The 113108-nt window shown below is 35.6% G+C and overlaps 3 protein-coding genes and 1 long non-coding RNA gene across 6 annotated transcripts; 3 read left to right on the top strand and 1 right to left on the bottom strand.

The window, feature by feature from the left end:
- Positions 1–11605: 11605 nt before the first annotated feature.
- On the bottom strand, positions 11606–76507 carry LOC119069335 (protein Skeletor, isoforms B/C). Of its 2 annotated transcripts, XM_037173401.1 has the most exons (13): positions 75831–76507; positions 52453–52523; positions 52241–52392; positions 28181–28292; positions 15610–15828; positions 15352–15552; positions 15266–15286; positions 14990–15163; positions 14785–14935; positions 14505–14719; positions 14046–14451; positions 13193–13356; positions 11606–13122 (listed from the first exon to the last, which is right to left on the bottom strand). In XM_037173401.1, exons 1-13 carry the CDS (start codon positions 75940–75942, stop codon positions 12946–12948), a joined length of 2175 nt encoding a protein of 724 aa, XP_037029296.1. In that variant the 5' UTR covers positions 75943–76507; the 3' UTR covers positions 11606–12945. The 2 variants fall into 2 exon arrangements, with proteins under 2 accessions (XP_037029296.1, XP_037029297.1); XM_037173402.1 differs by lacking the exon at positions 15266–15286 and having other exon boundaries at positions 75831–76506.
- On the top strand, positions 57681–73218 carry LOC119069336. Its single transcript, XR_005086309.1, has 3 exons — positions 57681–57691; positions 58070–58073; positions 73023–73218. It is a non-coding gene; the product is annotated as an uncharacterized LOC119069336 (long non-coding RNA).
- Positions 76508–85738: 9231 nt separating the features above from the next.
- LOC119069334 (shootin-1) lies at positions 85739–100983 on the top strand. 2 transcript variants are annotated; one of them, XM_037173400.1, is made up of 9 exons: positions 85739–85860; positions 89632–89851; positions 89928–90114; positions 90193–90305; positions 90374–90522; positions 92071–92183; positions 93229–93406; positions 93568–94003; positions 100734–100983. In XM_037173400.1, the coding sequence occupies exons 2-9, from the start codon at positions 89647–89649 to the stop codon at positions 100940–100942; spliced, it is 1590 nt and encodes a 529-aa protein (XP_037029295.1). In that variant the 5' UTR covers positions 85739–85860; positions 89632–89646; the 3' UTR covers positions 100943–100983. The 2 variants fall into 2 exon arrangements, with proteins under 2 accessions (XP_037029295.1, XP_037029294.1); XM_037173399.1 differs by lacking the exon at positions 85739–85860 and adding an exon at positions 85881–86476.
- A 6150-nt stretch (positions 100984–107133) lies between these two features.
- On the top strand, positions 107134–112458 carry LOC119069333 (3'-5' RNA helicase YTHDC2-like). Its single transcript, XM_037173398.1, has 9 exons — positions 107134–107644; positions 107701–108204; positions 108716–108858; positions 108917–109876; positions 109943–110368; positions 110429–110731; positions 110790–111845; positions 111927–112066; positions 112145–112458. The coding sequence occupies exons 1-9, from the start codon at positions 107437–107439 to the stop codon at positions 112281–112283; spliced, it is 3879 nt and encodes a 1292-aa protein (XP_037029293.1). The 5' UTR covers positions 107134–107436; the 3' UTR covers positions 112284–112458.
- The last annotated feature ends 650 nt before the right edge of the window (positions 112459–113108 follow it).

Raw genomic sequence — 113108 nt, 5'->3', positions numbered from 1 at the left:
CGTATTGGGTGAGAAATGGTCATTTTCTCACCTAAAATGGCTGAATACAAAAACACGTTTTTTTGTTTTCTTCAAAGTGAACAAACATGCGGATTTTCGCAAAAAACCAGCATAAAAAACATTGTGTTCACCTTGGGGAGAAATGGGAAATTTCTACTTTCGCTCTTGGTGAAACCCATTTTCTCCCCTTCTTGGTTAACAAGTAACTGTTATATCGTTTATTTCTGTTTTTCCACTGTTTATTGAACTCACTTTGTTAAGTGAAATGAAACAAAAGACGTTGATTCTATCTTACAAAACTCTGTATATATTTCGATTGCTAAAACATCACGATCATCCTCAGCAGAACATCTGAGACTAAAATTTTGCAACAAATACATCCGAATCAAGAGCAAAGTTAAAAAAGTCACGTACAAAATCACGTACGCTTTATATCACATCCACATAGGGTAGAATGAGATAGACACATCAGCTCCACTACGAATCTCTCTTCAACAGGTAACTGTTTCCGGCCGGAAAAAAATTAAGAGTCAAATATCTACCGAACATGACAACTTCGAAATTTCTTTTACTCGTAAAGCCCCAGGAAATGAGTCATTACTTCATTGACATATACGTTTAACCTCATTTCCTGGGAGTAAAAAAACGTACTTCATTGTTTGGAATTTTGTACTTTGCCTTGTGTGCCGTGCAACACAAATAAAAACTAAAAAGTTCCAAACATGGACGTAATCTACTATTTTTCCTTGAAAGCCTGATGAAATACCAACATTTCGTGGAACAAATTTGTAAAATGGCAAAATCGCTATATCGATGCTATTTTGTTTCACATGAAAATAAATTGTTCCACGAAATGCTGGCATTTAATCAGGCTTTCAAGGAAAAATAGAATTCCGGATTAAGCTGTAAGTTGAGTTTTAATTGACCACAGAATATTTTCTTATCGTTTGAAAGACGAGTTGAAAGCATGAGATCGTTTATATCAGTTCTGTTGGAGATATCTAAATTGAAGGTAAGAGTCACGCACGGCAACTAGCTAGGAGAAAAATGGCTCAGTTTCTCTGCAGTTCAACCGTGTATGAGTTCTGCATAATGCGGTTGAGTTAGGCGTTTTTAGGAAAATGTTAAAGGCAACTGCCAAGCATCAGAGTACATTTCACTAACAAAATTTCATTGCAAAATAATATCGACGATCGTATGTCCAAAATGAGTTAATATTGTTTATTGAATCAGGTCGGGTCGGGTCGGGTCACTTGACTCGTAAGACTTGTGGATTTGAAGGTGCAAAATTCATGAATCAAGATAAGTTTTATCTTTCGCGTGTTTCGTTTGTTTCCATCGTTTTATTCGTTACAAATGCCTCTTGGAATTTTTCCCATTCCGCATGTATACGAGTAGAGCAACGACTCTCTTTGCGTTTCTCCTCCTGAATTCATGGAAAATCACAGAATTGAGTGTTTGAGTCAAATGACGTTCAAAGTATATGGAAAATGACAGAGCTATTTTGCTAACTAGTAGATGGGCTCGTTTTGCGCATTAGATGCGAGTTTGTCGGTACGAGCGGAGCGCGTTCGGCTATACATCGTGTGCGCAAAACCCCATTTATAAACATGTTAGCAACAAGATTTTATCTACTGTTAGTTGAAATATTCATAATTTTTAAGCAAAACACATCAACACAAAATCCTGCTACACATGATCTTAGTAGGATTCTGTCAATTGCGTGCGCATAAGTTGCTATATTGGTTATATGCATAAAGCATATATTTAACTAAATATATAAACTTATGCGCACGGAAATTATAGTGTGTAAATTGACTGTCTTTGCTAACTAGATTCATGCTGAAAATTCTGATTTTTTTTTTTAACTTACAGTAGATAAAGTATGTAAAGTGGCTACACGTAGTGCTCATTGCACTGTTGATATTTAAATGTATTTTGATTCGGGTTGTAGGGATTATACGTGACGTAGTTGTTAAAACTCTAATCTAGTCTCGTTTTCGGTGGCCTTGCCTGAGCAACTTCCCTTTTCGCTTTCCAATAATGTGGTGGTTTTATTAACACCGACGATTCTAATTCGACTTCTTACACAAAGAAATGGGGTGAATTTATTAGCACCGCCGATTTCTAATTACAAATTGAAACTAGAGATGTTACTCGTCTGAGTGTTCAAAATGCTCGGATCTACAATTATTAAGACCCGGAGATGTTACTCGCTAGAGGTCTTTCTTTATTGTGATAACATTTCCTTACAAACTAATGTATTTATACCCTTGTCCACGGTTACTCGATATAATTTAATTTAAATGACAAGTAAAAGTGACTTAGATTGTGTTCAAAAGGGAGAGTGATTTGACGCAGGGTTAAAATGTAGAAATTACAAATTCGTAGATAATCCATTTCATTCCAATTTTAACAGTAGTGATAGTAACATTCATTCTGTTTTTGAATAACTTTTTGCATTTGATGATTTAGATTTACAGATTTCAATGTACGAGCGATGATTGTTCATAATCTATTGAATGGAATAGACGGATTAATTTCACCACAAATTTTATTAATGTAATATACGATTCATCCATGCATTACAACATGCGGAAATAAAATTAAATCCAAACCACAATAATTCATACGAACATTCAGTTTTTTTAAATTTTCAAACCAATTCGAATGTTAAAGTGAAGCGTACGTGCGATTGAAAGTGAATGGTGCACATTGATATATAACCATCAGCTGCAATGCTTCATCCAGCTAATTCAATTCCAACTTCAAATAAAGGTTCCCATTTTACTTACCGTTGTTGCTTTTACACATTTTTTTTCTTTCTGTATTCTATCATGTCACAGTCCAGTCAATTTTAGTAGTGATCAACTGGAATTATACGTTCGGAAATAGATCTCATAAGAAATCGTGGCATTTACTGGTTTGCAACTGAAGAATAGTAGATTACTGTACAAGTGAAGGAATTTGTTATCTCGTATCCAGATTAGTAAAAGTATCCGAGGGCGTCAGCCCGAGGTACTTTTACTCATCGTGATACGAGATATCAAATTCATTCACGTGTACAGTATGACGTTTTACTTTACGAGCGAGGGAAAGACTTTTCACTAGTGAGGGAATGGCCACATTCCCTCACTAGTAAAGTAAATTTAATTGCTCTGCTGTCCTATCATTACTCATATGTAAGCTTTCAAAACAGTTCAGTTTAGTTGAAAATTACTGTAATTTTTACGCAGCTCGAACTGGCTACATCCTTTCTGACAGAGACAATAATTGTTGAATATCAATCTACCAGATCTACCATAAGATGATATTTTCCGTTTACTACTCACTATCTACTATAGTCATATTCATGTGCTATTTCATTACTGGTTCAATCCTGAATGACTGAAAATTCTTGTATTAGCCCGTGTAATTGCAGTTTTGTGGAAATGTTAGCCAGTAAGTCCCAATATTTAAGATTGTGGTGACCAAGATGTGGTCGGAGCTTATTTTAGGGAAGTAAAGTACCTTTATTGTTGATTGGTTCATTTCAATACAGTCAAGAGTATTTGACCACTGCTGCTAATTCTGGGACTGTTATAAACTGTAACGAAATGATCATTCCATTTACTAAAACTCGGGATTAGGGATGGGAGATGTTCAAAATTATCGATAATATCAATCGAAAGAAATTATCGATAATTGATTAATCATATCGCTATCGATAATTTAATAATTAGTGTAATTAGTAGTGGTAAACCCCTATAAAGACGTATAAACAGTTTTGATGGTTTGTGTGGATCAGCTGGAAAACAGCTGAACGAAATTAATGCTGAAATTTCATTGCCTCTAACTGTAATTATCAAAATATCGAAATTCGATAATTATCAAAACATCGATATTTTGAAATTTATCTGAAAATTCATGATAATATACCGATATATCGGAATATATCGATAAATATCGGATTTTCGGACCGAAATATCGATATATCGAATTATCGATATATTGATTATTATCAAAATATCAATAATTATCGATTGTCGATATTTTTTTGATAATTTTCGATAAATTATCGATAATCATTATCATTATCGCCCATGCCTACTCGGGATCAACTGTATCTGCATGAGGTGTAAAAATTCGTGTGCTATTAAGGTATGATGGGGTCGGTACCAAAAAGGTGTAATAAAAAATGGTTTTTAAAAGAATTTCATGAATTACTGTTTAATTGTTATGAGTAAACTTGAAAATTCCATATTTCAGAAAATCTTATGTTACAATTTAATCAATGGTAACTTAACGTTATTTCTCTTTATTCATTAATATCGATAGATTTTCTCATTAATTTTAATTTTTTAATTTCTGATAAGTGAATTGTTTCTTTGTCAAAATTTACAATTATTTTTTAATTTTATAAATTTAATTTTTAATTTTTAATTAATTTATTGTTTTCTTGTTTCTTTCATTTTGTTTTATTGTCCTTTCCATCATTTATATTTATTTTGTAATATCATTTTTCTTTGATTTTACTTCGTTTCAATAAAATGGAAAAAGTCTGGGTCTAGAATTTCATGTTTTACTGCTAAATATGTTTTATTTTCATTTCGAAATTGTTCATAAAGTTGAAGTCACTTCACTTGAAACTTAAGTTAAGGCGTAATAGGACTGTACCGATTGTAACGATTTACTTTCATTACATACTTTGCTATTCACGCCGTAAGTGTGCCTAAAATTTGAATTTTAAGTTAACGATTCGATGAAAAAGTGAACCGAAAAATACTTATCAACGCTTCATTGTATGAAAATGACGCTACGTTAGAAAGACCTCTGCACGTTCCATTTTGAAATTCGACCGCACTTACGACGTGAATTTGTGATGTGACATACAGCATATGGAATGGTGTACTGGTTAAGGTGAATAAAACTAGATAATTACAGCCAGGTCGCAGTGTCTTTTTTGTATTGAAAATTTAGCTCAGATTTAGCAGTTTGACACCATTGACAAATCTGACATCAACAGCAATGACAAAAATAAGCGATCAATACCGGTTAATGTCACATCATTCTTTGATATCTAATTGGGCTAATGAAGTAAAAGCTTTTTCATTGGATGCTTGGCGATATTTTCAACAGAAGAAGTTAGAACATATTTAATTCCCTTGGCTGAAAGTCAGGGTCTTACGTCAGAAAATAGTAAAATATGAACTATGTAGGACTAAGGATCTGGGTTTTTGTATCAGAAGTTAGATTTAGAAGTTAGTTTAACAATGAAAAATAAATCGAAATTAATTAAAAATATATATATCATGGGACATGGCCCGTTATTTGTGTAACGTAAATAAAGGTAGACACAGTTCATCGCTTTTTTCGTTATCTCGGTCGATAACAGATCACGTATCCATCCGTAAGTAGTAAGACGTGTTTTTCTTGCAGTTGTAACAATCGATATAATATACTGTAGATAATAAGACACGAAGAACGAAATTTCGGAAATATAGCACACATACAAGTGCAAAAAATACGAACCACAACACAAAACGAAGAGAAAAAAGGAAATTGATAAAGGCAGAGTTTCAATTATTTTCAAATATTTGCATGACATTATTTCGCGCGCTTTCTCAAAACGTAAGTTACGTTGTTACACATACATCCATGTGATCTTTCCGCATAAAGTTGCTTTGACATTACTTATCTACCCTATATTATATCGATGGTTGTAACCAATACTCTCCCTAGCAACCAAACTACAATTATTAAGGTGGTAGATACGTTTATGAATCACTGCTGCTTTGTTCGCTCGTGTTGTTGTTGTTGGTTTTAAGTCATATTAAAAATCAGTGTTTCTCAAACTTATTTTCCCCCCTACATCGGTTTTTTGAGAGATGCTAGAGAGAGTATTGTTGTAACTATTACTGACTCAAAGAAAAAAAAAATTGTTTTATGAAATTAAAAATAGGAATTCAGCCTGCAAAAAGAGTTGAGTCGATAAATTATTGTCTCATGACATTTGTTTTAATTTTTTCGTTTCCTATTATAATTGACACCAAAACGTTTACGTTTTAGGCATATTGGATTTGTGTTTCTTATAACTTAGGTTAATAAATATACATAAAAATTATTTGACGAAACATCAATTGATTAATACATATTTAGTTAAATGAAAAACATCGAATTAACACTATTCATCGTTTAAAAAGCCAACTGTGAAACGTGTTAATCGTGCGCATAGTTGCGTTGTTATTAAATGACATTTAAAAAATGTCTTTCAAACATGATTATTGCAAAATGCTGCTGATTGATTCTATTGTGTAGTAACAGCCAGCGTTGTATTTATATTGACATTTCAATTAGATCACTCTGCATAGAGGATCAAAGAACTCAAATCGTACGTCCATAGCATTAACATTCGCTTGTTAGGCGTCCGAAAAAGGCTTCAAATTTCGAAACATGAATGCGTGTACACTTGCATGTGTTGTGTGTTTGAACTCACAGCAAGAAAGCGTAACTCCTCTCAAAAAGTCCTCTTTCTACGTAAATGCTAGGAGCAGTGCTATGGTACGTATCTATGGTGTACGAGAACCCCAAAATCTGCTTAAAAGGATGAACAGACTAACAAGCTTTTTTCTTACATGGTATAAAACAAAATAACGAAAAATGGGGTAACTGGCTTTCTGAGTTAAAACACAACAAAAACCTATAGATCACTCCATACCATGTTATTATTAATTGTCCTTCGTTTTATGTAAATTAGAACTTTCTTTCGATAACACGTTATTCTTTTATTTATTTTCTGTGTGCGTTTTAATTGTATTTTAAAAAATATTTGTGCATATGATAGTTGTGTGCTCAAATCATTTATTCGCTTTAGCGACTGGAATAGTTATTTATGCCACTCAGCATCATAATATGCAAAATTTGCAAACTTTAGATGCCTCTGTGGCATAAAACGTTGTATGAATCACGATGCAAAGTACTTTATTAGGCTCACGATGCGTATTGTGACTCTCGACCTGCGGTCTCGAGTCACAATTACACATCTAGAGCCTAATAAAGTACTTTGCACTGGATGTCATAAATAACTATTATCTACCAAGGTATGAAGGCATTTTTTCGCATTGGATGTCGACCCGAGGCGAAGCCGAGGTCGACAAGACGTCGTGTGCGAAAAAATACCGGCATACCTACCGTGGAGGATACAACGTTTTTCGCAATTTCGGGCCATAATCACCTTTCCAATACAAAACATGTCCTACATTTTGTTCCAAAATTCTTGTGTATACAGAAATTCATTTGAACGATCAAGAAGGCTGCATTATATAATACAAATTACAAAGTGATGTAAAGAGACGCGTTGAATGAAATCGAGTAGTCAATGCTTGGTATATACGCTTCAACAATAAATTCGGTGTAATTGTGTGACTATTTAGCCGAATGGCTATAGTAGCTGTTTTGTGTCCAAAAACCTTTTGGTGTCGGTGGTTCAATGTCTGGTCAATGCAAGATTTTTATTTATAAAAATTTAGCCTTCGTTGAAGGTAATAGGTTCCTTTAGCGTGCGAAAAAAAAGTTAATTTTGCACTGTGTCCGGGAATACAGTGAAATAAATACCTTCAAAACGACATTAAATGAATGCATGGAAAGGTGATGATTATGGACCCGGAATTGCGAAAAATAATATAAGATTCTTTGTACGGCATAATGTCTCTCCTGGTTTTATGGATGTAGATAGAAATTTAAAGGGGAATTTATAAAATAAACATGATTGATTGACCAGCTCCCAGTTATGCAATAATTAAAAGACATTCACAAATTTTTCATTATTCTTCTTTGTCTAATTTCAATCTTTTGATTAATTAACAATAAAAGCTCAACTTTTCACAAACGGCAAACACGTATCTTATAATCTGCAAGTCTTTGTTAGCTTTAAATGTTGTCTTCTGTTTGACACAATATTTTTAACATCATCCATTTCACTGTATATGGAGAACGGTACGCATTCACAAACGGTAAACATTACCACATTTTCAATCTATTATGTACACACCTCTGCTTAGTGTTGGAAATAGAGAAAAACACTAGGAAAGGCTCTGTACCAAATGCTAAAAATGAAAACCATTGGGTGCAACTGGACAGGTGGACAGCTGGAAGAGATGTTATGTCAATACCATTCTAATAACATTCTCATATAATTGGCCAAAACAAGACTCTAGAAAAAGCGTCAGGAACCACAAATACTGGCGGAAAAATGTTTACAGATAGAAAAGCTACATCCGTATGAACGTTTTTACTGGTTACACTCGTAATTTTACTTTTTAGTGCCGAGAATCTGTAAAAGAATTAACGGCCACCTGTTGTTGACACCGGAATCTGAACGGTTCAGTGGATACTTTCTGTGTAACATTTACGTTCAATTTTTTGCCAGAAACTGTCACCTGTATCGTTCATGGTATGTCAGTAGTATTATGCTTACTCACTCTGGGCATATTGTATCACTCGCCCCCAGCAAATAAGCAAATTCTTCCGCAGGAACGTATTATATTTTACATACTAGCGCCTGGTAAGCACTTTTTTACAGTCACAAATAGTGATGTAAAGTGGACTTCACCGCGCGCTGGCATGTAAAAATTTAGTGCTCTGAAGAGCCTTGGTCACTAAAGCTCCGTTCACAAAGTATGCCACGCTCCAAAGGAAATAGGCATCTGGCCAAACTTTATTTTGATTTCACATGAAAATTATGGCAAGAAGGCTGAAAATATCGATTTCTAAGCGATACATTTTATGAACGATCCGGATATTCTCAAATTATAATAGAATCATTATGTTTCGTCCGGATTCCGGTCGTAATGTTACTTTTCTTAGACTAGTCTGTACATATACTTTATACCGTTTGTCTATGAATTGTGGATCACTCCTTTTGATCGGCGTGTTTTTTTTTGTTAGTGTACTTAGTATGTGATAATAAACACGTTTAATGTACGTAAATAATAATGGAGAATCAGAGAAAGGGTGGAGCTATATTTGATAGTTGTTTTGTTTGTTCGACTTAAAATTAATGCCTTAAAACACATGCAACTGCAACAAAAAATTCAATTCAAATATATAAATATATTTAGTTGTCATTTATACTAAAGTCAATTATATGTTACGCTTTATTTATAGATTTAGATTTTATTTTATCAATTAAATAATTTTTATTATTTGTCATTTTGTCATTTTATTTGTATTTTATTTATTGTCTTCTTTACAAATATTTTATTTTATTATGTGTCTTTCGTTACAGATTATTATTATCCTTTTCATTTTCAATTTAGTAATTATTTTTTTCGTTCTATTTTTTAAAAAATTTGGGATTAAAAATTCTATCTAAATTTTTGTATTTTATTTATTGATTTATTTCAATTAATTTCTTTGTTTTATTCATGTGCTTTATGTGTCGTTTGTTGATAAAACTAATTTTCCTAAAAAAAATATTTTTTTTATTGATGTATTATGTATCTCGGTGTAGCCTAGCTACACGATTCGAAAGAATTAATTTTTTTACAAGTGACAACTGCAATTTAATAGATTGTTAAGTTGGTAGCAATGTCGATATGTGAGACATTTCTTATCCAATGTTCGCTATTTGTCAAAATCTTTGGCAACGCCAATTACTTGACACAATTTTTCGCACTTGTATCGAACATACTTTTCCACTCTCAATTTCATTTTTACTATTCCGGCGATTATATGTTTCAATTGGAAAAAGTATGCATCTCGTTGTGCAAGTCCTCTATTGTAGTAGCTTAGGAAACTTAGGACTAGTGTCCATATTTTCACCGCCAAGCTACGACCTTTATGTTAAAGCTAGGAACAGTTCAGTGTTCCACCAACCAATTCAGGCTTAAGGACAAATTAAAATGACCCGAACCGTGAACACTGTTCAGCTGCTGAACTTCAGCAATTTGACCTGATTTTTGAATAAAAATGCCGGGTAACCTGAACTATTTAAATTAAAAACTAATTTTCAGTGAGCTTCAGGTTGACCTGACCTGTTCCGAACTTCGTTTGTTGCAGTGAAAACATATTCTTTGTATGTATGCACTATACATGAGACAGGTCTAACGGAAAATTATATTTTTCAACTTGAAGTTTTAAAATTCTGGTAACAACGCTTGGAAACATAGCTATTCCTGGTGTTGTGCTACATATTGATACTTTATCTGAATGGTTTTCGAGAAGAACGTGAAAAAGTTACATCGCAACGCAACTGGAAGGCGAACATTTTTTTGCCATTGAATCTGAATCAACAAAATTCATTGAGTTCCTTCAATCGCCGCCAGCAATTTTTCAGTTAGCAGAAGTTTCGAATTGAAGTTTTTCTTTGTTTCCTTTTTTATGAATGTCGGGTTAGTAGTACCAAATGAAAGCTACATCGTTCTGACGAAGGTGGGGACGAGATTTCATAGAAATTCGTTCGATTATCTGACAATGTATACTTTCGATTCTACAATTCATCACTCTTCAATTTATTGCTTAATCCGATATTGCACATTGCAATGCTATTGGGGTACAGAATTGAAATAATCGAAACATTCGAAATTGTTTCTGTTTCATTTTTTTTTTCAAGATAATATTTCTTAAACTTGGTGTCTTTAATTTCGTAATCTGATGAGCGAGTTATGTGTCGAATTAAAGATTGTAGAAGTTTAAAAAATGTGTAGCTATCTCTTGTTGTGGACTTTGTATATGGATCGCGTGGATTCAATATACAACGAAGCTGAAAAGTTTGCTTTTGACAGGTTATGGGCCGTAAGTTTTATTAAGGAAGTTTGTCAAATGTTTGGGTCTTTTTTCACAGAGAGACCTCGTTATGGATAGGGCTCTTTTTTGCTCTTTCTTATTTACAACATCTTTCTTTAAACGTCGTATGAATATTTTTGTGTTTTAAATGGTGACTAATGATGTGAATATGTCGGTCGGTTAAAAATAAACTAAAAGCAACAACATTTTAACGACACATGATGCACAAGCTCAGTGAATTGAATAGTTTCTATTTTACGGTGAATTATTCTGGAAAATTATTTTTTCCAATTTTTATTGTCGTAATTTCATTTCGGACTTGTAACCTATCAATTTGACATTAAATGTTTTTTTTTTTATTTTAAAATCACACTTACATAATGTTTAGCTAATTAAACAGATATAGAAAATCATTTTCATCACACAATTTTTCTTCTTCTTCTTCTTCTTCTTTTTACTTATTTTTCAACAAATTAAATATAATTTTTGATTCTGAAAATGGAAGTAACGCATTCATAGAGTGTACAATGCATGTAGTCAAAGACATTCGCTAGCTTTTTTGCCTATCAATATCGTCGAACATGACGTGAAACACTCAAAACTAAATAACCAGTTCTAAAGCCACAAAAACAAAAATATTGACTGAAATGGAGCACTCATGAATTCACATTTGAAATGTTTTCGGTTTAATGAGTTTATTGGTTCGATGTTGGTTCAGAACTAGAGATGTGCGGGCCGACCTATTTTCAAAACCCGACCCAGCCCGGCCTAAACCAATTTCACAAATCTATAGAACACTTGAAAGTAAGCTTACGCTCGGACTGTATTGCAATTTTTCTTTAATTTTTCACATTTTTCTTAAAGACGAACAAAGTCGGGCCAGCCCGAATCTTTGTTTTTGAAATCCGAGCCCGCCCGAGCCCGACTAATTTTTGAAACCCGGACCCAAGCCCGTTCGGGTCGGGCTGGGCCGGGTCGGGTAGGTGAATTTCGGGCGGCCCGCACATCTCTATTCAGAACTACAGGATACCGGCAAGCTGTAGTCCCTGGACTGTTCAAATTGCAAACAAATATCCAAACTGGTGTTGTTTCGGTCGATTGCAATTAGATTTTTGATTATATTGAATGGCGATTCGACATTGTCGAAGAATGTTTTCGATTTTGCTGAAATTTTTGACTGCTAGTGAGCCATCAATTTTGATCTGATAATAATTTTACTGAATGCGTACACTATAATGTAATGCTATACTTCCATTGATGGCATTAAACTATTTTTTTTTTGTTGCAACTCCCCTTTTTGGGTTTCATTTAGGTATTAGCATTTATTTATGGGGTGGATCGTTGATTTAAATCCTCTATCTACAGTTAGAGACAGTGAAATGGAAGCATGAATTTGCTTCAGCTGTTTTTCAGTTGATCAGTACCAACAATCAAAACTGTTTGCACATATTTACAAGGCTTTAACACCACGCACGTGCGTGAAGCAGCTTCAACCGTATAAACAGTTTTGATTGTATGCGTAAATCAGCTGAAAAACAGTTGAAGCAAATTCATGCTGAAATTTTACTGCCTATGACTGTACTAAAATTTAGTTGGTAAATCCGTAGGAAATTCTTTGGATAAGTCCCTAAATTAACAGAAAATAATTTAAAATTCCGCAGGTATGGTTCTAGAACCAACGTTAAAGCAAACTAATTTAGGAAAATACAAAATGGTAGATCGTAGAATGTTAAATTAAATCGCTTTTCAACGAAATCTGCCCCATTTTCTCGTATTAATTTTTACAGCTGACCCACATGACGAGAATAAAATTATTAAAAATAACCAGCAGTCATATAGGATATCAAGTCATCTCAACATTCGAGTGCAATGTGAGTTACATAAGCTGTAGCTGAATTTTAAAGTTCCTATCCTACGAAGAGGGCAACAAAAAAAAAATCATTTTGAACCATCCCCATCAACACATTTATTTATTGTCATGCGCACATTCACACAAATTCACATTTTCACAGAGATATGTTTTGATGCGATATCGAGCCTGGTTGATGATATTTTATTAGTTTTTTTTTTATTTGTGGTCGTTGCTAATAACTGTTTTTAATATATTAGAATTGGTGAAAGTAAAATTTTCATATTTTCAATTCGAATATATTAAGAACAGCGAAAACGTTGCTGTAACTATCAGGCATTTAAATGTCGAAATATCGCTCGAGAGATGGTTATTGTCACAATTATCGAAAATATTAAATTGCTTCCGTAGGATTGAATTTGATTCGACGAATTTGAATGATTTCGTTGAGAGGTTTGACCTGGATTAACAACGTTGATTTTCCAGCCTAAATTTCTTTGCATGAAGCACTTGGATTTGAATGAAGTCAATTAAAATTTTTTGTTCGATTCGATAATGAATGATTGGCAAAGTATTTACTTGATAATATAGCAGATCTGGTGTGTCCATAGCTACTGTCCAATTTAAAAACGCTGGCTCACCAGGTTCACAATGAAGATCTAATGTCTTAAAATACTCGTCGAATGAATTCATCTCTGAGGATCTGTCCTTCGTTTTTGGTCGCCATTCGCATAGTCTTCCGGCTTTTAAGATAAAAAAAAGAACTTCAATTCCTAGCAAATTCTCAATTTAAATTCAAAGAAAATAAAAACCGAAAATTTTAGACAACAGTCGAGTTCCAGAGCAATTTGTTAGTTGATGCGATATGATTTATTAATCGTTTTACTCAAACCGTACGTGTGACTTCAACAATATGATTTCCTTAGTCACTGCTGAAGTACAGGCGGAGCAAAACGTGACAACCCCGACATAGTAAAATAAACCAGACTGGAGTGCTCGATTCGACTAGGTACCTGATTTTCTTGCATTGTTAAATTTTGCGAATAAAATTTATTCAATTTATGTCAGTGTTCAGTTGAGCTGATTTCATTTTCATACAAATGTCCCTTATTTGACGTTTCAAAAATTAAGCGCTTCTGCCTGGTTTATTTTACTCTGCCGTGGTGAGAACTTAATGGCACATTTTTAGGTGTCATATTTTCTTAATTACAGTCGACGTCAATGAAAAATCAAGAACTTCCTTCAGCTGTTTCACTCATACAAATAGTGCTTATACGGGTAACATAGTAACGATACGCACGTGGTAGTGGTAAAACTGCAAAAAGACGTACGAGCAGTTTTGTTTGCATGAGTGGACCATCTGAAAAACAGCTACAGCAAATTCACTGACGTTTCCTGTATACCGTCTGTAAACGTCTTCAAACTGACTCACCTGCGGTCGGATCTACATATCCGTCACTATGATACTCAACGCCAGCATATATTTTCTCCCTTCGCTGTTCCGATTCCGATTTCAATCCGAATCCTCCTTCAGGCGAATCCGTTATGTAGAATGGATGAAACTTGTCCAACTGAGATGGCTTATCGCCACCTTCGACACTAAACACATACGTTTGGCCTCGTTCGACAAACAAGACTGGCACGAGCATATCATTCAAGTACCAGGCCATACCGAGCGACGGATAGTCGGCATGCGCTGCAAAGCCTCTTGATCCACCCATCGGACCAATACGAGCAGTGATCATTGTTTCGCCGAATAATTCCCGTGTCGGCCACAATGGCTTACTGTCTTTCTCTTCTTTGACGTCGAACAGAGACGTTGCACAAGATTGGTCGTTCTGGAACGAACAGTTGCTGTAAATTAATTAAACAATTCAATAAATCAAATTACCCGTGTTGCAAAATCGATTTGAATATCTTCGGTGTTCACATCGACACTTGTGTGAGAGTGAGCGTTAGCTTCCCGGCGAGTATTTAACGGTCCAATAGCAGCAATCACTGACACCTCACGATCAATAGGAAAAGCCCGATCGTTGACGGGCTCGTTAGTTTGAAGTGGACGACGGAATTTTATGCTTGTGACGCCGTTCTTTTGGTAACCAGTCACTACATTAGATTTTCTTCTAGTTTAATCAATCGAACTACACATCCATAACATTGAATATACATACAGACTTGCACATCGTTCCGACCTCCCACTCTTTCATCTGGACAAACGCCTTGCTTCCCGTCACATTCTGATATTTGCGACATGTAGTAATCATCAGCTCGAAAGACTCTTGCTTCGGCGTCATAGTAAGCAACAATAATGTCAGCACCGACCTGACATTAGGGAGAATTAGTAAACGGTTGGAATTAACTTTCGCAAAGTCTTACCATTTGAGGCCTTCCGTTTGTACCGGATATGCCGAATGCCATGTACTGGTCACCCTTTATTCGTCCGATCAATTCGATTTGAATATTGTCACCTTGAACATCCCACTTGATTTGCAATCTTCCATTCAACAGTTCTCTGCAATTTGTGTTTGGCGGTCGATGTGTCGTAGTAGTCTAAGGAAATAAGCCGAAATTAGCTATCATGTGCGCAACAACCGCTTATGGAACATTAAAATCTAAGATATCGATATAGCAAGTATAACACAGTTTACTTACTGGATTATACCACCACGGAGGCTAATAAAACACAGATCATTTAATACCGCCTTAATGGAGTTTATCAAGCTATTAAGAAAACTTACCGAAATTTTGGTTTGACCTAGCGCCGGAGGTACATCGAGATCTTTCGGTATATAGACATGCCCGAAATTGTGATGGTAGGTCGTTGACCAGACCGATAACCAATCAATGTCATACACCGTCAAACTTCCAGGCAACTGTATTTCTATATCTTCACCTTGATAAGCTCGTAGTGGTTCAATTGAACCCAGTTCGTTGGGAACCTTAAAGTTAACAATTGATATTACAAACTGACGCATAAATTCAAGGCTACATTGTACCTTTATACCCAATAGGTCTGGCTCGGAGCCGTTGCCGACCCAAAAAAATGCATCAGGTCCAGTGCCATCGTAATGTAAATTTGGAATGTAAAATGTCTTTGCATCCAAAACACTAATATTGCTGGAACGTAAGCCATGAGCTAAGCGTTTAAATTCGGGTAAAACCCGTGGTTTTGGTACATCTAATGCAGCTGGTATGAAAACTTCTCCAAAATCGACCTAGAACACACAGAAAGACAAACAGTGATAAACAGAGAAAACAGGCTGGAAATCTGCCAAACGAGTATGAAGTTTGCAGCCAGAGCAAAGCGGTGGCCATAATTCACACGAGTTTTTTTTTTACAGTTAGAGAAAATACCCTATCGCTTCAGTGCTTTTTAGTGACGAAAATAACCTTAGCATCACGTGAACTTTTAAGGTATAAGTTTCAAATGTTTAAGCCCTAAACATTAAAGATCTTATTCAGAAAATGGAATGGAATAAATGTAAAGCGAATGTATGGGACTAATAGAGCGAATTGAACGAAAAAAATTCACGGTTCGAAAACCCATTGAAATAAATTGAAAAAAGTCAATCGATGGACCTGCTTCTCCCAAGTGGGAGGAACATCCGAAAATAATTACAAAAGAAAAGTCACTTTTTTTACACTAGAGCTCAGACTCTTTCCCGCTCTATCAAATTTGTGTATTAATTGAACTCGACTTCGCCTCGGATCAACAAAGTTCACTTGAAGCATGACTCTGTAACTTTTCAACATCTTGGGATCTTCTTCCTAGTTGGGTAATCCCAACAAAAATCTCTTCGAGAAAAGTGTGACGCAGTCTTTGAAGTACAATTTCTAAAATGAATGATATCGCTAGAGTTGACGCTTTCAGCTTCGTTACGCAAAAATTAAATTTTACACCCAATTTTAGTTCAAACAAGCTGGCTTAGTTGTTCTCATCATCTGCCAAATAATTTTTACAAAAAAAAATTTAGACTGGAAACAACCAAAATTTTACCAAAAAAATCTGTTTGAACTGAAATTGGGTGTAAAATTTAATTTTTGCGTAACGAAGCTGAAAGCGTCAACTCTAGCGATATCATTCATTTTAGAAATTGTACTTCAAAGACTGCGTCACACTTTTCTCGAAGAGATTTTTGTTGGGATATCAGTCGTTTTAGAAGTTTTAGAACACTGCTTTTTATAACAGTTTATAACAGAAATTCGGAAATTTGGCAAAATTTGAAAATTTGACGAAATTCGACGAAAATCGAAAATTTGACGAAAATCGAAAATTTGACGAAAATCGAAAATTTGACGAAATTCGAAATTTGACGAAAATCGAAAATTTGACGAAATTCGAAAATTTCGAAAATTTGACGAAGAAAGTAATTCTCTATCTGCCACCATTCAAGAAATATCTCCAAAACCCCAATTGACCCACCCATTTCCAACTTTCGACATATTTCACAAATGCCCTTCTTTTCTACTCGTAAAACTCTGAGACTTTGCCGAAGAAAGTAACTCTCTATCTGCCACCATTCAAGAAATACCTCTAAAAACATAATTGACCCACCCATTTCCAACTTTCGACATTTTTTACATATGCCCCTCTGTTCTACTCGTAAACCTCTGAGACTTTGCCGAAGAAAGTAACTCTCTATCTTTCATAACCCAAAAAAATATTAGTCCTTTCATCCTACGCTCGAGTAGCTCAAAATTTGGTCACTCTAATCACTCTAGCTCAAACGAATCTGACCCGATTTTTTTAATTATTTTATTGTTCGAATCGTGTTACGAATACCTTTCATTTGATGGGTCGCACGCCTCTGTAGGTTTCAATACAGCTAAGATACAGCCGGAAACGCGTTCCCGACCCTCGAAAACCACACTCAGAAACCACTTCGAGGCCAATAAAACAAAATTCTGGTTTTTCCTGGGGTAATGGCGTATCACATTTTCATTTTTATGCCCACCCTGAGGTTCCTGCAAAATTTCATGGAGATTGGCTGACTAGTTTCCGAGATCGTCCGTCGATAGATAGATAGAAACATACAGAGTAAGTTGAAAGATTTTGATTGTTTGGGAAAAGTCAATTTGGTGTATTTTCTATGAAAAGTTGCCAATTTCAAAACGATGTATCTCCGGTAATTTTAGAGCTACATAGTCGAGTGATAGCTCGTTTTGCTCGTATTTGAAGCGCGAATAAGATAGAATAGGATTTGTGGTGATACAGGCCAAAGGAAAGAAACTTAAATTCTCGCCTATATATAGTTGCCGCGTCTCAAAAAATTTTCTTCGTTCTTTTTTTGGAAGTTAGACTGCGTCAAGTCCTCCGCTAACGCTCCGGACATGATAACTATTACTATTGACTGTATGCAGTAATCTGTTACTTTGAGTGGATTAAAAACAAAAATTGGAATAATAATATTATGTTAACCTCGTTGTGTAGAATGTACGACGCGGAAAGACTAAGTATTTGATTAAAAAAAAAATCTAAAAAAAGGTTTCGTTCCTAATTCGTATCTGTAATATCATATCTGTTGTGGAATCATTTATTTTTTGGTAATTCGGAACCGCCCGCGCTCACACATTTTCTAAAATCCCTAAAAATATGCTGTAAAATATGCGAGTATGAAATGTAGCCTACGCACACATATTTACGCCAAAGGATGGTATATTTGATGTAATTAAAATAGTATGTATTCTCATCTACACTCACTTCTGCATTTATCAATGGAGAAAACATGGAAAATAGGTAACTCCCGATTTTATCGACCAAAGGGATGCGTGCGCAATGCATTTCGTAGTATTTCTTTTTGAAAATCCACGACGATAACTTTAACTGTGTAACTGTTAAATGTTTATATTTGCTCTTTCATGGAATGTGGAGCAGAATATTTTCTTTTTACTACGAGAAAAATGAGTAATTAACCGTATTTGAGATATGAAATACAGGGGAGACATATAAATGTTTATTTGAACAATAACCGATGTCTAATTAAACGGAGCCCTGAGAACGATTTTGATGATTTTACGGAAAACTGAAACAGGTAAAAAGAAAACTTTTAATCAGAATCCATGGATCGTAATTAATTTCGTATTTGAAAAGATGCCGTTCTCAAAGCCAAATAAACGTTTACAGCTCCTAATTTAAATGAATGAAGTAAATTTTTGTCAAAGAATTATAAAATGGTAACAATAGTATATTACTTCCGAGGTTCCCCACTTGTCAAATAACAACTTGGAACCTCGTAAGTACAATGCTTTACGTGATTAGACAATGTAAATTAAAATGAAACATGCCGTAACACGTTAAAATGGTTTACTGGCAGATTATGTTTACTTATACCAATTTGAAAAAGATAACTGCATTAGCATTATTCATCCAATACTATCTTACAGTATGAGAAAGTAAACAAGTTACATTTTCGCTAGGTTTTGTTTAGAATTACGTAGAATAGCTCCAGAAACTCATTTTACACAAACGGCAAAGAACTAAATTGTATGTCCCTTCTAGAATTTTTTAGTAGAACGACCTATGTGCAAAATACACTTGGTGAAGATACATGCATGACATGGTTGGTATCGTTATAAAGCTTAGGATTTGGGTTAACATGGACCTTGTTGTTGTACTGGTAGTACATGTCAGCAGTCAAAGTTCACCGAGGGTGACTATTTTTACAAAATTCGAATTTTTTCAAAATTTTACCGCACTTTCGATTTTCTTTTTATGTGATTATTATTAATCACGGGACTGCCTTCCACTATAATCAAAAAGAAAATTTCATGTGCATGGGACAAGTAGTTTGACTATATTCAAACTCACCGTGCGTAATTCGTCTCTTTGCGTAAAAAGTTGTGTGCATATCTGGACTGTAGTACGCCTGAGAAGCATTATCATATCTCTTTGATAGAAGTCATAAATATTTTTACAAAGTAAAATTAAATTATTAGAAATTCCCAGTTTTGTTTTTTGAAGGTTTCAAAGCGTCACTCAGCCTCGTTTACTTTTACTTTTATCTTCATATCCTTGATAGTTTTCTCTTTTTTCTTTCAATTTCTGATTCAGTTAAGTACGTATGGAAGTATGTACTTGTGCACGTTTTTATAGTTAAACGGTACATAACAGAACTGCGAGATTTTTCCTTATAAAATCTAAAACAATACAATGTCATTGCTAGCGTTCACGAAAAATGTACCATGCGAGGTGCGGTGATGGTTTGGTACAATAGAGCTGACTCCTTTAAATTATTCCCCTTCGCCTTGACTAGACTATTACAGTAATAGCATTACTAACTATTATTAACAGAGTTGGGAACGTTCAGTTCAGTTAAATTACATTTTGCACAGTGCACTTAAATAACTGTTTCCGTTTTAAGTTAAGTGTGAATTACATTGGTTCGAGCGAAGTTCAATAACGTCGTCTCGCTCACACCAATGTAATTCCCATTTAAATTAAAACAGGAATCGCTTCGAATCCTGACGTCCTCGGATGTATTTTCCTGGTGATTTAGGTGCACAGTTCTAGGTCCCACAGGCGAAATTGCGTAAAGGTAAAGAGCCAAAAGCAGGGTCACTTTACGGCTATTTTCATCAGTGAGTGATATAAACATGAAATTTGTAACATTTCGCATTGCGGTTCTTTAGACGCAATGATTTTAATTATTACACAAAATACTGAACCACAAATATTATCTTAAGATTGTCAACCTTTTTGCTCAGATTTGTGCAAACTTTCTTCTGAAACCACAACGAGCAGGTAGAGAAGATTTATGGAAATTTTCCTTGTCTTTTTGCTAACATCGATGGGGTAAGAAATGTTAATTAACATTTTGTATTTGTGTAATTGTATTTCGTAGATACCTAACGAATGTTTTTTCTAGTTTCATTGTAACATTTAATGAAATCACAAAAGACATGGTGTGGAAGTCGACAGTCAGTATCTTGTCCTTTTCCATTGGTTTTCATTGTTATTTTCTTCTAACAAAAATTTCAAAGGTACAGTCGGTAACAGCGTAAATCCAGCCAATATTAAGAATTTTAAGAAACCTCTTCTAACAGCTGACAGCAGACGCGGTTGTCAAAACTCTCATCTATACTTTCGTGGCTTATTTCTGAGATTTCTAATCAGATTTGCTACTCAATGCGATATCAAATTTTGACAGCTGTCATCTCTGAAATATTTTTGATTTAACCGAAAGTAGTTATCATCGTCAATGGCACTTTTCACCGAGGAGTTAATTCTTCACGAATTAAATCGTCCGTGAAGAATGTAGCCTCAAAGTTAACTTTGACAGGATTAAGAGGGTACAAGGGCTTAGCTTCGGACAAGAACCAAATTTGCGCGAAAAATAGAGCATGCTTAGGAACATAATTCTCAGAATTTAAGATATGGAATACAGGAAAAAGGAGATTAACGGTTAATTTAAACCTTACTAAATAGAAATGTGTTTTCGCATTTATAAAATTACTTGATTTTCACAATTATTTTTCACAAATATGTTCTCCTTTTTTAAAATATCTTTTTATTTGGACGAAATTAAGAGTGATATCGCCAAATCTTCAGGTGATTTTTTTAACTTTGGAAACAAGCGGTCTCCGATTTTAATGAGTGATAGCTCGTTGGATTCGTCTTTCAATTCTAGGAAACACGTGTCTTTCACTTTTTCTTAAAAAAATTTGTTTTCTGTGAAAAACGCTCAAAAGTGAAGACATGCCAGAGGGTACCGAAAATAGTTTTTCGGCAATAACTCAAGAAAAAATTATTTTAAATGGTTGTAATGTTGTACGATTGTCGGCCTTGAAAAGACCTACAGGTATACGCACCGCTTATGACTAGAAATATAGTGAATGTTCGGAGAGGCCCAACTGCCAGAACAGCGTCTGGAACGGTTCTACGTGAGTAATTTTGTATCGTCTACTATTCCCTTACCGTATACGCTTCACTTTGACTCGAATATAGGTCGTTACAACATATCCAGTGTTAGTAATTCTCAGAGGCGCCGACTTTTGTTTGAGTTGTTGGGTGCTCAAATTTTTAGCCCCGTACGAAGTACGAAGGGGCTTATAGGATTACGATGCCGTGTGTAATTGATGGAATTCGAAGCAGACGGTAAGGGCAAAGTGGTTGCCTATGTTCATAGATAACGAATCCGCAATAAAAATTTTGTCCGTCCGTCCGTCTGTCACGTCGATATCTTGAGTAAATCAAATCCGATTTCAAAAATTTTTTTTCCATGAAATATAGTCGAAATAGTGAGGCTAAGTTCGAAGATGGGCGATTTTGGGTCGACCCCTCCCGAGCTGGGGCCCCATAACTGATTTAACGTTTTCCGAAGATATCTGCGGCCAGTCAAAGGCTAAACATGTAAGTGATACGTCAAATAAAAGGTATTTACAATACCGATCGACAAAAAAAAAGATTATGGAAATCAGATGATCGACTCGTTAGTTAGACCCCTTGGAGTGAACTAGGTACAGGGTGGCAAGCCGTTTTTGCTTGTAGGTTGGCCAAATTTGAACGGATTTCGATGGATTTTGCTTTATTAGATAGGTATTTATCGTACCAATCAGGGAAAAAAAAGTTCATGGAATTCGGTTTACAGAAGCGTGAGCTAGGTCTCTTTGAGTGAGCTTATATGTGGCTACTCGGCCGTACAGTGAACGTGGTGTTTTTTGTTAATATATCGAGGAAACTTTGACCGAATTTCATGAATTTTTTTTGTTTGAAAGGTATTATTGAATGTAAAGCAGCTGTACTAATTTCCACCTCCTAACAAAATGGCCGTCGGCAGCCATTTTGGATTTTTCTAAAAACAATAGAAATCGGTGAAAATGATACTTACAAAGTTACTGATCGCGCGTACGCAATAGATGTACGGGTTCGTACGGGGCTCAGTCGCAGCGAACGCTCCGACTGTTCTGACTCCTCGTTTTCTTCAATTTCAAGAGTTGTGCCCAAAACGATGAATCTTTTAGTTTTTCACATTTTTTTAACAACTTGGAGTCTCGACTAATCAAATTCAATAAAACGAAAACCTTTCGAAATGGTTCTCTGTGCAACTTAATTTGCAAGACCTTTAAATAACACCAATTTCAAACGAATTTACGGTAAAGGAGACTGGACTAAAGCTAACAGCCCACCATAACGACTTGTCTTTAGTTTTAAGGATTCTGACTTTGCTTTCTTTAAGTGAGGCATTATGGAAAATAGTTGTGGCTGATAAATGATGTGCACGTACTAAAAGTGTGTCACGCGAGCGGCAATTTTGAAATTTGAAGCCTTACCTAGATGAATATTTCTTCACATTCGAAGTTCAATGAAATTTCGATTTTTCATTTTTTTTCTCGTGTGATAATAGCACTGCCTCGCAGGACAGTTGACACTTGTGGGTATTTTGTATTTCAACCCAAAGAATGCATCCCACACTTCGAAACAAAAATTTCACTGCAAGATAGTGCGGTAATAGAATAATTTTTGGCTCGTATAGAGTAGCTCCAATCTACGCAGTCAGTTCGTAAATATCAATAGGAAATGAAAGTAAAATGCGTTATGTTTTCAAATATTGAGATGAAAACATTTGCATGGATACATTTCTTAGTGCAATTATTTAATTTATTTTTAGCTCCAGAAGATTTAAATCGAAATGTACTTGAAGGGGTCTGTTGTCAGGTGCTTCGCACCCAACAAATTCGTCTGTCGGGTGCTCACGCACCCATTGCCACCTAGAAGTCGGCGCCCCTGGTAATTCTTGTGAAAAATTATTAAATTTTTCTCGGAGAATTTTAGTCAAATAAAGTGTTAGCGTATACCAAATGACCTCAGGAGTCCGGAACAGTAATTAGTTTTTCAATTGGACCAATATTTCCTACGCGACAGGAGTTTGGAAAAACGATACGATCAAGTGGGAGCAAACGGTTTTCCAAACTCCTGTCACGTAGCAAATATTGGTCCAATTGAAAAACTAATTACTGTTCCGTAGTCCTGAGGTCATTTGCTATACGCTAACACTTTATTTGACTAAAATCCTCGGAGAAAACTTTAATGATTTTTCTCTTGATATTGCTAATAGTGGATCTGATATATTCGAGACATAGCGAAACGTTTTTCTATTGATAAGGTGAAAGAATAGTAGACAATAAAAAATGATTGCCGTAGTACCGTTCCAGGTGCTCTTCTGGCAGTTGGGCCCTCAGAAAGAAGGAAAAAATCTACATTTTGGCACCAACTTTTTTTTCAAGACTTCTGTAGGCTTGCAGCCCAAAAGTACTGGGTTCATTTATATGTGCAACGATAGTGGGTGAGGCCAGCTACACCACCCCATACTCAGTTACGTGGTACATCGAAGCTGCAGAGAAGGCGGACTCTCCGAACATTCACTATATTTCTAGTCATAACTATAGTGGATCAACTAGCACCAAGCGGTGCGCATACTCTACCTGTAGGTCTTTTCAAGGCCGACAATCGTACAACATTACAACCATTTAAAATAATTTTTTCTTGAGTTATTGCCGAAAAACTGTTTTCGGTACCCTCTGGCATGTCTTCACTTTTGAGCGCTTTTCACAGAAAACAAATTTTTTTAAGAAAAAGTGAAAGACACGTGTTTCCTAGAATTGAAAGACGAATTAAACGAACTACCACTCATTAAAATCGGAGACAGCTTGTTTCCCAATCACCTGAAGATTTGGCGATATCACTCAAGTAAAATCAAAAAAACTTTCTACGACGGCGGCCATCTTCTTTTTACAGTCTTCGATGTTCCAGAGGGGTAGGGTAATCTCGCACACCACACAAATTCATGGTGTGCGAGATTCACCTCTAACTGGTGAATCTCGCACAGTCATGACTTTTCGTTACATGTCGTAAAAGGACGCATACTATGATCGCGTGTGCGAGATTCCCCGACACCGTTCCAGATTCTTTTATTATTGAAGACACAATGAGCATTTCATTTGAATTAAAAGAGGTGGCGCCATAATATTTGGGCTATGTCCACAGCTAAACGAGCTAAACCCTTGTACAGCTGAATTTTTTTATAAAAATAATTTTTGACCGTTAAAAATTTGAATTTTGTATGAAAATTCAAATTTTTTTTCGTTGTTAGGTTGGATTTCCACAAAAGCCTGTCTGTCAAAATTATTTTTATAAAAAAATTCAGCTGTACGCTCTTAACTGAGGGACAAAAGTCAACGTCAGTGCATAAAACAGTTAGAATTCTTGTACGAGCTCTTGAGGTGGTAACTGTATAGGGGAATGTCGTTGGCAAAACTCATGACCATTGTTGTCAGTATACTTCGTATACTTCGATGTAAACAAAATAAATCATTGTTAACAAGAACGAATTGTGTTGTTCCTAAACATTATTTGAATTATTTTTAATTATTTACATCTAGTATTGAAGTGATGTTTCGTTGTTTATGGGGTCGTCCATAAAGGACGTCCGCGGTTTTTTAAGAATTTTAGACACCCTCTCCCCCATGTCCGCGATTTTTAGGTAATTTTGTTAAAACCTTCAAATCAAAAGTAAAATTGGTTTGCTTACATCGTAGTATAGATATAAAATAGCGCCATCTCTGCGCAACGACATTAACCTATATTATTGTCACAACGGAGTTTAATCTTATTAACGCCATTATCACAATGTTGAATGTAATAAGCGGATTCCTTAATTATGTAAATAGTCGCAGCTCTAAGAAATACTTTTCAGGGAGACCTAGTTTTCTTAGTTTTAATTAAAATCTTAATCGCATTCGTCGATGTAAATCGATTTTAAAAGCTTCATATTGGAAGAAATGACATTCACTGCTCACGCTCAGTTTCTCATAAACAATGCAGTGCAACGAAAAATGCATATGATGGAAAGACACACAAATATCACTGAAACTGTGTAGTTAGTATGGTAGTTAGTATTTACTATCGTTGTTACATTGAAATAAACCGAAACATTGAAAAATGATGTTTTCATTTGAAAAAAAAAATCTTTGAAACGGTATACTACCATACTCAACGGTATCGTTATAATGTGCTACAATTTTAAAAAAGAAAAATATTTAGAAAAGGGATTATAAGCTCCATAAAGAAGAATCATGTGAAAAGGAAGTATGAACACAAAGCCTAAACGGATACGGAAACATAAAGTTTCTTTCAAATTTTTCACGTATCAGAAATATATGTATGTACAACAACAACTTTAGAAGAGGCTTTATAATTCAAAAGAAAAGTTCTACCAACGCACTGCTAGCAACAATATTGCTGCATTAAAGTAGACTTTACGGGGTACAACTTAAGGCAAAATTATAATTTTAAAAGTATAAGTTTGAGTTTGGCCAATTTCTGTCCTCTTGTTATCAAAATTGTTTAGTTTACAGAATCTTTTTTTTTTAATTTAAAATAAATTTCCCAAGTACCATCAAAGTTTTAATGCATCTCGTGTGCATTGGAAGTTTTCAAGTTGATAAGCACTATTGTTTGATACCATCCCTATATAGAATCATAACAACGAAACTTTGGAATTGTTCACAGAAGCTAATGGTACGGCAGAGACCACTGATGGTACGACCTGTTATGTTAACCTTAACAGTTTTAATTACTGGTGATGAATTGAAAATTTAAATAAGTTTGTGAATGTCATAGTCAGTTAAAGACACTTGTGCATCCCTAACATTCATTTTCAGTGTACCCATCTTCAACATCGTACACGCTGTTATGAAGAATGACACTTTTCTCTTCTCAAAAATCTATTCAACATTTTCCACTTTCGCAAGTTTGTTCATGGCATTTAGAATTTAAAAAAAAACAACAACAAAGAAACGACACGATGATCCATTAGAACAATAAAATGTACGCCCTCAGCTAAACCAATAAAAATGACAAAATTCGTTGGAACATGTAGCAGTAGCTCAAAACTAATTGAACGTTTTTGTGATTTTTTTTTTCAATTCCGCACTTTATGTAAAATATTATATGGATGTTCAAAGAAGGCAGGACAATACTTTTTAATTCATTTATTGTCATGTAAAAAGAGTGAGAATTAGGGTGTAGCGGTTTTTACAAAATGTGTTAGTTCTTTTAAGGCTCAGCCGGAAATCCACTCAGCTGGTCCATCTGATCATTTTATGGAAGAAAAAAAAAATTCAAACTTTGATTTTGTGCTGCCGCCAGATCGATTTTTGAAAATTTCGTCGTTTTCGGTCCACATCACATATATCGATTTTTTACGGTGGGTTCAGTGTACATAAAAAGTTGAGTCAACATGGTAATCTAATCTCCAGGCTTCACAGATTATTTTATAAAAAAGATCAAGTCTAAAAAATATTTTTTGAGTTCATGACTGATTGTCAAAGTTCCCCGATGGTGATTTTGAGACTTTAATCTCGCCTCGAAATTTGATGAAAATGTGCAAAAATGTAAATTAATTACAACATTAAATACATCAAAATTTGAAAATGTAAAGAGACGTAGCCACTGGCTCTAGAACTTGTCAACAGTACGTAAATTAGCTTAGAAAACGCTTAAAATTGAAGGTTTCGCATTGTCAGAACCTGGGAATACATTATAAGCTAAAAAATTATTGATTTGAGGTAATTCGACTTTCGCCACCAATATTCCATTTACCAAAAACACAACTTTTTGTCAGATAAATATCAAATTTAGGTGTCCCAATTCAAATCAGATGTTGTATTTGACTCACCGCGGTCCATTTAGCATATTTAAAGTTTAATTTACATTTTTGCACATTTTCATCAAATTTCGAGGCGAGATTAAAGTCTCAAAATCACCATCGGGGAACTTTGACGATCAGTCATGAACTCAAAAAATATTTTTTAGACTTGATCTTTTTTATAAAATAATCTGTGAAGCCTGGAGATTAGATTACCATGTTGACTCAACTTTTTATGTACACCGAGCCCACCGTAAAAAATCGATATATGTGACGTGGACAGAAAACGACGAAATTTTCAAAAATCGATCTGGCGGCAGCACAAAATCAAAGTTAAAAAAAAATTCTTCCATAAAATGATCAGATGGACCAGCTGAGTGGATTTCCGGCTGAGCCTTAACAGAACAAACACATTTTGTAAAACCGCTACACCCTAGTGAGAATTCTCAGACCATTTCAATTTGTTTTTTTTTATTCATTCTACATTGCACATAATAGTAACATGAATATGGCTATGGCATGTGAAACAAGTTGGATTTATAACTTTGACGTCGTTATTCTCTCACACCGTATGGGATGTAAAAATGTTGACCTTACACCATCAAACCACCAGGTGATGAGAAATAAAACTAACGAATCACTCACAATTCTGTGATGTAACAATGTGTTTTGTGAATCATGTGGAATAAGAAAATGTTACACATTCCACATACGAAATCCAAATTGCTATTCCTTACACACATAACGTACGATGCGACTCGATATTACAGTGATAACAATCAAGTTCAATTAATTCCATTTTCAAAACGATCAGTTGTCTAAAAATCATTTTAATGTGTTTTCGAGAGTGTACAGTACACTGTATGAATTTTCTACGAAATTATTTACGATAGATTGATGATATAATTACATGCAAACTTACCGTGAAGCGTCTACACCACACCGATAGCCACCTAATGTCTCTAATTCGTTTACCCATTGGAAGCCGTAATATAATGTCAGCATTGTGGTATGCCTGAAGAATTGGTGGATTTCTGCAACCAAATAAAATCAAATTATCGTTGATGTGTTGTATCATTTTACAAGGACAATTTTTCCTCGAAAAAAAAGGTCTTATTGTATAATGGTATAATGTGTCGTGCCGTCATTATTTATATCAAAAGTATATTACGGATTGATGTACAATGGCATTGGATAGACAAAAGACTTTCCTTTTAGGCAATTGATTTCAACCCCTTTTTCAGGGATACAAGTGAAGTGGAAAAACCATTACATTATGGAAATATAATGCATGAATCTAACATATAATGTAATATGTTTTGAGGCAAATATCACGTACATTTAACAGTTATTTCTGTCTGCTGGAAAAGGCGTCATTAAAACAAATTAGTTGAATTAATAGTTGTTTATGCAACCGAGTGACAAATGCTTTTTAAGGCACTAAATATGTAATTGCTTCACGATGGTGAGTCGTAAATTTTTTGCCTAAAACACCATTTACGGACAACAGTGCCATCGAAGTAGTGTGTACATGGATTTTTATCTTATATAGATTTACGTACTGGTGACGTTTGTCAAAATGAGGACTCACCTGTCGTATATAAATTCTTGTGTCTAACTTGGACCTTAAACTGAAGCTTAGAGAATACGATCAACCTTGGTTGATATTATCAACTTGATAAAGTTTCAACTTCGCTACAAAAATCATGTCCGGAGCGATAGCGGAGGACTTGACGCAGTCTAACTTCCAAAAAAAGAACGAAGAAAATTTTTTGAGACGCGGCAACTATATATAGGCGAGAATTTAAGTTTCTTTCCTTTGGCCTGTATCACCACAAATCCTATTCTATCTTATTCGCGCTTCAAATACGAGCAAAACGAGCTATCACTCGACTATGTAACTTTAAAATTGCCGGAGATACATCGTTTTGAAGTTGGTCATTTTGATAGAAAATGTACCAAATTAACGTTTTTCAAACAATCAAAATCTTTCAACTTACTCTGTATGTTTCTATCTGTCTATCTGTCTATCTGTCTATCTATCGACGGTCGATCTCGGAAACTAGTCAGCCAATCTCCATGAAATTTTGCAGGAACCTCAGGGTGGGCATAAAAATGAAAATGTGATACGCCATTACCCCAGGAAAAACCAGAATTTTGTTTTATTGGCCTCGAAGTGGTTTCTGAGTGTGGTTTTCGAGGGTCGGGAACGCGTTTTCAGCTGTAACTCAGCTGTATTGAAACCTGCAGGGGCGTGTGACCCATCAAATGAAAGGTATTCGCCACACAAATCGAACAAAACGAGCCATCAGAACAGTCGGAGCGTTTGCTGCGACTGAGCCCCGTACAAACCCGTATATCTATTGCGTACGTGACCCTAGTGCGTCTGTCACCCTACTTTGACCGTAAGCCTATTGCGCCGGTTAAAGTAGTTAAAGTAAAATTATTATGTAATGTGTACATCTTAGAAATTGCGCATAGCGCAATTACGAAGCCCCGTACGACGTTCCTTTCAAATAAAACAAAAATTTCAAATAGCCCTAAAATTTTAATTTATTGAGTATAAATACACATAGGGCCTAGTATCGGCCTCAGTCCGAGGATCCAATTTTTTTTTCAACTACATTCTATTCGGCCTTTGATTACCTTCCAAATGAAACAAAAAATAGGAAAAACGGATGAAATTTGCTCGAGTTATATGTAAAATACACATAGGGCCCTAGTAGCGGCCTTAGTCCGAGGACCCAAATTTAATTTTTTTTCAACAACATTCTATTCGGCCTTTGATTACCTTCCAAATGAAACAAAAATTACGAAAAACGGATGAAATTTGCTCGAGTTATATGTAAAATACACATAGGGCCCTAGTAGCGGCCTTAGTCCAAGGACCCAAATTTAATTTTTTTTTCAACAACATTCTATTCGGTGTTCGATTATCTTTCAAATGAAACAAAAATTACGAAAAACGGATGAAATTTACTCGAGTTGTATGTAAAATACGCATAGGGCCCTAGTAGCGGCCTTAGTCCGAGGACCCAAATTTATTTTTTTTCAACAACATTCTATTCGGCCTTTGATTACCTTCCAAATGAAACAAAAATTACGAAAAACGGATGAAATTTGCTCGAGTTATATGTAAAATACACATAGGGCCCTAGTAGCGGCCTTAGTCCGAGGACCCAAATTTAATTTTTTTTCAACAACATTCTATTCGGCCTTTGATTACCTTTCAAATGAAACAAAAATTACGAAAAACGGATGAAATTTGCTCGAGTTATATGTAAAATACACATAGGGCCCTAGTAGCGGCCTTAGTCCGAGGACCCAAATTTAATTTTTTTTCAACAACATTCTATTCGGCCTTTGATTACCTTCCAAATGAAACAAAAATTACGAAAAACGGATGAAATTTGCTCGAGTTATATGTAAAATACACATAGGGCCCTAGTAGCGGCCTTAGTCCAAGGACCCAAATTTAATTTTTTTTTCAAATACATTCTATTCGGTGTTCGATTATCTTTCAAATGAAACAAAAATTACGAAAAACGGATGAAATTTACTTGAGTTCTATGTAAAATACACATAGGGCCCTAGTAGCATTTCACTTCTAAGGCCCTAACTCACGGTCCACTCACCCGATTTTAAAAAACTTTTTTTTCCTGGATTGGTATTGACAATACCTATCATTTGCCGTGTCATTTACATTTCCATCGTTTATTTTGCCATAAATATCACCAAAAGACCCTAAATCACTTAGGTGGCCCTAACTCACGAAGGGCCGACCCGAATATGCCCATCTTCGAACTTAGCCTCACTATTTCGACTATCTTTCAGGGAAAAAAAAATTTTTGAAATCGGATTTGATTTACTCAAGATATCGACGTGACGGACAGACGGACAGACGGACAGACGGACAGACGGACAGACGGACAGACGGACAGACGGACAGACGGACAGACGGACAGACGGACAGACGGACAGACGGACAGACGGACAGAAGGACAGACGGACAGACGGCCCAAATTTTTATTGCAGATTCGTCATCTATAAACATAGGCAAACACTTTGCCCTTACCGTCTGCTTCGAATTCCATCAATTACACACGGCATCGTAATCCTATAAGCCCCTTCGTACTTCGTACGGGGCTAAAAATAATTAGAAAAATTGGTGCAGATTTGGTTGAGCTAGAGTGGTCAGAGTGACCAAATTTTGAGCTACTCGAGCGTAGGATGAAAGGACTAATATTTTTGCGATTAGGAGAGATAGAGAGTTACTTTCTTCGGCAAAGTCTCAGAGTTTTACGAGTAGAACAGAGGGGCATATGTAAAAAATGTCGAAAGTTGGAAATGGGTGGGTCAATTATGTTTTTAGAGGTATTTCTTGAATGGTGGCAGATAGAGAGTTACTTTCTTCGGCAAAGTCTCAGAGTTTTACGAGTAGAAAAGAAGGTCATTTGCGAAAAATGTCGAAAGTTGGAAATGGGTGGGTCAATTGGGGTTTTGGAGACATTTCTTGAATGGTGGCAGATAGAGAATTACTTTCTTCGTCAAATTTTCGAATTTCGTCAAATTTTCGATTTTCGTTAAATTTCGTCAAATTTTCGAATTTCGTCAAATTTTTTCATTTTCGTCGAATTTTCGAATTTTGTCAAATTTTCGATTTTCGTCAAATTTTCGATTTTCGTCAAATTGTCGATTTTCGTCAAATTTTCGAATTTCGTCAAATTTTCGAATTTCGTCAAATTTTCGAATTTCGTCAAATTTTCGAATTTCGTCAAATTTTCGAATTTCGTCAAATTTCTGTTACAGTGAACGACATCTCAAATGTCTCACTGTCATTTTTTTCAGAGAATGTCATTGTGAATTTGCAATGACACAATAAAATTCTCAGAAAAATTTGACAGTGAGACATTTGAGATGTCGTTCACTGTATAAACTGTTATAAAAAGCAGTGTTCTAAAACTTCTAAAACGACTGATATCCCAACAAAAATCTCTTCGAGAAAAGTGTGACGCAGTCTTTGAAATACAATTTCTAAAATGAATGATATCGCTAGAGTTGACGCTTTCAGCTTCGTTACGCAAAAATTAAATTTTACACCCAATTAGTTCAAACAAGCTGGCTTAGGTTTTCTCATCATCTGCCAAATAATTTTTACAAAAAAAAATTTTGACTGGAAACAACCAAAATTTTACCAAAAAAATCTGCGTCGCATGTGGCAGATAAATTTTCTTGCTGGTCTGTTCCTGAACATCTGCCACTTTGCGACGCAGATTTTTTTGGTAAAATTTTGGTTGTTTCCAGTCAAAATTTTTTTTTGTAAAAATTATTTGGCAGATGATGAGAAAACCTAAGCCAGCTTGTTTGAACTAATTGTGTGTAAAATTTAATTTTTGCGTAACGAAGCTGAAAGCGTCAACTCTAGCGATATCATTCATTTTAGAAATTGTATTTCAAAGACTGCGTCACACTTTTCTCGAAGAGATTTTTGTTGGGATAGTTATTTTCCTAACGCATGCTAAAATGCTTTCTTAGCGAATGAGAGGTTTCCTAAACGACGTGGGAAATAAGCGACGAAGTCGCGATATTTTAGCAATAGTTAGGAAAATTCTTGTTCCCAACTTGTCTCTAAATGTGTACTTCGTACACACGATGTACTTTGAACCTCGGCTTCGACTTATTATTTTTACATCTTGTACAAAAAAAAAACTTAGATACTTGATAGGGAAGCAGATATTTCACCGAGTTGCATTCAACGCTTTTCACAATCTAATCCTTCCAGTACTTCTGCCACTGGTCATTTTCATCAAAATCTGAAACTTGTAATTCGGTGTCGCTCCAAAAGGGTGATCGTGATATAAGGCGCATCCGAGGAGGGTTGTTCAGGTCAGATTTAATTGGAAGCTCATATGGTCTGGATTCGTCCATGCATTTCTTCCATTACTTATGTGCAGCCAAATTTCGCCTAATGTGTGGTGGCTGTATGTTTGACAGCACATGGAGCCACGGGACAGCTCTTGTACCATACTGGCGATGCATACTCTGCAGCTGAGTACACCAATGAGAGAGCGGCAGTTCTCAGAACGTCACCGTTTGCTCCCCAGTACCCAGCCCCAGCACCAGCCAACTTTTGTACCAAATTGTTTCGCACTTTCACCTTTTGTGCCCGTTGTTCCAAAGCTAATTTATAGCTAAGTGTCCGGTTCAATGGTAAGCCTAGGTACATGGGAGACATATTGTGAGTCAGTCTCACACCATCGATGAAAACATTTAGCTCTCTCGAAGCTGACCAGTTGTCCAAGTGGAACATTGTGACTTCCGTTTTTTCATCATTTAGACACAAGCACCACTGACGGTAGTACTTTTTCATTGATTCCAAATCGTATTTCAAATTTTCTTCACCCATTTCGAAAGTTTTGACATGAGTTGCTAAGCCCAAATCATCCGCAAAGAGAAACTTTCTGGAAATGGTGCTAGGCATGTCGCTTGTGTATACGTTGAAATAGGTTGGGGCACATACACTGCCCTGAGCGAAGCCGTTGCTAAGTTTCCTTGGTCGGCTACTTTTGTTGTTCAAGAAAACTCTGAAGATGCGATTACTTAGCATAGCGTTTACAATCTAATCGAAACTTTTGCCAAAAACAATGGTAATTTAAGTGAATAACAAACAATAAATCTTGTGGTCATAACCTGATACCTGGACAAACATAAACTCGAACACCTGTGTCCATTCTTCAGTGGATTCTAGTAGGACTAAGGAGTACATGATTCACATATTGTCTACAAATTGACAGTAACAAAATTTCCAATGATTGCCATCATTCCAGAAATGACTTTCATTCGTAACGTTTCTATAAATTTTCAGTACCTCAATTTTCAACTCGCTAAAGGGTGCCTCATCATAAGTTTTTACTTGGTTAGAATTCTAAAGTTTTAATTGTTCCACATTGAACCACATGTTGTCAACAAAATGTAAAGACAAGCGCTATTTCTGTGTAATGGAACACGGGTGGAGAGAAAATAAAACGAAAGAAACAGACGAAACCCACCCAAAATTAGAAACTTGTGTTGAGACCCGTTTAATTTTACCGTAGAAAATCGAGGATCAGTGTCTGTGCCACGATAATCAAAGCTTTTCTTATGACAGTAATTTGAAAATATAAACTAACTATTTTGTGGTCAGAGACATATTTCATCACACAACCGCGTCACAATTTCCTCAATAAGAAGTAGACTTTTCCACCTGCTAATCGATATGAAAATTTAAATTCAGCTAACTATATATTCTCAACCGAATCGACGATTATTATTCTGTTACAAAGTTATTTCATTAAAACTGTTTTATTTTCACATCATCACATCCACTTCCAAACTTTATTCGATGTTAGTAGGAGAGCGGAAGCAGTTTCTTCGAATGAAATCTATGGAAAAGACTTTCCCACACACCCAAAATAATTGATATTCCGTGTAAGTGTTCCAAACCGGATAGATTTCAAATATTTTTTTTTCTTCAATTTTCTTTTTTTTCCATTTTTACTTTTAGGAAAATCATTTATATACTTTTCGGTGTTTGAATATGTGCTATTCTTCTGCTTTGTGTATTCAGAGATTTACCATGGATTTCGGGAGCTCAATTCGGCACTCAATAGTACACATTTCAAATGCGTATAATACAGTACACACATCTATATAAAGTCTTTGTTCAACGTATGGAATAAAACCGTTTCAATAGCCAGGGTATACATTACTCTGAGTAGGAAGTAGTATATATAATGTTGTTCTCTGGAGATTTGTATTTTGTCGAATTTATATATTTAAGAAGGAAAATGATTTTTATTTTCGTGGGGTTGTGGTAACAGGGTGAATGACGGCGAATCACTGTGTACATTTTTTTTGACATTTGACAAAAAAAAAGCACAGAGTATAGTCAAAATGGTAAACGTTTAGTCTGCAATGTGGCCATACAAGGCCGACGCACCTCGCATAATAGTAGAATAATGCCTATGTCATAATAGTCATTACTTTCTGCTCGTTTTATTTTCATTACTATGCCTGACAAGTTTGACAAGTTTTTTTACTGTTGTAAAGGTGTAGGTAAAATATTTTGTGTGAAACGTTGGGTGTAAACTGGTGATATACGCTACCTGCCCAACAGCACTAGCCCCACAAAAAAAATGAATGGTCGAACCAAGGTTCTGAAAGATTAAGACACTCACGAGGACAGTTGGCAGCAAAATTTGCAAATGTTCTCTTCTCTGTCGATGGAGAAGCCACTAGCAAATTTTTGCTGTCACTACCTTCATGTTCAAAACTGTCATAACCTATTCTTCCAGAACCTAATGTCAAGCCGTTTCTAATTTTATTGTTCAAGTAATTTCGCACTGTTTTGAACACCCTGTACCTTATGTTCGACGGGAACAAGTATCGAGAACATGAGTAAAATCAAAATAAAAATAAAATCGAAACCAATGAGTTTTGAGGTTATCGACGATCAACAGAGAATTGGTTTGCATGGGAGTTTGAAGATATAAAATCGCTTAGACGGTATTATATTGTAAGCTAGAGAATAGCAAATTCGTTCTGTTTCGCAGGGATTTACAAAACGAAAAAATACCGTAGCAGTTGTAGGACAAGACGAGTTTGTATTAAAATAAATTCGTTTCGGGTTTCATATACAGATTAATTTCAATTATTAAGCTTGTGTGTTATCGATACGGATATATCAATACGAAGTGAGCGGATGTTCTGGCTGACTTGTCTATTACTAGTGCAGGGTTAGAATATCATTTTGATTGACCATCGTGGTACATGAAACTTCAGTTAAGGACAACGATTGCTCTGAAACCACAATTGGGACGTGGGACACATTTTCTTACATACTATACCAGTTTCCACAAGATTTTTAATTAAAACAAAAAAAGTAATTGAACAATGCACAAGAATGTGTCGTTCTGATTGTACAGTTCCCATAGTTTGCATACATCCCTCCGCCGTAACGGCGATATATAGTCAATTAAATTCAGTCACAAGTTGATAGCTTTGCATTCTTCCACTTTATCCCCTATTCCGAATTAACAATATCGAAATATTCATGTACCGAAATTTGCATAGAAATGAACCAATGACAACGCCTATATAATGCTCCGAAATTTATTTGAATTCTAAACGACTACAAAACGTAGCATTTTGTTTAACATAAATCATGTAATTAACTTCCGGGTGTAGAGTGGTTGCCTATTATTTTATTTTCGGTGTTGGTGTTGGAATTTTTTTGGTATTTATGTTTTTTAAAATGTTTAGTTTTCGTGTGTATGTGTCTGCACCGCGGTTATGTACAGGGAATGTGCAGTAATTTAAATTTATTTATTATGTTGTGACAGTGGTTGTTTACTGTTTTTCATTTCATAAAAGCTACGAAAATAGCTGCTAGTGAGTCCACAACGATAGACCTAATTTTGTATCGTGGTTTTGTTCAATTTGCTTTATTGTATTTACTCATATCCGGACATGAAACAATACACTAGTTGTTATCTCCAGAGGCTCAAGCAACACAATATAAACATTCATCGAGGATGATCAGCTGATCAACACTGTTAAAACGGACAAAATGTAAAAAGTGTAGAAATGGTTTATGACATTGAGTGCAAATTACTTTATTAGGCTCAAGGCGTGTAATAATGACTACTGAACTAGTGGGACGCCTTTATTCACATAATTTATTTTTGTATACTTTTTTGCACGCGTATTTTGTATCTTAGCTGTTCTTATCCGTTTCCCTAACTTCCGTTCTGATTTATAATAACGCAATAGCGCAGTGTGTAAGTTGAGACTTCACATTGAATTATTGAATTGCTAGTTGTGGGTTCGAAACCCAACCGCAACACAAATAATTCGTTTCATCAGATCGCTGCCCACAATAATGACATCTTATTGAATCGGTTTTTAGGCTGCGTCTTGGATTTAGTACCCCGATAAAGTTTATTTGTATTACAAGTAATTTTTCGTTGGTAATGCCCTTCAGTCAGGCGAAAAGCCAGTTGACGGTGTATGTTGTCTTTCTTTAAAAACAGAACGAAATCAGAGAAACGAAGAATAACAGCAAGAACAGCTTCGATACAAAAGTAGCCGTTTATACGTGTGCAAAACAGGAAGAAATATTTGTCAGCATGCCAGACTTAGGGAGGAAGTTGGTTCGGCAAAAACTAATACACCATGTTATAGGTATTGGAAAAACGCAGACTGGAAGAAGGGCGTTTAAAACTTCTCAAAAAACACAAGATTTCTTTTTGAAAGAAAAACAAAAAAAAAATTCTCGTGCAATTTCCATAGTTGACCTAACGTTGTTAGGCCTTGGTCTATCAAAAAGAAATATCTACAGGAGAAAAGGTGCGACGATGATGACAAGACCATGATGTATGCATTTTATGAAGTTGTAGAGAATCCGTTTCAAATTTGAGTTAGTTCACAGAAATCAGATCGGATAACAGGTACGATTAAGAGGAATGAGTGTGTGTGGAATGAAGTTACAGATTAACGGCGGGGCAACCTATATTCGGACTGTCTTTGGAATCTCAATGAAAAATTAACAGACAGCCACAGAAGCCTGCCTTACCCACATGCATGAGTAGTCGCAGCTTAGGTATCTATATATTTCTCGCGTAATCACGTTGCACTTTTACTCTAGAAATTTGGATCCGTGTTCGTTAAACAATTTCGAGAGTCTCGTGAAACATTTTCGGTGCGGCTTTTTGGAACATGAGAGAACGTCATATTCTTCGAACAGAAACGTCCAACACAAACGACTTTTCTACGGCAAAGCTATCTTGCGTCAAAAAAAAATCGTGAATTTTCGATTGTGTTGGACTTTCCGTTTCTATTCGACCAATATGACGTTCTCTATTCTTTTTTAGTAATCCAATAAGTAGTTCGAAATCTCCTAACAACCATCACGAATGCAATAAAAACGACACTCTGACAAAATTTCTGATATCTCATGTTCGTCACACGCTCTACTATTTCCAATCGAAAGTAATAATAAATCATAAAATGGAAAAACAAATATCATCGAGAATCCTATACCACTGCATAGCATACACATCGTGCAAACAAAACAATCGTATATTGACTTTGTCTTGGGGACAACCAGCAAAATATAGAGAGAAAAAAAAGAAGAAGAGAGATACATCAATACAATCTTTTCGCATAAACGCTTATACATCTGTCAACCCTATGACAAGAGAAAATCACATTTAGCCAGAGGAATGATTAAATAAACTTATCAAAGTCGTCGTTTCGCAAATCATCAGCATTATTTTCACCCCATTATTTTTTTCGCTTATACGGCATTCACTATAAAAACCCACCCTTTTTTTGCCAACCGAATCCACAAGTTCTTTGTGTGTTGTTTTCGTTATACATATATCTTTCCAATGATTGCTGGGGAGAAGGTTAAACCGAGAAAAGAAAAATTCTTCATCACATAAAAAAGTATATCTTTTTGGACCATTCAGTTGTGTATTAGACGGTCTTAGCGTAATTATTTTTACAATTTAACAACATTATTTTCATAAAATAGATCTCGGCACACAGATAAGAACAGACATAGCATCAAAGTGGATTTATGTAAATTAAGTTTTTCACGAAATCGACTAGATTATGGGGTAGTACATGCAGAGACAGAGAGTGGTACATTCGTTTTTGTTATACTTTTTTTTCTCTTGCGAAATATTTTAAACTCGCGTCTACGCACCGGGGCATAATCCATTTTACCTTATAGATGGATATAATATAGTCTACTGTTTTGCATGGTATTGAATACAGCTTCACCGCATGTTGCCACACACATTATGTCTAATGTCATTATATAATACGTGTAGTACTTGATGATATATAAATCGGTAAACGTTGTATTGTTTATGCATGGAACATTCTTACACACAGTCACCCTCGACCATAAAGAACATCACGAAAATTGAATTTCATGTGATTGTATTACGATCCTTTCTTTCTCCGTCACTGTTCCACATCCCCTCATATTAGTTCATTGTAACGAAATAACAACTATATTTCGGATTTTGTTTTAATGGTATTTAATGGCTCTATAACACCCGTACAAATGCCTTGCTGTTAAAGAGATTAGATAATTAATTTAATTATTTCAATTTTGCAAATCTTTTTCCTCTTTTTTTTTGTTGCTCCAGCGTGTTTTTTTGGTGACAGTGAAAGATTCGGTTAAATGTATTTGGTGCGTTAAGGGAAAATGGTTGTATCCATTTGTTGTGAAAGGGTTTAAATGCACGAAGAAGCTGTATGGAAGTCCATTTCGAACAGGAAATGAAATTTACGATTTGTATACGTTTTTGTTATTTTTATTTAACGAAAATGAACGAAGATGATACGATAACGATTTATTGATTATTGATGACATTTTCGCAGATGGAAACTTAACGCTTTTTTCAATAAATCCGGAAATATGCCCAGCGGGTTTCATACTTTGTTATTATGTTTAACACTTCCTTGACATAATACTATTATTCTGTTTTTGTCCTGAGTAGACTTTGAGTAAATTTTTTTCTCTTAGGCGAATTTCGAGAAATTTCACATTATTCGCAATATTCGTGGTCTCCGACAACCACGATTAGCATAACGTTTGGTCCAGTGTAGCAAAATGGAGTGAATGTTGAAGCTAATGAATCAATCTATTGAAAATACCGAGATGAAAGACTCGTCAGTCGGCCTATTTTTCAAAAAAAAAATTAAATGCCAAAAATTACATTTTTTTTTATTTTTTAAGTTTCTGAAAAATAGGCCGTCCTGATTGTGGTTTGTCTTTACTACTCTTTATTAGAGATGCGAAATTTTCATGTTTTTTTAAGAGTGATATCGCCAAAACTTGAACCAATTTTGGTGGAAATGAAAACCATGGTTCGGCGATCCGGGCAAGCTATAGCTCGTTTGAATCGTCTTTCAATTCTGAGAAATAGTTATCTTTTACTTTTTCTGTTAGTTTCCCATTTTCGGAGTGAACACGTGAAAGGAATAGCATGTCAATGGGTCGTGAAAACAGTTTTTCTGTGATAGCTCGAGATAGAAATCTTTCTAAAATGTGAAATGTTGTAGGAATATAGGCCTCTGACAGACCTTCAAAACGAGTATAATCATCGGTAAGGACAGCCACCCGTTCTGGACTTATGACTCAAAAAATGGTGAATGTTTGGACAGTGTTGCTGGCTTGCAATAGAACTTTTCCGCGGAACTGACTATAGGGTGTTGTAGCTGGACTTACCCTCTTTCGTTCCACGTATAATACACCCCAGAAAAATTGTGTTGCAAGCCACAAAGTTAGTCGAAGTAAAATGTCGCTCCAGTAGACCCATATGTTTCAGTGCTTTCAACTTGTTTTTGGTCGTCAAACAGGAGGGAGCGATGAAAATGTAATAAGCTGAATGAAAATTACAGGTTCAGCACAAAATTGTTCTGAACCGTGCGATCATTGGCCTTGAAAATGTTGCTTTCCTCCTACTTCGTAGTATGTGGAAAACATCATTTATTTGACTTCATAAAAATATCAGGAACTCAATTGCTTTCACCGAATATGGGCATATTGTAAAGCAGAGATGCGCATCGTTCATTTACAGTCAATAAATGGTCACCCAAGATGTAATTTGTACTTCACAAGAGGTCACGACCGTTCCCAGCTATGGAAAATGTGTCAAAAATCCAGTTTTTTCACAATTTTTTTTTTTAAAGAATACATAGCTTAAGACCTTAACTAAAAGCAGTTAAAATCTCCACAGAAAAAATATTTTCGTAAAAAAAAACTCGATTTTCACGGTCGTGACCTTTTGTGAAGTACAAATTACATCTTGGGTGACCATTTATTGACTGTAAATGAACGATGCGCATCTCTGCTTTACAATATGCCCATATTCGGTGAAAGCAATTGAGTTCCTGATATTTTTATGAAGTCAAATAAATGATGTTTTCCACATACTACGAAGTAGGAGGAAAGCAACATTTTCAAGGCCAATGATCGCACGGTTCAGAACAATTTTGTGCTGAACCTGTAATTTTCATTCAGCTTATTACATTTTCATCGCTCCCTCCTGTTTGACGACCAAAAACAAGTTGAAAGCACTGAAACATATGGGTCTACTGGAGCGACATTTTACTTCGACTAACTTTGTGGCTTGCAACACAATTTTTCTGGGGTGTATTATACGTGGAACGAAAGAGGGTAAGTCCAGCTACAACACCCTATAGTCAGTTCCGCGGAAAAGTTCTATTGCAAGCCAGCAACACTGTCCAAACATTCACCATTTTTTGAGTCATAAGTCCAGAACGGGTGGCTGTCCTTACCGATGATTATACTCGTTTTGAAGGTCTGCCAGAGGCCTATATTCCTACAACATTTCACATTTTAGAAAGATTTCTATCTCGAGCTATCACAGAAAAACTGTTTTCATGACCCATTGACATGCTATTCCTTTCCCGTGTTCACCCAGAAAATGGGAAACTAACAGAAAAAGTAAAAGATCCCTATTTCTCAGAATTGAAAGACGATTCAAACGAGCTATAGCTTGCCCGGATCGCTGAGCTGTTGTTTTGAAATTGGTTCAAGTTTTGGCGATATCACTCAAAGACTGAAAATAATCTGACGATTGGATATGACAAACATGACTGACTAATGCGCAGCTAAAAAGTGTGATATGAGAAGTGTAGTCGCTAAGCACATAAACACAAACATAAGACTGATATTACTAAGGTCAAGCTGATGCAGTCCGTGAACGGTAGGTATACTGTTGCTATTGAGTGTATGAGAAGATTCACTTGATTAATAACGGTCGAAATAGCTCATCTCTGATATGGTAGGACATTTTTTCTGAATTCTCTAAGGTCCATTTACTCCTAACATAACTGTGTTTTCGGGTACCCTTTCTAAAAACGTTTTCTCGCTTGAGGACTACCGTGATATGAGTAGGTATTAAAAAAAAGACTTGGGCTGGACGGGGCACAAAAATTTCACACTCATCTCTAATCTTCATATTATTTATATTATACTAAAAACGACCCCTATCTAGGCATGGGCGATAATGATAATGATTAGATTATCGATAATTATCAACTTTTTTTATCGAAAATTATCAAAAAAATATCGATAATCGATAATTATTGATATTTTGATAATTATCAAGATATCGATAATTCGATATATCGATATTTCGGTCCGAAAATGCGATCTTCTTCTTCTTTTTCAGCCTGTTTCTGTCCACTGCTGGACGTAGGCCTCCCCAATTCTTTTCCATTCCGAACGATTAGTTGCCACTTGTTGCCAATTTGCGCCTGCAATTCTCTTTATACCATTACTCCATCTCTCTGGTGGTCTACCTCTAGGTCGTGTTTTAGGTTGTCTCCAGTTCATGATCTTTTTGGTCCAACGTTCGCCCGTCCTTCTTGCAATATGTCCCGCCCAGCTCCACTTTAAAGATGCTATTCTTTCCATGACATCAACGACTTTTATTTGTTGTCGAATCCATTGATTTGTCATTCTATCTCTGAGCGTAATTCCAAGCATACTCCGTTCCATAGCTCTTTGTGCCACTCTTAATTTATTTTCGGAAGCTTTTGTTAACGTTAACGTTTCCGCTCCATATGTGAGCACAGGAAGGACACACGTATCGAACACTTTACGTTTCAGACTATTGTTCATTTTGCTTTTGAAAATTAGCCTGAGTTTTCCGAACGCTGCCCATGCAAGACCAATTCTACGTTTTATTTCTGCAATTTGGTTGTTTAGACCCAACTTCAATTTGTGACCTAGGTACACATAACTGTCGACTCGTTCAATGACAGTATCACCGATTTTAATGTCTCTGTCGTCGTCAATGTTTGTCATGATTTTCGTTTTCGACAAATTTATCTTGAGGCCGACTTTGTTTGACTCCTCATTCAGCTGTTGCAACATAATTTGCGCCTGATCTAGATCAGCTGCCATCAGGGAGATGTCATCTGCGAAACGGAGATTACTCAGGTACTCTCCATTTATGTTGATACCCATTTCACTCCAGTCTAATTTCTTAAAAACACTCTCCAGAATCGATGTGAATAACTTAGGTGATATGGTGTCACCCTGTCGTACACCTCTGCCAATTCTGAATTTTTCAGTGCTTTTATGAAGTTTTATACACGACGTAGCATTTTTGTACACATATCGAATTGTGTTGGAGTATCTTGAGTCTACTCTGCACTCGTCTAATGAGTCCAATATCGACCATGTTTCCACTGAATCAAAAGCTTTTTCAAAGTCTATGAATATCAAGACCACAGCAATCTTGTATTCATTGCATTTCTCAATTAGCGTTCTCATCACATGTAAGTGGTCGTTTGTGCTGAATCCTGATCTAAATGCAGCTTGTTCAACAGCTTGTTTCTTTCTTTCAACGATGCCACAAAGAAAATCCGATATTTATCGATATATTCCGATATATCAGTATATTATCATGAATTTTCAGACAAATATCAAAATATCGTTATTTTTATAATTATCGAATTTCGATATTTTCATAATTATCGATAATTATTAAATTATCGATAACAATATGATTAATCAATTATCGATAATTTCTTTCGATTGATATTATCGATAATTTTGAACGTCTCCCATCTCTACGCTACCCCTATCGTACTGATGGCATGGATAGTATCTAAGTTCTAAAATGTAAAATTTTTGTTTTCAAATTTATGAATCAAACATTTACGCTACTAATGGTCATGTCTTACTGTTAAGCCTCAGTTGAATGATCTTATCTTAGTTTCATTCAGGCGAAAGAAAGTTTTCTGCATTTTCCAATAGAATTCCTCCTTCTATGCACTTTTCCGCATTAGATCACTCAATTTAGACTGAAATCTGTATGACCTCCACTCGCTTCAATAGCTTTACAGATTTGAAGAATTAAGAGAACCTACGATCTACTAAATCTTTTGTATTGCTTCGATTAGACCAAAATTCGTTGAAAAATTTCTTTTTCAACAAGAAAACGAGCCGTCAGAACAGTCGGAGCGTTTGCTGCGACTGAGCCCCGTACAAACCCGTACATCTATTGCGTACGTGACCCTAGTTCGTCCGTCGCCCTACTCTTACCGTAAACCTACTGCGCCCGTAAACGTCGGTAAAGTAAAATTCTTATGAAATGTGTACGTCTTAAAAATTGCGCATAGCGCAATTACGAAGCCCCGTACGACGTTCCTTTTAAATGTAACACAAATTTCGAATTGACCTAAAATTTTAATTTATTGAGTATAAATACACATAGGGCCTAGTATCGGCCTCAGTCCGAGGATCCAAATTTAATTTTTTTTTCAACTACATTCTATTCGGTGTTCGATTATCTTTCAAATGAAACAAAAATTACGAAAAACGGATGAAATTTACTCGAGTTGTATGTAAAATACGCATAGGGCCCTAGTAGCGGCCTTAGTCCGAGGACCCAAATTTTTTTTTTTTCAACAACATTCTATTCGGCCTTTGATTACCTTCCAAATGACACAAAAATTACGAAAAACGAATGAAATTTACTCGAGTTCAGTGTAAAATACACATAGGGCCCTAGTAGTGGCCTTAGTCCAAGGACCCAAATTTAATTTTTTTTCAACAACATTCTATTCGGCCTTTGATTACCTTCCAAATGAAACAAAAATTACGAAAAACGGATGAAATTTGCTCGAGCTATATGTAAAATACACATAGGGCCCTAGTAGCGGCCTTAGTCCAAGGACCCAAATTTAATTTTTTTTTTCAACAACATTCTATTCGGTGTTCGATTATCTTTCAAATAAAACAAAAATTACGAAAAACGGATGAAATTTACTCGAGTTGTATGTAAAATACGCATAGGGCCCTAGTAGCGGCCTTAGTCCGAGGACCCAAATTTAATTTTTTTTTCACCAACATTCTATTCGGCTTTTGATTACCTTCCAAATGACACAAAAATTACGAAAAACGAATGAAATTTACTTGAGTTCTATGTAAAATACACATAGGGCCCTAGTAGCTTTTCACTTCTAAGGCCCTAACTCACGGTCCACTCACCAGATTTTAAAAAACTTTTTTTTCCTGGATTGGTATTGACAATACCTATCATTTGCCGTGTCATTTATATTTCCTTCGTTTATTTTGCCATAAATATCACCAAAAGACCTTAAATCACTTAGGTGGCCCTAACTCACGAAGGGCCGACCCGAATATGCCCATCTTCGAACTTAGCCTCACTATTTTGACTATCTTTCAGGGAAAAAAAAAATTTTTGAAATCGGATTTGATTTACTCAAGATATCGACGTGACGGACAGACGGACAGACGGACAGACGGACAGACGGACAGACGGACAGACGGACAGACGGACAGACGGACAGACGGACAGACGGACAGACGGACAGACGGACAGACGGCCCAAATTTTTATTGCGGATTCGTTATCTATGAACATAGGCAAACACTTTGCCCTTACCGTCTGCTTCGAATTCCATCAATTACACACGGCATCGTAATCCTATAAGCCCCTTCGTACTTCGTACGGGGCTAAAAATGAAACGTTTAACAGTTTACATTTATAATGACGAATACAAGAACGACATGCTGATTTCGGCGCATCACGCTTCATCAGTACACCTATGTCTCGCCAGGACCGTGTGTATATCAGCACAACACAAACTTGAGTGAGCATTTGTGTGAGAATTTTGGTCTAATCGAAGCAATACAACAATTTCAAAGAAATTACGATCACAAAAACGTAGTGTTTTGGATGATGAAAAACAAGGTGTCAAGAGATCTCTATTTTGTTACGAGTGTACATGGAGAGTTGAGACTACACTGTACTGGACGTTTCCATTTTCGAATATTTCAAGCGCTAGACTCAGTGTTTATCCACCAATCCCTGTAATCAGTCCGAAAAGCCCAATTAATTCCTTTCTAAGTATCTTTAAATTACTTTCACTGTCACGGTGTATGTGTTTCGTTATTAAAATTCAAGACACTTTCCAGCGGAAATTCATATTCGCTGATGTAATAAAAATCAACAACCATGAAACTAGTTTCAACGGAGCCCTGTGAAAAAAAAGAAGAACGTAACCGATTATGATATTTGTTCCACTCCGAAAACATGCAATGGGTTTCCATCCCCAAAATCAAATTCATACGGATATCTGGTCCACAATATAAAACGACTTCTTCATTATTATGTTTTCCATCAAAATTTATTTGCCACGCAATGATGAACTTCATCAATTGACTGAATGCGACATACCAATATATTGTAATGATATAGTCCCCAGTGATGATGCTATAATACTACATATTCGGAGGGTGATTCCCATAAATTTAATCAGTTTTGTACCAAACATATTATAACGTTTACGATACTATAGCATAACGGAGAAAAAGGAAGAAAAAAAAATTCCCTCTCGATTAAATTTAGTCCATCCAAGGGGGACACCTTCGTTCTCTTCGTTATGCACCTACTATATACATTGAGTCGGTTTATACAATTCAAAAGTTTGTTGGGGGTAATAAATGCTGATCAGACAGACAATAAGACATACATTAGAGGATTATGTGTATTTAGCACTACAAAAGAAAAGGGTAGATACGGAAAAGTTGGGGTGCTTCCTTATACATATAGAATCGATGTACACTACTTATGGTATCATCTCCATATAAAGTTTTTCACTCTTTTTATCAAGAATTTAAGGGTGCAACACTGAAATTGATTTTTTGTTAGTTAAATTTGTTTATTGATGGGTTATCTGGTATTATACAAGCGATTAATACGGAATACTGTTTATATACATGTAATAATCCCATGCATTAAGTATACAATTTTGTTGAAATCGAGGTTGAAGCGTACCGCGCCTGTCAGCGAACCTACATCCAAGGTATATATTTGCCATAACAAGCAGTCTGCCAGTGAAAGAGTTAAAACTCGTACTGGAACAATTGTGGTAAATTCCGTACAGTGTTGTGGCAGACATGAGCGAGGGTAAGCTGGTACACTTATCTGGAATTGTGAACTTATTTTGATGGAAAGTTCACAATTGAAGTAATTAAAATTGGGAATTTTGAGATGGACTGCCTTCAAATATCCATGGAGTTTCTTATTGAGTATTCAATTTTACCATTGGGAATAAAAAAAAACGGGTTTGCAGTGTGAACTGACTGAAATTAAAGTAATTTAAAAGTCCTAATTTGAAAGTATGATTCATCACAACAGATTATCAATAAATTTTTAGTTTACTTCTGTCTTATCTAAATTTTTTTTAATGAAAATCGACTTTATGGAAACGGCAAGCCGCAACATTGATTCAACCATTCTTAACTCAAATTCTTTTACTACATTTGTTTAACATTACTTTTACTATAAAGACAAAATTTATCTTTGAGAAAGCCTCGGTTAGCTACTTTATTCCTTGCACTCTATTTTCCGGTGAAATGTCGCTTTGAAGCTGGAGAGCGCTGATATTAGTAATTTTATGACGAAATGTACTAAGAATGTAAGAAAATTCTACAAAAAATCATTACATTTGAGGGTTAGTTTCGAAATATCCCTATAGGCCATCGTTTTTTTATTGCTGACAACAACAAATGATTAGCCTTGTCAGGTGTAGTGTAAAATTTGCTTTTTAGAGTAGTTATACTCTATAGCGCTAAATTAAAACCGAATAGTTATAATATTAAGGGATCAACAAGCCACGTAATAGTCCTAAAATAACAACAATTTCCACAAACCTAAGGAACATCGTGGGTGGGAATTTTCCCACCCGCGACTTTTGAATTCCCATCCACGAATTCAATTTTGCCCACAATATAAATTTTTACAAAAACGTAAAGATTACTTTGATTTTATTCCAAGTTTTCGATTAGTTTTAGTTTAGTTTTCGTTTAGTTCGTGACAAGTTGGTTTCAGCGTAACAATCAGGAGGTCGACAGATCCGTACCACTTAAATTCCAAGTCGTTGATTGATGATTTCATTAAGTATTAAGAGGCTGACAGCCTCACCATTCCTGTGTACAAGACTGTCGACCACTAGCCGACTCTAGACAACACGACATTAAAGTTAATATCAGTTAGAAATTACAAAAATCGACAATGGCAGCGAAACCATGTCCTCAGCATTGACAAGAAAATTGATCAAATTGATCAAATTCTTCAATAAGGAAAGGTGGAACGACAGACTTTCACAGTTGAAAAAATACTCTAACCAACTGTGGAAGATTACTAGGCTGGTTAGCAATTGCAAAAGCAGTCTTCATTCCTTAAGGATACATCAGGTGCTAGCAACTACAAACTAATTAGCCTGCCAACCTCCATCAGCAAAATCGTTGAAAAATAGTATGTTACATACCAAGGATCAAAAAGGTGTGTTTTAGACCCAGGTGGTGAAAACGTCCAGGGATGGAGCGACGCGAAGCGGAGCGGAGACTAAGGACGTTTTCACCACCGTGGTCTAAAACACACCTTTTTGATCCGTGGTTTGTATACTATTTTTCTTCCTGGAGTACCAAAGTCACATTCCGAACAAAACATAACAACAAAACTGAACAACATACCGGTGCAAAAGCATTCCATATTAATGCCGAAAGTAATCCGTATGAATGCCTAAAGAAGTCCGTTCCGTGTGCATGTATTCTCACAAATGTCGAAAAATAAGCAATCTGTAGGAATGCCGAAAGACATCCGAATGAATGCCGAAAGCAGTCCGTATGAATGCTGAAAGCAATCCTTATGAATACATTGTCACAAAACACTAAAAACATTACATTCGCGTACATACAACAACTTGACACATTTGGGAAAGAATAAAGATAGGATCGAAAATGACATAAGCGGGAATGAAAATTGAGAGAAAATAGTAGGGGAGAATGTTGCTCTTTCGGTACTAAATTTGGTGAGTGAATGTGACGGTTTTGGTACTACAGGAAGAAAAATTATTTTGAATCGATTACGGCTGTTTATTAAAACCAACAACATCTTTGTGAGGGATTCTTTTGAAAAACAGCCTACCAAAATCGGGCGTGTTTTCCAGTTTACTTTTTTATATGTGCCTAGAAAGGACTTCGACCCTAGAACCCAAAACCACTTTCAAAAAAATTCTTCGAAGCTTTTGTGACTGGTGAAAGGTGATCAAAAACCGAAAACTTGCACTTTTCTTACCAATATTTCTCCGGGTACACGAGCCGTACGTGGTCTTGTGGGGTGTCATTATAATCACATGTACTATTAAACCGAATAGAGACTCATTGGTTTTAAAATTAATCCACACTGAAATATGTGCAGTTGAAGTTTTCAACCGAAAACTTCCACTTTTCTTACCAATATTTCTCCAGTTACACGAGCCGTACATGGTGGTGTGGGGTATCATTTGAAAGGTAATTTTATGTGCTTTTGGGCCAAATAAGGTCTTATAGGGTTTGGATGCATATGCGATGAAATATGGGCACTTAAACATTTCAACTTCTCATATTTCATCGCATATGCATCCAAACCCCATAAGACCCTATTTGGCCCAAAAGCACATAAAATTACCTTTCAAATGATACCCCACACCACCATGTACGGCTCGTGTAACTGGAGAAATATTGGTAAGAAAACTACAAGTTTTCGGTTGAAAACTTCAACTGCACATATTTCAGTGTGGATTAATTTTAAAACCAATGAGTCTCTTTTCGGCTCAATAGTACATGTGATTACCTTTCTAATGACACCCCACAAGACCACGTACGGCTCGTGTACCCGGAGAAATTTTGGTAAGAAAAGTGCAAGTTTTCGGTTTTTGATCACCTTTCACCAGTCACAAAAGCTTTGAAGAATTTTTTTGAAAGTGGTTTTGGGTTCTAGGGTCGAAGTCCTTTCTAGGCACATATAAAAAAGTCCACTGGAAAATGCGTCCGATTTCGGTAGGCTGTTTTTCAAAAGAATCCCTCTGTTTGTTGCTCGGTTTTCGAGCTGGTCATTCGACGAATCATCAACTTTTCAGGGTAGCTAATCATATCCAACAAGCTCTAAATAAGAAAAACTCAACAGGATTGTTCACATTTGACATAGAGAAGGCCTCTGATAGTGCATGGCATAAGAGTCTAATACACAGAATGTTCCTTCAAAACTTTCCTTTCTATCTTATTAGAATTGTCCAATCATTTCCACAAAAACGTTCTTTGTACCAAATTGTCAGAAATCTAGGATATCTAGCTCATATCCTAGCAGTAGTCCCACAAGGAAGCGTGCTGAGTCCTACCCTTTATTACATATTCACTTCAGATTTGATTGTAACGTAAGTCATAGTGAAAAGACGTTTTTCGCAGATGATTACTGCATATATATGTTTTGCCAAATGGCAAAATTATCAAGAAATTGCATGCCATTGGTAAGATTTCAAATTATTCTGCAAAATGGGAAATCAAATTAAGTGACAACAAAACAAACGCGGGTTTTTTCACCAGAAAAAGGGCTCAGAAGTGGAAGAAAAATGTGTTTCAAATCTCCCTTGGTAAATTCGACTTTTTTTAAACATTGTTTTCGGCGCCTCTAAGTAAGAATTACTAAGTCATTTCTGCGCCTTTTCGTCGAATTCCCACCCACGGGAAAATCCTTACGTTAGTAGTTTCCGTCAAGTTAAAACGCGTAATCTATAACGAAAAGAAATGTGACGATAATTTTGCATGTTCTACGGTGACAGAGCGAAATTTCGTCACACCACTCAATTTGTACGACATATGATTTTTTGAAAGATATTACGGGATGATTATACGTTTACGATGCATACATGTATACGTCCAGATAGACTGGACTGTTTCGTTTAAGTAAATCTGCTCTACTTTTCTCGTGTGGTAGAATTTATCTTTAATTTTTAATATGATAGCTACATTACCAAGTACAAGTTAGAATGTAAGACTGTTACATTTACACTAACATCAGTCTTATACCTTGGTTACGAGTTCTCAAATCACTTATCTCAAGATTATATCAAATTAGTCGTAATCGAGTTCGATCTGTTTTAATGACAAAATATTTTTTAAGTTTTAATAGTTCAGTCGACGTCGACACACAGAAAGCGCACTTATCTTGACGTTATTTCGAAATTTCCGTAAATTTTATTTTAATAGTAAATTTCAACATATTCCAATACACACAAGGTGTGTACATATATCGAGTTCGCAGCACGAGTAAAGTACACATCACATGTTGATTGGTCTATTTTGAAACATATTTTACTGTAATAAGCAAGAGTGTGTTGGTGCACGCACATAAAGCGGAAGTGACATTTCCATCACTAGTGATGGGAATAGTATTTTTCCTCACACCAATACACTCTCGCTTGCGGCTGTAACAAATGGTAACTTAAAAATAAAACAGAAATATTGGAACATGAATGTTCCAAAGGTATGGTATGTCCCAACCTTACGTATGCACAAGCAACGTCGATTGTCATTATAATTATTTAGAATCGTGACGTCGCTAAGCGACAAAACATGCCATAGAGACATTATGATATAATGTCAGTATATACATCGTCTGCCAAGCAAAGCAAAAATCATAAACACATCAACACAGTAGACACGTAATAAAATATGAAGGGAAAAAATATATATTTTCTGTCGTGCGGTATATGAATGCAATATGATAAAGTAGGAGGTGAGAGATTTTCCAACCCCGGGATAAGTAACAAGGGGTTTATTATACGCCGAACGTTCGACTAATGCATTTCATTGTTAAAGACACGTGGCGTACGTTATTAGTTATTAGTAAAAGTAGATGGAATGGAACATTATTAAAGTTTTTTTTTTGTGTGGATCTAATGGAAGGAAAGATATGTAATTTAAAGTTGATAATGTATATAAATGTCCGTAGAAACCATTGTTAAAACCAAAACAACAACATTCAGTCGACAATTTCGTTTCTTTCTGATTATTTTCTAAAAATATAAATATTCACCTTCCGTTATATTCCTCTGGATATGGTATGATGTAACCTTCAGGACTTGGTCGTGGCGTTTTTCCGACCCAGAAAAATGCATCGGGGCCGGTACCATCATACGAAAATCCTTTCAAAAATATGGTCGACTCGTCTACGGCATACAAGTCACCCTATAAAAATAATGAAAATGTTTACAACATTTACGTGGAATGTTCATTAAAATTTCCTACTTTGATTCCGTGTCCAAATTGTTTTAGAGGTCCAATGTAACGTCCATAATATGGTTCTACTGGAGCTTTTCCTGGAAAAAGAAAATGTTTCCATTAGGTTCCGTATTGATAGCAACTGCTCAGGCAAATGTTTCTCTTTCGTATTTTACAACAATGACAGTATATATGTAGCGTAAAGATGAAGTCCTAAATAACGCGAAGTTAATGTTGTAACTTTCTAATGGTAGCTTTGAGGAAGTACAGCGTTCGTGAAGTTTTTACTTTCGATAATTTTTAACACTCGAGAGCTGCAAGCTTGCAACTCGTGAGCACATACAACTCAAGAAAACTTGCACCTCTTGGGGACTTAACGATATGCAACTCTCAAGGACTTGCAACTTTCGATGACTGCGGAAAACATTAGTTCAGCAAAATAGGAAGAACGGGCATCCCGCACAGTTACAGTTAAACAGACAACACCGGGTGACTGGGGGAGGGGCTTAAATAATCAATAAAAGACGGCACAAATGTCTAATCCAGAGAAAAACTCTCTAAGAGACACTGACTTAGCTTTAACCTATTTTCAAATGTTTGGGTCAAATAAAAGTTCATGAATTGAGTTGTATTTTCACCGTATCATAAATTGTTCGTCATAGATATTCAGTGATGTACGAACTGAAATTGTATACAAGCGCGCACATATACACATAATAACACCGGTATTCTATGTCTGTTCAATAGTCCCGTAAAGTAAATGTGTTTCCATTGAACGAAAATGCATACAAAACTACTCAAACGACGTTATCATGTAGTTCATATATTTCAAACGGATATAAGTTATTTCCTTTTCCGTAACGTAACACAGCTTTTATTATATCTCGACAAAAAATGTGTGTCATCATTAATTAACATTTATAATTTGCTATCGATAGAAAATGTGTGGATGTGTGTAGTTCGAATAGACGATTTGGAATTGACGTCTTAACACGTTTGAATAGGGAAATGTATAGATCTTTTGGAAAGGATCGTTTGTTTTGAAATGATTTTTGCGGTGATTTCTTAGAACATGTTCGGTGAAATCTGTAAATATTTGTTTATAAGGTCACTGATTACAGCAACTGGACATTCAGAAAAATAAAGCCACTTGGCATTATAGCGATTACGATTTTCAGTTGTTGACGTAAATCTGGAAAATTATACGTTGACTCTCCATATACTTTGTATGTAGAAATCACTTAGAAGTCATGTATTTTTTTGACAGCAAAATTATTCTTTTAGCAGCAAAATTATTCTTTTAGCAGCAAAATTATTTCTTACAGTGAACGACATCTCAAATGTCTCACTGTCATTTTTTTCAGAGAATGTCATTGTGAATTTGCAATGACACAAAAAAATTCTCAGAAAAATTTGACAGTGAGACATTTGAGATGTCGTTCACTGTAAATTTAATGTTTTTTAGCAGCTTTTTTCTGCAAACTTATCAGTGTTTGACCAGCAAATGTAATGTTTTTTCTTGCTTTTATGTGCAACAAAGTAATAATTTTGCTGGTTCGAGAGAATACATTGGAAGGCCTAAAATTATACTTATAATTTCCACGTTTTACGTCGACTCGTAATTATAAGTGAAAATAGTAATTTCCATAATTGTGAAGATGATTCGTTAATAAATTACGTCATTTTAAAAAAAAGGGGAGACATTTACTAGTTCGTACAGTGGGAGGCAGTAAAATTTAGTCATGAACTTGCTTCAGCTAATTTTCAGGTGACTAACTCATACAAACAGACTAATACGTCTTTATACGGTTTTACTCATACTACGCGCTCGCGTGTAACTATTACGTCCTTATAAAGACACATAAACAATTTTGTGTGGATCAGCTGAAAAACAGCTAAATCAAATTAATGTCTAAATTTCACTACCTTTCAGCTTCCACTGTACGTTTTGTTTAAAAAAAAAATCATCATTTAATGCGACAATCGGAAGAAGGTAGGGAGCGTTAAAAAAAATGAAAATCAATCGAAAGTCACGTTCATTGGGTTTTCGTTAATTAAAGTTTAGTCCACCGTTCGAAAAAAAAATGATTCCAAACGATTGCGAATTTAACGTTACCGGTTCTCACGCAAATAGGTAAAAAGTCATTAAATTTACGAAAGTCAAACGAGTTCTTTAATCTAATCTAAAAAAAAAAACCTTTAACAAAATCACAAAAATTACAGTCATTTGTGTGTGTATAAAGCACTCATAGAGTAAAATACAAAAATAAAATTCCACTGAAAAGCCCATCATCATCATTTTGATGCAGGGTTCTGTGTTGCCTTGGAGACAATTTCAAGTCGTTGATAATAATGCTTCTTTTGTACTTATTATTCAAAATAAAAATATATCTACTCTAAACGGATTATAGACACAAGTACTTTGTATCATAAAAAGAGAAGTACCCTTAGTAATGGAGATTCTATCACAATCATTAGATTTTGTTCTATATTTATGTGTAACTAGGTCTGTTAGTAATCTATTTTTCTGATCACAAACATTTGGCTCATTATTTAATGATTTTTATGCGCAATCAAAACAGGATTCTCGTGTTACAGAAAAGTGCTGACAAAAGGAGGAGATGAATTATTTTTTGCCTAGCCTCAGAATAGATTTTACATGCTACATGCACCCATAAAAAGAAACTTCAGACAATACTCCGCGTAAGTATAAAATTCATCGAAACGGTATGATATACATCATTGACATATATGATACATGGACAATGTTTTCTATAGGTTTGTTCCAAGTAACTGTAAACACGAACTTTGACAACCCGAACAACGACAATTTCATCCATAGCAACGTCGCTTACGTGATATTTCATACAAATCGAACAACGTCGCCTACGCGATTTACACAGAGGTATTATTGAGGTTATGGATATATGGATGAAATTTGACAATTCATATGGCCTTGGAACAAACCTATACGTGGGACACGTTGACAACGTAGTTACGTATTTCGATTGTCAGATTTGAACATTCATGTGCTACGTATTGTAGTGATGTACGTTGAATGTGAATAACTTACGGGTGGGACGGAAATTAAACGCACATCACGTATGTTTAACGTATATAGTGGATGTTGCGTTGCTCTTAAACATTGAATTTGGATCATATTTATTTATATTTCTTAACTACAAAATTGTTTTTTAGTAAATTAGAGAAATCTCGACAAAATAATTTCATTTTTGGTGAAGTAGTTTTATTTCGTAATCATATCAGAAAGTTGTTTAAGTTGGAATTATCTGAAATTGATTATAAGCATTTTGATAATCCATAACTATCTTGCCATCAAGTCGACTTAAATTCAATTATGTTAAAAATCGACATATAATTATTTATGTGAGATACTTTATAACGTTCTATGCGTAACTTATACGCCACACACGTATATGGCTTTTAAAGTACGCTTCAACAATAAGAAATATCAACCAACACTACTGTACTCATAATCCAGAGGTCCCCGGTTCAATTCCCAAAGAAGTCAATTTTTAATTTGAGATATTTGTTACTAATAGCCGCTAAAATACATAATAACTACTATAAGCTGCTAATATGATGTCTACCGTAGATGAGTTCATTAAAATTCATATTTTTAAATCTTTGTGGAAGAGAAATACTTCTCGCACGTATTATATTCGAGCCGGCTGTATAACTACCTTACCACACTTTTTAACAGGGGGTACGCATATCACGTAGGAAATTTCGCTCAGTGTGCGTCGAAAACCGTACTTTTCATGTTTTAAGCACTTCTTTTAAATCCATTACATAACTCGGGATAAGAATGAAAAGTCTAGTTTTCGTCTTGGCTTCGCCTCGGATCAACAAAATTCACACGAAAATACTACTTTTCATCTTTTTATCCCTAGTCATGTAAAATACTATTACATGACTAGGGATAAAAATGTGAAAAGTAGAGTTTTTGTGTGAGGGCATCGAAAGTAGTGATTGAAACATGACAAGTACGGTTTTTAACGCATGTGGCTGTAGCATGTTAAACCCATATTTTCATATTTTTATATCTAGTCATGTAAAATGCTATTGCATGTGTCGAAAACCGTTTCAAACAATACTTTCGATGACCAGGTGAAAAGTCTCGGCGTCGCGTCGCCTCGGAGCAACAAAATTCACACTGAACCTCATTTTTTCATCTTTCCATCCCTAGTTATGAAAGTACATTTGGTAAAATGACGCACTTTCAAAACCGATAACTATCCATTTTTAAATGATACGTTTGGATTGAGAAACGTACCGTTGTTAATACTTGGAATTCGTTGCGGTGAGCATTGCCGTTATAAGGTAAGGTTATAATCTGCGTCGTCCGTTGTGGAGTAATCTCGTTACATGCAGTGCTTTCTTTGTTTCAATATTTTCCAATATAAAAACGGTCAAAATAGCCTTTGGCACCCCAAAAGCTTATTCGAAACAACAAATCACATCCGAACGAAATACATCGAAATGTGTTGTTGTTCTCTTCATTTCACATTCAGATCACAGTCATTTTGCTTGCTAAAAAGTCATCTTTCATTCTCACAAAGATTTCTTCAGATTTTACTATACACAAAGTCACATGCTCTTCGACTACGCTCCACCATAAAAGAGCTAATGAAACTAATCAATTTTGTGGAACACATAAACAAAAGCGACGGAAATGAGGAAGATCTAAATCAAACTTATAGATGTATGTGTTGTGGATTGAATCGTGTCTTTCTCGAGTTGAATCACAGCTACACCATGGTGTTGGTGTATATATAATAATACGTTTTCCAATTCACCTTGTTTCGAAGTTACAGTTTAATAAAATTGTAAATTGTCTATAGTCACAATAATGGTCGATTCTTCCAACACATTTTCCATTTATATTTCAAGGATTCGAACGTTTCATTATCGTCATATCATTATACATTAATAACCTAGTTTGTTACTTGATGATTCTGGCGGTCGACGTGACCGATAACTATTCTTGCCAAAAATTTCTTCGCACAAAAACGCTCACCCCAACTGTAAGTAGAACGCGGAACCGTATTTTTTCCGTCTTGTTTCATCAATACGAAATAATTTAAGGAAAAAAGGAAAAGAAAGTTAGGGTGGTTGATCATAGAAGCAATGAATTGCAAGAAGTGTTCGTGTGTGAATGAGATAACGAGAATTCGGTATATTTGCTGAAGGGTTGGGTTAGATAGTACATCGAAATGTCTATATATATATATGAACTCACAATGTGATATTTTAGCATATCGTTCTATTGAAAACACTACGGTCTGTTATTTGGTAAGCATTGAATGGGAGGGAGTTTATGGTTGCAGATTTTCACATATGAAAATACGAAAGTGTTACGGTTGATGTGTGGAAATGTGTGTAGAATATCACTGCGGTTTATTTACGACTCTTAAGATTTAAGCGTTAATAAGATGTGGAAAACGGAAACGTTGAAATGGAATTAGAGTTTGTAGTAGGGAAGAGTTATGGAAAAAGTTATGATGAGAATACGAATAGCGAAAATTGTGGTTCATTTCCAACTGAAATGTAACATTTCATTGAAAAGGAAATTGTGAATGCAGATTTATGTTGTACAATTTTGCATTTTAATAAAAATGAGTCTCGTTATTATTTATAAAAGTTTGCAAGCTTTGGTTACGTAATAGGTACAGTTGGAACTTTCTGCAGCATTTTGACTGAGATTAATTCTGAGTAAAAAAAAATTCCTAGATTTTCGTTGATGTTAAGTTGGCCAACTTTTAAATTAGACTTAGTTCTTGTTTTATCAGTTCTCAACAGCTCCATGCTTACGTATGAACGTGTGGATCCGTGTGTAACTCTAGAAGTGCATAGCCTTCGGTGTGATTATTCTTTTTGATAATCAATTTTTATTTCTTGATGGCAAATGGGAATTAATGTGAGTGTGGGAACATTTATTACCGCACTTAAGGCGTGGAATCAGATCAGGTTTCCTGATGGACCTGACTTATTCAACTTTGGCCTGACCTGGATTTACTATAAACCTTTCTGTAATTTATACAGTGTGTTCAAACTAAATTCGAACACCGTAAGATTTTTTAGAGTTTCTAAAGTCATAAATGTCAAATAGCAAAAATGCGTCCGTTTCAGCCTTTTTCTCAGGCGCACTTTTTATTTTGAATTTTTCATCTTTTTCAATTTTTCGTTGTTTTGCTACAGAAAGTGTTCAATTTTAGGTTTTATTATTTTATTTTATAATTTGGAGGCAATAATAATAATAATAATTTGGAGGGCTGTAATTTACGTCCGGGCAAATAAAAGAATCAATAGAAATAAGTAACTTTTTTAAAAAGTTTTATCAGATTTTTGTCGTATAGTGGCCGACTTTTAATTTTTTGGTATAGTGGCCGCGCGACTTTCAATTTTGTGGATTATTTCGATTCAGCTGTTTGACAGTCTGGTCCATGTAAACAGGGAAAGTCAGTTAATTTTATAATCAGTTGTAGATGAAAGTAGCAACAGTGGTTTGTTTATTATCGTTAACAATACGACTAAAGATAGTGTATTCGTTGTTTTTAGAAGATATTTTTTTGCGTGGAAAATATGTTTCGCATGGATAGCATGCTTCAGATGGAAAACATTTTTCAGATGGGAAACATATTTCAGATAGAAAACATGTTTCAAATGGGAAACATATTTCAGATATTAAACAAATTTCAGATGGAAAGAATGTTTCAAATTGAAAACATGTTCCAAATGGAGAACATGTTTCAAACGGAAAACATTTTTCTGATAGTAAACATATTTCCAATAGAAAAATATTTTAGGTAGAAAACATGTTTCAGATAAGAACATGTTTTAGATAAGGAACATGTTTCAGGCAAGGAACATGTTTAAGATAAGAACATGTTTCAAATAAGGAACGTGTTTTAGACAAGGAACATGTTTAAGATAAGAACATGTTTAAGATAAGGAACATGTTTCAGATAAGGAACATGTTTCAGATAAGGAACATGTTTCAGATATGAAACATGTTTCAGATTCGAAACATGCTTCTGATGGGAAACATATTTCAGATAGAAAACACGTTTCAAATGGGAAACATGGTTCAGATAAGAAATGTGTTTCACATGGAAAAACATTTCTGTGTGGAAAACATGTTTTGTGTCGAAATAGTATATTATCAGACGGAGAAAAAGTGCGATGAAGTCGCACTTTTTTGGTCCTAGGTATGAAAAGTTTTGTTTTTGACCCAGGTGGTGAAAACGCCCAAAAATGACATGAGTGGGTACGAAAATTGATGTCACTGGAAACGAAAAGTAAAAGAAAAGGTGAGAGAAAAAGTTGTTGTTTTGGCTCTCTACCTGGTGAGGGAATGTGAAGTTTTTTTCCGCCTGAATGAAAACTTTTTTTCTAATTTGAGCTGAATATTGGAACTTCATAAAATACTTCGTAAAACTTCGAACAGTTCTTTTTGTCTCTTTTACACATGTTTTTTCTTACAAATTACGGCATATTGGCTCTTCCTTTTCCTTTGAATTTCGATGAATCTAGAGCTTTTGTTTCATAACCCAGCTTTAGGCATTTCGTCAGAAAATTTTCGAATGTTTGTATTAACCTTTACGAAGTTTTTTTATGCGATATTCCAAAGTATTAGCATCTAAACTATTCTAATAAGACTTTCCTCTTCGTCTAAAATGATTTTAGTTTTAGTTGAAACAAATGTCAGAGTTTACCGCCATTGATAAACTTACCTTTCGCGATTAAATTTAATTCAAGAAACTTCTAAGCTAGGCTTTGATTTTCTTCCATAAATGGTCTCAATAGAAGCCACACACACTGAACGGTCCTTTATAGTCCGTAGAATAAGAATGTGTGTTCTTAGTATTGAATCGACAAATGTGTCGTAAATTCTTTGAATTACCAAATCTGAAAAATTTTAATCAGTAGGGTAAAGGTTAGTCGTGCTTCATTGACGCTGCCTTGTAACGTGTGTATAACCTTGAAAATGTCAATAAATGTTACGCGTTACCGAAGAACTATACTAATACTATTCATCTATGAAAAATTTACGACAAAAATCTGATAAAACTTCAAAATAAGTTATTTATATTAATTCTGTTATTCGCACAGTCTCAAATTAGAGTATCGAACCTCCAAATTATAAAATAAAATATTAAAACCGGAAATTAAACACTTTGCGTAGCAAAACAACAAAAAAATTAAAATGACGAAAAATTCAAATTCAAAATAAAAAGTGCGCCTGCGAGAAAGTGTGAAACGGACGCATCTTCTGTTATAGGCCGATGCCATGAAATCGATGACTTTTAAAACTATAAAATATCTCAAATGTGTTCCGAAATAAAAAAAACGGACTGTAATAAATATCTTCGAAATTATCAAAATACAGAGGACTTCAGTGAAATTGACACATGAGTTTGCTGCAGCTGTTTAACATCTTGTTATCCAATCATAACAACACAGCTTATACGTCCTTATATACAATTTTACCACTACAACCGTTGCGTGCGTGTAACTATTTCGACAAGTGCACGTAATTTTGTTTGCATGAGTGTCTGAATTTCACTAACGCCTCCTGTATCTCCGGAAAACCTTACATAATTCCTAACCCGTGAATAAGTCAATTATGATTTTACCAACACGAATGAAACATGAAGGAAAATCGATTATAATTGTCAACTGATCTCGACAATACGTTGGAAATTTAATTTAGTAAGATTAAATGATTGAATGACAACTGTTTAAAGGGAACAATGAATTTCAATTTCATTTGACAATATTCGCAAGATATGTTGCACTGTTTTAACTCGGTTGAACATTTTAATGAAAATACTGCGAGGTTAAGGTAAGTATATACCAATACCTATCTATCTATCTTCAACAGACTTATAATTTTGAGCAACTGTTCTCCAACTTTACTTGTCGTCGTGTGCCCGTGTTTCATGATTTAGGCAATAATTACTGCCATTAGTCTGACCCCCCTGACCCCTCCATCTAATTATGACGTACCAACTTTTACCAACAGCATACTAGTATTCAGATATATGAATGCATCCCAATAAAGACAGAGTAATTATTGTAACCATCGAACAAAACGTGAAATTTGGACGCCCAAACAAAATCCATTTAATGCTGGAATGTTCACGTAAAACGTTATATTTTGCTTAAATATCAGATTACAGAACGCTTATCATTCCCACTCTCGGCTTATTCAAACAAAAAATCTAATAAACGTCTTATTTTCCACTCATGACTTTTTTTCTAGTATTATTCAGAACTCATATATAGCAAAACCCAGCGGCTAAACAAACATTTTATGGTATACAAAGTCTACTTATCCACCCTCAAATCGAACAATGTTCTCATTCAGTTTAACATCGTTAGACTTCTTATTTCGATGGTTGATGAAATTTTCATTTTGTATGTAAGCTTTCCGCACTCTTAACACAACGAGAATCCGAATCACATCGTATCACATCAATCAAAATATATTTATATAATTGACAATCGCTGTTATTAATATTTATTTAACATTATATTGACATAATGGTAAAGAAAGGGAAATTTTTATACTCAAGTCTATCTTATTGTGGATAGAATTCTGGAACATTTCCAAATAGATTGACTTTTTCGTCGATATATTGTGACATGGAAGACGAGTTTGCTAAACATAAAATAATAGAAGTTATAATCCCAGTTACATGAAGATGTGTGCGTATATATAAAGAACGGAATTTCGGTAATAAAATAGGATTGAATGTAACGTCCTCGATAACGTTCTCTAGATGAAGTAGAACCAACAAACTCAAACTAATAAACTGCAAAGCGAGTGATATTTTCAATCTGATGAGATCGGTTGCAATAAAAAGTCACCAAACAGAAAGGGGACCATTCACAAAACATATAATAAAAAAGAAAGAGGGTATAAGAGGTCAGAGTTGAAGTGTTTATTTTTTATTTCATAATAAAATGGCAAACGAGTGGAAGCAAATAAAATTTCTTCACATAACAAATACCAAGAGAACAAATTGAGAACTTAGTGTACAAATCACAGTTTTACTGTTGAATGTCACTAATTTTCTTGATATGAAATTCAGGAGATGCAAAGGAATTTATAATACACAAAGTCTGATTATATTTAACTCAGAAAATACATTGCAACAATCAGAGCTCCCACACAGTCTCTGTACTTTTCCGTAATTGTTGTATTGCCCCCAATACGACAAGCATTTGTTCTACGCCTTTTGTATTTAAAGTCTACAAGGACCCTAATGCGAAAGTTGCAAAAAACATAGATACTAAACAAATTTATTTGACAGAATCATAGTCTTGCGTCAGGGCTTTATTTTCCATGTAAATAAACAGAAACAATTTTTCAGCTTAACTATTCGAACAAGGTCGGAATTTTACACATTGAATTTTTACCTAATTGGTCCACTTAGCGGTTATCACAGCCTGTGCTCATTTTAGAGCTTTCGTCAAGAGAATTATATGGGTTATAACCTTGCATTAGGCGGTGAATTTCAACAATTTTACACGAAAACAATTCCTTATCAGTCAAACATAGGTGACAACTAAGTTGTCGGTGGTGAGATGTCAATTATTCGGTGTTGTAGGATTAATTACTCTAGTCCAGTTACATTGGTCATTTTTCCTAGCGAATTGCCGTAAAAGATTGGTATATGCTGGAGCAATTCGCTCAGAGTCTTTTTTGTAATTGCAGGCACGTTCTTGGTTCATGATTGTGTAATTAACTTCTGATATTTGCAGTTTACGTTTGTTGCTGTTACGATCAAGTATTTTAATTCTTTCAAAGTCGAATTGATGGCCAGTTGTTTTGGTGTGTAGCGCCAAATTTGTTTAAAGGCCTGTCGTGCCAGACAAGTTGATAATTTGAAAATTTTAGATTTCTAGTACGACACAGGCCTTACAGCGAAACTTTCATGGCCGTCCTGCGTAAAATAGAGCTTCACTTCAACATGGGATGTCTATTACAAAGATAGTCGGATACCTTCATCACACGACTTTCATTTTACATATTTTCTGATGTTTATCGACCTTTAGGACTTTATTTCCTGTTTGTATAATGCTTAGGGTGTTCCCGTAATTTTTACACGTAAAATATTCTTGTATCATGTTGTATATGCCACACTCTTAGATTTTCCAAAAATCCTATAATCCAATTTATTTTCAAAAACAACGTGCTTGCTGCCATTTTAATGGGGAAATAACGGGCTTCGATAGTAGTAGTATTTTATTAGTTTAGTGACGGAGCCAAGCTAAAAAAAATCACTCATACGTAGTCCCATTAAAGTCTTTACATTTTCGAGGTCATACTTTAAATTTTTAAATCTAAAAAAGTTTCTCTAGAGCTTCATTTACAACAGCAATAATTTGTGACTACAATATTTTACGTGTAAAATTAGGATTTTTATATTGCACAGATCGACCCTATTTTTAATCCCTGAAGAAATTATTTTTTTCAATTTTTAGTGAAGATTAAAAATCTAATCCCGAAAGAATTACTTTTTGAAAGTAATCCCCTCGGACCTAAATATTGTAATCCCATATTTTTATTTATTTTGAAAAACACTAAATATAGTTACACTCTCTAGGAGTAATTATTAAACCAATTAAGTAACTTCCTATTTACATATCTGCGAGAAAAGATCCAAAAATGCCAGTCGGCTCCGAAAACTCGGTTTTCAAGTGTGCTAAAAGTGTACTAAAAGGTCAAACTTATTTTTTTATTAGCAGTTTCTCAATCAGGGGTAGATTCTAGATTCTATCCGCTAGATTGCAAAATTGGTTACAGTATACTGTATACAACTACTAAAATCAAATTTCTTCAACAGGCGTCCAGTAAAATTTTTTAAATTCATGTCAATCATACTTGTGGAGATCCCCTCTAGTGATTTCTTGCAAAAGTAGCGATGGCTCATGACCTTTCAAAAAAAAAGTTGTTCAGCCGCACCGTCATTAGTATCGTAGTAAATTCATAATGGATAATCCATTTCTCCAGTTCCCTCTTCTATCTTTAATGCCTATCTTGTGCTGTGGTTCGAAATCCTAAATGGTCTAAAATGAAAAGGAATTCCATTATCATCACACGTCTATTTGTTGGTCTTTAACGAAATCGCATGAATGGCTTAACGTGATATTTGTCTGTCAAATTGTCAAGATGTTGTTGCAGCTTTGAGTGAACAAGGAACACTGTTACTCAGAGCCTTTGTAACGAATAAATTATTATTTTAATAGTCAGTCAAAACTGTGAATTTGAAATATGGTAATGTTGGTGAATCAGATATTTATGCATCTTTGAAATTGAAAACTTGTCTTATTCTCCTGACGGAAACGGTATGTACGGTGTTCCAAAATAAAAAATAAAAAACAATTTTTCATCTAAAAATAACTAAATATCAAATGTGAGCCTGTATATTGACTCGAACTTCACTGTGCGTAACATTTTATGATGCATAACGCTTTTAAGTAACAGTTTTTGCCATTGACTATTTTTTTTAAAAAACTTTTTCGTAAATTCTCGAAAATATGGGAAAATTTAGGAAAATGACTTCACTGTCACTGGTTTTTTCCATTTGACTTTAGCCAATCATTTAGAACGATGTGATCATTCATTTGCGCAAAATGTAGAATGAATGGTGGGAACGAGTACCTCAGGTCTGCCGTCTAGTACAAATACAAGTACAAATACAAATACGTATAGCTTTACACGCAAGATGAATCTCCTTATAGGGGATGAAACTACCAGGAAAATGCCTCAGTTTTCGAAGTGAAAAAATGATATGAAGGCATTCAGCATAAATTAGCATTAGCCACGCATAGTGTAGAAGCTGCAAACATTTCTGTTTTTACGTAACAGTTTAAAACTCAGATCTCAACTTTCGATCTTCTAATCCCAAAAGTTCCATATTCTTTTTAACATTCAAACGCTTGTCTTTTACAATACAATTTATAATCCATACATAGCCCGTGCATCCTGCATAATCCCGTGAAACAGACAATTCTTACACTATGTATTCTAATTGTATCAATCTGAGAAATATATCTCTCTTTTTATGCTCTATTTATATGGTATGAATTTATTAGGGACGAGGGGGGTTGTCCTATACTGATTTATACATGATTTCGTAGGACCATAAAAATTGTGTGCAGGAAAATCTACTTTACATTTATTTATTATAAAGTTATGGTTATGACTCAATTTAGTAGAAGCAAATTGATGTTGAATATTATAGCTTCCCTTTAACAGAATGATGAATTCGAGGGTGGGTTTTTATGAATATTTATAATTTGGGATGGGAAAATGAATTAAACAATAATGGATTGGAGTGAAAAAGCGTTCAGTTTTCGCTATGATTGATGAAGTTATAATTGGATGAGTATATGCATATTCACGTTTATGGAGTACCAGAACTTAATAGAAAGCAGAAACTTGTCGTTTGCAGAAATACTGTCGGTATAATTATAAGTCTATTAAAATATTTGTTTGCACCATTTGGTGACGCTTTTAATGTACTAATAAATTCGTACTTGCTGAGATCTTAGGAGCTCGTCATTGCAGTCAGAGGTAGTGCAATTTCAGCATGAATTTGCTTCAACTGTTTTTCAGCTGATTCACATACAATCAAAATTGTTCTTATACGTCTTCGTACGGTTGATATTGCTAAACGCACGCGATTGGTAGTGGTAAAACCGTATAAAGACGTATAAACAGTTTTGATTGTATGTGAATCAGCTGAAAAACATCTGAAGCAAATTCAAGCTGAAATTTCACTGCCTCTAACTGTAACATTAAAATATCCCTAATAAGGATTTCTGTTCGATAAATTAATTAATCTTTGGTTAAAATCCTCTAATACATCTACTGACGGTATTTAATGAAATTGATAACTGTCATCATGGCCCTACGTTAGTGAAGGGCCGTGACGCAAGTCCGTTCACACTGAAAATTTTGACAAAAAATTTTTCCCGCAGGACTGAGGAATCATGGCCCTACGTTAGTGAAGGGCCGTGACGCAGGTCCGTTCACACTGAAAATTTTGACAAAAAATTTTTTCCGCAGGACTGAGGAACATATATACACGAACTTTTTGACTTTTCCCCCTTTGCTCATACTACCTCCAAAGTATTTTTATTCTTAAAGTTTGCGTCAAAAAGTGGCAGATGATTCGGCTTTCTTCCGTTTGAATTCCATTTTTTAAAGGAATATGTTTCACAATTTTAAAAATTTTCCTTCCTCAACATCTGCCACTTTTTGACGCAAACTTTTTTATTATAATTTTCTTCCTAAAATTTTTCTGGTAAGATTTTTGTTGATAAAACTTTCGCGTACTTTCCTCATCAGCTGTCATTTGTGACGCAGACCTTTTTGCGTGTCGAATCTGTAAGCGTCACCTACACCGATATCAGTTCTTTTGGAAGTGGATAACAGGACTTGCGTCACACCTCCACTGTAAGTGGTTTTGGGCGATAGTTAAAAAGTACGAATAAAAATTTTCTGAAAATTTCTAGAAATTTAATCTAGTTCTACAGCGGCCGAATTTCAACTTTGAGCACTATTTCGATTCAGCTATTTAACCAGCTAGTCCATGTAAACAAACAAAGCCAGGTTATTTTATAATCAGGAAGTGGATAAAAATGGCAACAGTGGTTTGTTCATTATCGGTAACAATACAACTAAAAGAGTGTATTCGTGGTTTGTTAATGCATAAATATATCACGGTGAGCTTGCATTTTTTTCATGCTTGCTTAGGGAACCGAAAAAAAATGTCAACTTTGGAAGCCGAAATTGCTTTTTTTTTACTTTTGGTTCCCTCAGCAAGCATGAAATGACTAATTCGACCTCTCGTGGGCAAGAAATGTTTTTAGTGGTTTTATTAGAGGGCAGTACCGCGAGTAAGAATAACACAACAAGAAAATATTTCCATGGTAATTTTTTTGGAACCTTTTGGAAGCTTTGAATGCTGACTTAGCTAGACGTTAGAGGAAAATTACCACAAACATATGTGTAAATCAGGTTTAACCGACTCCAGATACACGTAATTAATGTAAGAATTGCTTTAAATAACTTAAACCACTTATTTATGAAGAATGAATAACAATTCACTCATCCTAAAGGAACGGGCACTTGAAGATTGATGACAAATATCAAATTTCGTCGTAGTGTGACTTTGCTGCAAAAACAAAATATCGTAACAGATACTTGTTATGAGCCTGGTGTGGCAAGTGTGGTATCGTTGCATAGCTTAGACTGTAGGCTGATCAGGCATTATTGTTTTGATGCAGACAGGGTCAACCTGTGTATTACAGATGAGTCCAAGTTTTGCCGAGGATGATGAAAATAAAATTTTTAAAATATTGTACTATTCAGACAAATTTTGTAAGATCCATTCTCCTCGATGTTTAATAGAGCATGAATGCTCTACCAATATCGCTATTCAAAGAGTTTCAAACTACCGTCATCTTGGAAATATCACGATTTAAAAATGTCGAAATTGTTAGACTTTAGCGGGCTGTGGCTATATGGTGAGGTTGTCGATGGAAGCCATTTAAACACAAATTAGCTTAGAATTAGTCCCTCTATCCGTTGCGATAACAATCTGTATTCAAATTGACTCGTTGGTCCCGCACGGCCATATGTGCCGGTTCTCCGAAACGGCTGGATGGATCCGGGAACTGAATGTGGTTTCTTATAGTACTCGAGTCCCTCAATAAGAACATGAAGAAAAATCAGAGGTGGTATCGCGACTCTATTTAAGTTTTGTTCAAACCCCACCGTGCCAGAACATTTTTAATTGATCGATTTTGACTGTTTTACAGAAATCTTGATTTGAGAATCAGTATAGAAATTCGTAGTGAACATAAAAAAAAAACTAAATCCTTTGATATGACCGACTGATCATCATTCAACACAATTATTAACATCCACAAAAAAATTCCACTTAACAAATCAGTTAGAGATCATGCATTCAGAGCAGAATATGGGATAATTTTGTAAGTTTATGCATTTTTTCAAACTCATTTCTCATACATTTGAAAGCGTTCGCATATTTCGTAGTAAATTCACATTTTTCTACACTTCATAAACACAGCTAGTGGAATCTACGCGAAATCTAGTGCTCAGCGTAATAGATACATTACATAGCAAATAGTGAAACAGTTTAAAAAAATTGAGTAAAAGTTAGTTGTCATCTGTTCAGGAGCGCTATGCGAAAATTTGGGTTTTCCCGTTCGGTAATGATTATAGGAAGGCTAACTTTGAAGATGAACACAATCGGTCAAAAGTAGTCAAAAGACCAAAAGTAGTTACAAAGGTAGATCGTACATGATGTGGAAACTTTAAGTTAAGGCTCGAATTAGCAACAAGATCTGACATTTACATTTTTACTAACGTCACTTTAACGCACTATTGCTTCAATATCAAAATCCATTTTAACTGCACTACACAAAATATATTCAATAGAGAGTTGTACCAAATTTGCAAACTTTAGATGCCTCTGTGGCATAAAACGTTGTATGAATCTCGGTGCTAAGTATGTGATTAAGTGATATGAAACGCGATCTGATACTTTGCACTCGGTGTTATAATATTTATTTGTGCAACTCGAGATCATATATCTCCGAACTTAGTCCAAGTCCAAAATTTAGAACCCGCCTCCTGTAGAAGAAAGGACCAGCCTCTTTTCAATTTAAGTTCATAATGTTAACGTTAAAGGTGTGTCTAATTTAAGTGAAATAGCCGTGTCTTTAAAACAGGCAGTCCATTTTAATAAAATAAAATATTTCTTACCGATTCTGGACTGTCCAACTTTTTTCGCGAGTCTTATTTCTGGACTGTCCAACTTTTTTCGCGAGTCTTATTTCTGGACTGTCCAACTTTTTCTTCGACTCTTATTTCTGGACAGTCCAATTTTCTTCTTACGAATCAATTCTGGACTGTCCAACTTTTTTCGCGAGTCTTATATCTGGACTGTCCAACTTCTTTCGCGAGTCTTATTTCTGGACTGTCCAACTTTTTCTTCGACTCTTATTTCTGGACAGTCCAATTTTCTACTTACGAATCAATTCTGGACTGTCCAACTTTTTTCGCGAGTCTTATTTCTGGACTGTCCAACTTTTTTCGCGAGTCTTATTTCTGGACTGTCCAACTTTTTTCGCGAGTCTTATTTCTGGACTGTCCAACTTTTTTTCGCGTGTCTTATTTCTGGACTGTCCAACTTTTTTCGCGAGTCTTATTTCTGGACTGTCCAACTTTTTTCGCGAGTCGTATTTCTGGACTGTCCAACTTTTTTCGCGAGTCTTATTTCTGGACTGTCCAACTTTTTTCGCGTGTCTTATTTCTGGACTGTCCAACTTTTTTCGCGAGTCTTATTTCTGGACTGTCCAACTTTTTTCGCGAGTCTTATTTCTGGACTGTCCAACTTTTTTCGCGTGTCTTATTTCTGGACTGTCCAACTTTTTTCGCGAGTCTTATTTCTGGACTGTCCAACTTTTTTCGCGAGTCGTATTTCTGGACTGTCCAACTTTTTTCGCGAGTCGTATTTCTGGACTGTCCAACTTTTTTCGCGAGTCTTATTTCTGGACTGTCCAACTTTTTCTTCGACTCTTATTTCTGGACAGTCCAATTTTATTCTTACAAATCAATTCTGGACTGTCCAACTTTTTTCGCGAGTCTTATATCTGGACTGTCCAACTTCTTTCGCGAGTCTTATTTCTGGACTGTCCAACTTTTTCTTCGACTCTTATTTCTGGACAGTCCAATTTTCTACTTACGAATCAATTCTGGACTGTCCAACTTTTTTCGCGAGTCTTATTTCTGGACTGTCCAACTTTTTTCGCGAGTCTTATTTCTGGACTGTCCAACTTTTTTCGCGAGTCTTATTTCTGGACTGTCCAACTTTTTTCGCGTGTCTTATTTCTGGACTGTCCAACTTTTTTCGCGAGTCTTATTTCTGGACTGTCCAACTTTTTTCGCGAGTCGTATTTCTGGACTGTCCATATTTTTTCGCGAGTCTTATTTCTGGACAGTCCAATGTTCTACTTACGAATCCATTCTGGACTGTCCAACTTTTTTTGCGAGTCTTATTTCTGTCCAACATTTTCTTCGACTCTTATTTCTGGACAGTCCAATTTTATACTTACGAATCAATAAAAGGTTGAATTCCCTAGGTTTGGAACAAAACGCCTTTACGTTAAATTTCGTAAAAGGATGAATTCCCTAGGAACGAGCTAACGCCTTCACACAGACTAATTATTAGACGATGCGAGAGAAAAAAAATTAACTCCTAAGTTACCGACATTGTTCCGGCGCCCGGCTCGCATTGCGGCCCTCCGCTTCGCTACGGGGCAATGGGCCGGATCGCTCGGCGTGTTAAAACGCTTTTTATGTACAATTAAAATTGGTATTGGTTGGACAGTCCAGAATTGATTCGTAAGAAGAAAATTGGACTGTCCAGAAATAAGAGTCGAAGAAAAAGTTGGACAGTCCAGAAATAAGACTCGCGAAAAAAGTTGGACAGTCCAGAAATAAGACTCGCGAAAAAAGTTGGACAGTCCAGAATTGATTCGTAAGTAGAAAATTGGACTGTCCAGAAATAAGAGTCGAAGAAAAAGTTGGACAGTCCAGAATGGATTCGTAAGTTGAAAATTGGACCGTCCAGAAATAAGAGTCGAAGAAAAATTTGGACAGTCCAGAAATAAGAGTCGCGAAAAAAGTTGGACAGTCCAGAATTGATTCGTAAGTAGAAAATTGGACTGTCCAGAAATAAGAGTCGAAGAAAAAGTTGGACAGTCCAGAAATAAGAGTCGAAGAAAAAGTTGGACAGTCCAGAAATAAGACTCACGAAAAAAGTTGGACAGTCCAGAATTGATTCGTAAGTAGAAAATTGGACTGTCCAGAAATAAGAGTCGAAGAAAAAGTTGGACAGTCCAGAAATAAGACTCACGAAAAAAGTTGGACAGTCCAGAATTGATTCGTAAGTAGAAAATTGGACTGTCCAGAAATAAGAGTCGAAGAAAAAGTTGGACAGTCCAGAAATAAGACTCGCGAAAAAAGTTGGACAGTCCAGAAATAAGACTCACGAAAAAAGTTGGACAGTCCAGAATTGATTCGTAAGTAGAAAATTGAACTGTCCAGAAATAAGACTCGCGAAAAAAGTTGGACAGTCCAGAAATAAGACTCACGAAAAAAGTTGGACAGTCCAGAATTGATTCGTAAGTAGAAAATTGGACTGTCCAGAGTCGAAGAAAAAGTTGGACAGTCCAGAAATAAGACTCGCGAAAAAAGTTGGACAGTCCAGAAATAAGACTCGCGAAAAAAGTTGGACAGTCCAGAATTGATTCGTAAGAAGAAAATTGGACTGTCCAGAAATAAGAGTCGAAGAAAAAGTTGGACAGTCCAGAAATAAGACTCGCGAAAAAAGTTGGACAGTCCAGAAATAAGACTCGCGAAAAAAGTTGGACAGTCCAGAATTGATTCGTAAGTAGAAAATTGGACTGTCCAGAAATAAGACTCGCGAAAAAAGTTGGACAGTCCAGAAATAAGACTCGCGAAAAAAGTTGGACAGTCCAGAATCGGTAAGAAATATTTTATTTTATTAAAATAGACTGCCCGTTTTAAAGACACGCCTATTTCACTTAAATTAGACACACCTTTAACGTTAACATTATGAACTTAAATTGAAAAGAGGCGGGTCTTTTCTTCTACAGGAGGCGGGTTCTAAATTTTGGACTTGGACTATCTTCGGACATGTGAGATCATAATGTTCGAAAACTTCGAAGTTTAGATTCCTCTGTTGCATAAAATGTTTTATCACATACGCGCGGTGTTCGGATGTCAAAATTACTTACCTAGAAGTTTAATTCAAACATTACACTTCTGGTCAATGTTGTTGTCTCGTTTTCGCTTATGTGATAAAATAGAGTACACACTTGTCACTATCAGTCTCGGCAAGCCTCGACTTCTTCGTGACAAGTGTGTTAATATATATTATGAATCACGGTACGATGTACTTAATTAGGCTCACGATGTGTGATGTGTGATATTACACATCTAGAGCCTAATAAAGTACTTAGCAACCATCGCGTGTGCAAATAATGTTTTTTTCCCAGTATCCAAAATCAGATTTCCCGAATTCATCGGTATCCTTAAAATGTAGCTAGATTTCCCGATAAACAAGTTCTGATTTCCCGGTAAAAATTTTCTGCCCCTGTGAACGTCATATCTATTTTTTTTCAATTACTAGAGTAAATGTCAGATTTAAAATATTTTTCGTTTTATACTCTCAGCTGGGCCCACGAAAATTTTTGCGATTCTATGCTTTATTTTCTGACTTCAACCCAATATTTATAGCGTTTAGCGTCTGTGATTTTTACACAGTAATTGATCACGAGCGGAGCGAGCGAGAAAATTTTTCGATTTTCTACTTTGTTGATTCTATTTCTGACTTCTCAGCGAAATATTTGTCACGACTCAGCGACTGTGAAATTTTAGAAGAAATAGAATGATGGCGAGCGGAGCGAGCCAGAACATTTTGCGATTTTATCATTTCAAGTTATTCTATTTCTGACTTCTCAGCCATTTCGATTCGATTTATAGTTTTTTTTTTCAATTTCCCGGTAAGTTTGATTTCTCGTCTATTTCGATTTCACGTTTTTATAGACTTGCTGTTTTTTTTTGATTTCCCGATGAACTCGATTTCCCGATGAACTCGATTTCCCGTCTATTTCAATTTCGCTGTGAACGGTCTGACGTCCCGTTTTTTCAATTACTCGGTAATTTTGATTTCCCATCTACTTTCCCGTTTTTATATACTTCTCGGAAGTAGGTATCCCGAGTATGATTTCCCATACGATTTACCAGTGAGTTTGATTTCGCGTTTCTCTCGATTTCCCGTTTTTTCCGATTTCCCGTTTTTTCGATTTTTTGTTTTTCTTTTATTTCGCGTCCATTGCGATTTGCCGAGTTTAATTTCCCGTCTATGCCATAGACTCTATGGCGATTTCCCGTTTTTTCAATTTGAAGTTTTTTTTAATTTCCCGTCTATTGCGATTTCCCGTTTTTTTTCGATTTCCGGTTTTTTCGATTTCCCGTTTCTTCTCTAGGAGGTGTCCTATTTTTTTATTTCCCGGCTACACTTCCTGGTAGAATTTTTTTGACATTACTTTTGGTCCGGATTTCCCGGTATCTACATTTTTGGCCACAAAATTTCCCGGTATCCACGATACCAAGGATACACATTATTTGCACACGGGGCAACCATAAATAACCATTGCGTTAGTGCTTCCAAATATTTATTTTGACGATTGGAATGGATGTAGATCCCAAGCCAAAGGCGAGAGCTATGTTACACTTCTTAAAATAAAAATTATGAAACATGTCCGTACATTATTTTACGTACTTAAGGCCCGTCATTGGGAAATGACAGGACAGTTTCCCGAAAATGTATGTAAAATTTTATCACAAAAATTCACCGAAAAAATTCAAAGAAACTCACCTCTTATGCTTTCCATTGTATTCGGGCATAGTCTCTTTAGGTCGCCAAGGCATATTTGAACACTAAAACACTTTTTACTCGATGCAAAAACAAAAAGTTTTTTTTTGTTTTGTCGCGACAAAAACACAGAAAATATTTCGACACAACTGTGACACTCCGCTACTATAAGTACTAGAATGAATGTTTGCTGTGTTCACTTCGGCGATAAAATATTTGCATTCAAAAAAGTGTCGGACATATTATAAAAATCATGAAACAGTTGACAAAGGGTAGCGTATACATTTAATAATGCTCATCGACCATTTTTTAAAGCTTTACGAGAGCTCAGCGAACATTCTCTCAACGATGGGAGAGCATTTATTAAAAATTTAGCCTCTCGTAAGACTGCGCTGAGCGTAAATAAATGTTCGTTTCTCTTTAGTAAGCTAAGAAGACTTCGCGAAGTCTAATTATGCCATCTCTTTGAATAAAAATATCGGCTGAGTTCTAACAATTCTCCGCTGAGCTCAATAATTCTTCGCTGAGCTTTAACAAACCTCCGCTGAGCTCTAATAATTCTCCGCTAGGCTTCAGGAAGTGTCCGTTAGGCCTAAGCAAGTTGCAGGAAGGGTTTTTGCATCGAGTAAAAAGTGTTTTAGTGTTTAAATAAGCCTTGGGGACATAAAGAGACGGTGCACGAATACAATGGAAAGCATCATGGGTGAGTTTCTTTGAATCTTTTCGGTGAATTTTTGTGATAAAATTTTCCATACATTTTCGGGAAACTGTCCTGTCATTTCCCAATGACGGGCCTTAATCAATGTAAATAAAAATTTGATATGAGCGAAGTGACTTTTTAATATTATGTACACAGGTATGTACACAACTTTACACACGAACCATAAAATAAGAAACCTATTATTAAAATTGTAAAATTGTAAAATATCTAAGAATAGTAGACTACAGTCACCAAATGTCAATTTCATACATTCACTCGTTGCATCACTTTCAACTGTTTTGCCATTATTATAACAAAAGATCATTGTCATGTGCATTCGATATGTCAAATTAGTTGCCATTTTCACAAAGCTAACTTCAAACTTTGAAAAATTTATATTAAATTTTATTTTTAATATCAAATGCACTTGAAACAGTTGAAAGAGTAGAGTTTGTATATCCGAGCCGATGGCGAGGTATACAACTACACTTGTCGAAAAACAGTTGCCGAAACAAGTTGCTGAATTACACGATTGAATTTGCGTGTATCAGAAAGTTGTTTCCGAAGTAATGAAGTACGTAGCAGCATCCACTTTACTCTGGTTTACTACCTGCCCCATACGAAAGTTTGCCCGTGGAAAATGACAAAAAAATGAACCGAAAATAGTTCACATGCAAAATGGTTAATTTTCGAAAGGGACAAATTGCATTGGGCATGTAATAGAATTTTGCATGTTACACGTGGCGAAAAGTACGGTACTTTTCATGATTCAAGCACTTCCTTCGACACCCGCCCTAAGCATGTATAGTATTTTACAAAACTAAAAGATGAAAAGTAGTGTTTTCGTGTGAATTTTGTTGATCTGAGGCGAAGCCGAGGTCAATAAACACACGAAAACGAGATCTTTCAGCTTTCATACAGAGTTATGTAATGGATTTTATATGCTGAGGACTTCGAAAGATGTGCTTGAAACATAAAAAGTACAGTTTTCAACGCATGTAGCATGTAAATACTATTACATGACTAGGTATAAAAAGTAGAAAGTAGGGCTCGAAACATGAAAAGTTCGGTTTTTGATGCATGTAGCATGTAAAAATCTATTGGGGCATTTACATTGCTAAAATACGTAAAAAAAACTAATTGAGAATTAAAATATTGAAAATATTTACCGTTGATGCAAAGCATAACCGCTGAAATGATGAGACCCATATAGTAAATTTCCCTGACGCTGCCATTTTGTCCGTGATTCCGTGGCGACGGTGATAGTAACGGTGCGGGCATTTTGGTATCGGTTAAAAATCGAAAATCCTCATTTCTTGATGCAATACGCGTAATCCAAAATCGATCGTTTTTTGTTTTGTTTGTTTAATTGATAATTCTTACACTTTTTTTAATTACAAATTTTATTTTTTATATTTTTTTATGGGTTTCACAGAAGACTTTTATAATTGAGTTGTTTCTTTCTTTACCTAAATATCACAGGTTCTAATAATTTCTAATAAAAACACAATTTTCTCTTTGTGTACAAATCTAATTAACGGAAACCGAGTTAATATACACAAATAACCCAGTAAATAGACTCATGATAATGTAGACAATGAAAATAATAAAATGTTTTCGAAACAATAAGCGAAAGAAAAAAAACTTTCACTCCACTTTGCACTGAAAATCTACAGGTCTTTCAACAATAATACATTACGTAAACAATCATAAAATCAAACTGAAAAGCACATTTTGATCATATAAATCCAAAAACTGTTATGGATATTTAGTCAAAACTGCAACATTTAACCGAAGTGTTGTAAAATCCATGCAGTCGTCAGGGAATTCGGTCTAGGACTGATAAATCGTTTACATCTTCCACTCATCAACGAAATCACTTTAGCACAGATAAAAGAGACGGTGCGACGGTCTGACATTGGATTAAACAAGACAACCAGCGATCCAACAAACCAATGAACCCACAGTATATATACGCAGACGGTTTTATTGGATTCACCAAACATGGATGGCACTATGTTGCTATACAGCCGAAAAAAGAAAGGTAAAAATGAAGACGTTACAACTAACTTTTTTCAATGCGAAGCAATCTGTGTAAGAAATAACACAAAATCACGTGGTTTTGTGTATATTTATGTGGAAAATGAGATTAGGATTTCTCTTGGTGACAAAGCAGTGGAACAGAGAGGAATGATAGAAGTCCTTGCCAACATTCCTATGGATAGGTTGTGCCTAACGGTTGCCATTACGATTTTCCGAAAACCAGCGCATGCTCATTTACCGGATATGACGTAGTGTAAATCCTGTGGGCGTATATTTTCGGTTACAGAGAGGGACTTCGGTTCAGTTGTAAGCTCGAGTACGTTACAAATGTGACGAACAAATTTCAATAGAAGAATATCGCAATGTATTACCTCATGGTTCAAGTTCATGTTGATTTTTAATATATTATATACCTTCTGTTGAATGGTTCAAGGTGGATGTTAGCATACGTCTCATCGTATAACGATGCATATGTTTAATCGAACAGAGTGGTTTGTTTTTAGGAAATTCTCTGAAGGTTTTGTACGTGGATAACATTATTAAATAATTGATCGGTGATTTATACTCATGCTGTCTGAGGTTGGATGGGCAGTCAGTTGATGTGATTTAGTTTGTAATTGAAAACACATGTCTTACGTTAGAAAAAAAGGCATTTATCATTCGTCGTGAAGCGCCAAAATATTAACGATTGTGTGTGGTGTTTGATGAGCTGGCTACACGCATATTTCATGAATCTCGTCTGACTGCATGGACATTTTATAAGTCTCGAGATCTATAAGAAATAAATATCTAGTCAAATTTACTTCTTCAATGAAACAGTAAATTAAAACCGATAAGGTGGGGCTCCCCAACACTGAGCGAAATTTCTTACATGCCATGCGTATATCATTCGTGCCCCCTGTTAAAAAGTGTGGTAAGGTAGTTATACAGCGGGCTCGAATATTATATGTGAGAGACGTATTTCGCTTTGACAGAGATTTAAAAATATGAATTTTATTGAATTTACCTACGATTTACACCATATTAACCAGTTTATAGTAGTTATTATACATTTTAGCAGTTATTGGTATTAAATACTTTAAATTAAAAATTGACTTCTTTGGGAGTTGAACCGGGGACCTCTCGATCATGAGCCAACGATCTTTCTAATGTTGCAGTGTTGGTTGACATTTCTTATTGTTGAAGCGTACTTTGAAAGCCATAAACGTGTGTGGCATATAAGTTACACATAGCACGTTATAACGTAACGCACAATAATAATGATATGTCGTTTTTTAACATAACTGAATTTAAGTTCATAAAGCACGCGTAATTAGCTTCGACTTGATGGCAATATAGTTGTGGACTTGGATTATCAAAATACTGGATAATCAATTATAGATAAATTCAACTTAAACAACTTTCTGATATGATTACGAAATGAAATTACTTAATAAAAAATGAAAGTAAGTATTTTGACGAGAATTTTTCTAATTTACTATATCTACTACGTGTTAAGAAATATAAATATGATACAAATTCAATGACTAAGACCAACATCCACTATATACGTTTAACATACGTGATGTGCGTTAAACTTCCGTCCCACTCGTAAGTTATTCATATTCCACGTATATCACCACAATACGTAACGCATGAATATTCAAATCTGACAATCCACCTTCCCGACGAATTTTACACATACCCGGTGTATTGTATGAATTTTCTTTTTCTGGGTGTAATAACGACCTATTGAGAAGCATGATCTAAGATCCAAAACTGAAGATCCAAGAAAGATACTAAGTTCAGACACTATTGCTCGTGGCGAAGGTCTGCATTTCTAAACGCACATTCTACGACAATTTCCGCTATTAACATTTTTTAACGGGCGGAAACGGATTTGTTACACAGTTTTTTATGATCTATCGTCTTCGGCAAGTTTTGGTTATTTACCACTAAAATTCAGGCGTTCGCTGAGTAATGATTTTATAAGGCTCTGAAAATTTACTATGAGCGAATCGCAGGGTTAAAATAGCGGACGCTAAAATTTTTGATGGATAGAACGGTTTTTTTTCTCTCGGCAGAGCAAGCAGCAGACCTTCCTGCTTGAAAATGGAGTACATAATTGCATGAAAATATTTGTCTCACCTCTATCTTCCTTTCTACAAAAGTCAATACAAAGGCAGGTATGTACAAGTACAATGTGTATACGTCCACACAGCTGAGACAGGAGGTGTATTTACTTGAGTTGCTGTACCTTTCTGCAGCATAAAATTATGTTAAAGTTATAATTTTAGTTCTATGATGTTCTACATATGATGGAATTAATAACTCCAGCCATTGCAGCATTTGTGTTTATTTTGTCTTTCAGTTGTAACAGAAGAGCTTTACTTTGTTTCAGGTCAATGGATAAGATCACTGGCTCAAAATTTTCCGATATTACCGTTGGGTGCAAATATTAATATTTCATAAAATTGTATTAGTAGCAGAAGATCCGGTTGAGTTTATTCAGAAAACAGGAGACCAGCTTCTGTGAACTTTTATTTGGTTATAAATATTTTGCAATACGAGCATATTCACATACTTACTGGCCAAAAAAATATTAACGCGAACGTCAACATTAATAAAAATGCAACAATGAATATTTTGGACCAAACCCTACCTTGATCAAAGTAAGGTCATTTTTCATAACGGTAATTTTAAAGACGTTTGAATTTTCTAATTCGACCAGTTTGTGCGGACTCTCGCTAAGAAGAGGTTAATTTGGAAAAAGCGTGTTGACCAAAAATCAGTCTCTATCTACCTATTGTAATGTCAAAATATTCATAGATGCAGATGCTACACATTTCAGTGCGTAAATTGACAGGTATTAGTATTGTGGTAGGTGCTTCATATTTGTGTAATATCAACGCACTTCAAGCATGATCGGTACTCTAAATATAGTACTCAAACGGACAATGTACCGAACACATTTTGGCACTGTAAACATTTTTCATACAAAATAGTCCTCTATTTGACAGCTGTCACTCGAATCACTTTTGCTTGAAGTGCGTTGGTAATATGCTAGTTATGCCTTGCGATGTGTCTTTGCATGAAAATAATGACTAGAATTGTGTTAATTTGTGGTGATTTTGACGTTACATTAAATAAAATCTTGTTGCTAACACATTAGTAAATGGGGATTTTGCGCACACGATACGTTTTTGAACTCGCTTCGCTCGTATCAGAAATATCACATCTAGTGCCCAAAACAATACCACCACCAAATATAGCAGTATTTTATATGAAAAAATTTCGATTTTTTTCATAGTGTCAAAGTTAATAGCGATAGCGGAGTAGCGATAGCGGAGTTCTTGACGCAGTTTGTACTTCTTTAAAAGAAGGCAGCGAGCGCTACGAACATGGCAACTATATATAGACAAACATTTCAACTTTTTCAAATTGTCCAAAATTTAAAAAGAAATCCTTTTGATAATGAAAATAGGCTTCAATGCGACTTCAAAGATCTACCGGAGAAAACTCACTTCCAATTCTGCTGATCCCATACATTTGACTACATTTTGCCTTTATCGAGTTAATATAAATGTTTCACCTTTCTTTGTACATCTATGTTTGTTATTGCAAAAAAGAGAACTAAAAGCGAACTTTTGATAAATTATATACCAAAATAAAGCTGGATTTTTGAAAAAAAAAAAACTTGGATAAGTCTCATACAAAAATGTATTCTATATGCTTCCTACTGCGGGACGAAAGAAAAAAATGTTAACCCAAGGGCCGAAATCGACTGATATGTAAGCCCACGCGGCGAAAGCTTACATTTTTCTGTCGTTTTCGTCCCTTGGGCTTACATTTTTCAACTTTCGTCCCCAATAGGCCACATATAAAACTTAATACGTAAAAGATCTGCGTCGCGTGGCAGCTGTTGAGGAACACACTTCTAAGAAACCTTATCTGCCACATGCAACACAGATCTTTTCGGTAAAGTTTTACAGTCAAAATTTTCTTGATCAAATTTTTTGGAAATTGTAAAAGATCGAATTTGCGTCATTTACTCCTCTTTAGAGGTTTTTGTGGGATTCTTTTTCACTCTATTTTCAAGTGAAATAACTTTACTCTGGTAAATATCCATGAAATGTCATGGTCAATTCGAACAGTACATACATTCGAAGATACATAGAAGGGAACAGCGTTGCACACAAGATATAACGAAATACTATGTTAATTCCCAAGCGACAAGACAATTAGTCATTTATTTAAATAACATGTTAAGTAGAGCTAGTCAATTGTAACTTGTATATGTAAGGATACTCAGGTTTTTCTTTCTTTATTGAATGCAAGCCGTGTTGTTTGAAGGATTCATAAAATAGTAAAACGAATTATTAGCGACAAATATTTATTAAATGTCCATCCGAATAAGTGCAGTGAAGATTTTTTTGTTCATGGAATTTAATGAACCGTCGTTGCAATCAGAATTTAATTAATAGAACGTGAAAATGAAGTTTTCTTGAACGACGCTAACTCTCGTGTCATCAAGCAATAAAACTACTTTAATAGCAGTCTACTCTCCGAACGCCCATGAAAATATAATTTTGATGATAACTTTTCATTCGAATTATTTTAGAAAAAGGTGGCCTCTTCTTTTGGTGCCGAAATATATAAGGTTTCGATAGCCACTGGAATTGTCCAGATTGATGTAGTGTTCTCCGAAAAAACTAAAAACTACTAAAATTTGTGATTTTTGGTGATATTTTTGAACTTTTGTGTTTTCTCGGAGTAGAAGACTACATCAATCTGGACAATTCCGGTGACTATCGAAACTTTATATATTTCGGCACCAAACGATGAGGCCACTTTTTTCAAAAACAGTTTGAATGAAAAGTTATCATCAAAAATATATTTATGGGCGGTCGGAGTGTAGTTTGCTCTTAAAACCTTTCCTTACAATTCAATTCAATAGTTTTACCCTTTCGATTTTCGCTAATGTGTTATTTGTGTCATTAACTACTTTGCAGACAGATGCATTAAGACGAAGGACGAACCTCCAAACATTAAAAGCCAGTGAATATTGCAAGATGTAAACAAATAGAAATTATTTAATCCAACAAATCGGCTTAACGAAATTTCTTCTTTTTTTTGTATCAGGTCAAAAGCATTCAATGTATACGTCGATTTTTGAGCGTCGACAGTGTTGTACAAGGATAATATCCGATGCAGTTCCGCATGTTTGATGTAGTTTCGTTGGACGCTGTTCGCGAACAAGTTATAGCCCATTTCCCATGGTTTGCCCCTCCGTTCAAACAAAATTCAAGAATGTGAAGACACTGTACTGAAATACATGGTTATTTAGGGAAAACGCAGGTAAGACTATACTAAATATACGAAAGCTACCCAACAACATTTTCGGTTAAAAATGAATTAAAAAGAACGATCCAACGATTTACAATACAAATTTCAAACAATAATCGCATTAAATAGACTCAGACGTATCGTTGTTCTTTCCTTCCTTTTTGAAACGTATCACTATAAGACATCATTAACTGTCGTGAGGTATACTAAAGGAGATGCAGTTGCAGAAAAAAGACAAGAAGAACAAGTAGAGCCATCTACTAACGTAATTTTTACAAAGCTTTACGAATTAATTTCTTCCATTAAAGGTACGTGTGTCGCCATCTGCTTCCCTGCTTGGAATTCTCATTTTTATAAAGCTCTAACATATTTACGAAAGCTTTATGAACTTTAAGTTTATACTGTATTTCAGTTGAATGTAACCTTTATATTAGTCGGAATGCGCTGTGCTTTGAAAAATGATTTCAATGAAGTAAAGGCTTAGATGGTTCAGATATTTATAATGTAACGAATGTATGACACACAACATCAATATCAAAGAAAAGTTGTCTAAATGTTTTAGGGTTTTTGTTTAGACGACAAATAAAAGCCGTTGCCAAAGACCGAACAATGACAGCACTTTGCATTCAACATATATTTTTATGGTGTCATGTCCGTTGCAACGTTCTTATTCCCAAATGCAATGTCTTCTACATTGAACTATAATTTGAAAACAAACACAAATCCTGTAAAACAAAGCCTGATTTTCGAAAATATTAAATTAATGGTTGATTCAATGGACTGTACACAAAATGTTTCTCTTGATTTGCTTTCGCTTAAAAATAATAACTCAGTGAAGGAATCTCAACTATTCCTCTATAACATTATTCTTTGCATTACTTACAGCCAGAACAAACCCAAGTCGTACACACAGATAATTATCATTAAAAAAGTACCACCTTCCACCAACGAATTAACCGGTAATTTAAACATTCTTGTACTGTCCATACATACAGTCGGCGACTTTCAAAAAGCCTGACGCATTTTATTTCAGCTGATCCATTCATACAAACAAATGTGCTAATGCTTGTTTATACGGGTGAACAAAGTACACGCATGCGCGTGGTAATGGTAAAACTGTTTGAAGAGTTAAAACCATAACCAAAATATTTGGTTGTATGAGTGGATCAGCTGAAGAACAGCTGAAACGAAATTCGTCACTCATTTCAAAGTCACCCACTGTATTAATAGTTTTGGAGAATATTTCAAAATTTGCATTTATGATGTTAGTTAGAAATTTAGTTTACACAGTGGCGTTGCAGTCACACTTTCAAAATGTGATTAGGATGGCTAAACTAAATTTTGGCTTTAGCTACTTTTTCGTTTGTTTTTTTTTTTTAATTTTTTGTCGTCATTGTGACCGATGTGTAAACTAAAAAATTTGTGGATTCCATTGTTGTGGGACAAAGTGGGGTTGAATAAGATTATAATAACTTTGGAAAATCCGAAAACTATATTTCTTCGACTGTAAGAAGTCTAAAATTTTCGCAAATTTTTGTTTTCTGATTAGCTTTTGAAATTGAACCCACACTGTCGTATCTTGGAGAGAAAAGAACGGAAGTTATGATAAAAGAAAACACGCGTCTTAACTACAACATTATATATATTACACACTTGCCACGAAGAAGTCGAGGCTTGCCGAGACTGATAGTGACAAGTGTGTACTCCAGAGTTGGATCGGTTATCCGAAAAACCGAAAATTTAGGTTCGCTTTGGACCGAACCGAGAATTTCGGTTCGGATTGAACCGAACCGAAATCTTTATTTAACTTAATGACTATAAAATAAAGCCGGTATTGTTCTCGTTGAACTTCTAACTATGCCTGACCCTTTTTTCCTAAATAAAATTACACAAACTATCCTTACGGTTGATTGGAATGGTACATGGTAATGTCAACAGGACTATAGTTGTCTCCTTTCGCATGACGTCATATGGTTTCAAGGGCTACCCAAACATCTATAACGAACTCATTTTATGGAAAATTCTTAGAAATTGATAACCCTGATAACTGATGTAACTGTATATAATTGAAAGTTCTTTCTTCGTCTGTTCAATTAACACGCAGAGTGATCCTATTTGGAAAAATGCATGTCAAAATTTAATTTTATTCGGAAGACCTGAAATAAACTTATTTTGTTGACTCTAGGTTTATATTCATTATCTTAAATATGAAAAATTTCGGTCTATAAACGAACAATTTTTCGTGAATTTTCATAAATTTTCACGATTTTCGGGATTTTTACGATTCATGAAAATTCTCGAGAACATTTTTGTTAATACAAACTCTGTTCGGTTCGGATCAAGGCGATGAGAAAAATCGTCTTGAAGTGCGGTACCATTAAACGGACCTCATCATAAGTTTTTATTTGGATAGCATTCTAAAGCTTTAATTGTTCCACATTGAACCATACGTTGTCAACAAAAGAAGCGTAAAGAGAGTCGTTTCACTCACACGTACGTGTGGAATTGAAGAAACGTAAAGACAAGCGCTATTTCTGTGTGGTGGAATACGTGTGGAACAAATAAAACGAAAGAAACAAACGAAACCCACCAAAAATTCATTCTTATGATGAGGTCTGTTTACAATCAAACGTAAGGATTGTTTGTGTAATTTTTTTTAGGAAAAAGGGTCAGACACAGTTGAACAAGAACAATACCGGCTTTATTTTATAGTCATTAAGTACAATAAAGATTTCGGTTTGGACCGAACCAAAAATTTCGGTTCGGTTTGGACCGAACCGAATTTTTCGGTTCGGTTCAATCCGAACCGAAATCTTCGGTTCGGTTCAATCCGAACCGAAATTCTCGGTTCGGTCCAAACCGAACCGAAATTTTCGGTTTTTTGGATAACCGATCCAACTCTGGTGTACTCTATTTTATCACATAAGCGAAAACGAGACAACAACATAGAACTGAAGTGTAATTTTTGAATTAAACTTCTAGGTAAGTAATTTTGACATCCGAACACCGCGCGTATGTGATAAATGATGATAATTCTCTTTACTCAAAATTATCAAGTGGAGTTCACGGTCACAGATTTTATGAAGAGAAAGACTTTTTATTTTGACATGCTGACATGCTGTAATCGTAGCTCTTTCGAATTGACTTCGTCACACTAGAGCTACGCAGATGTTTTTTGTATTTATATTCGAATTTAAACTGAAATAAATGAAATGAAATGAAATGAAATGAAATGAAATGACTAATTTTTTCCCGGTTTGTTTTTTTATGCAAATTTTTCTTTTTCGCAAATCGTACGTCTTCAGAGTTTTTAAATAAATATAGAAAAATGAACAACGTTAATCAAGAATGTATTGTAAGAGTCAACTGGCAAAACAGATTTTTATTTTTAATGTTATTTATACCATCTGTCTTTTTTCTTCATTTATTATTCATAACAAAAAAAAAATAATATTCTGTATGACTCGTCATCATGTCCATTTTAATATTTACGAAACCAATACAAATTTCCAATATGATATTAACATACGGGAGTGAATCAACTACAATGATATACCCATGCAGTCAGTTTTAATCGTTGGCTCTTTCTATGCGCATGGTTTCTTTAATTAAACTGTACTTACTTGCCGAGAAGTGAACATAAGAAAGAAGTTTAAAAAATACGCATGAACCGCGCGGTATCAGAACAACAAAATAAAAATTTGTTGTATGACTCAGTCCACTGACTTATATTTTTTGTAAGTAATTCGCTAGATAACAGTTTCTTGGGACGACGAAGGAATGTTCGTATTCGTTTCATAAACAAACAAAAGATAAATACACCGAACGGAGGTACTGTGTGATGATTTTTTTTAAATCAAAAATATTAATTGTAGTTTCGTGTTTCGTCCTATAATAGTTTCTTGTGTTTGTTAAATATATAACTGTGCTTCTTTGTCCGTAATATTTTTATACATTTCCTATATCGCTGGAAACACAACGTGGCTGTGACCTTTGTTCTTTTGCAAACTGTGTTGTGCATACTATCTTAAGACATTATCTAACTTTATATATCGGATGTGTGTCTCGGTTCTCTCTCTTTTTTCAAATAAAAACACAGACAAAAGAAAAACACTGCTGATCCATCAGATTGAATTCAATATTTAAAAAAGAAGAAACAGAATCTAATCCAATCATAATATTTACATAAACATAAAAGTTGGTTGAACTGTTTCATTGTAGAAGAATATTCAAATGAGTGCTGTTGAAACATTATGTATTCGTTTTAGAACAAATGTCTTCGAATTGAAAGTCTAATTTTTTATTATTTGGCTAAATGAAAGTGATTTGAATTTTGTGTATTGACTTAGTCATGTGTGTTTTTCTGAGTTAATTTTTTTTTTTTTTTTTTGAAATAAAAATCGAAATTGTAACACAATTCAAAATGAATCATTCAAATTCTATCAAGGTATTGTATTGTTCAAGTAAATCTGTTTACATTTTAGTCGGTGATCGGTAGAGTGGAAATGATTAAATTGTTTTTGTATTTTTTTCACAATCCTCAATGGGCTATACACAGTATATTTGTGTAGGAGTAAAACTTGTTGTCAATTTAAAATTCAATTCAATTTATAATCGACAAAATGCAGAATGTGGTTTAATAATTGTAAATTTGGATCAAAAGTTTTAATTCATTTTCAACCATGTACCGAATAAATTATAGTTCATACCGATCATTATTTGGATTAATTAATTAAAAGTTCAACGGTGACCAAGACACCATGGTGATAATCTGATGTATTAGATCAGAGCGCGTTAAAACGTTTTTAACGTTGAAATTAAAATGTATCGAAGTGCTTGAATGCCCACATGATGACAGCTTCTCTTTCATTATCAATGACACATTTATTAGCTTGCAGAAATTTTATTATTTATGTGGGCAGGTCGGAATTGAAGAAGGTTATCGGGGTTTTAGTTGTTTGGCGAGCGAGTGTATGTTTTTTACAATATAATATTGAAGCAACCAGGGCACATTTTTCAGCAAACTCGATTACATTTACAATCGAAGTACCACCATTACTGCTTCTTACAATCTCTATTAACGCTACTTCGGCGCGCCCATTTATGGTCATTATGGTCAATTTTTGAAAATTCCGGAAGAAACTTCGGATTGAATTGAAAAGAATATCAGAGCTGCTAGGGGAATCATATTAACGAAACAATAGAGTTCCCACTCCTCCTAAAATTCATAAAATTCCTAAAATGGACCAAATCCTCCTAAAATCTCCTAAAATCTTCTAAAATTCCTAAAAATAGCCCACACTATCAAAGAATTTTTTTAATAAAACTGAAAAACAAGTAATTTTTTTAATTACGCTGCAATGAATTTGAAAACAGTCCTTTCTTTGAGTCATGCAAACAGCGATCCTGAACGTGGATTTAGCGAAAACAAATATATTATCGAGGATCTCAGCTTGTTAGTAGATTCGACTATCGTCGCACTTCGACCAAAATTATGGTGAATCTTGTTAACTTGAAAGAAGGGTCCAGTCGACAAGAAACAACTGATAAATACCAAGTTGCTGGCAGAGTGGAGAGCCGAGAAATAAACGCCGGCGGCGTCTAGCCGTCCAAAAAAGGTGTGGCTGGCGGCGGCTGGATGACAAATTTTTGTAATTTTCACGAATTTCTGCGATTTTTTACGAATTTTCACGCTTTTCACGAATTTTCGCTCTGTTCACAAGTTTTCGCGCTTTTAACGAATTTTTGCGCTTTTCATGAAATTTCAAATCTTTTACGAATCGAATTTTCGCAATTTTTACGAATATTTACGATTTTCATAAAATTTGGGATTTTCACAAACAAAAGACCATGTCCATCGACAATATTTTCTACAAATTCTTGGAAATTTTCTTAAATTTCTCAATTTTTCTTGGAATGTTGTTTTGAAGAAAAAATAAAAAACTTACGAAAATCAAAGTAGAAAATATCTTAAAGATAGACATCGCAAGGGTCATTAAAGGTAGGAGTACATTCTCAAGTGACGGTACTGTTCCAAAAAATGAATTTAATGTTGTTGGTTTGTGCCGTCTTTTTGTCTTTTTTGGATAAAATATGCATCAGCCGCCGAGTTAGCCGACCTAAACCTCTGGCGGCGGCTTACGGCGGCTAGCTGCAATTAGCCGACCAAAATCTCCGGCGGCGGCGGCGGGTCGTTTTGGGCCTAGCCGCCGTTTTTCGGCGGCTGAAATTTGGCGGCTCTCCAGTCTGGTTGCTGGTCTTAACTGGCGTCAAAAAAGTGTAAACCATAAAAGTTTCAATTATCGAACTACATAAGGAAAACGATGCTTTGATAAAAAAAAACTTTTTGTCAATTAGGGGTGTACGATGGAGAAAGGATCGAGACTGGCGTAAATTTTAAAAATTCATTTACAACTTGAGACAAATCATAGAAGCTAAATTTTTGATTTTTCGGTCTTCCACTTACTTCGACTTCTACCAAAAACCTTCTTTGAGATCTTTGTTAGCTGCATTAGTCTTATTCTACTAATTGGAGTCCAGTGCTACAAGAAAAAAATTAAATCCGGGCGAAGTTTGTCGAGAAGGTATTTTTGGTGAGTCGTCAAAGTTTGCCGACTATGAAAAATTGAGTGGATTTTAAACTTGAAAATTCGGAAATTCTATCAAGAAAATAATTCGATCTTTGCTCAAGTGGGCTTAAATTCTTGCGAATGTTGTAGGCTATCCAGAACAAAAAAGTTTTTGAAAATCATGTGAGAAATGTTTGTTTCGTGAGTGTTTGTTTGGTCTAAAATTGATGCAAAATGGCTCAATTGAGAAAATCGAGTTTTTGACATCTAGGGATGATAACAATTTTTTGTGGACTATGCCTGTCTCGATCCTATATCCATCGCACACCCCTAATTGAACATATTAATTTTCTGAAACACTTTTATTATTTTACGAAGTGTTTGAGAAACAGAAAGATCTTGAGGCTGCAAAAATTCCTCCGGAAATTACTTATAAAACCTTTATCAAATCTCCTAAAATACTCCTAAAATTACTTGCAAAATCTCCTAAAATTCTCCTAAAATTACCGTTAAAATTTCCTAAAATTCCTAATTTTAGGAGCCTTCCTAAGTCGTGGGAACTCTGGAACAATTTTCTGAATCTTTTGACCAGGGACACTATGTTTAAATAAAAATTTAATTTCAAACGAAAACATCTAACTTTTAACTGATAAAATGATCTGTGCTTATCGTAGACATAGACATAGAGAGCACTGTGGAAGTCTAGTAGAAATTCCCTGCTTTAAGAACATAATTTTACATGCTTCTGCACCGAAACCCGTTCATTTCATCAATGAAACTTTTTTCCGGTGCCCTGAGCATTTAAAGCATTGTACGTAACTCGACCAAAAAGTTTAAAGTCAAGTTTTAGCGTGGTTATTGAGCTCCGCTTCGCCTCCAATCAACAAACATCACGCGAAAACTTGACTTTTCAACATTTCTGGGATACCGAAAACACTGTCTTCGTCTTTACTAATTTTCATTAATAAAACCCAAACATGAACTGTATAAGACGTTAACGTTAACACACTCACGATCACCTCTTCATTACAAGGATATAATCAATAAAATGGAATCGCCACAACGGCCCAGCGGCATTCCAATATCGAAAGGAACGCCGAAGCTTCGGTTCAATAAAACATTCAGCAAAAGTAATGATGGCAACTTGAACGACAACGGTGCTGATTCACTTGAATTGGATACATTCACATTACTCGAAGAAAACAGTTCTCTGAAGGAGGAAAAACAAAATCTTATCGACAAATTGACTGAAGGTATAAAAGCGTAACGAAGTTCGATTTTTCCGTTCCTTTTCAGCATTTCCATCTTATGTCTTTTCTTTTCATTAAGTTGTGGGAAAAAATAACGAACTATCGATGCAACTAACTAAATTAACCGGTGACCTAGATAAAGCTACAACTCTTCAAAAGACTCGAGATGTGCAAATTCAGAAAATTATCGAAAAACTTCAGAATGAGGTTGAGGAAAAGCAGAAATTGCAACGATTCATTGAACAACAGAGTGTGATTGTTAAAACGTAAGCTCAGCTCACACATTTCCTCGGAAAAGTCGCATATGAACAACAGGCTTCCATTTCTTTCCCTTGTATATTCAGGTTAAAGGAAACAATTCGTTTACACGAAGTGAACCAGAACTACCTCTTGGAAGCTAGTAAAGAAGCTAAAACTAAACTCAGCGACCTTGTACCTGGAATGAAGGAATTGGAAGGTGAGAAAATGATTGCGCCCATTTTGGTGGCTTTTGTTGCTTTTGTTTTAACAAAGAATTTTTTTCAGTTCATTCGAATAATACCAAAAAGGATATTTTAGCGACGCAAACGCTGGAACAGCTGGTCGTGGACATTGGTAACATCAGAACTCATTTGAATACGACCGAACTCCAATTGTACGAAGCGAATGAGAAAATATCGGAACTTATTGAAAATGTAAGCAAACTAATATCGATATAAGTTCGGTTGACAAACGTTTTCAAATCTAATTGTGGACTAATTTTGGGAAAATGATTTCCTAAATTTTCCAACTTATCCAAAAATGAGGAAAATGAGGGAAATTCAGAAAAAAATTAATGAAAAATGTGAAAACGTCTTCCTAAAAGAAATCCCTGCTCCTAACATGAAAGAACTTCTACGAAAACCTTTCGCACCAGCACATTAAGTTTGACGTCGACACCTTTCTTAGATGAGGCGACATAACTACACGGTCAATATCGTCAGGAACGATATTATCGTTTTTTAATCTAAAAAACGATATTATCGTCCAAAAAAATTTCATCCAGGACGATAATATCGTCTAAAATTATAAATTTTAAAATATTTTCAGGACGATATTATCGTTTTCTTGACGATATTATCGTTTAAAAAAACGATAATATCGTTTTTAAACGATAATATCGTTTTTTTGGACGATACTATCGTTTTTTTGACGATAATATCGTCCTGGATGAAAATATCCGCTGGACAATATTATCGTTATTTTCTTTTTCTGAACAAATTTATCGTTACTTTGGACGATATTATCGTTCTGGGCGATAATTTTTGGGACGATAATATCGTTCTGGACGATCTGAGACGATGCGAGAAAAAAAAATTAACTCCTAAGTTCCGACACCGTTCCGGCGCCCGGCTCGCATTGCGGCCCTCCGCTTCGCTCCGGGGCAATGGGCCGAATCGCTCGGCGTGTTAAAACGCTTTTTATGTACAATCAAAGTTGATATTCATTCCGTAAAAAGATGAATTATTTAGGGACGAACTAAACGCCTTTTTTAAACACTGATGTGTAGGTGATTTCCTCTGACAATTGTTTTTCGATATTTTGGAAGAGAATTCGGTTCTTGCTGCACCTCTGAGTAAAATTGAGTTCTGGACAATATTACCACCCAAAACTAAACGATAATATCATCCTGGGCGATATTATCGTTTTTTTAAACGATAGTATCGTCCTGGACGATATTATCATTTAAGAAAACGATAATATCGCCCAGGACGATATTATCGTTTTGGACGATATTATCGTACAGAAAACGAAAATATCCATTAGATTTTCTAGAACGGTAATATCGTCCAGAAAACGATACTATCGTTTTTTGAACGATAATATTGTCCAGAAAACGATACTATCGCCCAGACAATATTTTAGAATTTTTCAATTTAGACGATATTATCGTCCTGTATGAAAATTTTTTGGGCGATAATATCGTTTTTTTGGACGATAGTATCGTTTAAAAAACGATAATATCGATTTTGAGACGATACTATCGTCCAAAAACCGATATTATCGTTTTTTTTGGACGATACTATCGTCTAAAAACGATATTATCGTTTTTTAGACGATAGTATCGTTTTTTAGACGATAGTATCGTCCAAAAAAACGATAATATCGTTCCTGACGATATTGACGGTGTGGAAATGTCCCGACACCCTTTCTTATGTTAGCGAAATTCATTTGTCATTCAGCAAATTTTCCTCTGATTGCAGCAACATCAGTTGGAGAAAGAAAACGAGAGTCTAAAGGTTGAAAATACGAATTTGGAACAAGTAGCAATGTTAATGACTAATGGAATGAAGGAGAGCGTGGATACGAGCAAGAGGTAACCCATTTGAATTATTGGGAAAATTGCATTGAGAGCAATGAGGGTTGCGTAATGGAAAAGGAAAAAAAACCTTTTACATGCAGCACAATGTTAAACGAATTCATATTTTAGTTGCAACATTTAATAGTGCACCGTTGCGCTTTCAGCTGGGATGTGTTGAGAACATGTGACCTGTATTTTTACATTGTGCAGTTAAAAATAATTGGGGTGGTATGGTTATGAGTTGATATTATCGTCTCTTATACCATTACTGTCACACAATCTTTGTTATAGAAATTTTATCTCTACAAAACCTTCCATTAAACTCCCGAAAGTCCATGTAACGACAAGAATTCCATTGGGATAACTCAGGAATTTTTCGGGTTAGCTCCCCATCTCATGTCCGACATTTCAATGTTCAATAGATTCAAAACAACGAAGGTAAAAACTTTGGTCACTTTGCCACACGAAGTTCTACGAACACTTAGTTGCAATTTTTCAATAAAAAGTAAAGTCAGCAACTACAATAGTTCAACAGCAAATATTCCAATTGTTATGCGTATGAGTTATCTAGGTACATTGAGGCAATCGCCTTGCAGTGGTAGCCTAAGGATTTTGTTTTAGCAAGAGTTAGAAATTAGATCAATTAAAATGCAAAGCAGAACACATGGTAAAGCTTTAGCGTCCGTTACACCTCTCCAGAGAAATTTGTGTTATCTCCCGTGCTTGGAATGGTTGAATCTATCCGTTTAAAATATTAAGAAAAACATTCTTTTAAAACGTTGAACACGACTGTTTCCTTGAGTTTATTCAACTGAAAACGGCAAACCGATCTGAACGAGTTTGAAATTTTAAATTACTTCAAATCAATTGACCCAATTCGTTAGCCAAAAATTCGAATATCAACTACTCCATTCGACATGAAACGAATAACTAATACTGACAACACCTTCCAACAACACCCTCATTGTTATGCAGCGTGTACATCACACGTTATCGTTTCGTCTGTAACTCAATTTCATCATGCCATGTACTGAAGACTATCCTATCATTTACTTTACAGAATGGAAGAAGCAATTTTAAAGATGAAAAAACGAAACGATGAATTAGTTAAAGAAAACCGAGACGCTGTGGATAGTCCGGGCAGTCCTAAATTTATGCCACCCAATGAGCAAGTAGTACAGTTGCGTGATGAGCTTAGCAAAAAAGAAATCGAACATTCGGAACGGATTGTCGAAATGGTGAGTGTGCATTTTATTGTCGAATCGAAAAGAGAGAAAAAAAAATTGTGAGAGAGAAGGAAAGAGAAAAGAAAATTGGGAAAAGTTTCTTTCGGCTAAAATCTGATCGATCACTAAACACTAAAACTGAAATTCTAACAAAATACTAATTTTAATCGCAGACAAGACAAATGGAAGCGACCATTCAAAGTAACTATAAAGAGGAAATTCAAATGTTGCTTGTTAAGGTTGAAATGCTAGAAAATGAATTAAACTTAGCCAACAATAGAGCGGACAAAGCTGAAAATGAGCTGGCTGATCTAAAGAAAATGTCATTCATAAAAAATCATCTTGACAACGTGGGCACACTGTATCAAGATAATTTAATTTCATTTGCACCAACACCCAAACAACCGACTGTAGCACAAGAAACACAGCAGCCTATTCCTCCACCACCACCACCGCCGCCACCGCCACCACCACCACCAATGATGCCAAAGTTTAATTTACCCCATACTAACATTACTAAAAATGGAACTAGTCTTAATGATAGCATTGCTGCCTATGAATTTAAAATGGGGAACGATAATATACACAATCAACAAGTACAGGCAACAGGTAGGTGGTATCGATCGGGTGTGTACATGTAATGTATAACCCAGCGTATTAAAGTATATGCTTTTTGGTGTTGTTGTGTCACCACTTCGTCACACCATATTCTTTATAATATTTCCATCCATTGATTCATTCATTTATTCACCATATTTATCCTCAATACGACAAAGTTTTCGTACCGATAAGTGAATTGGTTGTAGGATATTGTACGTTTAATCGTTCATTTGTCATCATTGACATTAACACTGTGACACATTGCCGGACATCACCTGAAATCATATTGGGCAAAATGAATTTTGTTTATGAATTTCATCGAAGCACTGTCGCTTGACAGTGCTTTGATTTCATCTTTGTTCTGACGAAAAGCAACGTAACGGTGTAATGGCTGTAGTAAATGTTGAACGTTGCACTTTCACGTGTAACGACGACGTGCATAGCTCGTGTCATAAAATACCCGTTCGAAAGGTAGATTGACCTTTAATTCAGTGCATTGTTCTGCATAAAACTGAGGACATTTTTCGATAATGGAAAAATGTTTCATTATTTCCACGAAAGCGTCTATTCGGTCGTTGCATTATATTTATTCACCATCGCAGCTATCAGCGAAGGACTATGAAAGAAAGGCAACAAAAAAGCATCTTGAACCCGAAAGTATTTGTAAAGATTTCGATCGAACGATTCATTCAGTCGTTCAATTAACACATAAAATTCTGAAAATATGAGAATCCAAAACATAAACGAAGTTAACTGAAACAAGGCATCAGAACAGTCGGAGCGTTTGCTGCGACTTAGCCCCGTACGACCCGTAATCCTATTTCGTCCGTAACCATAATATGTCCGTAGCCGTAATACGCCCGGAACCCTAATACGTCTACAACCCTCTAATGCGTCTGTTACCAAAATGCAAGTCAAGTTGGGCATGGTCAAATTTACTGAAAGTGTTCATTTTTAAAATTGCGCAGAGCGCAATTACGAAAGCCCGTACGAAGTACCTCTCAAATAAAACCAACAATTTACGACATTATTTTAGAAACCCAACATTTTTTGCCAACTTTCCATTGGGTATTCAATTACCTCTCAAATAAAACAAAAATTAGCAAAATCGGTTGAGATTTACTCGATTTATGTGCAAAAAACACTTAGGGCCGAGTAGCGGCCTTCGTCCAAGGGCCCAAATTTGAAACTTTTTTCGCCATCATTCTATTCGGCATTCAATTATCTCTCAAATGAAACAAAATCTAGCAAAATCGGATGAGATTTACTCGATTTATGTGCAAGAAACACTTAGGGCCGAGTAGCGGCCTTAGTCCAAGGACCCAAATTTAAAACTTTTTTTGCCATCATTCTATTCGGCATTCAATTACCTTCCATAAAAAACTAAATCTAGCAAAATCGGATGAGATTTACTCGATTTATGTGCAGAAAACTCTTAGGGCCGAGTACCGACCTTTGAGCCATCCCAGCAAGCCCACGTTGCATCTTACCCAAAAACAATGTTCAGCAACTTTGTTCTACTCGTCAATACCTTTCATTTGATATATCACAAGCAGCCATTGCGTGCGTATTTCGGTAGATATCGTCGAAAGACTGAAAAACACCAATAGGGCCCTAGCTCTGGAAGGGCCGACCCTACCATGCCCATTTTCGAACTTGACCTTACTTTTGTCGATACCAATCGGGGAAAAAAAGAATTTTGAAAAAAGGTTGTGATTTACTCAGGCTAAAGGGGTCACAGACGGACGGACGGACGGATGGACGGACGGACATTTTTTTTATTGCGGATTCGTAGTCTATGAACATAACCAAATGCTTTGCCCTTACTGTCTGCTTCCAATTCGACGTGTTACAAACGGCATATTAATCTTATAAGCCCCCAGTACTTCGTACGGGGCTAAAAATGTTCAATGCGAAAAGTGGACCTATCGAAGTGGAACACCTAGCCTGACGGAACACAAACAATGGACTGACCGACTGACTGAATCATTTTCAATGAGAAATAAGTTTTAACTTAGATTGACCAAATTTGCATTCGTTTTGAATGAAGCTTTGCAAACGTAATGTTTATCAGGAACATCGCGAAAATAATTGAAAAGAAAATATGTTGAGTGATGCTCTACTTCACTGGCGTCTCGGTGTATATACTGATGTCTGACTATACTAAAAAGTCAGTACAGTGCACAGTACAGTAGAACTGAATCTCTCAGGTCTAACCGATCCATGTAAAGAATGAGAATGTTGCATGTTTCGAAACATGGGGGGCTGATTGTATCTCACTATTTTTTTTAATGGAAGCTCTAACAGTATAAAGTTGAATTCGACGAATGAAATTCGTAGGAAGAAGCAATACTATAGGTTACAGAGCCTATCTTTGGAAACTTAATTTCGAAAAGATTCTGAAATATTATTTTATCGAAGCAATAACAAAGATTTAGTAATTTTATTTTTACTTTTCGGAACTTTTTGGAATGTTTCGGTATTTTTCAAAAATTTTCAGTCTCAGTATCTCACAAAAATAAGCCCTGTCTGTAACAACTGCCGATATCTTTTGTGGGTATTCCGATGTTGGGATTTTTTTTATTATTTTATGACCCGGCCTATTTTTAGGGAAATTATTGAAAATTCAAGTTTTGTGAATTTTTTATTTTAGGAATTTCGACGGATTTTTACAATTCCTGAAAATAGGCCCTGTTTATGAATGAAATTTTGAATCTACGAAAATTATGAGAATTTCCATCCAGACTTTATCTGCGGAAGTTTTATCAAAATCGAATTTGAATCTCCAAGTATGGTCGTAAGGAAGGACATGCATAGATTATTATTTCTGCGCACACAAGTCTCATTTTGTTGGATTGTGTTGCATGGACGCTGGTCATACCATATAACTAACTTTTTCGAATTTCTTGAGAATCATTTTCTTCTCTCTGTACGTTACATAGCTCTTACTCTCTCACGCTGTTCATATGAACCAGTTTTTCATAATTGTTACCATCGTAACACCTATGTTGAACGACATGAATGATTTACACGTATATTGTTACGTCTTTAACCCACAAAAATATCAACAAAATCTCAATATCGATGGATGATTTTCACTTCCCTTTGATGATATAGATTCAATTAAATCAGTGGAATAATTATCCCACTTAAAATAGAATAAACATCGAACGTCATTTATTCGGCCTACACAATTTTTAGCATGGAATAAGTGTGAATTTGTGAAAAAGATTCGCATTTCGCGGGCTTTGATACTTACAATAAAACGAGTAATTGGATTTTTTTTCCCCTGGTGTTACACCTTTCCGTAGAAATTATTTTCGATATGAGATCATCCTCATTGAGATGTTGCACGATTTTGTACTGTTCAAGAATACGAAAAAAAGAAGTAAAATGAAGAAATTCTTTTAATCTACTTGATATTTGATGCCAGCCTATGTTTCGATGAGAAAATATAACGAAGGATCATACAAGTTCATCCAAGAACGTGGGTGTTTTGACAAAATTTTAAATTATAAATCAAGTGCTCGTCAACGAATCCAATTTGTGTTGTATTTAATACCATCAATATCGAGTAAAGGTGGTGGGTTGTCAATTGTTTTCATCGACAAAAAAAAAAGATTTTATTTCAATTAAATATTGGGTTAGGTTTTCTTCATGAAAAGCTGTGAAAATGTTCACATTGTTCGTGTTTTTATCGCTACCACACAATCAGAGACAACAAAGCCAAAATAATTATACTTCCCAGTTCGGATAAATTCTAACACCCATTCCTTATCTGCAAACTTTTTCAAATAAACATTTTATTTGTCATTTTTGCTGTTGCACACCTGTTGAGCTTTGAGGCACTCCTAACAAAACACTGACTGTAAGTGGCAAAAGGGAGTAGCATACCGCTCTAAATTAGCACACTGACTCACTGTTCACCCAATTCTTTCTAGTTTCTTTAATTGTACCCACATTCAGGTGATAGCAATTACACCTCGATTTATTCATACATTTACATTGTGATATTGAAGCATAGCTTACCTTACAGTATGAAAATGCATTTTAAGCCGTTACAGACAGCTGTCATGCATTATCGTTAACGACTGCAGGCTGCAGGAATAAATGTTCCAAAAATGGGTTAAAAGATTTTAAATTAATCTTTGGAAACTATTTAGATAAAATGAAGTAATAGATCCAATAGTAAAACTGCTGATATGCTTGCCATCTGTGAAATGTTAATGGGAACAAGGCCAATATCAAATTCACTGATTCTGATTCATTCACTGATGCGGTCTCCTACTGAATATTTCTAGAATTTAATATCACAGGCTTCTGGTGGTCAAAAAAATGGTTTGGAACAATAATCGACTTTCAAAAGGTGCCTACCGAAATCGGACGTATGCTCAGAAAGGTTTTCGACCCTAGAAGCCAAAAACACTTTCTAAACGATTCCTCGACCTTTGTGTGGCTACTTTTTAGATAATTAGAAATTTCTCCAGGTACACGAAGCGTACAATGTCATGTGGGATGGTGTCATTAGAATGGTAATTTCATGTACTTTCAGGGTAAAGGGGGTTTCAGGGTTTGGAAGCATCTACGACGAACTGTGAAAAGTTAAAATGTTTAAATGCTCATATTTCACCGTAGATGCTGTCAAACCCACAAAAGACCCTGATGGTTCTGCATGTACATGAAATTGCCTTTCTAACTAAGTCCAACACGACCATTTAGCTTTTTTGTGCAGCGAGAAATTTCTGTAAGAAAAGTGCATGTTCTCGGTTTTTGATCATCTCCCACACAAAGCGTCGTTGCATTTTTTTGAAAGTGGTTTTGGCTTCTAGGATCGAATAAATTTATGGGAACACATAAAAAAGACCACTAGAAAATCCGTCCGATTTCGGTACGCTGTTCTTGAAAGGAATCGCTCACTTTCTCTACAGTTAAATTTCAAATTTAATCAATTTTGAACATTGAACAGAAATTAATTGATTTTCAACTCAAAGTCACAAAGTTTCATCAATAAATTGCAGGGAGAACTTGAAAGTTTGCAGGAAATTTTCTTTTGATAAAAGTTATGAGAATCCAAAAATAGTGAACGGACGAATGGACCGAGATGATTTAGTTGAATCAATTAAAAGGAAAAGAACATACAAAAATAAGACTCTAAATTATCAAGAAATAACAAAAATTTCGAAATTACTTTGTTGCGACGTTGATATTTCCTTTTCTTTTTTTTTTTTTAATAATAATATTCCCTCAAGAGAATTCAATTTTCTCCGTCAATACTTTTGAAAAGAAGACCGTAGTAATGTTACCTTGAATATTATTGCATTGGCTTCACATAAAATTCTATCGATATATTTCATTTGGCAGAATCATTTTTTATATATTTATACGCTCTAACGGCACAACATAAATCAATTTAAATTACACAGATTTTTCAAAGTCAAAATAAAAAAAAACCAAAACTATTTTATGACTTAAAATCGATTAAAATTACAAAATAGATTTCCTGATTATTGTTTAATTAAGTCCAACACTCCGATTCCTTTTACATATCATTTAAACAAACAAAAATCGCAAAGAAAATCCTTAGCAATTCCCATTCAGAGACAAAATCCACCATAAAAGCTCTCGTTTTACGAGCTCAATTAATTTTATGTGTCAGCGTATTTCAAAGCACTAATTGGCACAACAATTGATAACCACTTCATATAGCAATAAATCGGTTCACTTGATATAATAAAACACCAGTAAAGGATATAGTGGATGGCAGGGAACGTCTTAATAAATGTTTTTTTTCTTCTGTATATTCGGTGCAGAGTATTCAACACATACCGCCAAATTTACAAATGTTTTGAATGTTTCGAAAACGGAAAAAAAATAAACGAACTTTATGACCGCGGCTCTTTCAACTAACTTTGAAAGTTCTAAAAGGCGGATGCAACACATCAAAAATCAATCAATCGGGAAAAATCAAACAAACACGTCAAGGAAAGTTTTCGTTATGCGGTGTGTAATAAAATGTTGTCGTCTCGTCGCCAATACATTCACTCAGTTTTCAGGACTTAACCATGCGTATATATTTATTTATGTTTTTGTAATGCACACACAGCAGTGGCAACAACAACAAAATGACAACAACAACAACAACATCCCGAGTCGTGGAGAGTGAGTGATGTTCACAAATTTATGCGCAGATCCCACAGTGACAAATAGTATACTTTTTATTTTGTGCGATGGTAGTACATTGGGTGGTATGGGGTGCCTAAAGGGTGTCGTATGTATTCATGAAAAATCATAGAAATGATCGTTGGTATGGGGATCTAGGTGGTTCAAGTTAGTTCGTACATGGATGCTGTGGGGTGGTTAGGCAATTCGCGTGAGCGCAACAGGAAATGAACAGAAGCATTGTGACAAATTAGTTCTAACGAAGAGAGCGAGATTTATGATTGAAAATATGGTTTTGCTACAGCATCCACCAGTATTCTTATCGTCACCAAGTACGAAAAAGGAAAAGAAAAAGGAAAATATTGAGATTACAAGTTCTTATTTTCTTCGTTTTATATCCCCATTCAATGCCGCGCTGAGCGTTTCCTTATTATGAAAATAAAATTACTCATCGTGCTAATTGAATAAAAAAAAATTATTTACCGAAATTCATTGAGATTTACAGCATTGAATGAAATCAAAATCTATTTGAAGATGATGATACGATTGCAAAACACATTTTTCTTCTTTACTGTTACAGGTATGGACGCTATAATTTCCCAAATTAAGGATGGTACTGTAACGCTACGGAAACGACGACGCAAAACTCAAACCAATGCAGCGCTACAGGAAATGTTTCAAATACTTGAGATAAGTCGTAAGCAAAACCGAAATTCAAATATTTTAGTTAGTTCACAATTGAATGTTGCTTTGTCTTCGCCGAAAGCATCGACGGAAGACGTACTTTAACATTGTACTCAAAAATAAACTTATTTTTTTTCTAATTGAAATTTTCGTATTTTTTCTATTGTAATTTCACGATTGAAAATACAATTTACAAGATATTCAAAATACATTTTCAGTCACTATATCGTTCAGAGAGGAATTCCCGGATGATGTCTTGTAGTAAGGTAAACCAGTGGAAAAGGAAATGGAAAATGAAATTCTCTTTGTGCAGTTGAAAATCATTCTGTTCTCTCAACGCACTGCAAGCAAGAGTGATCGTAGTGACAGCTGTCAAATAGAGGACTACTTTGTTTGAAAAAAAAATGTCACATTTTTTTACACTGTGAAAGTTTTTTATGATACACTGCCCAGCCTCAGTACTCTACTTAGAGTATCACTCATGCTTGAAGTGCGTTGGTTCTCTGCATATCCAACAATTTCAACGCAAATAACTCTATTCCAACCACGTGAGTTATAACATTACGATACGTACGTTATGTATGAAAGCGTCGGAAATTGTCGGGTCTTATAATTCCACGGCTGAACGTAATTTCTTATAAAATAAAAAAAGCTTGAAATTTTATTGGCCTGGTATATCGAAATGAAAATTTTCACCATTCTAAGTTTAAACTAAAAATCATAAAAAAATGTCTTAATATCCATAATAAAATCGTCATCACAGAAGTAGAGAGTCACTGAACCAAATAGTTCAAGAGCCTACGTGTTGTAAGGAATTTTTACTTACAATTTGATTTTTCGTCAGGTAGTAGGCCCCAACGATTGTATATGTCAGCAAGCATATTGGAGGAATTTTGGTGTGTCACAAAGAAAGAGATTCGAAAATGCAGCTCCTTAGAATTGTATACACACTGGAGGTACGCGGATCATTGTTAAAGGTTTACTTTTTATGAAAACAAAAAAAAAGAAATCTCAAAAATTTTAAATTCTCTTTTTTCTTTCATTTCATTTATTTTAATAAAAAATAAATCTTTAACAAATGATCCCAATACAATTCTAAGGAGCTACATTCAGATGTGAACACACAACACAATGTTTTCCATATGGACGAGGTGTGATTTACCGTTATTCTCCACAAAACAAAACCATCAATTTGTCACTCAATTTTTCAAAACAAAAACTTTGTCTGATGACATTTCGGTGGAGAAAAATTCTATTTTCTCCCCTATCAAAACAAGAGAGCGGAAAGCCATTTTCTCTGTCGAAGCATCAACAAATGTCATTTTCACATTGTCCGTTTGAGTGGAGGTTATTCACACCACACCGACATATGAAAACTGGTTTTTAGGGCAAAGAAAGTTTCAGCAATGTTTGTGGCCAGAGCGAAGCGTGAATTATAGGAGTTATGCGGGTAAATAAGTGAACTACGCAGGTGAGTAGGTGAATTATGCGGAAAGATAGGTAAATTTGAGAGAGAATGAATAAATGTTGTCACCCGAGAAAATGAAATTTTCTACTTTTTTCCCGTACTCAATACAATATTTTTCACATCAAAGATTCCCTCAATTTCAGCTGAGGTGAGAAAAACTAATTTTGTGAGTTAGTCATTCCGTTTCAGCTGTTTTTCAGCAGCCACTGGTCAATCGAACAAACAAAATGTCTTCGTGCAACTCGAGGTGGAAACCGTAATATGATTAACCAGTGATTAACATGATGACGAATCAGTGATTAACCAGCATTTTCCGGTGGAATTGTCGCAAAACAACAATTAATAGTGAAATATGGTGGTAAATCATGTTAAATCACTGATTAACCGAGCGTATTCACAAAAATCATGTTGATGATTAACAGATTAACTAATTAACCATGTTACTCACAACAGAGTGGTTTCCCCCTCGATAACTATATTTCAGCCGTGTACAAGGTATAAGCAAGGGTATAAGCGCAGTTTTGTTTGTATGAGTTAACCAGCTCAAAAACAGCTGAATAACTTATTTCAGAGTCACCGACTGTAATACTTTTCTGTATTGGAATTTTGAACTCATTAAATTTCTTTTCATGTGTCGGGGCCGAAAATGAGGGAGTTTTGAGATTTTTCTCTGGTTTTCGACCCCTTACATGAAAATTTTTTTGAGTATCTGTTTTGGACGATTGATTTTAGGCAATTTCGCGAGTTGTAGCCCGAACGAAGTGATACACAAATGACTATACAATCACGCAAAAGTGGTCATAATCGACAGCTGCCAAAGAAAGTACTATTTTGCAAGGTTCTGGAAGAACATGTTAAGACGAAGGCGGGTGAAACCAAATTTGTTAAACTCATTACATATTGTGTGAAAAGTAAAATTGAAAACTATTTTTTTTTTGTTAAGTTGAAATCGTCATATAAAGTTCCTCAAACCTAGTCGACGCAACAGGAAAATTTTTGATTCCACCGCCTTCGTGATCAACTTGAAAGTGTCTTAATCTGTTCTTTCAGAGCAATGCTCTTTTGTATGAAATTGTTTTTTACAACGTTTTACCGTTATACGACACACTGTTAAGCTTCAGTATCATGTCCGGAGCGATAGCGGAGTACTTGACGTAGTCTAACCCCCAAAAAAAGAGCGAAGAAATTTTTTTGAGACGCGGCAACTATGTCCAGCCGAAAATTTGAGTTTCTAACCTTTGGTCTATATCACCACAAAACCTATTCTCGCTTCAAATACGAGCAAAACGAACTATCACTCGACTATGTAGGTTTAAAATTGCCGGAGATACATCGTTTTGAAATCTGTCATTTTCATACAAAATTGACTTTTTCCAAACAATCAAAATCTTTCAACTTACTCTGTATCAGAGGCGCCGACTTCTTTTTTCGTATAGTGTTGCCCAAAAAAGTCGCTTTTTTGTATGATCGAAAATTGATGTTTTATTAATTGATGCTTTTGTAAAATTTAATTATCGATAAACAGCCGTGTCTTGGGCACTTTTGAACATTGGGCGAAACTTCTTTATAAGAACCATAAGCTTTGTAAAGAATAAAAGATAATTGCGAGCGTAGCGAGCGATTTTTTTCTTAATTGTGCTGCCAGTGTAAATTCGGATGAAGATAAAGTTCGTTTCAATACGGTCCCTCGAAAACTTTGCTAACGCTCTTGTTTCATAAGCATTTACACTTGAATACATATACTCACACACACATTCAAATTTGTCATGTAATGACTCACTTACTTTCCTAATGTTGTAACATACTCTTACAAAACTAGAACAGCGATAAAAAGATGTTAGTCGAGTTATCGTGTGGAACCGAAGGATTTCTTTTAAATTATGTAGAATTCCGAGAAAGTAGTGAAGCTAACGTTGGAATTGTACTTAAAGTGAAATGCCACGCAGCGAGAATTTTTGACTTACATGCTCGTTTTCTTCTACAGTTTAAATCATTTTTTATGTAAAAATGATATTTATCAGACCTCGCACTCAAAAATGGCGTGCCTTATTAAGGAAATAAGGAGGTTTTTTAAAAAAATAAGGAGAAAATAAGGAATTTTTCGGTTGAAATTAAGGAGAAAATAAGGAGCTTGGAAGTAAATTTTTGGGTAAAAATCTTGATGATTTTTTATACGCACACCCCCTGCACGCTTTTTTAGGCTCATAATCAAAAATTACGAAGTTTTTCAAAAATTCCCATACCCATATTCAACGATTTTACACTAATTTAATCCACTTAAATCCACTTAAACGCAATGGGCCACGTTCAGAAACGAAACGTTCATGACATCTGGGTAAACTTTCACGACCAAAGTACATCGTGAGAAATCTAACCTCAAAGTTAAACTTGACAGCGTTAACTCAACGAAACGAATGTTCACTCAGTGAAGAATTTTTCGCCTATGAATTACCATGGTTTAATAGTAAAAGTTAATTTGAAATTATTAACCTTAGCTTACCGCTACTTTCTTATACCATGTCAATTGTTTATTTTGTGGACTGTGAATATTTACGTGTAAATATTAATACAAATAATCCACACAACCCACAAAATAAGACTATGGTTCTTTACAACATTCCATTGGTTGTAGGTCGTGTTTTGAACCTCAGGATAAACTGTACATTTCTCAATATGCTACATTCCTTAATTTTCTTTTAGGTGAAGTAGAGATTTGAGGTCAGAATTATATCAAATTTGTAAACAACACAATAATTTGATCAAATGAATTTAAGTTTATGTAGGTCTTGTTTTTTTGTGTGATCTACCACCAAATAGTTTGTTGGGAAAGTTTCCCTCTTAGTACATCAGTGAAATAATAAAATAATGATTCTTCCCATAGATGACTTGGAACAGGTAGATTCCATTGACCTTTTCAAGCCTCCAACAGGTCGCACACAAGTGGCGTCCACCAAAATTTTGAAACTTTGGGACCCCCTCCCCCACTGTGCTCTATTGTCGTTAGATTGTTTCTTAGACTGACTTTTTGTAAAGTCGATGCTTTAGCTGACTTAGTATGACCGCGCTTTTTAGCGTGAGACAGAGGCAATTCTTTCCAAACATTCGTCCGTTACCTTCAATTCTACCCTCCCTCCCCTTCTTCAACACCGCTCTTCCCATTGAGTGGGAAGGTAGCAAAATTACTGTAATCCACGTGGATATTTTTCTTCAGTAAAATCGACAACAAGGAACTACATTTCTATGGTTTGTTTACTAGCAGTAGGAGATCGGGTGAAGATTTACGATGACCCTATTGCTCAGTATTCTGCCGCGCAGCGATTTTTTTTTATTATCTGTTATCCAAAAATGTAGTTTTCTCGTCAAAATTATTGAAAAATAAGGAAAAAAAGGAACTTTTTCAAAAATAAGGAGGAATAAGGTGGTTTTTTCAAAAATAAGGAAAATCAGGAAAATAAGGAGTAGTACGACCCCTGTATTTATTGTGTCGTCGAGTCATAGTGTTGCTCAGCCTCGACAAATTTGGTCATAGTGTTGCCCGAGCCTCGCGGCAAGACCGTAGTCGGCGCCTCTGCTCTGTATTATGTGAAGTGTTGTATCGCTGAGGAATTCAAAGCTAATAAAAACGAAAACTTTTTGTTTTACGTTGCAACGTTGCAACTGTAAACCTACAGGGGCGTGTGACCCATCAAATGAAAGGTATTCGCCACACAAATCGAACAAGAAAATAATTAGAAAAATTGGTACAGATTCGGTTGAGCTAGAGTGGTCAGGTGACCAAATTTTAAGCTACTCGAGCGTAGGATGAAAGGAGTAACATTTTTTGGCTTATGAGAGATAGAGAGTTACTTTCTTCGGCAAAGTCTCAGAGTTTTACGATTAGAACAGAGGGGCATATGTGAAAAATGGCGAAAGTTAGAAATGGGTGGTCAATTAGGGTTTTAGAGTTATTTCTTGAATGGTGGCAGATAGATAGTTACTTTCATCGGCAAAGTCTCAGAGTTTTGCGAGTAGCACAGAGGGGACTTTCGTCAAATTTTCAATTTTCGTCAAATTTTCAAATTTCGTCAAATTTTGGATTTTCGTCAAATTTTCGATTTTCGTCAAACTTTCGAGTTTTTGAACATCTGCCACTTTGCGACGCAGACTTTTTTGGTAAAATTTTGGTTGTTTACAGTCAAATTTTTTTTTTGGTAAACATTATTTGGCAGATGATGAGAAAAACTAGGCCAGCTTGTTTGAACTAAAATTGGGTGTAAAATTTAATTTTTGCGTAACGAAGCTGAAAGCGTCAACTCTAGCGATATCATTCATTTTAGAAATTGTACTTCAAAGACTGCGTCACACTTTTCTCGAAGAGATTTTTGTTGGGATCCTATTTAGAGTACCACTCATGCTTGAAGTGCGTTGTTGCAATGTAAACCGAGTAGAACATACATCAGACATATTATTTCTCAAACCCTCCTAGCTTCAAAAGCGAGAGTGCTGAAGGACTAGAGCCTGTGGTATCTTCACAATACTGGTTACAATTTGTGTTTAGAGATTCGTGATTTGAGATTTTGTGGAAGTCGTGCAACGAACTGTTGATTCAGTGAAGAATTCTTCCTTCAAGAGATTTAATAAAATATTTCAAATTTTTTGGCGCTAAATTTCGAATCGAAAAATTTGCATTCTGTAAATTCTTTCATGGCAACATTCAACACACACCACACACACACACACACGCACAATCGATGCTAAACTGACTGTACTCTTGCCACTCTTGCTATAAATGTGCTTCTTCTTCTCAACAATTTTGTTCGTGTGGTGGTTGTGTTGTAAACGTTTTTACCATTACACCCGTTTTCGCATTCACATATGTCACATTGAAAAGTCAAAAAGAGGTTGGATAATAAGACGGAGTGAAGTGTTTCATTTCGAATTGTTATTCTTATAGTTTCTTTGGCAGAATCGGTTCAAAATTGTTTATCCAAAAAGTAACAAATTTTGAATGAAACTTTGTACGTAATTCGGTGTGATACTGCCGCCGCATTTTGCCACAAAATTATAAGTGAAAATTGAACCGTTATTTTCGTCGACACCATACACAAAAAATATATTTTCTATTGTTTTACATCGATTCATTACGATTACAATGGCTACAAAAGCAACCGATCGCAATTCGAAAAACTTCCTGATGGAAGAAAGCTTACGGATTGCCGTGCAGAAACAAATACAAGCTTTTATTGCCGACGACGATATGCAAACGCATGCATTTCCCGTATCGTTTACAAACACTCAACGAGGCTTTGTACATAAGTACGCTCAGTCGATGGGATTGAAATCAAAATCACATGGCAAAGGTAAACGGTAAACAAGTGAGATTGAGTGCCATGTTTCTACAGTGACTTTGTTTCAGGCATTAACCGTTTCCTGACAGTCTATAAGCCTAACACTAATACGCAAATTTCATACGACGCCGTACTGACAATGTCCTCGGAATCGTCGAATCTAATCAAACGATTTCTCATCGAACACAAAGTGACCGATCGCGAACGTTCCGATGCCAAGGAACTGGCAACGAACAAAAAACCGAATCAGTACTACTACGGCTTTGCCATATTCAAACTGTTGGTGCCACCACACATTTCTGTTTCGCGTGACATCATTGACACGCACGCTAAATTACCCATCACCGAATACCGCCCAACAATCATTGAAATGATCAATACGAACCGAGTGGTTGTTATAGCCGGCGATACCGGTTCCGGTAAAACTACTCAAGTGCCTCAGTACATCTTGGAAGATCACACTGCCAGGAGTGAACCGTGCCGCATTATATGTACCCAACCGCGAAGAATTGCAGCTGTGTCAATGGCAGACAGAGTTGCGTATGAACGAGGAGAAATTGTTGGGAGCACAGGTAAGATTTATCAATTGCATGTGGTGCTGCATAGAGCAGCTGTTCGAGGTCAGTGTTTTCTTTTTTGTGTTGTCGGTTCCGGAATGTCTACGAAAACATTCTCAAAGGGATGGCAACTGTTCCTGTTGCTTGCGACAATATTTTTTATTATTTAGGCAGCGACGATGGACAGTGTGTCCACAACTGAAATTATTCTAAAACATCCGTAAGAAATTCCAAATGAAAAGATGGTGAACCCATATGCATGCAGTCTACCTGAAGCAGTTTTTCGTTTAATTGCTATTGTCCATTGAATTGTTGTTGCTCTGGTCTTTGCTATAACTCTTATTGGGTGAATGTCATTGAATGATTTGTGTGCTTTTGCCAATTACTAACTCGAAGTCCTAACTCATGAATCTCATGAACCTCATCATCATTGGGGGAAAACTCTTGGATTTTGCTAAATTTTCCGAATCTCCACTTTTTGTGTCGTATTTGAAGTAAGTTTGAAACAAATTTCCTTCTTTCACAGTTGGCTATCAGATTCGCCTGGAGAGCAAAGTGAGCCCGACATCGAATTTGATTTACACTACAAGCGGATTTCTGCTACGATGTCTGATCAGTGACAGTTCGGCAACTTGGCTGAGTCGAATCACGCACATTGTGATGGATGAAGTAATGTCTGCCCACAATTTCAAACAGAACGTGCTTCTGATGTTGTTCCCTATTGCAGGTACATGAACGCGACAAGTACACCGATTTTTTGTTTATTGCCATTAAGGAGGCAATGGCTGATAATCCCAAACTGAAAGTCATACTGATGTCGGCAACGATTGATACGGATATTTACACGGCCTATTTTGCCTGTCCGTTGCTAAAAATTCCGGGGCGCATGTATCCCGTTGAAATTAACCAGCTCGAAGATGTGCTTGGAATGCTTCGATATGCGGACAAGCAAATACAAAGCGAGGCGTTGAAGCCAATTGCATCAACAGTGGTGAAAGGGAATAAAAAGAAGTCATCAAAGCGACTAGATGTTCAGGCCGTGGTGGACGATCAGAGCGAAATCATTAACGAGACGCTTCAGGAGTGTTTTTATGGTAGATGTGATTTTAGTCAGTTCTTCTACTTGGTTACCGGTGAAGGTGTCGATGTGAACGTTAAACACAGCGATACCGAACTGAATGCATTGATGATTGCGGCGATAAACGATCTTCCGGATGTTATTGAGGTATTACTGAAAATGGGAGCCGATCCATCAGTTATCGGTGGCTTTGGGTACACTGCCACGGAGTGGGCTTTAAATTATGGTCACGCCAAATGCGTTGAATTGCTGCAGCGTGCTGAAGAACTCGATCCCGTAAACATTGAGAATGAGCAAAGGAAAAAGGACAATCAGAAGCGCTTGCAGTCGTACCTCGAACAAACCAACGAAACCGAAATCGATCAGGATTTGCTGTTCAAAACAATTAAATTCATTCACGAACAGATGCCAGACGGTAGCATTTTGGTGTTTCTGCCCGGCTACGATACCATCGTCGAGCAAATGAATACGATCAGCGAGGGTGATATTGCTGCCAACATCGAAGTGTTATTCTTGCATGGAAATATGGAAACGTCTGATCAGAAACGGGTTTTTGCTCCACCTGCACCGGGATCACGAAAAGTTATTTTGTCGACGAACATTGCTGAGGTAAGTACACAAAAGAAAAACGAGTATTTCGGCTGGGACCCATTTAACATTTCTTCGTTTGTTTAGACGAGCTTGACCATAGACGACGTGGTCTATGTAATCGATTGCGGCAAAGTCAAACAAATTTCGTATGACTCGTTGTCCGAGTCTACGAGTTTAACGTCAACGTGGATATCGAAAGCATGTGCGAAACAGCGAATGGGTCGGGCTGGCCGCACCAAACCCGGTTTTTGTTACAGACTGTATTCGAAGCAAAGATTTGATGCGATGGAAGAGTTTACGCTGCCCGAACTGTTGCGTATTCCGTTAACGGAGTTATGTCTGCATGCACGCATTATGACAAAGACAACCATAACCGACTACCTCTCGATGGCTCTTCAACCGCCGTCAACGTCTACCATCAATCAAAGTATTAAACTGCTGAAGACAATTGGCGCTCTGAACGAAAAAGAGAACGTAACCGAATTGGGTTACCGGCTGGTCGATTTGCCCGTAGGAAATTGATTTTTTTATCATTTTTCAAGCAATAATTACTCAGGGTACCTCTATTAGGTTGACGTTCAACTCGGGAAAATGCTTTTGTACTCGATTTTACTGAAATGTTTGGATCCAGTTTTGACTATTGTCAGTGCCTTATCAGTGAAGGATCCATTTGTCTTGAATTTTGAGGGTGACACGCCAGCGAGTCTGTCTCGCAAGACATTGGCCGACGGTTCTTGCAGTGATCTTATGGTCTTTATTAAATTGTATCAGTTGTGGGTGGAGCATAAGACTAAAGGACAGGACTACAGATTTTGCAGAGAAAATCAAGTCAGCAGTGGAATTATGGAACTCATCAACGGATTCCGTACGCAGGTAAGGAACAATTCAATCGAAACTCTCGCTGTGGCACTGATCTTCAATTTTGTTACAGATTTTGGGACAACTGCGTACCATTGGATTTATATTGCCGAGAGGCGCTGGAGACATGGCTGACGTAAATCAGAACTCAAACAACTTTGCTACTGTTAAAGCTTGCTTCGTAGCTGGTTTCTATCCGAATGTATGTCGAGTCGATCGTAAAGTCGGCAATTTGAAATCGAAACAAGAGAAAAAGCTACTGCCGCATGTGACGTCGGTGTTGCGTGAAAAGAATTTGAAATCGTTGAAAACGATACTGACTCATCTGCCATCCGAATGGCTTGTTTATGAAGAAAAGTCGCGCGTGGAACGCTTATGTCTGGTGCGAAATAATACGGTTGTCACACCACTCACGATAGCCCTTTTCGGCGGGCCAATGTACATACCGAAAAACAATGTAATTTGCTTGGATGAGGAATCGGATTCCGAAAACGATGATCTGCCGACAGTGAAATTGGTGCTCGACGATTGGATAGCTTTCCTGACGGACGAAGAGGTTGCCGTTATGGTCCATGAGTTGCGAATCAAATTGAACTCAATGTTCATGAAAACGTTGTGCTGTGTGGAAAGGAAACCAGGCCTTAGCGCAAATGACAGTCGAATTGTTAACGTAATTGCGCAGGTCCTGGAGACCGAAGATTCAATTGCAGGATTTAGAAGTCCGAAAGATGTGGGTCTGCGACCGATTCTTTTGCCGCTCAAAGGTAATCCGCGAAATAAAAACGGTGTGGAACGGCATAGAGGCGGACCACCGAATGGAAAATTCTTCAACCAGGGACATCAACATCACAACCATCAGCAGTCCTCTTTCCAATTTCAATCGAATAATCAATTGAACTATCCCAGTCGTTCTCAACCAGCAACGCTTTATAACCGAAACGGCAATGGAAGTGTTGCCAACAACACGCCGTATGTGTCGCATTTCAAGGGCCAAGTGATGTTAAATGCGAAAGTTCGGTACTTTATTCTGCACGCCGAGTCGAAAAAGGCGATCGTGAATTCGTGGGGATCGTCGAAGAGGTGGCCATATTTGGTATCCTCGTTACGGCTGTTCAAATCGATAAAAAACGTAAGCTTGATTCCGAAAATGCATTCGGTAAGAAAGGCAGTGCTCTCTACAATTCGTTTTCTTTGTGTTTCACATTTTCAGTCCGAGCCAAGTCCCGACATCATTTTGTTCTTCATAGTGCCGAATGGGGCATTTTTTGGAGTGGGTCGATTGAATCGAACCGGAAATCTTTTGAGTATTGAATGCTTGTCGAAGGATGAAGTGTCTTTTGCCAAAACACGGTAAGAATTCTTGTTACTGTCTGCGTGGTGACTGTTTCATGATTTTCCAATTTTTTTTGGTTTTTGTTTTTCTCTCAGAAATCTCAAAGGTTTTGCTAGTAATGATCCTCGCGGCACTAAAAACTTGGACGAATATAAAAATGGAGAAGAGATTTTCGATACCACTTTGGCGGAGAAGCTGTTCCACCTATTTATTGGCACCAGTGCTAGCTCTTAAGTGAAACGATTTTGCACTTTCGACGAAAAATTAACGGAAAATGGTTTTTTACCGACCCATGTGATATTATGTTAGATACGTGCAACTACTTAATGTTATGATCTCAAAACTATACTTACAGTCTAAGTGAACAACAAGAAAACAATGAAATAAACGGAAGTTCATTCATACTACTGCTACATCGCAAAATTTATTGAAAAACCATTTTCCACTTACACTTCTTAATTCTGCCGAAGCATGCAGAATCGGTACATAATCATCGTACTGCGCCAGTTTGAATAATAGCGCTACTGGCTTCACGATATTTTGAGGGATTCTTTTGAAAAACGACCTGCCGAAATCGGACGCATTTTCCACCGGTCCTTTTTATATGTGCCTCGATAGGTATTGGTCCCTAGAAGCCAAAAATGTTTTTTTGAAAATTCATCGATGCTTGTATGTATAGCGAGAGGTGAATGGAAACCTAAACCATGCACTTTTCATATGGAAATTTCTCCGGCTGCACGAAACGTACAAGGTCGTGTGAGGTGTCATTAGAAAGGAACGATTGTTTTACATACACTAACTACGAAAAAGTTAATCAGCATCTGAAATTGCAGCAAAATTAATATTTTTTGATCAAATTTTTTCTGTGCACTGAATTTTTCGAGTCATTAGAAAGCTAAGACCAGTAGCAATTAGAAACGGTGTTTTGATGTTTTCGTTGCTTTTCGGATGCATAGGAACTGTCAGAAGTTCGCCGAAATAATCAAACCTTTACCCATACTTTCAACTGCTCGTAACTCCTTTTACCCCCATGATCGACTATTTGCCCCGAAAGTACAT

This window comes from Bradysia coprophila (assembly GCF_014529535.1).
Source record: "Bradysia coprophila strain Holo2 chromosome X unlocalized genomic scaffold, BU_Bcop_v1 contig_26, whole genome shotgun sequence".
Taxonomy (NCBI): Eukaryota; Metazoa; Arthropoda; class Insecta; order Diptera; family Sciaridae; genus Bradysia; species Bradysia coprophila.
The sequence above is the reverse complement of the archived record's forward strand: the minus strand, read 5'-3'. Positions and strand labels throughout refer to the sequence as shown.

Coding starts and splice junctions, on each gene's coding strand:
- LOC119069335 (XM_037173401.1), bottom strand. CDS start 75,942: ATGCCCGCACCGTTACTATCACCGTCGCCACGGAATCACGGACAAAAT. Junction 52,524..75,830: donor GGTTATGCTTTGCATCAACG/GTAAATATTTTC, acceptor TTCTTTTTCCAG/GAAAAGCTCCAGTAGAACCA. Junction 14,452..14,504: donor AAATCGATTTTGCAACACGG/GTAATTTGATTT, acceptor TGTTCGTTCCAG/AACGACCAATCTTGTGCAAC.
- LOC119069334 (XM_037173399.1), top strand. CDS start 86,453: ATGAATCATTCAAATTCTATCAAG. Junction 86,477..89,631: donor ATCATTCAAATTCTATCAAG/GTATTGTATTGT, acceptor CTTCATTACAAG/GATATAATCAATAAAATGGA. Junction 90,306..90,373: donor TGGAATGAAGGAATTGGAAG/GTGAGAAAATGA, acceptor AATTTTTTTCAG/TTCATTCGAATAATACCAAA.
- LOC119069333 (XM_037173398.1), top strand. CDS start 107,437: ATGGCTACAAAAGCAACCGATCGCAATTCGAAAAACTTCCTGATGGAA. Junction 107,645..107,700: donor ATCAAAATCACATGGCAAAG/GTAAACGGTAAA, acceptor ACTTTGTTTCAG/GCATTAACCGTTTCCTGACA. Junction 110,732..110,789: donor TCAACGGATTCCGTACGCAG/GTAAGGAACAAT, acceptor ATTTTGTTACAG/ATTTTGGGACAACTGCGTAC.